The sequence below is a fragment of the Erinaceus europaeus genome, chromosome 17 (genome assembly GCF_950295315.1).
Source record: "Erinaceus europaeus chromosome 17, mEriEur2.1, whole genome shotgun sequence".
NCBI classification, from domain to species: Eukaryota; Metazoa; Chordata; class Mammalia; order Eulipotyphla; family Erinaceidae; genus Erinaceus; species Erinaceus europaeus.
In genome coordinates this window covers 15,117,405-15,261,583 of record NC_080178.1, presented here as the reverse complement: position 1 = coordinate 15,261,583, position 144,179 = coordinate 15,117,405, and the positions used below count along the sequence as shown (strand labels likewise).

Here is a 144,179-nt window from a genome sequence, read left to right as displayed (position 1 = left end):
TTCTTATAATAAATCATCTTGGGAGGTGGTGCAGTGAGTAAAACATTGGACTCATGCTCAATTGTTAGAGACCAAACTAGAAACATATGCAAATGCCCACTCAATTTTTTTAAATTATTTATTTGATAGAGATGGAGAGAAATTGAGACGAAAGGGGAAGACAGGATGCAGAAAGACACCTGCAGCATTACTTCACTGCGTGGGGACCAGGAGCTCGAACCTGGGTTCTCGCCCATTATATCACTCACTCAACCAGGTGTGCCACTGCCCTGCCCTTCATAAGCTTCTAAACGGATTAATAAAATAGGCTTCGTGTATGCAGGGAAACATCCCACAGCTTCAAAAGGGATGAACAGACGAGGCCGGGTGGTGCGCACCTGTTTGAGCGCACATGTTACCTGCCTTCTGAACTGCTGACTGTCTCTACCCAATAAATAAAGATAATTAAAAGATAAACAGATGTACATAAAACATGGGTAAGGGTCAGGCAGTTAAGTGTACAAATTACAATACACAAGCCCCTGGTCCCCACTTGCAGGGGAAAAGCTTCATGAGTGGTAAAGCAGTGCTACAGGTCTCTCTTTTTTTAAGATACTTATTTATTTATTTATGAGAAAGGAGAAGCGAGAAAGAACCAGACATCTCTCTGGTATATGTACTGCCAAGGATTGAACTCAGGACCTCATGCTTGAGAGTCCAATGCTTTACCCACTGTGCCACCTCTTGGACCACCTCTCTCTTTCTCTCTCTCTTTAACCAGACCACTACTTAGTTCTGGCTTATGGTGGTATGGGGGATTGAAGCTGGGACCTGGGAGTCTCAGGCATGAGGGTCGGTTTGCATGACCATCATACAATCTCCCCTGCCCCTGCAGGTGTCTCTCTCTTTGTCTCTCTCCCTATCTATCCCCCTTCCCTCTCAATCTCTCTTTGTTCTACTAAATAAAGTAAATAAATGAATTTAAAAAATAACATGGGTGAATCTCAGCCACTTTAGGCTGAGCAACAGAAGCCAGATATAGAGGAGCATGTGCAGAAGTTTCCACCTCCATGAAGTCCAGAAATAGGCAAAACTGGCCTTTGCTGATAGCAGTTAGAATAGTGTTGTTTGGGGGGTGGTGGAGGGCGCAAGAATTCATCTGTGGGGGCCAGGTGGTGGCGCACCTTGTTAAGCGCACACACTACAGTGTGCAAGGATCTAGGTTCAAGCCCCTGGTCCCCACCAGCAGAGGGAAAGCTTCATGAGCGGTGAAGCAGGGCAGCAGGGTCTCTCTGTTTTCCCTCTCTAACTCCCCCTCCCCTCTCAGTTTCTGTCTCTCTCTCATAATAAATAAATAAATAGAGTCCAGCGGTAGCAGCGGGTTAAGCACATGTGGCATGAAGTGCAAGAACCAGCTCAAGGATCCCGGTTCGAGCCCCTGGCTCCCCACCTGCAGGGGAGTCACTTCACAAGTGGTGAAGCAGGTCTGCAGGTGTCTGTCTTTCTTTCTCCCTCTCTGTCTTCCCTTCTCTTGATTTCTCTCTGTCCTACCCAACAACAGCAATGGCAACAATAACAACAGCAATGGCAACAAAATGGGAAAATGGCCTCCAGGAGCAGTGGCTTTGTAGTGCAGGCACCGAGCCCCAGTGATGACCCTGAAGGCAAAATAAATAAATAATTAAAAAAAAAATTCCGAGTGGGAGACCACAGAGGCAGCTTACCAGATAGCTTAGGGTGTCTGCACTGGCATGCATAGGATCCAGGTTCGGGGGAGTGGGGCGATAGCACAGCGGATTAGGCTCAAGGACCGGCATAAGGATCCCTGTTCAAGCCCCGTCTTCCCACCTACAGGGGGTTTGCTTTACAGGTGAAGCAGGTCTGCAGGTGTCTTTCTCTCTCCCTCTCTGTCTTCCCCTCCTCTCTCCATTTCTGTCTGTCCTATCCAACAGCAACAACATCAATAACTACAACAATAAAAAACAAGGGCAACAAAAAGGAATAAATAAATAAATAAATATTAAAAAAAATAAAATAAGACCCAGGTTTGAGCCCAGACACCACATGGGAGATGCTACGGCAATGGAAGAAGTTCTGGTGCTGTGATGCCTCTCCTGCTCACCCTCTGTCTCTATATTGGAAGAGAAAATAGTGTCCTCTAGTGATCCAAAGTCTAGGCTACACACACACACACACACACACACACACACACAAGCTAAGGAGAGCTGTGTGGTGGTGTACTCACTAAAGCACATCTGTTACCATGTGCAAATACCCAAGTACAACCCCCAGTCCCGCCCGCAGGGAAAAGCTTCACAAGTGGTAAAGCAGTGTCGCAGGTTTCTCCATCTCCCTCCCTATCTCCCCCTTTCTGCTCGATTTCTCTGTCTATCCAGTGGGTAAATATTAAACCTTGAAATAGAGCACTTGGGATTTTTTTAATATTTTATTTATTTATTTATTATTGGATAGAGTCGAGAAATTGAGAGAGTGGGGGAGGTAGAGAGGCAGAGAGACAGAGAGACACCTGTATCCCTGCTTCACCGCTTGTGAAGCTTTCCTCCTGCGGGTGGGGACCAGAGGCTTGAACCTAGGTCCTTGTGTATTGTAATGTGTGTGCTCAATGAGATGTGCCACCACCCAGCCCCTTGGGATTTATTCTAATGTTACCATATATAAGCTTTGAAATACGGGGTGGGTATAGGAACCGGGCTACTGAAGAGTCAACCAATCCTTGGGAGTCTGAGTCTCCAGCTTGTTGCCAGGCCCTGCTCTCTCCCGGCATCTCCACGGAGGCCTCCCTGGGATTCTCCCAGGCTGCACATCTGTACGTGACCACAGTCCAGATCCCAAATGGCCAGGCCCAAAGGACCACAAGGCAGGACCTGTGCCCCTGTGTTCCTGCACTTTGTCCCTCTGGCCTCATTAGGCCAGGACTAATATTTACCTTGTTCATTGCAAATAGGAAATGGGGGAGGGCTGGGAGCTTGGCAGGGAGAGGGACAGTGTGGGACCAGCAGCCACTCTAGGCCTGCCCCACGGCAGGCTGGTGGGGGAGAGGGAGGGGCCTTCAGTGGGGACACATGCATTTGGGTTGATTTCTACTCCAGGCTAGGCAGCAGGTCCTGGGGAAGATGGGCCAAAGACCCCAGATTGCCTGCACCTGGCTCTTCCTCCCAGACAGCTGCTATGCAGAAGGGGATGATGGGAAATGGGTCCCTCCATCTGTGGCTGACACTGGGGTGAATGTTGGCCAGTGTGGCTCTGGAGCAAGGCGGCAGCTTTGCCTGATCACACCGTGTCATATCTGTGTGTTATGGTTATACAGACCCCACATCAGTCTGCATGCTGAGTAAGTCAGCATGTATATTATATTCTGTTTCATGATTTACATTCTACATTCATGACCTACTCGTCTTCTTTTTATTTTATTTATTTATTTATTTATTTATTTATTTACTTTTTTGGTCATCTTGAGGACTTTACCACTTTGGTTGACTTTTTTTTAATCCTTTTTATAAAATATTGTATTTATTTATTTATTAATGAGAAAGATAGGAGAGAGAGAAAGAACCAGACATGACCCTGGTATATGTGCTGTTGGGGATTGAACTTGGGACCTCATGCTTGAGAGTCCAATGCTTTACCCACTGCACCATCTCCCAGACCACCTTTGGTTGACTTTTTCACATTCACAGAGCATGACAGAGAGAAAGAGAAAGAAAGAAAGACCACGGCACCAAAGCTTTCTTCAATGCAGTGGATACTCATAACTTTCCTCCGTCCTCACAAGAAACTGCCCAAAATACAGATGAGAAAATTGAGGCATGAGGAGGTTAGGGTTTTTGAGGATTCTCTGGAACACCTTGTGTAGTTGTTTATCTCATGAGTGAGAAAGAGATAGAAGGTGGGGCTGGGTGGTGGCACACTGGGTTATGTGTACTTAGTACGAAGCGCAAGGACCCACTCAAAGATTCCAGTTCGAGCCCTGGCTCCCCAGCTGCAGGGGGGTTGCTTCACAAGCAGTGAAGCAGGTCTGCAGGTGTCTTATCTTTCTCTCCCTACCTTCCCCTCCCCTCTCAATTTCTCTCTGTCCTATCCTATAAGAAAAATGGCCTCCAGGAGGTGTGGATTTGTAGTGCAGGCACTGAGCCCCAGTAACAACCCCGGCGAGAGAGAGAGACTTGAACATTACTCTGCACCAGAGCACCCAGTGCTGGGGATTGAACCTTCACACATGCGAGTGCTGTGCTTTACCTGCTGAGCCAACTTCCTTTTTTCTTTTCTTTTTCTGATATTTTAAAATCATTTTTTATTATCTTTATTTACTGGAGACAGCCAGAAATGGAGAGGGTAGGGGAGATAGAGAAGGAGAGAGAAAGCGAGACACCTGCAGCCCTGCTTCACCACTTGCAGGTGGGGACCGGGGGCTTAAACCTGGGTCCTTGAGCACTGGAACATGCGTTCAGTCAGGCGCACCACCACTTGGCCCTCTTCTTTTTTCTTTTCAAGAGTTTATTTATTTATTCAAGAGAAAGATAGGAGGAGAGAAAGAACCAGCCATCACTCTGCCACATGTGCTGCTGGGGATCGAACTCAGGACCTCATGCTTGAGAGTCTAGTGCCTTAGCCACTGTGCCACTTCCCGGACCACCCCCTCCTTTTTTCTTTTTCTTTTTTACCTTCACTGTTATTGCCGGGGCTCAGTGCCTGCACTACACATCCACTGCTCCTGGAGGCCATTTTTTATGTCCTTGTTGTTGTTGTTATTGTTACCACTGCTATTGTTATTGCTGGATAGGACAGAAAGAAATTGAGAGGGGAGGGGAAGGTAGGGAAGGTAAGGAAGACAGAGAGGGAGATCTGAGAGAGCATACCTGCTTCACTGCCTGTGAATCGACCCCCCCTCTAAAGGGGCTAAAACTGGGATCCTTCTGCCGGTCCTTGCACTTGGCACCTTGTATGCTTAACCTACTGTGCTACAGCCTGGCCCCTTCTTTTCCTTTATTAATTACTAAATCTCATTACTGAGAATAATAATGACTTACAAGACTGTTGTCACGTGCATACAGTTTAAGATCTCCCCATGGGGGAGTCGGGTGGTAGCGTAGCGGTTTAAGCGCATGTGGCGCAAAGCGCAAGGACTAGCGTAAGGATCCCGGTTCGAACCCCGGCTCCCCACCTGCAGGGGAGTCCCTTCACAGACGGTGAAGCAGGTCTGCAGGTGTCTATCTTTCTCTCCCCCTCTCTGTCTTCCCCTCCTCTCTCCATTTCTCTTTGTCCTACCCAACAATGACAACAACAATAATAACTACAACAGTAAAACAATAAGGGCAACAAAAGGGAATAAATAAATAATTTTTTTTTTTAAAAAAAGATCTCTCCATGATAGGTGTCAATACACCATACCCTCTGTCAACGTGTCAGCTTCCTCCAGTCCAGGACATTGAGTCCCAACCCCTTCCAAGCCCCTCCTGCCTCCTGCTTTACAGCCCTTAGATCTGCTCCAGCAGACCACACAACTAACAACTTTTTCTTTCTTCATTTCTTAAGTCCCACCTCTGAATAATGTTTTTGGGTATTCATTTTTCTCTCTTTTATTTTTATGCATGAGTTTACTTTTATTATTAAATATTTATTTAAAATGGGGAGAGAGAGAACAAGAACACCATTCTGGCATATTCAATTTTGGGGATTGAACTTGGGGCTTCAGTCTTGAGAATTTGACACTTTACACTCTGGGCTGCTTCCCAGCCTGCATGAACTTACAGTTTGGATTTTATTATGAGAAAGAGAGAGGGCTGTTGAAGTAGCTCACTTGGATACTGTGCTGCTTTGTCATGGGAAAGAGAGAGATTGAAAAAGAGAAGCGTGGAGTCGGGCGGTGGCGCAGCGGGTTAAGCGCACGTGGCGCAAAGCACAAGGACCGGCGCAAGGATCCAGGTTCAAGTCCCCGGCTCCCCACCTGCAAGGGAGTCGCTTCACAAGTAGTGAAGCAAGTCTCCAGGTGTATTTTGTGTTTATCTTTCTCTCCCTCCTCTTTCTTCCCCTCCTCTCTCTATTTCTCTTTGTCCTATCTAACAACGATGACATCAATAACAACAATAATAACTATAACAACAATAAAAAACAAGGGCAACAAAAGGGAAAATAAATAAATTAATGGGAGTCAGGTTAAGCACTAATGGCGTAACGCGCAAGGACGGGCATAAGGATCCCGGTTCAAGCCCCCGGCTCCCCACCTGCAGGGGAGTCGCTTCACAGGCAGTGAAGCAGGTCTGCAGGTGTCTGTCTTTCTCTCCCCTTCTCTGTCTTCCCCTCCTCTCTCCATTTCTCTCTGTCCTAGCCAACAACAATGACATCAATAACTACAATAAAAGAAACAACAAGGGCAACAAAAGGGAATAAGTAAATAAATAAATACAAAAATATTTTTAAAAGAACATAAAAACATTAATGGATTAATTAATTTAATTAGAAAGAAAGAAAGAGAAAAGCTAGAGCACAACTCTGGTACGCACAGTGCCGGCAGTCAGGCCTGGGGCTTCAGGCATGCAGTCCGACGCTTTGCCGGTTGAGCTGTTTCCCCACTTGCATTACTATTATTATTATTATTATTATTATTATTATTTATAAGAGTAAAGAACTTTTAAAAAATATTTATTTTATTTCCCCTTTTGTTGCTCTTGTTTTTTTTTTTTTTATTGTTGTAGTAGTTATTATTGTTGTTATTGATGTCGTCGTTGTCAGATAGGACAGAGAGAAATGGAGAGAGAACGGGAAGACAGAGAGGGGGAGAGGAAGACAGACACCTGCAGACCTGCTTCACCGCCTGTGAAGTGACTCCCCTGCAGGTGGGGAGCTGGGGGCTCGAACTAGGATCCTTAGTCAGTCCATGCGCTTAGCACCACCTGCGCTTAACCCACTGCGCTACCGCCGGACTCCCCAGTAAAGAACTTTTCTATTGTCCATGGACTTGACTTGTCTTTGTTACTCCTGTGTGGTGCTGGGGATCAAACCAAAACCTCACATAAGCAAAGCAGAAGATCTCTTGCTGAGCCACCTCCTCTGCCCTCAGGAAGATCTTGTGACCTCACTGGTCACTGTCTCTGGGAAGGAGGGACTGGCTGACGGTGACCAAACTAGCCTTCCCCTTGTGACTTCCTCTCAGACCACCCATTCCCGGCCCTGGGAGGACTTAGCTGCCCGGATGGCGGGGGTGGACTCTCTATCCTCTCATCCCCGATGGCCCTGACCTGCTGACCTCTCTTTCTCTGAACAGATTTCTTCATGTTGGTTCAACATTAACCTGGAGGGTTAGATGCGCTGCCAGAGTCCCAGGGGCCACACGCTATGGCGCACCTCCGAGGCCTGTGGCTCCTTTGCTGCCTGGCCCTGGCCGTCCTGTTTAGCCATGTGCACAGCCAGCACGGTAAGCGGAGGCTTGGATGCCAGGGCAGGCTGATAAGGGTGACAGGGGCCCAGTGGCTGGGGTCTCTGCAGAGAGTACAGGGCCATCCTCCATGCAGGCCTCCTCAGCTCCGGGGCACCGGCTTAGGGAAGGAGGTGGGCACTCAGGCCTCACTGGCCGTGGCCACGTCTCCTTCAGTGTGGAGAATGGGCTGGAGGTGGCCCGCTAAAGCAGGGGAGTGAGTGGGCCACCAAGCACCACGCCAGAGTCCCCTTTCGCAAGCCAGCAGGGCAAGCCTGGCTTGCTCCCTACCCCTGAAGACCATGACAGACTGAGGCCACTGTCCCACTCCCTCCTACTGCAGTGTTCCTGGACTCCCAGCAAGCACTGTCACTGCTGCAGAGGGTCCGGGCCCGACGTGCCAACAGCGGCTTCTTGGAGGAGCTGCGTAAGGGCAACCTGGAGCGGGAGTGCGTGGAGGAGCAGTGCAGCTACGAGGAGGCTTTCGAGGCCCTGGAGTCCTCCACAGCCACGGTGAAGCTGGGGCTACCGGAGGGGACCCCTGTGAGGGGGTCCCAACTCTACGGCCCCCTGGGGGTGTAACAACATGGCTCTTGTTTGTTTGTTTGTTTGTTTACTTACTGTTGGATAGAGACAGAGAAATTGAGAGAGGAGGGGAGAAGTGAGGGAAAGAGACAGATTACCTGCAGTCTTGCTTCACCACTCATGAAACTTTCCCCCTGCAGGTGGGGACCAGGGGTTTGAACCAGGGTCCTTACACACTGTGTTGTGCACTTAACCAGGTGCGCCACCGCCTGGCCCCGACATCACAGCTCTTTAGCTGTGGGTGGCATGCCCTCATGCCTGAGCTTTGAGACAACAGCCTTGACTTGACCTAGAAACCCCAGACCTGGGCTGGTTCAAGGCTCAGCGTCCAGTGAGGTTCTGGGGACTTGGAGGCTCTTCAGACCTGGGGCCCACACAGGGCTTAGTCTCAGCTTTGCTGCTACTTCTGCACCCCAGGATGTGCAGGATGCCAGTCAGGCCTAGGTCTCAGCACTCAGCGTTCTGGGGTCCCTGTGCTGCCTTTCTCTTTCTCTGCCTCTGTCTACTCCACTCAGGAGAATTGCCTCGTGTCATGCTTGAGGGGTGTGTGTTTGTGTGTGTGTGTGTGTGTGTGTGTGTGTGTGTGTATGGCCTGTCCACAAATAAAGTCTGAGGCTAATCTCCCGAGAGCACTTTCCCAAGGTTGGGAAAGAAGAAAGCAGAAGAACACAAGCAGCTGGGTGATGGCTCACCCGGTAGAGTGCACACGTTACCATACTTGAGGACCTGGCTTCATGTCCCTGGTCCCCGTCTGTAGGCAAGAAGTTTCACAAGCAGTGGAAGAGTGCTGTAGATGGCTTTCCTTCTCTCTAACTCTCTCCCTGTCTCTCTCTGTCTCTCAGCCTCTATCAAAAAACAAATGGCTAGGAGACACTGGGGCCCAATGATAACCCTGGTGGAGAAAAAGAAAGGAGAGAGAGAGAGAGAGAGAGAGAGGAAGGAAGAGAGAAAGAAAGAGAGGGGTCGGGTGGTGGCGCACCTGGTTGAGCACACATGTTACAGTGCACAAGCACCTGGGTTCGAGCCCCAGGTCCCCACCTGCAGGGGGAAAGCTTTGCGAGTGGTGAAGCAGGGCTGCAGGTGTCTGTCTGTCTCTCTCCCTGTCTACCGCCCTCCTCCTCTCAATTGCTGGCTGTCTCTATCCAATAAATAAATAAATGAATAAAATTTAAAACTCTAAATAAAGAATGAAAGAGAGAGAGAGAGAAAGGGCAGGAGGAGGAGGAAAGGAGGGAGAGCAAAGTTTGCAGTTGGGGAAATAACACAACTGAAAGAGTGAGGGACTTGTGTGCCTTCAGTTCCCAGCTAGATTCCCAGCACGGCTTCTCTCTCGGTCCCATATGAAACTCTCTCTTATGTGTCGTAGGTAAAATCAATTAAAAAAACAAAGATGCAGTTTACTAAGAAACCAAGCAAATTGATGATCCTGCTCCAGTCTCATGCTCAGTCCTTGTTTTTCAGGATCTGTTCTGGGCCAAATACACAGGTGAGCACTGGGAAAAGGCAGCTGGGGTCCCAGTCAGGAAGTGTTCAGACCCACTCAACTACCCACCAGGCTCCTTCCTTCTTTTCATCTGCCTGTCTGTTCTGTGTTTGTTATTTTATTATTCTTACCAGAGCACTGTTCAGCAGTAATGGTGCTGGGGACTGAACCAGAAACCTTTGCTTTCTCAGGCATGAAAATCTTTTTGTGAAATCACTGTGTTTATCTTCTCAGCCCTTTTCCCCATTTGTTTCAGAATGTGTCCTCTCCCCACCCCTTCTCCCCAGCCCATCCTGTCCCCACTCCAGTCCCCAGTGGGTTTCTGGGTCTTTTCCAGCATGTGAGTCAGTGAGGAAACCTCGAGAGAAGCACAGCGAGTGTCTTGAAGGTGAGGAGCTGCTGGGACTGAGGGGTGGGGGCCCAGGGCAGCGGAGGAGGGCTGGGTGAGGAGTGTGGCCTCCAGCACCTGGCATGATTCTTCTGTTCTTGCCTTGGCACCTGGTTTTGGCCTGTCGGTCAGTGAGATGAATTCAGTTGGGGAGCACACAAATGAATGGACATGTTTAAGGCCCTGAGTCCCTGCCCACATCTGATGTCACACTCCTCTTCCAGAGCACTGCATGGCTCCCCAGTGCCCACAAGATGAAACACAGGCTCCTTAGCCTGGCAGGCTTTGCAGGCTCCGACCCTGACCTCCCCTCCTAACTGTACTCACACCCCAACTATTCCAGCCTCAAACCCGACCCCCCAGATGCTCTGACTCATCTAAAGGTGCCACAGTGTGTCTGCCTCCTGGTCCTTGCTCACTGTCACGTCATCCTACCCTGGGGCAGCCACCAACAACAACCAAACATCTCCAGTCCTTCAAGGACTCAGCCCACCGCCTTCGGATTCAGCGCACTTTTGTGGGGCATGGGCCCCAACACCAGGAACTTGGGGCCTGGCCTCATTCTGGCCAGTGTGCCCAGGAAGCATGGGACAGGCATCCACTGCCTAAAGAACAGGGGTTGGGGAGCAGTTCCCTGGAAGAGTTTGACCTGGGCTTTTGGGCTGTGCGAACACTGAAAACCAATCAGGAGTGTATTGCAGGCAAAAGCCTGAAATGAGAGGAGCTAAGAAAGCAGGCCAGGATGGGGCCAGGCAGTGGTGCACCGGGTTAAGTGCACACATTTCAGTGCTCAAGGATCCAGGTTCAAGCCCCTGGTCCTCACTTGCATGGGGGAGGCTTCATGAATGGTGAAGTAGGTCTACAGGTGTCCCTCTGTCCCTTTCTCTCTCTATTTCTCCCTTCTAAGTCAAGCTTCCTTCAATGTGGTGGGGATAAGGCTTGAGCCTAAGTTCACAGCGAAGTAGTGCAAGTGAGCTATTTTGCCAGTCCAGGCATGAAAATCCTTCTGTATGACCATTATGCAGTCTCCCCAATCCTGAATTAATATTCTTTCTGAGAGAGAGTGGCACAGAGAGAGCATCACGCTATCATATGTGGTGCAGGGAATTGAACCCCGGGCCTCGGGCATGCAAGACACAAGCTCTACCCCTGAACTACCTCCCCAGTCTCAAATGCTTAAGGAGTCTCACAGCTGCTGAGTCCTGAGGAGTATGAGCAGGTGTGGGTTAGAGAGCATAGAGGAGTGGGCAGCGAGGGGGCAAGTCTCAGGGTAAGTGGCCCGGGTTGGGGTCTCCACAGGCAACTGCGCTGAAGGGCTGGGTATGAACTACCGAGGGCAGGTGAACGTCACCCGCTCGGGCATCGAGTGCCAGCTGTGGAGGAGTCGCTACCCACACAAGCCTGAGTGAGTGCTGGTCTGGTTGAGCCTGGGGGCTCAGGAGAGCTGGGAGACAGGGCAGCGGGGGGTGAGTGGGATCTCGTGCCCAGCAAGTTCCCATTCCAGAATCAACTCCAGCACCCATCCTGGGGCCGACCTGCAGGAGAACTTCTGCCGCAACCCTGATGGCAGCACCACCGGGCCCTGGTGCTACACCACAGTCCCCACCTTGCGGAGGGAGGAGTGCAGTGTTCCTATCTGTGGTGAGCAAATGGGGGCCAGGTGGCCTGTGCCAAGGCCCGGGGGTCTGCATGGGGCTTGGCAGTTGGGACGGACTCCCTTCGTGTGTGTGTGTGTGTGTGTGTGTGTGTGTGTGTGTGTGTGTGTGTGTGTGTGATGGTGGGGGAGGGGCGGTTTTGGTGATTCACAGTGTATCTGTGTCTTTTGGTCCAGAAGGAGGTGGCTCCCAGCATCCTCCCCACCCACCTTCCTGCCTATGACCCAGACTGAGGCTCCAGCTAATCATGCTTCCTACCCTTTCTGCCCTCCCCCTACTCCACCCCCAGTTTATAGTGGTGCAGGGGATTGAACCTGGGATTTTGGAGCCTCAGGCATGAGAGTCTCTGCATAACCATTAATGCTATCAACTCCTACCCTTCCTTTCTCTTTAAAGATTTCATTGATTTTCTTTTCTTTTCTTTTTGCTTTTTTTTTTTTTTTTTTTTTACAGAGACTGAGCCTTGTGCAAGTGTGTTTCACTATTCTGGGCTCCTTCTTTTCATTCAGATAGAGACACAGCAGGCAGAAAGATAAAGAGTCAGAGAGACGGATGCACCAGGGATCCCCCAGTGCCACAGCACCTCCCGTGTGGTGCCAGGCCTTGAACCCAGACCATGTGCATAGCAGGGCTTGTACCCTACCTGGTGAAGTAGCCACCTACTGTGACTGTAGACATTCCCAGTGAGCCCAGCTCTTTTTCTGGCTGTGTAAGAAAACTCATAATCCTTGTAACAAACAAAAGGAAACAAAACTCCAGGCAGTACTCCCAATAGGCTACAGGTAGTCTTGTAATAGATGGCAGGAGGTGGAACTCCGCTCCGACCTCTGATTTAGCCTTATGTTTTGTTTAAACCTCTCAACAACATTGCAGGAATAGTAGGAGTTGTCAAGCTTTTATTTATTTATTTATTTTGTTTCACCAACAACTTTTGTTTTACATAAGAATTGTGTGTGTGAAAAAAAAAGAATTGTGTGTGTGTGTGTGTGTGTGTGTGAGAGAGAGAGAGAGAGAGAGAGAGAGACAGAGAGAGAGGTCAGTGCTCTGCTACATGTAGCATGAGGCACAGAGCCAGAAGCCTGGGGCCAGATGGTGGTGCACCTGGTTAAGTGCACACATTACAATGTGCAAGGATCCAGGTTCAAGCCCCTGGTTCCCACCTGCTGGTGGGGAGGGAGGCTTTATGAGTGGTGAAACAAGACTGTAGTTACCTCTTCCTTTCTTTTTAAATTTTTAATATTTATTTATTTGTTTTCCCTTTTGTTGCCCTTGTTTTTTTTTTGGTGTGTGGTTTTTTTTTTTTTTTTTTGTAGCTATTATTGTTGTTATTGGTGTCTTTGTTGGCTAGGACAGAGAGAAATGGAAAGAGGAGGATAAGACGGGGGAGGGGGGAGAAAGATACCTGCAGAACGGCTTCACGGCTTGTGAAGCGATCCCTCCTCCTGCAGGTGGGGTTCCAGGATCCTGAGCAGTTCTTGCGCTTTATACTATGTGCGCTTAACCTGGTGCACTACCATCTGCCTCCCATTCCCCACTTTTTTTTTTTTTTTTTAAGATAGAAAGCTTTCCTCATCGCGGTGGGATCAGGCTTGAATCTGGGTCAAGGCATACGGTAAAACAGTGCAGGATGCGAGTGAGCTATTTTGCCAACCCAAGAAGCCCTTTTCATAGGCAAGCAAGCTGAATCTCTGGGTACATTATCCCTGGTCCTGTGGGAAGAAGGCGTCAGGCTGGGAGGCTGGGGTTCGCACCCTGTCTGGCTCCACGTGTGGTCCCACCTGCTTTGTTCCCCTGTCCCTTTCCCCCTCTCCCAGGTCAGGTGAACACCCATGTGGTGTTGACTCCACGCTCAGCAGGCTCCTCAGTGAGTCGGTCACCTTCCTCCGAGCAATGCATCCCTGATCGAGGCCGATACTACCAGGGCCGCCTGGCGGTGACCATGTACGGGAACCCCTGCTTGCCCTGGGCCAGCACTCAGGCCCAGAGCCTGAGCAAGGACCAGGACTTCAACCCGGACGTGCCCCTGGTGGAGAACTTCTGCCGCAACCCCGACGGGGACCAGGAGGGCGCGTGGTGCTACGTGGATGGGGGGCCTGGCGACTTCGAGTACTGTGACCTCGACTACTGTGGTAAGAGGCAGGGCTGGGGGGCCTCGGCTTGCAGGGCAGATCCAGAACAGCGCCTCCTGCTGGCGGTATCACATTATTACAGCACGGCTATTACAGCTTTTCATCAACTGCGGTGGGGTGGGAAGTACCTCATTTATATTTTATTTTGAAATATTTATTTATCATTGGATAGAGACAGAGAGAAATTGAGAAGGGAGGAGGGAGATAGAGAGGAAGAGAGACAGAGAGACACCTGCAGCCCTGCTTCACCACTGGTGAAGCTTTCCCCCTATAGGTGGGGACCAGGGGCTTGAACCTGGGTCCTCACACATTGGAACACGTGCACTCAACCAGCTGCACTGCCACCCGGCCCCACAAATAGATATTTATACATGAGAAAGAGTTGTACAAGAAACAGCAAGAAGCCGGGGCACCACTCTAGTACATGCAGCACCAACAATCAAGCTCGGAGCCTCAGGCAGGTAAAACCAACGCTCTACCACCGCTGAGCCACTGCTGTCCACTCCCATTTTACCGGGGAGTCAACGGAGTCAACTGACCTGGTGACTGTTATTATTGTTGTTGTCGTTGTTGGATAGGACAGAGAGAAATGGAGAGAGGAGGGGAAGACAGAGAGGAGGAGAGAAAGATAGACACCTGCAGACCTGCTTCACCGCCTGTGAAGCGACTCCCCTGCAGGTGGGGAGCCGGGGTTGGAACCGGGATCCTTATGCCGATCCTTGTGCTTTGCGCCACCTGCGCTTAGCCCGCTGCACTACAGCCCGACTCCCAAGTTTGTTTGTTTTTTAATAATTATTTATTTATTTTCCCTTTTGTTGCCCTTGTTTTATTGTTGTAATTATTATTGTTGTTATCAATGTCGTGGTTGTTGGATAGGACAGAGAGAAATAGAGAGAGGAGGGGAAGACAGAGAGGGGGAGAGAGAGACACCTGCAGACCTGCTTCACCGTCTGTGAAGCGACTCCCCTGCAGGTGGGGAGCCGGGGGCCTCGAACCGGGATCCTTACGCCGGTCCTTGCGCTTCGCGCCACATGCGCTTAACCCGCTGCGCTACCGCCTGACTCCCCCCCAGAGGAGATTTTGGGGGAGGAGACAGGAGACTTGACGGACCCCGAGGAGGCCATCGAGGGACGCACGGTCACCGAGGAGTTCCAGCCCTTCTTCAACGAGAAGACCTTTGGCACAGGGGAGGCAGGTGAGGGAGGCGGCGGGCGGCCGGGCTGCGGGAGGCTGCGGGCTGCAGGGCCCCTCACACTCCGCTCCTGCCGCAGACTGTGGGCTGCGGCCCCTGTTCGAGAAGAAGGATCTGGAGGACAAAACAGAGCAGGAGCTCCTGGACTCTTACATCCAGGGGCGCATCGTGCACGGCTGGGACGCTGAGATCGGCATCGCGCCCTGGTGCGTGGGGACCCCCCAAGCCCTTTCTCACGGGCCTGGGCTTGGGTAACAGCGGCCGAACTCCAACATTTCTTTGAATCCCCACAGCAACTTTGAGGTACAGGGACTTGCCTAAGGGACACTACTAGTGGCTGATTCCACTTCCTTTGACCCCAGGGTTGTGCTAAGTTTTGCAAACTCTGGACTGGAAGAAACTGAGGTGGGGGCCAAAACCCAACTAACCGGGGGAGCAGAGAGGGTTAATCACACGTGGCGCGAAGCACAAGGACGGGCGCAAGGATCCCGGTTCCAGCCCCCGGCTCCCCACCTGCAGGGGAGTCGCTTCACAGGCAGTGAAGCAGGTCTGCAGGTGTCTATCTTTCTCTCCCCCTCTCTGTCTTCCTCTCCTCTCTCCATTTCTCTCTGTCCTATCCAACAACGACAACTTCAATAACAACAACAATAAAAAACAAGGGCAACAAAAGGGAATAAAAAATATCATAAAAAAACAACTAACCAAATAAACAAATAACCACCCTCCAGGACACTGGGATGCCCCACTCCCTGAGATGGTCAGGTGAACAGGGGGATGGGCCCAGGAAGCAGATCTAATTCTCTCTCTCTTTAAGATTTTATTTATTAATGAGAAAAATAGGAGAGAGAGAGAGAGAGACACACACAGAAGGAACCAGACATCACTCTGGTACATGTGCTGCTGGGGACTGAACTCAGGACCTCATGCTTGAGAGGCCAATGCTTTATCCACTGCACCTTCTCCTGGGCACCTATCTGACTCTCTCCTTCTCTCTCCATTAATACAAAGGATAGGAGGAGAGAGGCAAGAGAACCAGAGCATCACTCTGGTAAATGAGCTGCCACGGTTGAATTGAGGACCTGATGCCTGAGAGTCCAACACTTTACCCACTGCGCCACCTCCTGGACTGCTCAGATCTCATTTAATTTTATTTATCTATTTTTACCAGCTCAGCTCTGGTTTATGGTAGTGCAGAGGATTGAACTTGGGACCTGGGAACCTCAGGCATGGGAGTATTTTTACATAACCATTATACTCTGTTTCTCTCATCTTCAGATCTAATTGAAGTTTTTTAAATTAAAGATTTATTATTATTATTTTCTCTTTTTAAATTTCTTTATTGGGGAATTAATGCTTTACATTCGACAGTAAATACAATAGTTTGTACTTGCATAACATTTTCCAGTTTTCTATATAATAATACAACCCCCACTAGGCCCTCTGTCCTCCTTTTTGGACCTGTATTCCCCCCCATTATTATTATTATTTGTCTCCAGGGTTATTGCTAGGCCTTGGTGCCAGCACTACAAATCCACTGCTCCTGGAGGCTATTTTTCCCATTTTGTTGTCCTTGTTGTGATTGTTGTTATAGCTGTTGTTATTGTATAGGACAGAGATAAAGAGAGGAGAGGAAGACAGGGAGGAGGAGAGGATGACAGACACCTGCAGACCTGCTTCACTGCTTGTGAAGTGACTCCCCTGCAGGTGGGGAGCCGGGGGATCGAACTGGGATCCTTACACCTGTCCTTGTGCTTTGCGCCATGTGCGCTTAACCAGTTGTGCTACTGCTCAGCCCCCAGCTTTTTGTTTTTAATTTCTATTTTTTGTATTTATTTTCCCTTTTGTTGCCTTTGTTGTTTTTCACTGTTGTTGTAGTAATTACTGTTGTTGTTGTTGATGTCGTCATTGTTAGATAGGACAGAGAGAAATGGAAAGAAGGGAAGACAGAGAGGGGGAGAGAAAGATAAGACACCTGCAGACCTGCTTCACCGCCCGTGAAGCCACTCTCCTGCAGGTGGGGAGCTGGGGGCTCGACCTGGGATCCTTAACGCTGGTCCTTGCGCTTTGTGCCATGTGCGCTTAGCCCATTGTGCTATACTGTCCAGCCCCCAGATTTTTTATTATTATTGCCAGTAGGGTTGTCATTGAGGCTTAGTGCCTGCCCTACGAGTCCACTGTTTCTGGTTGCTCCCCTCTTTATTTGACAAGAGAGAAATTGGGAGGGAGGGGAAGAAAATTGGGAGAAAAAAAGAGACACCTGCAGCACTGCTTCACCATTTGTGAAGCTTCCTCCCTGCAGGTGGGGACCAGGGGTTTGAACCCTGGGTTCCTGCACATAATGTCTGAGCTCAACGGGGTGCACCACCGCCCATCCCCCAGATCTAATTCATTCGTATACCTGGGACTTGGGAGGTCTAGGGTTGGCAAGGGCAGTCCCTCTCTCCAGCTTCCGGTTCCCCGACCCAGGCAGGTGATGCTGTTCCGGAAGAGCCCCCAGGAACTGCTGTGTGGGGCCAGCCTCATCAGTGACCGCTGGGTCCTCACCGCCGCCCACTGTCTCCTCTACCCACCGTGGGACAAGAACTTCACCGTGAATGACCTGCTGGTGCGCATCGGCAAACACTCCCGCACCAGGTACTCAGCAGCCAGGGCTGGGGGTGGGGGCTGATGCTCTCTGAGCGGCTGAAGGGGGCTCTGGGGCACCTACATTGTGTCTTTACTTCTTTTCTAATTTTTTTTTATTTTTAGTATTTTTATTTATGTATGAGAGAGAGAGGCGGAGGAGGAAGGGGAAGGCAGGGGAGGGGAGATTGAAAAATAGAGAACCAGAGCATCACTCTGACACATGTGGTGCCAGGGACTGAATTTATCACATGCTCGAGAGCCCAGTGGCTTACCCACTGGGCCACCCCCTGCGCCACAATGAGATTGCAGCTCTCTTCATTAAAGAGCCCCCTCCCCACCGCCCCTGCTTGAAGAATCAGGAACATCTTCAGCCACTGGTCTACAGCCAGATGTGTGGGGGTTTCTGGTTCCTTCATATTTGTGACAAATAGAGGAAGACAACCCAGTTCATCTTTCCTTCCTCCTGCTCTTCCTCCCTTCCTTCCTTCCACCCTTTCACCAGAACACTGCTCAGCTGTGGCTTCTGGTGGTGTGGGAGATTCAACCTGGGTCCTTTGGAGCCTCAGGCATGAGATTTTGCAGAGCCGTTAAGCTATCTCTCCAGCTCTATTTTTTAGAGTGAAATATAGACAGAGTGAGAAAGGGAGAGGAGACAGACAGACAGAAAGGAGATGCACCACTGCACCACTCCACCTTCCATCGAGTTCCCTCGGGCCACCCAGCTGCTCTTTAAGGCTCAGCTCAGCTGTCCTCTCCTGCAGGAAGCTCTTCCTGACTGCCAGTCCAGGTCAGGTACCTCTTAAGCAGGGAGGCTAGCGGAGACACCCCAAATGCCTGGAGGGCTCTTAGGCTGATGCAGGCATCCTTCATTCTTTACTTCTTGGCCTGTATGGCTATTGGATACTAGCTAGCTAGGCCAACAATCTACCACTTAGGGGATGACTCCTTTTGGCCTCTGGCCATAGGTTTTTCCTCTTCAAATTCCACTGATGGGTGTTTTAGGCCCAGGCCCTAGTCTAGCTGGCTTCGGGCCACAGGTTTTACTGCTAATTCCAATGGAGGGTGGTAAGAGGGGCTCCTGGGTCCCATGAGGGGGCCCCTCTTCTTTCACCATAGAAAACGCAGCAGTTGCTGCTGGAAAGTCCACAGATTTGGAGCTGGTGGGTAGAGAAACCACACCTTTGCAGTGAGCACGGCACTGGCCCGTGTTACCTCTGAGTGGTGGTGACTCTACACCTGAATGGTCTTCCTCTTCCTTTTGGCTGTTTAATTTCCAAGTTCCTGAGCAAATTCAGGCCAGGGAGCATCCCGGGATGTGGCACTGTGAATAGATGTTGCACTCAGGGAGCTGGCGGTAGCACAGCGGGTTGAGAGCACATGGCGCAAAGAGCAAGGACCAGCGTAAGGATTCCGGTTCGAGCCCCCAGCTCCCACCCCACCTGCAGGGGAGTCGCTTCACAGGTGGTCAAGAAGGTCTGCTGGTGTCTTTCTTCCTCTCTGTCTCCCCCTCCTCTCTCCATTTCTCTCAGCAGCTATGCCAACAAGCACAACAAGGCCAACAAAATGGGAAAAATGGCTTCCAGGAGCAGTGGATTCTTAGTGTAGGCACTGAGCCCCAGTGATAACCCTGGAGGCAAAAAAAAAAAAAATGTTGCACTCAGAAGCATGAAGCCCCAAGTTTAATTCCTAGCATCACACTTGCCAGAGTGATGTTCTGATTCTTGCTCTACTCTCATTAGTAAACACACAAATATTGAAAACACATTCAGGGGAGTTGGGCGGTAGCGCAGCGGGTTAAACACACGTGGCGCAAAGTGCAAGGACCAGCGTAAGGATCCCAGTTCGAGCCCCCAGCTCCCCACCTGCAGGGGAGTCGCTTCACAAGCAGTGAAGCAGGTCTGCAGGTGTCTATCTTTCTCTCCCCGTCTCCCCCTCATCTCTCCATTTCTCTGTCCTATCCAACAACGACGATATCAATAACAACAATAACTACAATGACAATGAAAAACAAGGGCAACAAAAAGGAAAATAAAAATAAATATTAAAAACAACAACAACAGAAACCCAAATTCAGGTTAGGGAGAGGCTGCCAGTGAATGATTGAGGCAGGAGCCAGCTCTCTGCCCTCACTGGTGGCCTGCTGGTCCCGACTCCAAGACCAGAAGCTGCCCCTCAGTGGGAGGGTCCACACCTCCTCCGTTTCTTCGCTGGGGCGGTATCCATGCAGGTACGAGAGAAATATCGAGAAGATCTCCATGCTGGAGAAGATCATCATCCACCCCCGGTACAACTGGAAGGAGAACCTGGACCGGGACATCGCCCTGCTGAAGCTCAAGAAGCCTATCACCTTCAGCGACTACATCCACCCCGTGTGCCTGCCGGACAAGGAGACAGCCCACAGGTGAGGTGGCGCGGGTGAGGTGGCTAGATTCTGGGCCTGACCTTGACCCTGTGCAGGCTGAGAAGTGTTCCTCCTTTTTCCTTGGTGCAAACCCCAGAGTTGTGTGTGTGCTGCCATTTTGTTTTATCTTGAGGTAGGGACTGAGTTTGGTTCGTGCTAAGCACTGGGGTTTCGTGTTCAGGTTTTTTTTTTTTTAATTTTTATTTACATAATGGAAATATTAATAAGACTAGGATAAGAGGGGTACACTTCCACATAGTTTCCATCCCGGGAACTCTGTATCCCATCCCCTCCCGATAGCTTTTCTATTCTTTATCCCTCTGGGGGCATGGACCCAAGGACATTAAGGGGTGCAGAAGGTGGAAGGTCTGGCTTCTGTAATTGCTTCCCCGCTGAACATGGACATACTCCAGCCTGTCTCTTTTCCTTGTGGGGTAGGAATCTGGGGAGGTGGGGCTCCAGGACTCATTAGTGGGGTCGTCTGCTGAGGGAAGTCAGGTTGGCATCATGGTATCATCTGGAACCTCGGGCTGAAAAAGAGTTAAGATATAAACCAGAACAAATTGTTGATAAATCGTGAGCCTAAAGGCTAGAAGATTGCAGATGAAGATTTGGGGGGGTCTCCATTTTGGAAAAAAACGTAGTAGTAGGTCTTTTCTTTTTTAAAAAATATTTTATTTATTTACTAGTGAGAGTGATAGGAGGAGAGAGAAAGAACCAGACATCACTCTGGTACATGTGTGCTGGGGACTGAACTCAGGACTCTGTGCTTGAGAGTCCAGTGCTTTATCCACTGCACCACCTCCCAGACCACACAGGTCTAGGTTTCTAAGGAAGGTTCCTAGAAATATTCTCACCAGGTCCTTCTCCCTTCCCCTCTAAGATTGCTGCAGGCTGGACACAAAGGGCGGGTGACTGGCTGGGGCAACCTGAAGGAGACATGGAAAGTGAGCCCGAGTGAGGTGCAGCCTCAAGTCCTGCAGGTGGTGAACCTGCCCTTGGTGGAGACGGCCACCTGCAGAGCCTCCACCCGGATCCGAGTCACTGACAATATGTTCTGTGCTGGCAAGTCACTTTGTGTGGCCTGGGGGAGGAAAGAGTGGGAACCCAGGGTTAGGGAGCTGAGATATGTTAAGAGCACATGATAGGGACTGGGTGGTGGCGCACCTGGTTGAGCACATATGTTATATGCTTAAGAACCCGGGTTCAAGTCCCCGGTTGTTGCCTGTGGGGGAAAGCTTTGCAAGTGGTGAAGCAGTGCTGCAGGTGTCTCTGTCTCCCTATCAGCCCTTTCACTCACACACACACACACACACACACACACACACACACACACACACACACACACACACACACACACAGACACACACAAGCAAATGTTAAGGGGATAGGATGGTTGGCTCAGCTGGTAGAGTATACATTTCCATGCCAAAAGGCCCAGGTTCAAGCCCCCTGGCCCCATCCACAGGGGGAGGAGGGTTCACAAGTGGTGGAGCAGTGCTGCAGATATCTTTCTCTTTCTCCTGTCTCTGTCTCTCTCACCCTCTATGAATAAATAAGGGCCACTGGGAACAGTGTGGGGTCATGTAGGCACTGAGCCCCAGGGGCAGCTCTAGTGGAAAACCAAAGCAAAACAGAACTAGAAGGCTCAGCAGTTATGTCTCCTGAAAGCAAGTTTGTGGCAGTAGAATGAGCTATGCTTCTGAATTCTGTTGTCTTTTCTCAAGGTTTTAAACCTGAAGAAGAGAAAAAAGGGGATTCTTGTGAAGGTGATAGTGGGGGACCTTTTGTCATGAAGGTACGTTTCTCTAAAAGCCTGGAGCTGGTCAGTAGATCTTCGAGGGTGAATGGATGAGGAGGGGCCTTGGTTTTCCTAAATTGGAGCCTGGTAAGACAATACTGCATTACCTTAACTCTACTGGAAACCTCAAGTGTTTTTTTTTTTCCTTTCTTTTCCTTAGAGCCCCTTCAACAAGCGCTGGTATCAAATGGGTATTGTGTCCTGGGGTGAAGGCTGTGACAGAGATGGAAAGTATGGCTTCTACACACATGTGTTCCGCCTCAAAAGGTGGATACTGAAAGCCATTGATCAGTCTGGGAGTTAGGGAGGCAGCCGCATTCTAGATTCCTTACTGTAAAATCAGAAACCAATCCACCGAGAGAACTATTTTTGTGTTTTATTCCTGAAACTGTATTTCTCAATAAAAAGTGACACTATCAACGAGTCTCTGTACTCCCAGTGCTATTCATGGGTCGCTCAGGACAAGCCAGTATTACAACTGGATAAACAGGCTTGACCAGGTGAGAGGGGGAATTTAAGAATGTGTAAAATGGTCCAGATGCAGTGGCTCAGCAGGGAGAGCCTGTTTTCCACACTCGCTGAGGCCTTGGGTTCTTGAGCTCAGAAGGGGAGAGGGACCACTGCTTTGGGCACAGGGCAGGGGACAAGAGTGTAGCTGTCAGTCATTCTTCAAGCATGAACACTAAGGTTTAGATTTTATGCCTTATAACAGGAGAGACCTAAGGTAGGTATCCATCCCCCCAAACCAGTATTTTTTCTTTTTGTCTCCAGGGTTATTACTGGGGCTTGGTGCTTATTGCCCTTGTTGTTGTTGGACAGGACAGAGAAAGAGAGAGAGGAGGAGGAGAAGAGAGGGAGAGAGAAAGATAGACACCTGCTGACATGTGAAACAATCCCCCTATAAGTGAGGAGCTGGGGGCTGGAGCCGGGATCCTTATGCCTGCCTGTCCTTGTGCTTTCCATCACTTGTTCTTAACCTACTGCAGTACCTACTGCCCAACCCTCCCTGTTGTGACATTTTAAAGAGTTTTTTTTTTTTTTTTTGGCCTCCAGGGTTATTGTTGGGGCTCAGTGCCTGCACTATAAATCTACTGCTCCTGGAGGCTATTTCTTCTCTTTTGTTGCCCTTGTTGTTACTGCTGTCCTCGTTGTTGAATAATACAGAGAGAAATCTAGAGAGGACAGGAAGACGGAGGGGGAGAGAAAGACAGACATCTGCAGATCTGCTTCACTGCTTGTGAAGCGACCCCCCTGCAGGTGGGGAGCCGGGGGCTGGAACCAGGATCCTTACTGTCCTTGTGCTTTCTGCGCTACCGCTTGGACCCCAATTTCTTTTTAAAAGAAAGCTTTTTTCTGGATTAAAAAAAAATTGATAGGACAGAGAGAAATCAAGAGGTGAGGGGGAGAGACAGACACCTACAGCCCTGCTTCATTACTTGTGAAGCTTTCCTCCTACAGGTGGGGACTGGCGGCTTGAACCCAGATCCTTGTGTATGCCAACACGTGCACTTACCCAGGTGTGCCACTGCCTGGGCCCCCAAACTTAATTTTTCTTCTCATTAATCTTTTTTTTTTTTTCTGTCTCATTAAAACATTGTGTTTATGAAAGAGCAAGGAAGAGAGAACCTGAGCATCACTTTGGCATGTGCGATGCTGGGCACTGAACTTGGGAACTCATGCTTGGGAGTCCAGCACTCCAGCCAGTAAGTTTACTTTCTGCCCAGGCGTTTAATTTTTTAGATGGAGGCAGAGAAAGTGAAAGAGACCACAGTAGCGAAGGTTCCTTTAAGGTGGCAGGTGCCAGGTTTGAGTCTGGGTCATGCACGCGACAAAGCAGTCCAGTCCAGGTGAGCTATTTTGCTGGCATAAGCTCTCTCTCTCTCCTGCTAAAAATGTGCAGGACTCGAATGCCTGTGTCTTCTGGTTAGGTCCCCGGTACCACCAGTTTGGGAGCACTGCTCTAGCCTCTCTTCCAGTCTCCTGCACGAAGGGAAATCCTAAGTCCTCACTCTGACTGAATGTGAAGCACCTGTTGCCGTGGACCAGACTGACAGAAATTCTCCTAGTTATGCCAGCTTTAGCCACGTGACCCCAATCCAGCGCAAGAAGCGCTGCAGCTAGTTCCTGGTCGCGAGCGGCTGCGCATTTGAGCAGCAGAGGCGCAGAGGCTTAGTACTCCTTGGGTCCACAGTGATGAGGGGAGGGGAGTCGTGGCCAGAACCTCAAAATCGGAGAATGATTTCTTTTTATTTTTAAAATACTTTTATTTATTATTATCTTTATTTATTTATTGGATAGAGACAGCCAGAAAGAGGGAAGGGGGGATAGAGAGGAAGAGAGACACCTGCAGCACTGCTTCACCACTTGTGAAGCTTTTCCCCTGCAGGTAGGGGACCGGGGACTTGAACCTGGACCCTTGTGTATTTTAACATGTGCGCTCAACCAGGTGCGCCATCACCCGGCCCCGGGAGAATGATTTCTTTGCTCCCTTAGGAGTTGCATGTGAGAAGCAGGCAAGTGGAGTCTCTTCTATTCCAAGAGATAAAGACAGTGTGTGCAGAGAGGAAGTGACATGCCTCGGGGAGTACTCCAGTACAGTTCTCTAGCTGGTCCCAAGAACATGTGACAAACAGCTGCCTGGCACATCAGAGGCGGAGCGTCTTAGAAGACAGTTATATAGTTAATGCAAACTTTATTTATAAAAGACTCTTAAATTAGTTGTCTCATGCCATGCATTCATACAGAATATAGTGACCCTTCAGGGCTACAGGGAGAAGAGCTCACAAACTCAAAGGGGAACTAGTAAAGAGATTCTAATAGTTAGGAAAAGAGTAGGAATTTAGGAAAGAGTAGGACAACTTTACAAATGAACAATTAAAAATAAAAGAGAGAGAATCCGGAAACTAGTCTGAGCTGAGAGGTGGGCCGCCGTTTCTAAGTCTGTACACTAAACTAAACACAGACAGTCTTCTAGAGGCGGGACGCTGGCAGGGAGAAGCAGAGTATGTACAAATACTTGTGCCACCACGCCTCCTCCCCCAGATCCACGGTCTGATACATACAGCCAGTTTGTGTACACTAGGCCTACCGAGGCCTCTTTCAACTCTGAGGACTTCTAGTTTAGGAGACTAAACCTGCGGGGCGCCAGGGGAACGGGGCAGCTTCATTTGCGACTGCTCTTTATTCTTTCCAGTCTTTTTTTCAAGTCGTCAATGTTAGCTGTGGAGGAGGAGGAGGTCATGGTTCCTGATGAGTGAGTCTGGTTAGAATCCAGGTCTGAGTGCTGGTGCTGCTCCCGTGACTCCCGGAGCTGAGAGAGTTTGCTGTGCAGCATGTCTGTGGAAGAGGCAACGGTGGGGACTGCTGGTTTGGAGAGCAAAGAGGTCAATGGAGGTCGGTCTTCTTGCTGTGGAGGAGAAAAGAAGCGACAGACTGAGCAGGCCGAGAGACAGCTCTGTAGCAGTGCATATTGAGCCCAGGCTGCCGCTCAGGCCAGTCCCTTGCCTACTTCCTACCTGGCACTGGCCCCCACCCCCACGCACAACGCAAAGAGCAGTACCTTGGTATTGTCCAGACCACACCGCTGTCGGAGGATTTTTAGCCTTTCCAGGTAGACAGAGGGCCCAACCTCTTCTCCATTGGTATTGACTATGGAGGACACTGTGTTTGTGGGGGTGGGCACACACGAGACCTCCATCTGAGGGGAGATGCCTGGAGGGGACATGAAGAAGAGACACTCAGATACACACACACCCCACTTCTAGACTGCCTTGACGGAAACAGTTTGGGGCTTGAGTACTGCCACTGAATTTGAAAACTATCTACAAAAAGCAGCCTGAGCTGGTGATAAAGTATATCCTGAAATACACAAGACAGGCTGAATGAGAACGTCAGAAACTGATACACAAGAGCAGAAGGACCCAAGAGTGTCATCCATCTGTATTCTGGGCTGTGCAGGAATTGTACTCCAGTAATCTCGGGACAACCCAAGCAGCCTAAGCCACTCCTGTGTGCATTATTACTTCCCAAGGAAAGAACCTAAGAATTAGATCACGTAATGGGGTGGTGGTGGTGGGGAGTTGGGAAGTTCATTCAAACTGGGGAGGAACAAAGATACAGTGTGACCACATAGGAAGAGGGGGAAACAGAGGGGCCCAACAGACACAGATCACCTGGTAGAGTGCACATGGCAACATGTGAAAGGACCTGGGTTTAAGACCTTGGCCCCTACTGGGGGTGGGGGTGGCGATAGGAGAAGCTTCCTGAGTGGTGCAGGTGTCTCTCCTCTCTTTCTCCTTTTTATTTTTAATATTTTATTTATTTATTAATGAGAAAGATAGGAGGAGAGAGGGAAAGAACCACACTCTGATACATGTGCTGCCGGGGACTGAACTCAGGACCTCATATTTGAGAGTCCAGTGCTTTTATCCACTATGCCATCTCGCAGACCATTTTCCTCCTCTACCTTTTACATCTAACAGTAAAGGACAACAAAAACCCAGCTGTAAACAACAACGGAGTCCTGCAGGAACTAGGATCTTAGTGGCATTAAATAAACACATAAACACTCAGTTTGTAACAGACAGGGTGAAATGTGTACAACCCCTTGCCTATCTCTGCAGATCCAGGATCACTAAGGGGAAGGGGGCCTGATGTCCTGCACTGGAGGGAAAGGCCACATTGGTGGTGGGGGGCAAGAGATGTGGAACCCTGGTCTGGGAAATGGCTCAGAGTATACATTTTCCTGTGGGAGGACCTGGGCTGAAACCCTGGCACCATAGGGAATATCATGTAAAAGGGAAGCTTCAGGAGCAGGGGAGTGGTGCTGTAATATCCTTTTGTCTCCCTGCTCATCCTCTAAAATAAAACATCGGGGGGGGGGGCAGGTGGCAGCACACTGGGTTAAACACACATAGTGTGAAGCACAAGAAGGATCCTGGTTCGAGGCCCCAGCTCCCCAACCTGCAGGTGTCTATCTTTCTCCCCCACCTCAATTTTTCTCTGTCCTATCCAACAAAACAATAGTAGCAACAGCAACAACAATGGAAAAAAGATGGTTGCAGTGGGTTAAGTACACATTGCAAAGCATAAGGGCTGGCGTAAGGATCCCCACCTGCATGAGGGTTGCTTCACAAGCAATGAAACAGGTCTGCAGGTGTCTTTTTCTCCCTGTCTTCCCTTCCTCTCTTGATTTCTCTCTGTCCTATCCAACAACGACAGCAAGAACAACAACAATAACCATAAATAAGGGCAACAAAAGGGAAAATAGCCTCCAGGAGCAGTGGATTTGTAGTGCAGGCACGTAACCCTGGAGGCAAATAACAAATAAACAACAACAACAAAAAAAAGGAGAGTGGGAGTGGATAGCATAATGGTTATGCAAACAGACTCTCATGCCTGAGGCTCCAAGGTCCAAGGTCCCAGGTTTAATCCCCCACACCACCACCAGCCACAGCTGAGGAGTCCTCTGGCAAAAAAGAAAAAAAAAAAAAATCCTAAGACAATATTGTTCTTATTTTGCTGAGCTAGAGCCTTGTAACTGTTTCAGTGAAAAGGCCAACATTTTCTTCATGCAGGCAGAGTGGGGAAAATATTCCATATACTAAAAAGATGAAAGTACTGGGAAAGAAATTTCACTTATGGTAGCCACTGGGAGCAGTGGAGTTGTGCAGGCACTGAGCTCCAGCGATAACCCTGATGGCAAGAGAAAAGGAAAAAGCAAAGAAAATTCATTTGTGGCAAATAGAAAAGTAAAATAGTTGATGTAGGAGGAAAAGGAATCCTTTAAAGACGAGCTCCCTTCGAGAGGGTGAGAAATGACCAATGTAAGTGCAGCGAAATAGGGACGTCTGAGTACTTTAAGGCATGAAGCCGTTCACCCATCAATGGGGTCATGCTCGTTGAGTCCTGTGCTGTTTGACTCCATCACCTCTGGGTCAAATCTTTGTATTTGTTTTATTTTGTGAAGTTCGGCCTCCTGTCTATGCACTTTGACTGCTCCCAGGTCAACCGCTGATCAACCACTGTTTTCCCCTAGATAGAAAAAGGATGAGACACCACAGTACCAGAGCTTCCTGGTGCCGTGAGGCTCCCACAGTGTCAGAATTCAAACTTGTGTCATGTGCACAGCGAGGCACAACCCTACCTGGTGAGCAATCTCTCACGCCCAAAATGAATACATCTTAAACAGAGGGCATCAATCAAATGTTGGCTATCACCAGAAGGGGCTGTGGGAAGGAGAAGAGGAGGCCCTAGTGAGATAAACCAAACCAAGGTTTGTCTACAAGTAGCATGCTGTCACTTTCTGTGCATTCTATACTTCTCTTTTTTCAAAAAGTTTTTTTTAATATTTATTTTATTTATTTATTCCCTTTTGTTGCCGTTTTATTGTTATAGTTATTATTGTTGTTGTTCTTGATGTCATCGTTGTTGGCTAGGACAGAGAGAAATGGAGAGAGGAGGGGAAGACAGAGAGGGAGAGAAAGACAGACACCTGCAGACCTGCTTCACCGCCTGTGAAGTGACTCCTTTGTAGGTGGGGAGCTGGGGCCTTGAACCGGGATCCTTTTTTTTTTTTTAATTTATTTTTTATTTAAGAAAGGATAAATTAACAAAACCATAGGGATCCTTACGCTGGTCCATTAACACTTTGTGCCACGTGCGCTTAACCCGCTGTGCTACTGCCCAACTCCCTCAAAAAGTTTTTTATATACTTAAGTAGACATTTGCTGTGTGAATGCTAGTCTTTTTTTTTTTTTTTAAATCTTTATTTATTGGACAGAAACAGCAAGAAATTGAGAGGGAAGAAGGTGACAGAGAGACAAAGAGACACCTGCAGCCCTGCCTCACCCCTTGAAGCTTTCCCCCTGCAGGTGGGAACTGGAGGCTTGAACCTGGGTCCTTGTGCATTGTGACATGTGTGCTCAACCAGGTGTGCTACCCCCCCCCCTTTTAAAGCATTTTATTTAATTTTAATCAAAGAGACAAACTGATACAGAAGAAGATACAGAAAGACCAGCACATTGTTCCGCTCTGGCTTATGTGGTGCTGGGGACTGAACCTAGGACTTCCAAACCTCAGGCACAAGCCTTCAGCATATTCATCATGCTGCCTTCCCAGCATGTTCACTCCACCACTTCTTTTTTCTTAAGTTCAAGTAATTTTTTTTTATTACCTTTATGTATTTATTGGATAGAGACAGCCAGAAATCAAGGGGGGGGGACAGAGAGGAAGAGAGGCAGAGAGACACCTGCAGCACTGCTTCATCACTCGCAAACCTTTCCCCCTGCAGGTGGAGACCGGGGACTCGAACCTGCATCCTTGCACACTGTAACATGTGTGCTCAACCAGGTGCGCCACCACCCGACCCCTTGACTCCACTTCTAAAACAGATCCCTAGTACTTTGGTAAGTTGTGATTTAAGGTGCTTCAGCCCAGCAAGTTACATGGAAGAAAGCAAAGCATGGTCTAAAATTCACAAAGGACTAGGGCACCAAAGTAAAAGCCCTGTGGTGAGGGGGAGGGTGGACATGCGGCTTCCTGGGCCGGTGGGGGTTGGGGTGGGTGGGAGGGATGGGTCACAGTCTTTTGGTGGTGGGAATGGTGTTTATGTACACTCCTAGTAAAGTGTACTCATCTAAATCACTAGTTAACTAATATGAGAGGGGGAAAATTACTTGTGTGTCTCGAAGTTTTTAAAACAGACTGAGTCTTTTTAATATATAGGCTGTGTATTTGATATGTGGACTCTCTCAAAAGCCTAGACCAAATAGATTAGAAACAACCAGTGGCACTGCTATATAAGATACTGGGTACTATACAGCAAACCCTAACAAAAGGACTTTTCAAAGTTAACCCAATTACCAAATAATGTGATAATAACAATAACTATCCATTGTCTTTTTGAACCCTAAGACAGCAGGAACCTCACATCTCCACTATAGAGCCTCTACTTCCCCCAGTCCTGGAACCTTAGGATAGGGCCCACTTTCCCGCATGCCTCTCCCAATCCATATCAAATAATATTGCATCTGCCGATCGCAACCTAATCAACGCAACGAGTGCCACCTCAACATGCTTCAGCTCAGACTGTGTCCAGAGACTTCAGGTGTGGAATGACAACCCTTCAGCTTCATTACTCGGGTGAGACCTTTCCTTTCATAGTATTCTCTAATTCCATCCCAGGTGGTTTACTTTCTAACGAAGTCCCAAAACCTAGATATAGACCAGGTTCTGTGAGAGAGAGCATATGTTCACAAGTATCCATAAACTAGTGCAAAATATATACCTGAAAGCAGAAGTACACTAGAGTTTGCAGTGAGTAACCCCCCCCCCCAACACTTCCTCTCCACTATTCCAACCTTTGGGTCCATGATTGCTCAATAATTTGTTTGGTTTTGTATGTATAATTGATTTTGTATGTTTACTCTCTTTTCAGCCATCAGGTTCCAGATGCCATCAGGATGCTGGCCAGGCTTCCGTGGACTGAAGACCCCACCAATGTATCCTGGAGCTCTGCTTCCCCAGAGACCCACCCTACTAGGGAAAGAGAGAGGCAGACTGGGAGTATGGACCGACCAGTCAACGCCCATGTTCAGTGGGGAAGCAATTACAGAAGCCAGACCTTCTACCTTCTGCAACCCACAATGACCCTGGGTCCATGCTCCCAGAGGGATGGAGAATGGGAAAGCTATCAGGGGAGGGGCTAGGATATGGAGATTGGGTGGTGGGAATTGTGTGGAGTTGTACCCCTCCTACCTTACGGTTTTGTTAATTTTTCCTTTCTTAAATAAAAAATAAATTATAAAAAAAAATTCACAAAGGAACATCTAACAGGCAAACAAATCCTAGAAGGTAAAGCCAAGTGAGTGTCACTGAACTTCAAAGGAACTAAATACAGGACCAAGGTGAGAACTCTAGTCTGCATAGACAAAGGGAACTTGAAGTGTCTTTTCTGTCTGTCTTGGGTCTAACTAAGGCTCTTGGCAGCTGTTCTCTGTAACTGACACGTACTGCCTTCCTTCTGTCACAGACTACGGCAAAGCCTTTTAGCTTCTGAGTGAAATGGAGAGGCATTGGGAAATGTTTGAGGAGTGTTATTTTGATACTAGGTATGGAAATGGATATATGGAGGTGACAGTAGGGAGTGGCGAGGTCAGATGGGAGGTGAGTACTGTCATCAGGAGAACGGATATTTCTGAGAGTGGCAGTGAGAGTTGACCACTATTTAAAACAGTGTGGCCATCAGTGGTGGCCAGCAAATCCAGGTGCCTGGATATAAATGTATATCAAGCAATTGCTGTTACCTGATTGCTGACCTGGGAGTTATTCTGAGATTATTCTTGGAGCTATTACAAGAAGCCGTACCTGCTGAAGTGGGAATCCGGCCTTTGCCCTCCCGCTCCATCTCTATCACTCGAAGGCCTCTCTCAACATAGCTCTGGAAGAACTGCGAGGAATTTTTCAAAAATGGTTCAATGTCAGCATCTGAGTATTTCTTCTTATATTCATATAACTCAGCGAGGCCCTGGTTGGCAAGAAAAAGGCAGAGGTGGGGACAGATGTTAACCAGTGATCCTGTCCCAAAAGGTATTACCCCCCCCCACACTGGGCTCAACTCTTCATTTACCTCCTTGGTGTTCTCTTTAGAGCCAATCTTCTTAAAAATCTCAGCTAAGAAATCATTGACTTTGGCCTTGGATGATTTTTCATCCTGTAAAGTAGAAAGACACAAGGAAGGAGTGGTTGGTTAGATTTGAATTAATAATTAGGGCCCAGTGGTGAGGTAATTAAAATATCCCAAATGTCCCAAAACCCAGACATCATCATCTGTCCCTAGAGAGAACAGTAAGTACCAACACTGCAGGGATTGAAACAGAAACACATTCTGGGTTACCAGATGTTTCTAGTCTGAGATTCTCAGTTAAACTTGAGGAAGAAGGAGCTGGTTGACACCTTTGGAGTTCACAGTAAGTATGTCTGGTGATCTGTGCCTTAGGCACGGACACAGAAAACTGTCCTCAGGAGCCAAAAAGCACAGGCTTATTGTAGAAAACTCAATGAGGTTACAGTTTCAGTGAGAGAATAATCAGAAGGGTCCTTGAAGTTTCCCTCTAGGCCCCGAGAGGCTCGGCTCCACTGGCATACACTTTGACAAGGCCAACTCAATCAACCTTTCTTTCCTTCCTTTCTTACTATCTCCCCCCCACCCCCACCTTAAAATCAAAACAAGGCTCCGCTCTGGTTTATGGTGGTGCCAGGAATTGAACCTGGGGCCTCTGGAGTCACACGAATGGAAGTCTGTTACACTACCAAATGGAGCAATCTCCCTGGCTCCCCATCCATCTTCAATCGGGACACTCACTATTCGAGACGCCCCCTTTTCTGTTTCCTTATCAGACTTGCTCCCGGTCTGGTCCATGCTATGCTTCATCATTCGGCAGAGGTGGGCTTCCAGCTCAGACTCGTTCTTGTTGTCAATCATGGTTAAGTGGTCTAGGATCTGAGGGAGACACACATTCAAATGGTCACACTGCCATTTCCATGTTGTTCTCCTCTAGCTTCGTTAGCTGCACTGTTACTCACTTTAGGCCCTTTTAATTTGCATAAAGTGTGCAGCAGAGTTTTTAGGGTCCTTATAGGAAATTCACTTTTACACTGCTTCAATTTCTCTTTGGGGAAGACCTTCATGAAAATGTGTATATCTAGAAGAATTCTGTCCAAATTAATGCTGTTGATGGTATCAGGCAACAGTCGAACCATTCTCCAGAGACACTATTGAAGAAAGAGACAAAATTCAGAAGGAGTGACTGAAGAATGAGGGCAATTTCTATCTCTATTCAACTTCCCCAAATGCTGGAATTACTTCTAAAAAGGACAGCCAGAGATATATACACAGTACATCATATCTTTCAAGTTCAGGTGCTAAAACAGGAACAACCTGATCATTTCAATGGCTAGAGCATGACAAGTGATCCAAGTTATCATCTCCAGTCCATGTCCTAGAGATAGGGACCTTTAAATGATGAGAAAATGTAGAAAGTCTGTTTCTGAATGTAGAAAAGGGTTTGCTTGATACCCCAAAATAAAAAGTTTATATTGCTTAATCAAATCTAGTCGAGAAAGTACCACTACAATGTAATTATAGTACTATAATGTTGTGGAAAGTTTAGTTACACTAGATCATTAAGGAGACAAAGTAATAAAAGCCTATACAGATTTTCCCCCCAAAGAAATAAATGTTTCAAACTTCTTGCCCTTTGGTTTTAGGAGAGCTGGTGAGATAATATGTATTATGTAATGCTCCCTTTTCACTGTTGGAGGTAGGATTTACTTAGGTCTGTGTCTGGGGTACAGATCTGAGGAAGGATAGTTAAAAGCCAACTTTCTTTAAAAACATTTTTTTTTGGCTATTACCTCTATTTACTTATTGGCTAGAGATAGCCAAATTAAGAGGAGGGGGAGATAGAGAGGGAGACAGACACCTGTAGCACTGCTTCTCTTGCAAAGCTTTCCGCTGCAGGTGGGAACGGTAGCTTGGACCCTTGTGTGTTGTAACATGTGCGCTCAACCACCTCCTGACCCCGCCAACTTTATTTCTTAGTCATGTACTAGTTTATTTTTTATTTTTATTGCCAGCAGGGTTATTGCTGGAGCTTGGCGTTAGCACTGTAAATCTACCAGCCCCAAGTCCCAGAACTCATTTTTTCCTTTTTGTTTTTAATCCCCCCCCATTAGTTTGGTTTGATCGGACAGAGAGAAATTGAGAGGGGAGAGGAGACAGAGAGATACTTCAGACCTGCTTCACCACTTGTAAAGTGTCCCCCCCTTGGAGGCAGGAAGTGCAGACTTAAACTTGGGCCCTTGTACATGGTGATGTGTGTTAACTGGGTACGCCACTGCCCGACCTGGCCTGTACTGGGGTTCTGAATCTAGTTTTGTTCAAACTCCCCTTTCCCCATATTTTAACAAAGTTGTACATCTTTGAAAGAAAAGAGATCAAATGATTTCAACTTCACCTTCATAACAAGCTCTGAGAATTTGGGAGAACTGGCTGTTGCTAGCAGGCTGTCTTGGAGCAAAACAAGAAGGGCACTGGAAAAAGAAAACCCAACACAGTAGCATCAGTAAGTTTTAAAACCTACACTCTAATGAAAATCACCAGTGACAGGCCAAATGCAAACATTTCTTATTCTTCTAACAAAATGAGATCTCATAGATCAGGAATTTTTCCCGATGACTTGATATTAAATTACTAAGAAAACAAACACTGTTCATTTAAGTTTTATAAGTTACTATTTGGTAAATAGTAATACTACCCACTCTGTTTCTCACTGTTACTAAAAGAAAAAAAAAAAATCACACCTGGGAGGTAGCACAGTGGATAAAGTATTGTACTCCTTTTTGTTTTTAATTTTTTTTTGTTATTATCTTTATTTATTTATTGGATAGACAGCCAGAAATCGAGAGAGAAGGGGGTGATAGAAAAGGAAAGAGAGGGTGGGGGTACAGCATAATGGTTATGTAAAGAGACTTTCATGCTTGAGGCTCTCAAGTCCCAGGTTCAATCCCTCACACCACTATAAGCCAGAGCTGAGCAGTGCTCTGGTAAAAAGACAAACAAAAACAAACAAAAAAACATTAAAAACAATATTATTAAAAAAATAATAATAAAGAAAGAAAGGGAAAGAGAGAAAAACCTGCAGTCTTGCTTCACCACTTGCAAAGCTTTCCCGCTTTCCCCATGCAGGTGGGGTTGGGGGCTCAACCTAGGTCCCTGAACACTGTAACATGTGTACTAGGCTAGGTGAGCCACCACCCAGTCCCAAGTATTGCACTTCTAGAAAAGGGTTTATTAATGAGAAAGAGAAAAAGCAAAGGAGGGAGGAAGACTCACAAGGAGAACTTTGCAATGCCAAGGTTCAAACTTGGGAACTCATGTTTGAGAACTCAATGCCTTATCTGCTGTGCCACCTACTGGGCTACTGAATAAATACACCTTCAAAACCCCCCCCCCCAAACCTTAAGATATATAGGGATCTTCAGTCCAGGGAAGCCTGCATCCGATCCCTAGGGAAGCAATTACAGAAGCCAGACCTTCTACCTTCTGCAACCCTCAATGACCCTGGGTCCATGCTCCCAGAGGGATAGAGAATGGGAAAGCTATCAGGGGAGGGGGTGGGAAATGGAGATTGGGTGGTGGGGATTGTGTGGAGTTGTACCCCTCCTACCCTATGGTTTTGTTAATTAATCCTTTCTTAAAAAAAAAAAAAAGATATATAGGGATGATATGCTGACAGACTTTATAGTCTTATTCTAAAAACTCAGAATACTGGTGGGGTTACTAAGTTATTAACAAAGTTTTAGCTGCTGTCTCAGGCTGGAATACCTTTAGTTCAAAGGAGAATAACAGTAACAAATCAACAAACCAGGCAAATCTAAAGTTACAACTGATCTATTGACTCCTGGTTTCGAAGGGTAGATGGAAGAGAAGCTGGCCCAGGCTCAAATGTGGCGAGTACAGATATACCTCAAGATGTTGGTCTGGTCTGACTTCTCCAGAACCTTCACCACCAAAAGGTTCACTGAGCGGATCACCTGTTGTCCTTCCTCCAGGTCTTCAATTCGAGAATCCAACATTAAGGTGATGAGGCCGTGCATCAAGTCTTTTAGAACTCCAGTGGAGGCCTCCCGGGCCAGGCTCTCTATCTGGAAGAGCTATTCAAGTATAACTGTGTTAGGTATATATCTCACTAGACAGAGCAAGAAAGAACTCAGATGGTATATTTTAACAATTATATTTTTTTAATGCACAGTACTAGGGAGAAATAAAAGACATTTCTCTCAACCTTCTGGTAATAGCCAAAATTAAGTGGTGTGCTCACTTTTTTATTAGAAGAGAGTATTTCTTTTTTTTTTTTTTTTTTTTTTTTTTTTAAAATATTTTTATTTATTATTTATTCCCTTTTGTTGCCCTTGTTTTATTGTTTTTTTTTTTTTTTTTTTTTTTTGCGTTTCTACTTCTTTTTTTTTTTTACATGCATAACATTCCCCAGATTCCCATTCAACAATACAACCCCCACTATTTCATTCATCATTTTTCATGGACCTGTATTCTCCCCACCCACCCACCCACCCACCCACCCCAGAGTCTTTTACTTTGGTGTAATACTCCAATTCCATTTCAGGTTCGACTTGTGTTTTCTTTTCTAATCTTGTTTTTCAACTTCGGCCTGAGAGTGAGATCATCCCATATTCATCCTTCTGTTTCTGACTTATTTCACTCAACATGATTTTTTCAAGGTCCATCCAAGATTGGCTGAAAACGGTGAAGTCACCATTTTTTACAGCTGAGTAGTATTCCATTGTATATATATACCACAACTTGCTCAGCCACTCATCTGTTGTTGGACACCTGGGTTGCTTCCAGGTTTTGACTATTACAAATTGTGCTGCCAAGAACATATGTGTACACAGATTTTTTTTTGGATAGATATGTTGTGTTCCTTAGGATATATCCCCAGGAGAGGAATTGCAGGATCATAGGGTAGTCTATCATGTCAGATATGAGAATAGCTGTTCCTGCCCTTTTTTGTGGGCCATTGGCTTGAATGATAGTTTTCCATCCTTTCACTTTAAGTCTGTGTTTGTCTTGTTGCGTTAGGTGAGTTTCCTGTAGACAACATATTGTTGGGTTGTGTTTTCTGATCCATCTTCCTACTCTGTGTCTTTTAATAGGTGAATTCAGGCCATTGACATTTATTGATATCAAAGATTGAAGATATTTTAACACCATTCTTGTAGAGTTTTAGAGTGTTTTGATATGTGTTCTATTTGTGGTGGTCTGGTTGTTTATAGGAAACCTTTCAGAACTTCTTTCAAGGCAGGCTTGGTGATGGTTGCTTCCTTCAACTGTTGCTTGTCTGAGAAGGTTTTGATGCTTCCATCTAGTCTGAATGACAATCTAGCAGGATATAGTATTCTTGGCTGAAAGCCTTTCTCATTGAGCACTCGATAGATATCTTGCCATTCTCTTCTGGCCTGTAGTGTTTGTATGGAGAAGTCTGCTGCTAATCTTATGGGTTTTCCTTTGTAGGTGACTCTTTGTTTTTCTCTTGCAGCCTTGAGGATCCTTTCTTTATCCTTATTCCTTTCCAATCTAAGTATGACATGTCTTGGTGTCTTTAGGTCTGGGTTAATTCTGTTTGGGACCCTCTGGGCTTCTTGAATCTTTATGTCTTTGATGTTGTCTAGACTAGAGAAATTTTCAGCTATTATGGCCTGGAGAACGCTTTCTTCCTCCCCTTCTCTTTCTTCCTCTGGTAAGCCAATAATGCGTATATTGTTTCTTTTGAAGTCATCCCATAGGACTCTGTTGTTGTTTTCAGCATCTCTTAATCTCTTTTTGAGATCTCTTACTTCTTCTTTAGTTGTCTCTAATTCATCCTCAATCTTGCTAATTCTGTCTTCAGCCTCATTGATTCTATTCTCTCTGCCCTCTACTGCTTTCTGGAGTTCATCTATTTTGTTGCCCTGCTCTGATACTGTTTTAGCTTGTTCAGCTAGTTGCCTTCTTAGCTCAGCAATTTCAGCTTTCAGCTCTCTAATAACCATGAGATTATTAGAATTTTCTTCCATATTCTCATTTGTTGTTCCTGCAGTTCTGATTACAATTTTTTCAAATTCTTTACTCACTCCTGTTATTATTTCCTTAGCTAATGTTTGGATGTTGAACTCGTTGTTTTGTGCTTCGCCCTCTGGAGGACTTTTAGCTGGACTCTTGTCCTGGTTCGAGTCTCCATTATTTTTTCTTGTTGTTTTAACCATTTTATATAAGTTAACAGTTTTTTCAATCCCTGAGTTGGAGTTCAGTGGTGTAAAAGCCTTTTTTTTTTTTTCCCCTGTAGGCTATGGTAGCCTGAGGGCTTTTAAACTATCAATAGGCTTCTTGGCTTAATCACTGACTCCTGACCAAGAGATAAAGCAGGGTGTGGCAGAGATAATCCAGTGGTTATGCAAAGAGACTTTCACAGCCCTTCAGCTATGCCACCGAGGTATAGGTCTTCTCCTGAGTTTCCCGGTTAGATCTCTGTGCCCTGGTGTCCCTCCCTGTTGCTGCTCCAGATTCTGAGGGTAGTAGCAATGGAGACTCAGAGTTGTACTTGGTGAGTCTCTGGGGAGTCCTTTCCTCCCTTCAGCTGTCCCCTTGTTGGTGGAGCAGACTGGAGGTGGTGTCTCCACTGACAGACTGTCGAACTGTTAGCAGTCACTTAATCTCTCCTTAGGCCCCTCTCTCCTCTCTGTCACCAGCCACGCGTGTTTGTACTCACGGGTGATTTACTGGGTTTCTGTGGTCATTCTAGTCCTGTCTTGTTTCGGTCCGGGTGGTCTCCTTTGGTATTCCTAGTTGATCCGGGAGAGGAGAGGAGAGGAGAGAAAGCGATCTGCTGCTCGTAGCTCCGCCTCAGAAGAGAGTATTTCTAAAAAATATTTATTTATTCCCTTTTGTTGCCCTTCTTGTTTTATTGTTGTAGTTATTATTGTTGTCGTCATTGTTGGATAGGACAGAGAGAAATGAAGAGAGGAGGGGAAGACAGAGAGGGGGAGAGAAAGACAGACACCTGCAGACCTGCTTCACTGCTTTTGAAGTGACCCCCCTGCAGGTGGGGAGCCAGGGGCTCGAACCGGGATCCTTACACCAGCCCTATGCTTTGCACAATGCGCGCTTAACCTGCTGGACTACCGCCCCACACCCTAGAGGAGTATTTTTATAGCGGGGGTTGTTTTGTTATGTGGAAAACTGGGAAATGTGATCATGTACAAACTGTTGCACTGACTGTTGATAAAACATTAATCCCCAATACAGGAAAAAAAAAAAAAAGAGCATTTTTAATCAGTAAAAAGTCAACTACAGTTAAATATACCTGACGAAGATACTAAGAGTAAATAAAATTTTAGGTAGTGCTCACAATAAGGTAAGCTGGAGTGTGGTCCAATATTCAGTGGGAGTAATCAGTATACTTACATGTAAAATTCTACATTGACAGAGGACTCCCTGGAACTCTTCTACTGACTTAGACTTTAAAATTTGGGGGTGGGGGTAGATAGCATATGGTTATGCAGAGACCCTCGTGCCTGAGGCTCTGAAGTTCCAAGTCCCAGGTTCAATTTCCCGCACCACCATAAGCCAGAGCTGATCAGTGCTCTGGTAAAATTAAAAACAAAAAACTTGGTGGGGACAAGAGACCAAAGGGAAGCTCATGATCTGATCTGCAGCGATGTCTTACCGAAATCATATTGCCAATGATACAGCTATACAACTTGATTATCTCGTCCTTCTCCAACTTTTCGTCTGCCATATGTGTATTGTAGATGAGTCTGAGCTGCATGAACGTGGCTATCAGAAACTGATCAATATGGCCAGACATAGCTTCAGCTTTATCTTCTTGTCTCAGAACCTCGTCAATCTGATTAAAAAAAAAAAGATAATTTCCAAGCTTCAGATTTTCAAATAAAGGAAGACACCGCAAGCACGTCATTTCCCATAATTTATGAAAAACAAAACAAGACACTGGAACAAAAATATGTCTCTTGCTTTCCAATCTCTCAAACTGGATTTCCCCCTGGTCTACCCATCTCAGCACACACTACTGTCATTCATTAGTTACTTAAGTTAAGAAGCTAAAAAAAAACCAACCAAACAAAAAAACCCCAAGGATTTACTACTCAATTCTCTCCTTTCCTCCCCTCACATTACATATGCAGCCAGTACCTAAATGTGCAGATTCTACTTCTGAAAGATGTCCTGATATGTAACTTTTTCTTCTAGTACACACGGTATTATCATTCCTATGAATTTTGGTTATAATTTTCTAATCAACTACTTGAAATCTACTCTTGCCTCCACAGTGGCTAGTAAATGTTTCCCAATAAAAATAAAATTCAAACATTATAGGAATGTTGCAAGTACAGTAAATGTTTTATTTATTTTTTTTTGCCTTTAGGGTTATTGCTGGGGCTCAGTGCCTGCACTACAAATCTACTGCTCCTGGCAGCCATCTTTTTTCCATTGTTGTTGTTTTTGTTGTTGGAGAGGAGAGAAATTGAAAGGAGGGGAAGACAGGGAAGGGGAGAGAAAAGTAGACAGCTGTAGACCTGCTTCACCACTTGTAAAGCAACCCCACTGCAGGTGGGGAGCCGGGGGCTTGACCTAGGGTCCATGCGCTGGTCTGCACTTTGCACTATTTATTATCTATTTCTTTATTATTGGATAGAGACAGAAATTGAGAGGAGAGGGGGAAGGTACAGAAGGAAAGGGATAGAGAGACACCTGCAGCCCTGCTTATGAAGGTTTCCCCCTTTGACCTGCACTGTAATGTGTGCACTTAACCCTAACCCTAACCACCACTGCCTGACCCCATAAAGGAAATTTTTTTTTTTCCTCTAGGGTTATTGCTGGGCTCGGTGCCTGCACCATGAATCCACCGCTCCCGGAGGTCATTTTTCCCCCTTTTTGTTGCCCTAGTTGTTGAGGAAATGTTTTATTATTATTATCTTTATTTATTTATTGGATAGAGACAGCCAGAAAATGAGGGAAGTGGGAGAGACACAGAGAAGCCTGCAGTACTGCTTTACCACTCACAAAGCTGTCGTCCTGCAGGTGGGGACTGGGGGTGTGAACCTGGGTCCTTGTGTAGTACAGCGTGTACTCAACCAGGTGTGCCACCAAACAGCCCCGAAATACTTTTATTCCGAATGCTTTGATTCTAAGTTGCCAGTCTGACATTCCATATCTTCTCATACTTCAGTGTGTATCTCTTCAGAACACGCACATTTTCATTCATATATAAGAAAACCAGGAAATACTGACACTGATACCTTCTAATTCTACGGCCCAGTCTCTTTCTCTTATTTGTGGGGGTGGTGGTGGGTGGAGTGCGGTGCAGAGTATATGGAAAAGCACCTCAGTCCATTATAAACACCTATATTTGGTCATTATGTGTAACAGGCCTGCTGGAGAGGCAGGTCACTGAAAACACTTGCCCACTAATAGTGTCCTATTAGTGGGCAAGGACTGACTCCTAAACAGGGCCTCATTTTAGGGGTCTGGAGATGGCTCACCCAGCAGAGGCATAGTGCACACTTTGTCATGGAGAAGACCGAGGTTCAAGCCTCAGTCACTGCACAGGAGCACAGGGGGAGGTTTGATGGCTCTGGAGCAGTACTGTGGTATCTGTTTTCTCTCTCTCTCACCCTCTATCTAGAATATCTAGAAAAAGAAAAGGGAGTCTGCTCACTTTCGGGTTATATCACAATCTCAGCCAATTTGATTTTAATCTGTTGCTTGGACACACAAGACATACATAACAGACATACACTACATTTACGTTTACTCCTGTATCTCTAGACTGAAAACCATCACTTCAGACTCATCTATCCAACTCTGGGCCAGCACGAGTTCACTTTTGCTTTCTCTCCATGTTTCACCTTCCTGACAATGAGAAGCCTGGCTCCCATTTTCATTATTATATTTATTCTACTAGTCCTGTTGCTATGTAGCTAACTTCTCATCTGTTACCAGTCCCTCCCCATGCTGTGCCCACTTTTATTACTTTAGTTCTGAATCATCTCTCAGAGCCACCTATAGGTTGTTCTACCTCTTCTTCTTCAAATACACACAAACACACACACACACCACCACCACCACCACCACCACCACCACCATCACCAAAAGCAACAACAAAACCCTCTGACCCATTCCATTTACTCTGCCGACAGCACTACAACCATATCATTCTGCTTGGGTTTCTGACTTGCTTCCCATCACATTCAAACAATGTACCCTGGGGCTTTTAAAGCTCTACATGACCTGGTCCCTAACTTATATTCCATACCACTGTCCCTCCCTTGGCCTGGTATGCTCTGGGCATATGGGACTTGCCCATGACCAGTATTCCAAAAGTAGTCTAGGGGCCAGGAGGTGGTGCACCTGGTTAAGTGCACACACAACCACCACTAAACCTAGCCTTTACCATTTGAGTTATATTAGCATCATAGAAATTGTTACCTGATATTCTCTTGATTGCTCACCTCTTGTCTTCTAAAATGTAAGCTAATTCTATGCAATTTTGTCCTTACTGCTATATCTCTAGCCTCTGATGAATTAATACAACTATCAAAGTACAAGCCTACCTAGGTATAAATCTTGCAGACACATGATGACTGTGCCTACCTTCCTGAATACTGTGCCGAGTCATCAATGTTACAGTCTCTACAGTCACCAATGGAATTAGTGTCATGGGTAGCACTCCCATTACCTGTGTCAGAGCTTGTATGCTTGTGTTGATGTCACCACTGGCTACTTGGGAGATAATAAAATTGATTGTGGATGCTGTATTACTGTGCATGTCATCAAAGTGTGGAGAAACAGCTCGGATCCTAAATAGCAGAACAAATGGAAAAATTCAATCTTTGTCAGAAGATGGCTAACAGAGCTGGAACTATGCAATTCCCACCCAGGTCTTATCAAAGAATCACTTTTTAAAAAGTCGTAACTGCACAGAGAGCTCTTTTTTAAAAAAAAAAAATTTTATTTATTTATTTCCCTTTTGTTGCCCTTGTTTTTTTTTATTCTTGTTATAGTTATTGTTGTTGATATCGTCGTTGTTGGATAGGACAGAGAGAAATGGAGAGAGGAGCGAAAGACAGAGAGGGGGAGAGAAAGACAGACACCTGCAGACCTGCTTCACTGCCTGTGAAGCGACCCCCCTGCAGGTGGGGAGCCGGGGGCTCGAACCGGGATCCTTGTGCTGGTCCTTGTGCTTTGCGCCACCTGCGCTTAACCCGCTGCACTACCTCCCGACTCCCACAGAGAGCTCTTTTAACATACACACTCTGATGATAAACTGCTTATACTTAAAGAGGTCGACTTACTTGGGCTCAGGAATAAGAACTGGCTCAAAAATGTCATCCAGTTTGTGTTGAACAAGTTCTGGCATTTCACATCGGACTGTGCCATTGTCATTCTCAATCTCGTCTAGATCCAGCTGGAATTCTCGGCGAACCATCTGTGCTGCCTCAGGATGCCCACTCATGCTTCGGGCTTGGCTAGAGGGAAGCAAAAGATGGCTCCTGAACTAAAAGAGACTTCAGAACCAAAGGGGAAAAGCAACACTGCTGTGTGCCCCAAAGCTTTGACAGATATTCAACTTCTGGTTTCAGCCCCACTGAAAGGTTTAAGTCTGAGAGTCTAGAAGCAAGTGCCATTAATGGCAACAACGCTTAACAGAGCAGGTAACTTCATCTTGTACTTATACTACCTGCCAAGTTCTGAGTACTCACTTTAGTTGACTAAATCAAAGAACACTATGCTCTTACTCCAGCTAGGGTAGCAAGTAATAAAGTATACTTATAGTGACTCAGTGCTCACTATTTCTGGGCAAAAATGAGAAAAAAAAAATCTAGGCTGGTTGGGTTTTTTCAAAAAACTAGCCAGTGTGTATACTGGCCTGATCATAAATAGGATACCATGCAATACTGTAAGGGACAGTCAGTCAGTTTTATAGAATATTCACTCTTAAAGAAAAAAAAAAAAAAGATTCACTCTTGACAAGTCAAGAGGAAGTATTCCTTCCAAGCAACAGGTTAAAATCAAATTGGCTAAGATTGTGCTATAACCCAAAAGTGAGCTGTCTTGGTTATATTTTGAGTCCTAACCATTTTTGGGTTGTATACATTTTACATAGCTTTATTTGGAGAATAAAAAACTGAGAATGACAAATATAACACAAGGGAGAAGGAGAAGGTGAAACAATATTTTAGCCATATAACATTGAGCTGCCATTTCTGCTAGTCAGTGGACTCGTGGAAGTCTTAATTCACAGGATACTAAGGACACCATCTACCCTGGTTATAAACTCTAAAAGTTACCCTCCAGAGGGGATGAATCCAAGTCAGAAGTTACAAAGATATAAGAGCCCTGCTAATGAAAAATTAGCAGGCAGTACTTACATCCTATAAGTGCGATACATAATTCTGTCCACGGAAAAGCAGTGAAAGAAGGCACAAGACTATTTAGAAGTGGTTTTCAGACAAAGACAAAGACAATGAAGACTGAAGGATTAAACATCTGGTTACAAGACATTTACCCAGAGGTTTTGTCATGCATGATAATGGTCACAGGGACTCAAGATGTTACAGAGGATAAGCTCTCAGCACATAAGGCAAAGTCCATAAAGACACTCTAAGATTTATCTACATACTTGAGTTTGGAGGACATGTCCTCAGCCGGTCCCTTGCGTAGCATGTTGGCATTGGAATTCATGTTCTGTGTGCGCTGAGGCTTCTCTTCTACCTGCTTTATTGGTGCAGCAGAAGGCCTCTTTGCGGATCTCTTTATCCTCTCCTCTAGCATGCTCATATCCTTTTCAGAAAGCTGCAGAAGTAAGATAAACTTATTTACAGAGGTACCCCTTACTAGAAAATAAAAAATAAATGCTTAATTGGAAGACTCAAGAATTAATATCTATTTTCATGTGGAAGTAAATACTGATGAAACCTACTTTAGACTAATTTTATTTCCAAAATACAACCTACACTTATTTGTTTCCTACTACCTACATTTAAAAATCAACTGCTGTGTTCCGGGAGGAGGTGCAGTGGATAAAGCATTAGATTCTTAACCATGAGGTCCCAAGTTCAATCCTTGGCAGCACACGTACCAGAGTGATGTCTGGTTCTTTCTCTCCTCCTATCTCTCTCAGGAATAAATTCTTTTTAAAAAAAAATTATATATTTATTTATTCCCTTTCGTTGCCCTTGTTGTTTTATTGTTGTAGTTTTTATTGATGTCGTTGTTGGATGGGACAGAGAGAAGTGGAGAGAGGAGGGGAAGACAGAGAGGCAGAGAGAAAGATAGACACCTGCAGCCCTGCTTCACCGCTTGTGAAGCAACCCCCCTGCAGGTGGGGAGCTGGGGGCTCGAACTAGGATTCTTATGTTGGTCCTTGTGCTTTGCGCCATGTGCACTTAACCTGCTGTGCTACTGCCCAACTCCCCAAGAGTAAATAAATTCTTTAAAAAAAAAAAAAAAAAAAACCAGCACAAGATAGTGCGCAAAGACCCAGGTTCAAGCCCCTGGTCCCCACCTACGGGGGAAAGCTCCACTAGGGGTGAAGCAGGGCCGCAGGTATCTCTTTCCCTATCTTCCCCTCCCCTCTAAAATCTCTTCCTGTGGTGATGATAATAAATAGCAACTGCTGCTAAAAGCTGCCTTCTATAAGAGAACATTACAGGGGGTAGCATCAGCTACGCCTGGTTGAGTGCACACATTACAGTGTGCAAGGGCCAGATCCGCACCTGCAGGGGGGAAGCCTCACAGGTGGTAAAGCAGTGCTATAGGCATTCCTTCCCCCTTTCTATCTCCCTTCTTAACTTCTCTCTCTCTATCCAAAATAAAAATATTTTAAAAAATATTAAAGAAATTATAACAAATTACAAAAATGAAAGCCTGCTAATAACTACAAATTAGTAAGTCAAACATTTAGTGATGTGTCCCCAATTTTATCATATATGTCACCACTAATAAGTTGTGTGACTATAGACAACTGTACAACTTCCATCTCCTTATTCCTTCATTAACTTACAGTGGGGACTGAATTAGACTAATATCAAAATACATACTCAAGGGAGTTGGGTGGTAGTGCAGTGGGTTAAGCACATGTGGCGCAAAGAGCAAGGACCGGCGTAAGAATCCCGATTCGAGCCCCTGGGTCCCCACCTGCAGGGGGGTCGCTTCACAAGCGGTGAAGCAGGACTGCAGGTATCTTATCTTTCTCTCCCCCTCTCTCCATTTCTCTCTGTCTTAGCCAATGACGACAACAATAATAACTACAACAATAAAACAACAAGGGCAAAAAAGGGGAATAAATAAATAAATAAATAAATAAATAAAAATACATACTCAAGTGCTATGTAAACATTTGTGGTGCTAACAGGTAACTGGAGTGAAGAACAGAGGTCCAGGTATAAAAAAGTAACTGTGTAAAAGGAAGTATGGGAGTCAGGAATAGAACTTAATATTCTTGGGAAGTCTGGTTTAAGCTCAAGATTCTTTTGATCTAACAGGTATCAGTACTGACATTAGACACAAATAAGTATACTTTCACTAAAAATTAAATGCAGTGAAATTTACAGAGCAGATTTACCAAGTGGAATTTAAATCCTCAAGTAGGCTCAGATTTCTTGATTCAAAAGCAGCTTTAATTTCTTTCTTTTTGGGCAGGGGTAGATAGCATAATGGTTATGCTAACAGACTTTCTTGCCTGAGGCTCCAAAGTCCCAGGTTCAATCCCCTGCACCACCTTAAGCCAGAGCTGAGCAGTGCTCTGACAGGGAAACAAACAAACAAAAACACTTAAAAATTTTCTTTTTAAAATGTTTAATTTTTAAAATTATCTTTATTTATTCATTGGATAGACAGCCAGAAATTGAGAGGGGAAAGGGGTGATAGAGAGGTAGAGACAGAGAGACACCTGCAGCACTACTTCACCACTTGCAAAGCTTTCCCCCTGCAGGTGGAGATTGGAGGCTTGAACCTGGGTTCTTGCGCATTGTAACATGTGCGCCACCACCTGGCCTCCTTTTAAATTTTTTTAATTATCTTTTTTTTATTTATTGGATAGACAGAGCCAGAAATTGAGAGGAAAGGGTGATAGAGAGGAAGAGAGAGAGAGTGTGAGACACCTGCAGCTCAGCTTCACCACTTGCACAGCTTTTCCCTGCAGGTAGGGAAGGGGGGCTCAAACCTGGGTTCTTGCGCATAGTAAGTAACATGTGTGTTCAAACAGGTGTGCCACCACTTGGCCCCTGCAGCTTTTATTTCTTTCTTTTTTTATTAATATTTATTTTATTTATTTATTTATTCTCTTTTGTTTTGCCCTTGTTGTTTTATTGTTGTAGTTATTATTGTTGTTGTCATTGTTGGATAGGACAGAGAGAAATGGAGAGAGGAGGGGAAGACAGAGAGGAGGAGAGAAAGACAGACACCTGCAGACCTGCTTCACCGCCTGTGAAGCGACTCCCATGCAGGCGGGGAGCCAGGGTTCGAACCGGGATCCTTAGGTCGGTCCTTGTGCTTTGCGCCACCTGCGCTTAACCCGCTGCGCTACAGCCCGACTCCCCGCAGCTTTTATTTCTAAAGTAAATTGCCATGAACAGAATACTCAGATAAAGAAAACTGGTTTTGCAGCTGGGGAAATGGCTCACCTGGTAGAGCATGGGACCTTTACACCCGAGGTGTGAGGTTTAATCCCCACACCGAATGTACCAGAGTGATGCTCTGCTTATCTCTCTCCCTCTATCTTCCCTCAGCTTCACATGAAACTTTCTCACTGAAAAATGAAAAAGGATATAAACTCTAATCTTCAGTAAACACAACCTGGATGTCCTATTCTCTCAAGGCTTTTTTTAAAAAAAATTTTTTTAATATATTTATTTATTTTCCCTTTTGTTGCCCTTGTTGTTTAACATTGTTGTGGTTATTGATGTCGTTGTTGTTGGACCGGACAGAGAGAAATGGAGAGAGGAGAAGACAGAAAGGGGAAAGAAAGATAGACACCTGCAGACAGGCTTCACCGCTTGTGAAATGATTCCCCTGCAGGTGGGGAGCTGCAGGCTCGACCCATATCCTTACGCTTTGCGCCACATGGGCATAACCCGCTGCGCTACCACTAGACTTTCTCTCTCAAGGTTTTATATGGATTTCAGAATAGGCTATGTATAATAAATAGTGGTATAAACTTAGCTGGAGTTGAGGTGGCATGAAACAAGACACTTAAGTGATCTTGCAAATCTTTTTATAACGTGCTGATAATGCTCAGTGAAAAGTGACTCACGTTTCCAATCAGTTTGAACACCTGATCCCCGTATACATTGTAGACCGTAACAATGGTGTTGAGAGCAGCGTTGCGTACAGCGTTGTCTCGGTCTCCTATGTGAATTGCTATCTCCTTCAAGGCTTTTCCTGGGGTCGGTTGGCAAACATTCATGCCATAGGACTCCACCAGACACCCCAGCTCTTCTAGGCATTCTAAAGGAGAAGAAAGGCTTGGTTAGTGAGACTCAACACACGTGGCACACAGAACTAGATAGATGTCCTTAGACATGAAGGGTTAACAGTTTATTTTAGTTTTCTCTACTTTTTTTTCTTCTTTTTCTTGTTTACTGCTTTCTCACAATGAAACAATGACATTATCCAGAGAGTGATCTGAAAAACAGGGCTGGCTGTGAGTCAGATGGCCCCTGTGCACTTGATTTTGTCGCCAGGGTGGTACTGAGCAGCGCCTGTATCACCTGATACAGTGGCTCCACCAGTGTGCAACTCATCACTCTCACAGTCCAAGTCAGAAGTCTGGAATCAGTCACACGAACACTGTTCCTTTTAGAGGTCACTGTTGCATAGACTCATGTTTTAGCTTAAAATATTGCTTCACCTGCTCGCTGCTTGGAATTTTTGGATTTGGTTCCTTCCATGATGAAGGGGAACATCTTGCTGGCTGGGTAGACAAGGCACATCCGGTTCAGGATGGCACGGACATCTTTACGAATGACATCCTTTGGTTCTCCAACCTAGTCAACAGGGAAAATGACAACTAAGCAAAGCAATTTCTGAGTTACAAGGTTTACCCCTCATCCTGCCTTAAAAGACACGAGAATGAGCAGTGGAAGGTCAGGTAGGAAATGGAACAGGGATAAAGGTCTAAGACTGAGATAAACTGGGAATCTGATCATTATTCCAGAGGGAAAACAATACATTACCTTGAGGGTGAGATAGGGGATGAAGGAAGATGCTTCGTTCTCTGTAAGATGATATTCTTCCTCGCTTAGCAGAGTAAAGAGCAATTTTAAATATTCTAGGGCTTTCATTAGGACGCTTGTATTGGTGTCAAAAAACCGCAGTGTAAGCCACTTTAAGATAAGATCTAGGCAAGCAATGACACCCTCTTTTTCACTTTCCAAGTGCTTGAAACAAACAAACAAACAAACAAACAAAAAACAAAACTTGTAAGACTGTGAAACTTTAAGCTCTATCAGGCAAGTAACTGAATATGATTAATACTTTTTGATGGAACTGAGGCTTTGCATGTATATAATCTCACTTTCTTTTTTTTTTTAAAAATATTTTATTTATTAATGAGAAATATAGGAGGAGAGAGAGAGAGAAAGAACCAGACATCACTCTGGTACATGTGCTGCTGGGGATTGAACTCAGGACCTCATGCCTGAGAGTCTAACTGCACCACCTCCCAGACCATTATAATCTCACTTTCTAAAATTTATTTTTAAAATTATATTTATGTATTGGACAGACAGCCAGAGACTGAGAGGGTGGGGGAGGTACAGAGGAAGAGACACCTGCAGCACGGCTTCACTACTTGCAAAGCTTTCCTCCTGTAGGTGGGGACTAGGGGCTTGATTGAACCTGGGTCCTTGCACATTGCAACATATGCGCTCAACCAGGTATGCCACTATCTGGTCCCTGATTTCACTGTTCTAGGTGACTTTTACTTTTTTCTTCTACCAGAGTATTGCTCAGCTCTGGCTTATGGTGGTTTGGGGGAATGGACGTGGGACTTTGGAGTATCATGCATGAGTGCCTCTCTGCATAACCATTATACTATCTACTTTAGTCTGCTTTTTTCTTTATTCATTTATAATATGAGAAGGAAGGGGGAGAGAGAGGGAGAGGGATGGGAGGGGAAGAGAGGAAAGTAAGCAACTTCACTTTTTATTTTTCAAAGATTTATTTATTGAGAGAGAGGAGACAGATAGAATCAGAACATCATTCTGGTACATTCAATGCCAGGGAGTGAACTCAGGAGACCTCATGCTTGCTAAATCCTAAACTCTAGTCTTTGTACTACCTCCAAGGCTGCCTTTGATAATGTTTTATACTTTTTTTTTTTTTTTTTTTTAAGAACTGCAAGTATAGACACACAGTATTTAAACAAGAGAGAAATTTTTAAAACAGTTTGGTGCCTTCTCCAATTGAGAAAATCTGATTAGCTTCACAGGCCTCATTATAGTCACATGTCCAAGATAAATACACAATAGTTACTGCAAACTTACATCAACCATGACAGCAAGAGCTTTGTTATGATGCTGAAAGTCTGAGTGAAACATCTCGTCCTGTAGCCACTTAGCCACACAACTAGACATCTGAGTCTTCAGCTGCTCGATGTATTCATCCCGTGGAGTAGTGAAATTCCACTTTAGCACCTGGGGAAAAGTGGGTAGTTTGTAAGGGCACCGTAAGGTGTTCAAAGGAAATGAGGTAGCGAATTCTATTTAAAACAGTGGCAAGAGTCAATTAAATGAGATATTTTAAAGGTAACATTATTTTTTTAATTAAGTACATGTATTATCGTATAGGGTGTGAACAACTGATATTTTGGGATAATATACAAAGCACTGGTGATAATATACTCATGGAGGGAGACTGGAATGGGAAATATACTTTTCAAGTTATATTTTGCTTGATATTACTTGAAACTTTATAAAGTAATGTATATATTTATAAAAAAAAAACACCTTTACCTCATCAAAGCATCAAAAGAGAAATGGGTTAGTTACATACAGTCTGCACATATATATATGATGATAATCAGTGAATACCATTCTTTGATTCTTAAAAAAATAAACAAAAAAACTTCAAAAAAATCTTTTCTATTTGGAGGAAAAAACAGGCAATAGCTCCATTCTATAGTTTAAATAGCAAGAATTTATAGTCCCATAAAGGCATCTTAGAGAAATGGTGAAATAACTTATAAGCAAGAGGTGTTATTCAGGGAGTCGGGCTGTAGCGCAGGTGGTGCAAAGCACAAGGACCGGCATAAGGATCCCGGTTCGAACCCCGGCTCCCCACCTGCAGGGGAGTCGCTTCACAGGCGGTGAAGCAGGTCTGCAGGTGTCTATCTTTCTCTCCTCCTCTCTGTCTTCCCCTCCCTCTCTCCATTTCTCTCTGTCCTATCCAACAACGACAACAATAATAATAACTACAACAATAAAACAAGGGCAACAAAAGGGAATAAATAAATAAATATTAAAAAATTTAAAAAAAAGAGGTGTTATTCAATACTGGGTACTTCACATCACTGTGACACAATAAAACAAAACCAAGCAAAAACTTCCTGAAGATTCTTTTTTTTTTTTTTCCTCCAGGGTTATCGCTGGGACTTGGTGCCTGCACTGTGAATCCACTGCTCCTGGTAGCCATTTTCCCACTGTTTTTGGATAGGACAGAGAGAAAGAGAGAGAGAAGGGAAAGACAGGGGGAGAGAAAGACACCTGCAGACCTGTTTCACTGCCTGAGGAGTGAACTCCATACAGGTGGGGAGCGTGGGGCTCAACTGGGATCCTTGTGCAGGTCCTAGCGCTTCACACTATGTACACTCATCCTGGTACGCTACCATCCAGCCCCCTTCTGAAGATTCTTATTCCTTGCTTACCTTTAATGCCTTCTCATCTCTCATGCGTTGCTCCTTTCCATTTGGGACAATAATAAAAATAGGACCAGACTTATCTTCATCCTCCTTTAAGTTGGTTTTGCTCGGCACTTTCTTTCCTTGTGCACTCTACAATCAAGGTTCAGGAAATATTCATTAGCTAGGCTGCAGAGAATAAGATGTGTGTCATCCCCCCCAACTATTGTATCCCACAAGATGACTTGTAGAAACTTGCCCATGTTTTATGTCATTATATATGTCTTCTAGAAATCCTAACAATTCCTGGATATTAGTGAAAAGCTGCTACTTTTGCCTGGGCCACAGATTATTTGTTTTTGTTTTTGTTTTTATCTTTTTTTTTATTAAATTTATTTCTTTATTGGAGAATTAATGTTTTACATTCAACAGTAAATACAATAGTTTGTACATGCATAACATTCCCCAGTTTCCCATTTAACAATACAACCTCCACTATGTCATTTATCATCCTTCATGGACCTGTATTCTCCCCACCTACCCGGCCACAGATTATTTGTACCTATTGTAGCATTCTTTTGGTTCTTGTAGTCTTTAATATTTCTTTTTAAAAATATTTATTTATTTATTTATTTATTCCCTTTTGTTGCCCTTGTTTTTTTATTGTTGTAGTTCTTGTTGTTGTTATTGATGTCATCGTTGTTGGACAGGACAGAGAGAAATGGAGAGAGGAGGGGAAGACAGAGAGGGGGAGAGAAAGAAAGACACCTGTAGACCTGTTTCACCGCTTGTGAAGTGACTGCTGTGCAGGTGGGGAGCTGGGGGCTCAAACTGGGATCCTTACGCAGGTCCTTGCACTTTGCACCACCTGTGTTTAACCTACTGTGCTACTGCCCGATTCCCAGTCTTTGATATTTCAAGCTTTCCATATCAGTGACATTCTGAATGGTGGTTTCACATATTTTACACATACTTATCTAAGAAAGCTTTTGTTTTCTCATTTTTGTTTAAATGAATGTCTAGCATTTAAACTTTTTAAAAAAATATTTATTTTCCCTTTTGTTGCCCTTGTTGTTGTAATTGTTGTTGTTACTGATGTCGTCATTGTTAGATAGGACAGAGAGACATGGAGAGAGGAGGGGAAGACAGAGGGGGGAGAGAAAGATAGACACCTGAAGACCTGCTTCACTGCCTGTGAAGCGACCCCCCCCCTGCAGGTGGGGAGCCAGGAGCTCGAACCGGGATCCTTAAGCCGGTCCTTGAGCTTTGCGCCACATGTGCTTAACCCTCTGCGCTACTCCCATCTCTAGTGTTTCATTATAACCTGAGACCCTTTGAATCTGTTTCTCAAGAAAGTTGTTAGAAAAACTATTATACTTAAGCTCTCAAGACTTGCTTAAAAAAAAAAAAAAAGTCCAAGATATAGAGTCATTTATATCAGATAAAAATAAAATGATATTTAAATTTCATTATGGGAACCATTATTGTTACAAGTTCAGCAAAACCCCAAGATTTCTAGAAGGTCAGTATCTAGAGTTCAAATTCTGAAGTCATTCAGTTAAAACAACTGTGAAATCATCGACGTGAAACTGCTCTGCAAATTGAAAAAGAGAGGAAAAAAAATATTTGGCATTTAGAATAAAGTAAAAAAAAAAAGTACTGTCAAAGTACTTGTGATCAAAATACTCAGATAAGCTCTTGTTAAATGTGGGATCAGAACACGAAAAGAATAGTATTTACCTATTTAAATTAACGAAGTTAAAAGACCCACACACGGAAGCAAACAAATTGGATTATTAAGACTTAACTAGTTTGAATTTTATCACCATTTATATACAGTAAATAAAATAAACATTCTTATTTATATGTATATGTACTTAAAAATTTACATTGTTAGATAGCAGAGTCGCCCAGTGGAAGTGTGCTGGGCCCATAAAAATTTACATTGTGGGAGTCGGACAGTAGCGCAGCGGGTTAAGTGCAGGTGGCGCAAAGCGCAGGGACCTGCATAAGGATCCCGGTTCAAACCCCCGGCTCCCCACCTGCAGGGCAGTCACTTCACAAGCAGTGAAGCAGGTCTGCAGGTGTCTATCTTCCTCTCCCTCTCTCTGTCATCCCCCTCCTCTCTCCATTTCTCTCTGTCCTATCCAATAACAACGACAACAATAATAAATACAACAATACAAAAACAAGGGCAACAAAAGGGATTGGGTGGCGGGAATTGTGTGGAGTTGTACCCCGCCATCCTATGATTTTGTTAATGTCTCCTTTCTTAAATAAAAAAAAATTTAAAAAACCACCACCAACAAAAAAAATTTACATTGTTACATTTGAGGTCTTCCTTTCTTCCTTCCTTTCACTATCTTTATTTATTGGATAGACAGCCAGAAATCAAAAGGGTGATAGAGAGGGAGAGAGATACCTGCAGCACTACTTCACCACTTGAAAAGCTTTCCTCCTTGAACTTGGGTCCTTGCGCATTACAACATGTGTGCTCAAGCAGGTGTGCCACCACCCAGGCCCGAGAGCTTTTTTTAAAAATCATTAGATAGAGACAGCCAGAAATCAAGAGAGAGAGAGAGAGCGAGCTGCAATACTGCAAAGCCCTACTCCCCTTCCCCCCCCCCCCCCCCCCCCCCCCCCCCCCCCGTGTGGACCAGGAGCTTGAACCAAGTCCAAAACTCTGATAATTTCTTTGTTTATTTGTTTTTAAACTGGAACTTTGGAGCCTCAGGCATGAGAGTCTCTTTGCATAACCACTTTGCTATCTAATCTACTCTCACCCTTCCAATGATACTCTATCTTTTAAATGTTATTTTATTTTTTTCCTCCAGGGTTATTGCTGGGCTCGGTGCCTGCACCATGAATCCACCGCTCCTGGAGGCCATTTTTCCCCCCTTTTGTTGCCCTTATTGTTGTAGCCTCGCTGTGGTTTTCATTATTGCCATTGTTGATGTTCTTCGTTGTTGGATAGGACAGAGAGAAATGGAGAGAGGAGGGGAAGACAGAGAGAGGGAGAGAAAGACACCTGCAGACCTGCTTCACCGCCTGTGAAGCGACTCACCTGCAGGTGGGGAGCCGGGGGCTTGAACCGCGATCCTTACGCCAGTCCTTGCGCTTTGCGCCACATGCGCTTAACCCACTGCGCCACCGCCCGACCCCATGTTATTTTATTTTTATGGAACAAAGGTTTTATGCAAGCATAATTCCACAGTCATTTATTTATTTTTGCCACCAGAGGCATCACTGGGGCTTGGTGCCTGCACTATGAATCCACTGCTCCTGGCAACCATCCTCCTCACCCCCCAACCTTTTCCTATTTTATTAGAAAGGACACAGAGAAGTTGAGAGGGCAGGGTGTGCTAGAGAGAGAGAGAGAAAAAAAGGGGCCTAGGCAGTAGCACACATGGCGCGAAGTGCAAGGGCTGGTGTAAGGATCCCAGTCTGCCCATCTAGCTGCCCATCTACACGGGGGTCGCTTGATAGGCAGTGAAGCAGGTCTGTAGGTGTCTACCTTTCTCTTCCCGTCTTTCCCTCCTCTCTTGATTTCTCTCTGTCCTATCCAACAACAGCAGCAATGACAACAATAACAACAAGGGCAACAAAATGGGAAAAAGGCCTCCAGGAGCAGTGGATTTGTAATGCATGCACTGGGCCCTAGTGATAACCCTGGAGGCAAAATAAAATAAAGTAAAATGAGAGAGAGCTAAGACACCTGCAAACCTACCTCAGCCTAGAGGTGAAGAGCTCGTGTTCAAACCCAGGTACACACACATGGTAACGTGTGTGCTTAAAAGGTGCACGCTGCCCTGCCCTCTCACTTCTTTTTGTTTAGAGAGAGAAACAGAGACTGAAAGGAGGTGACGTCATAGCACCCAGGTTTCCTCAGTTGCAGCAGTACCTCCCATGTGGTGTCAGGGCTCAAAACTGGACTTACACGTGACAATGAAACAATCCTACCCCGCTAATCGCCTCTTTGGTCTGGGTCTCAATCTTGATTTAGAAATTGAGGACAAGGGGCTGGGTGGCGGCGCGCCTGGCTGAGCGCACATGTTACAATGCGCAAGGACCCGGGTTCGAGTCCCCGGTCCCCACCTTCAGGGGAAAACTTCACGAGCGGCGAAGGAGTGCTGCAGGTGTCTCTGTCTCTCTTCCTCTCTGCCCACTCCCCTCGATTTCTGGCTATCTCTAGCCAATAAATAATTAAAAAAAAAAAAGAAACAGGACAAATTGCTGTAAATTTAATTCGAGGGTGGGGGTAGATTGCATAATGGTTATGCAAAGAGACTTTCATGCCCGAGGCTCTGAGACCCTGGGTTCAATCTCTTGTACCACCTTGAAACAGAGATAAGCAGTGGTCTGATTAAAAAAAATGAGAGAGAGAGAAAGGAAGGGCTAGGATCAGACAGACAGATATAGGGGTGGGTGGTGGTGCACCTGGCTGAGCACACAACTTATAATGCCCAAGGACCCAGATTCGAGCCCCTGGGCACCACCTGCAGGGAAAAGTTTCACAGTGAAGCAGGGCTGCAGGTGTCTCTCCCTCTCTATCACTCTCTTCCCTCTCGATTTCTGACAGCCTATCCAATAAATAAATAAACAAAATAAAATTTTAAAAAGAGGGAGAAAACATTTCATTCAATAGAAAGTGCTCAGGGTATTTCATATTCTACCTGCCTATCTTCTTTCCTTCCCCCCCCCCCTTTCTGTGAGGTCGGGGATATATGGGTCAAATACAGGGTGTTAAAATATACATTTTGCCTTTAACCTGAGCAAATTTCTTTATTTTCTTTTTTTTTTTTTTTTAAATATTTATTTTATTTATTTATTCCCTTTTGTTGCCCTTGTTGTTTTATTGTTGTAGTTATTATTGTTGTTGTTGTTGGATAGGACAGAGAGAAATGGAGAGAGGAGGGGAAGACAGAGAGTGGGAGAGAAAGAGAGACACCTGCAGACCTGCTTCACCGCCTGTGAAGCGACTCCCCTGCAGGTGGGGAGCCGGGGCTCGAACCGGGATCCTTATGCCAGTCCTTGTGCTTTGCGCCACCTGCGCTTAACCCGCTGCGCTACAGCCCGACTCCCATTTCTTTATTTTCTATCTCTCTCTCTTTCTCTCATTTTTTAATCAGCTCTGGCTTGTAGTGGTATAGGGACTTGAACCTGGGACTTTGGAGCCTCAGGAATGAGAGAGTCTGTTTGCATAACCATTATGCTATCTACCTGCTGCCCTTCTTTATTTTAATAACTCCAATACCCCTTTATTGAGCATGTATCAATCAAGATTTTTGTTGTCCTTGTACTTCGAGCCACGTGCACTTAACCTGTGCTACCGCCAGGCTCCTGAAGATTTTTGTTGTTGTAAGGATACATTTCCACATGTTCCAAGAAAGGGAAACAACTCTCCAAGGGTGCTAAAAGGAATATAGCCATAGGTGTAGGGGTAGCAAGGTACTTCCTCACAGATTAATTCAAATCCCCTCTAGCATTTGACTTACGTCCATTTTTAAGAATAATGCTGGTTATCTTCCTTTCTTATCTTTTTTTTCTTTTTTTTTTACCAGAGAACTGATCAGCTCTGGTTTATGGTGGTGGTGGTGGTGGTGGTGGTTTAAACCTGAGACTTTGGAGCCTCAGGCTTGAAAGTCTCTTTGCACAACCATTATGCTGTCTATCCCTGTCCTTCCTTTTCTCTGACTTCCAAAACTACACAGGACTTCCTCTTCTATTCACTATTGCAAATCTTCTCCAAAATCTATATAACATCGTAACAGTAACTTGGGAGACAGGTAACTGTTTCTGGGCCTTGTTAAATGAGTCACAATAATTTGTATATAATAAGCATTTCATATGTTGACATCTGCAAGATTAGTAACGGTTTTTATTTTCTGGGTTTCTTGTGGGATGGGGGTGGGAGAGGAGGGAGGCTATGAGAACTATCTTCTGCTACTGAGCTACATTCCCAGCCTGGCAATGCTCTGTATGACTCAGTGAATCAAACACAGTTAAGAGCCAGGTGTTGGAAAAATGGTTCATCTGGCAGGGTGCCTCCCTCGCCACGTGCTAGGGCCAGGTTCAGGAACCGGCATCACGACACCACAAGGGGGCACTAGGCCAGGAGGGAAGTTCCAGCACTGTGCTTTCTCTCGCTCAGTGTCTTTCACTCCTTTGAAAATTTTATTATCTTTATTTATTGGATAGAAACAGTCAGAAATTGAGAGGGGAGGGGAAGACAGGGAGAGACAGAGAGACACCTGCAGCACTGCTTTATCACTCGCAAAGCTTTCCCCCTGCAGGTGGGGGCTGAGGTCTTGAACCTGGGTCCTTGCACATTGTAACACATGCACTAACTAGGTGTGCCACCACCTGGCCCCATAGTGTCTTTCCGTCTTTCTCTTTCTAAAAAAGTTGGCTCAGAATGGTGAAACTACACACAAGGTCCCAGCAACAACGCAATGCCTAAAAACAAAAAGAAAACAAAAAATCCACACCTAAGTTTGTATAGTTAACATACCTTTGCTTTAGAGGAGACTCCAGGAGCTTTGGTCTTTTTTGGATCAGGCTTGGCTTCTACAGTGCTAGAGACAGAATCCTCAACAGGTGCTTTAAAAAAAAAAAGCATATGATACAAGCTCTTTTTTTTTAATATTTATTTTATTTATTTATTCCCATTTGTTGCCCTTGTTGTTTTAGTGTTATAGTTATTATTATTGTTGTTGGGTAGGACAGAGAGAAATGGAGAGAGGAGGGGAAGACAGAGAGGAGGAGAGAAAGATAGACACCTGCAGACCTGCTTCACCGCCTGTGAAGCGACTCCCCTGCAGGTGAGGAGCCGGGGTTCGAACCGGGATCCTTATGCCGGTCCTTGTGCTTTGTGCCACCTGAGCTTAACCCGCTGCGCTACAGCCAGACTCCCGATACAAACTCTTAATTCATATCTCTTTACTCTCAGCAACTTAAATATATTATGATAAGAAAGCCTGCAATTTTAAATATATCAATTTAGGGAAGATAGTACAACATAGGACCTGCACTAAAAAGGTTTAATTCCTGGCACTAATAGTCAGAGATAAGTGGTCCTTTATTAAATAAGTAAAATTTCAGTTAGCTTTTCCACTAATTCTTTCCAAATTTGCCTTTAAGCATAACCTCAAGAAAGTAATTCAATCTTTTTTTATATTTAAATTGGATTTAAAAACCTATTTTCTAAGCAGCTCAAAATTCTCCCTTGTAAAATTTCTTTATAATTATTATTTTTTTAAATTTATTTATTAATGAGAAAGGTAGGCGGAGAGAGAGAGAGAAGGAACCAGATGTCACTCAGGTACATTTACTGGTGGGGATTGAACTCAGGACCTCATGCTTGAAAGTCTTAATGCTTTATCTGTTGGACCACTCCCTTGTAAAATTTCTAACTTTAGAATCAACAGTTTCTCTCCCACTAATATATTTGGTCTAAACAGTTAACTATAAAGGGACGTGTCAGAAGTGATTTTTTTTTTATTGATCTTGTTTTAGAGAGAGAGAGGGAGAGAGAAAAGCTCTAGAGCACTGCTCAGCTCTGGTGTATGGTGGGGCTGGGGACTGAATTGGGGACCTCAGAGCCTTAGGCATGAGTCATTTTGAGTAAGTACTATGCTGGGTCCCCAGTGTCAAAAGATTAGTGATCTGTTTACTCAAAATAAAATTTTAATACTAGGATGAAAAAAATAAAGAGTTTACCCTTAAAGATTAGTGAATGTTAGAAGAGATTAGTAAAGGGCAAATGCAGCAAAAGGAGAGAGAACTCATTTGCAAATGACAAGGAGGAATTCTGTGCCGATTTAGTACTGACCGGATGTTTGGCTTTGTACAAATTACTTTGGGAGGGTTTCCTCATATGTTAATAAACCAGGTCACAGTTTATTTTATTTTTTAAAAATGATGATAGAGAGGGATGGGGAGATAGCACTACTGTTAGAGCAACTCCTGGGACAGTGATGGTCTCAGGTTCAATCTCTGGCACTGCCATAAGCTGGGGCTAAGCCGTCTTCTGGTGAAAAGAGAAAGAGAAAGGCAGACAGAGACCACAGTAGGACGCTTCATTCAGAGAGAGACAGTGTGTGTGTGTGTGTGTGTGTGAGAGAGAGTGTGTGTGTGTGTGTGAGAGAGAGAGAGTGTGTGTGTGTGTGTGTGTGTGTGTGTGTGTATGAGAGAGAGGGTGTGTGTGTGTGAGAGAGAGTGTGTGTGTGAGAGAGTGTGTGTGAGAGTGTGTGTGTGTGAGAAAGTGTGTGTGTGTGAGAGAGAGAGTGTGTGTGTGTGTGTCTGTGAGAGAGAGAGAGAGTGTGTGTGTGTGTGTGAGAGAGAGAGAGAGTGTGTGTGGTTGTGTTGATGATAGACTCAACCGTGGACTGCATACATGGCACACAGCACACTACTCCAGTCATCTATTTTGTTGGCTTCAAGGTTTATCCTTGACTCCCCTTTATACTGTGCTATCCAAACAATAGAAAATTACCCTAGAAACCTTAAAAATATGAGGGAAGACTTGCTCTCTAGCGTATTTAAATGTGTTACTCCAAAGCTCTTTTCCTGGATTCAGAAGCCAACTTAAATCATCTTCATGCCCTCGGCACAGCTTCTGGCAAAAATTAGTACTTGACATGTTTTTGACAGAGGGGAAAAAAAGAGGAAAGGAGAGTTAGGATCTAAACTGTGAGGACACATGATTAAAAAAAAAAAAAGAAAGGTGGTAGCACAGCGGCTTAAACACATAAACACACGCGATGCAAAGCGCAAGGACCAGCATAAGGATCCTGGTTCGAGCCCCTGCTCCCCACCTGCAGGGGAGTCGCTTCACAGGCAGTGAAGCAGGTCTGCAGGTGTCTGTCTTTCTCTCCGCCTCTCTGTCTTCCTCTCCTCTCTCCATTTCTCTCTGTCCTATCCAACAATGACAGTATCAGTAACAACAATGAAAAACAACAAGGGCAACAAAAGGGGAAAATAAATAAATATTTTAAAAAATGTAAAAAAAAAAAAAAGGAAGGAAGGAAGAGAAGGCTAGATTTCCTTTCACGGGGGCTAGGCCATAGCGCAGCGGGTTATGCACACAGGGCGCAAAGCGCAGGGACTAGCGTAACGATCCTGGTTCCAGCCCCCGGCTCCCCACCTGTAGGGGGTTCGCTTCACAAGTGGTAATGCAGGTCTGTAGGTGTCTGTCTTTCTCTCCCCCTCTCTATCTTTCCCTTCTCTCTCAATTTTTTTGTCCTATCCAACAACAACAGCAATAATGGCAATAACGACGACAAACAAAGGGCAACAAAAAGGAAAAACACAAACAGCTCCCAGGAGCAGTGGATTCATAGTGCAGGCATCCAGACCCAATGATAAACCTAGAGACCAAAAAAAAAAAAAAAAAATCTTTTTACATTAATCGAGTCTATTTACTTCCCGAACATTAGCATTTATCTTATTGATTGATTGCATAGAGACAGAGAGAAACTGAGAGGGAAGAGGAAGATTAGGAGAAAGAAAGACACCAGAAATACCTCTTCACTACTCATGAAGCTTCCCCCTGAAGGTAGGGACCAGGGGCTTGAACCCAGGCCCTTGCACTTTGTACCGTGTCTTAATGGAGTGTACCAACACCCTAACCCTAACCTTTAGCATCCTTGAAACAGTTACCTGAGGCAGGCTGGAATTTGGCTGAAGCTGAACCGCCAGCTGGCTTGGAAGAGGCTTTAGCAGGTGCCGCAGGCTTCGCTGGCATGTTAGCTTTGGCTTTCTCTAGCATGGCCAACACCTGATCTTTAGAAGTTGGCTAGGGAGACAATATAACAGAAGTGAGAGGCCACATAAATGATACACTCATACTACGCCTACCAACAGGTGTTCCTAAACATTAAGCTCCTAGTTTTGAAAAACCAATGCAGGGAGGCAGCAGACAGTACAAGGGAAGTAACATGCATTATGAAGTCACAAAAATTAGCTACCATTCTAGGTCATAGTTTTCACCCCTGCAAAGTCAGCAGGCTCTTCTGCAGTTGTACACTACTAATTATTTTATTTTTGCTCTCCGTGGGATTTCAAGTTGAAATTCACAGTAGGTAATATGATCTCTTGCCTATATAAACTCACGTTCAATATTTTTCTAATGGCTCTTAAGAGCAGCAATGCCAAGAAGTAGTACCTTTAGTTTCCCAGTAGCCTTGGCCATTTTCTCGTATCCTAGATGCATCATGAAGAACGGCAAGGCATCCTGGGCCTTCTTTCGCACATCTCCATTGCGATCCTCCAAGCAGGAGTAGAGATGAGGAACACAGAAGATAAGGTCTGTGGGGGCGGAACGAAGAGTTGGTAGTTTTTCAGCTAGCCAGCCCAGAAGCTGCCAAGAGAAATAAAGACCAGTCACACACTTCAAGTGAAAAAGCATTATTATTTAGGATTTCAGGTTTAATAATCATTCAATCAGTACCAAGCACTGGTACACTTACATTTACCAATATGAAATCTGTAATTTTCATAGTTTAAGAACTGTATTTTATTTGAATAATGTGTATGAATGACATTAATTTAAAAATATTTTATGTATTTATTAATGAGAAGGATAGGAGGAGAGAGAAAGAACCAGACATCACTCTGGTATATGTGCTGCTGGGGATGGAACTTAGGACCTCTCGCTTGAGAGTCCAGTATTTCGTCCATTGCGCCACCTCCCAGAACACTGAATGACATTCACTTTTTTAAGGTTGTTTGGATGATAGCTGGTAAATAATTTTAATTGTAACTGTGCTTTAAAGATAAGGTTTCATTTTTAAAAAAATATTTTATTTTATTTATTCCCTTTTGTTGCCCTTGTTGTTTTATTGTTGTAGTTATTATTGTTGTTGTCGTTGTTGGATAGGACAGAGAGAAATGGAGAGAGGAGGGGAAGACAGAGAGGAGGAGAGAAAGATAGACACCTGCAGACCTGCTTCACTGCCTGTGAAGCAACTCCCCTGCAGGTGGGGAGCCGGGGTTCGAACCGGGATCCTTATGCCGGTCCTTGTGTTTTGCGCCACCTGCGCTTAGCCCGCTGCGCTACAGCCCGACTCCTGATAAAGTTTCATTTTTAAGACTCCAATAATTATTCAGAGCTAGACAACATCCAAAACATTTATTTGACCAGAATAGGACAGATTCTTTTTCTAGCTTTACTTGGCATTTTTTTTTCTCCATTCTTCTAAAATAATTCATTTCTGTATTTATTTATTTAAAGAATTTTAAGTATTAGAAAAAGACTGCAACTGAGAAAAAAGATTTAATGAGAACGAGAGGGAGAGAACTGGGAGTTTTGAGATCAATCTTGAGACCCCATGCACTTGTTTACCACCAGAGTTACCTCCCAGGGCACTGTATTTATTTCCACCTTATTGGATAGGACAGAGAGAAGTTGAGAGGAGAGGGGAAGACAAGGGCAGAGAGAGACAGACCCACTTTATTTATTTATTTTTAAATATTTTATTTACTTATTCATGAGAAATGACAGGAGAGAGAGAGAAAGAACCAGACATGACTCTGGTACATGTGCTGTCGGGAACTGAACTTGGGACCTCATGCTTGAAAGTCCAAAGCCTTATCCATTGCACCATCTCCCGGACCACCACTGTATTTAATAGGAATCTTTTCTTGAGATAATTGCAAGTCCACATGCAGGATAAGAAATACAGAAACCCCATGTACTCTATAAGTTCCTCTAAAAGTTGCACTGAAATTATGCTATAATATCACAATCAAGATGTTAACATTAATATAATTCAACTTCAGAGTCCCAGTTAGTTGTGTTTATGTATGTAAATTTTGTTCTGTACAGTTTTATCACATGTAAGTACACTCATATTCACAATCAAGGTGTTGAAGTTCCATCACGAAAAGTTTCTTAGGGGCCATGTGGTAGTGCACTCAGTTGAGAAGCACATGCCACAGTGTGCAAGAACCTGGGTTCAATCCCCCATCCTCACCTGCAGGTGAGTCAGGGCTGCAGGAGTCTCTCTGTCTTTGTCAGTCTCTCTTTCTCTCTCTATCTTCCCCGTAACTCTTAATTTCTCTCTGGCTCTATCCAATAAATGAATGAATAAGATAAAAATAAACAGAATTATCAAAAAGTTTATTGTCCCTGATGTGATCACATCATCTCCTTCTCCCCCCAATCCCTGGTAGCCACTACCACTTCTAGAGTGTTTTTGTCTCAAAGATGCTATATGTGGAATTATGCAGTACCTAACTGTTCTGGGATTGATCTTTGTCTCTCAGCAATACTGACTTTTTCCACTCAGTCCCCTTAGAAATTTATCTAAATGATTGTACACATCAGTGGTTTGTCTTCTTTATACTACTATGTATTATTACACACATGCATAGAATTATTTAACTAGCTGTTGGCCTCTTTTTTGAGTGCTATTTTTGACTATTATGAATTAAGCATGCTACAAGTATAGGTTTCATTTCTCTTTTCATATCATATAGAAAATGTGTCAAAAATTTTTCTGGAATGCCCAAGATTGTGAGAAATTGCCAAACCATGGTGCACCCAGCAAAGACCAGGGTTCAAGACCCCTCAGTCCCCAACTGCAGGGGTAAATTTTCACAAGTGGTGAAGCAATGTTGCAAGTGTTTTTTCCTCTGTCTCTACCCTATACATTAGCAGAAAGAGGAGAAATTGCCCGTTTTCCAGACTGGTGGTGCCATTCTACATTTCCACCAGCAGAAGTTTCAAAATTTCCCACATCCTCATTAGCATTGGCATTTCACTTAAAAATTTTTTTTAAGTAATTCTGATAGTTGCATAGTGTTAACTTCTAGTACCTTTAATCTGCATTTCCCCGATAGCTATATGAATAGACATGATCTCTATCTATTTCAAAGTTAATTTTTTTTTTAATGGCACTGTGTCCTGCAAATTAACAGTTCCATCTTTTTGTGGCCAACCCCCAGTCTCCCCCCTCCCCTTTAACTTTAGATGGAGAAGGACATGGGAGGATAGAGTGACACTACAGAAACACTCCCTACCACATACACATCTGTGGAGCTGCCCCTAGTGCCATGGTGCTCTCATGTGGTGTGGGGGCTCTCACCTGAGGTCTCACTCATAGTAGGTATACGTTCTGAGGAGTGAACTACTGCCAGGTCTCTAGATGTTTTTACTGATGAGTTTTGAGGTTTCTTTACAAATTCTAAGCAGTGCGTTGTGAACTTGCAAATATTTTCCCATTACGTACCTTTTCTTCTTTACATGCACTTTGCAGATTAACAGTTCTTTCTTATGGTGCTTTGGGATGGAAACCAGGGCTTCACAAATGAAGAGTGTGCACTGTCCCATGAGCCACACCCCTGCCTGGTCCAGGTCATGGAGGTCCAATTTATCAGTTTTTCCTCTTAGGAGTTGTGGTTTTGGTGTTAGGCCTAAGAATTCTTTGACAGCATTAGAGCCTGACTACTTCATCTTTTTTGTTGTTTGTATATATGTGAAAAAGAGAAAAACAGGTACCAGAGCCTTATGCTGCCCTGTGCAGTGTCGGGGATTGAGCATGGGGCCAGCAATGTGCTCGAAATGGTGAGCCACTTCCATGGTCACTTCTTTGTAACTTCTCAAAAGTTCTATAGATTATGTTCTGTGTTTAAGCCCATGATTCATTTTGAGTTAGTTTCTGTATAAGATGTGAGTATTAGTTCAGTTTTTTGGACTTATATATTTAGTTCCTTTAGACTCACTTGATAAATGGTTACCCATCTACTATCCACTGCTTTGTTACGTTTCTAACAGATGCTGTGCTTGTGTGGGTTGATTTCTGATTTTCTCCTTAGTTCCACTTATCTTTTTAAAAATTTTTTTTATTATCTATCTTTATTTGATAGACAGCCAGAAATTGAGAGGGAATGGGGAGATAGAGAGGGAGAGAGTGCAACACCTGCAGCACTGCTTTACCACTCTTGAAGCTTCCTCCCTGCTGGTTGGGGACTGGGGACTCGAACCTGGGTCTTGTGCACTGTAACATGTGTGCAACCAGGTGTGCTGCCACTCGGCCCCAGTTCCACTTATTTTATTGCCCATCTCCCCGCCACCATCTCACACTGTTTGGATCACATTAGCAACACCGTAGGATTAATATATGCTAGAGTGAACTCTCAACTTTTTCTTTTAGGTTACAAGAAACAACTTTATAGTTCTGATATTAAGTTTTTATATTGATCATGCCATGAATTCATAGGGAATGGGTTCCAGCAGCTCTGGTTCCTTTCCAGACAAACTGTTTCTCACAAACTGTTTCTCTGGGTGGAGCAGGCTGGCACTTCAGTTGAACCTAAGTCCCCTTCTCTTTGGCTTCCCTTTTTTTCTGATCATTTTCCTTCACACGTTTCAAGAAGCTGTCTCTGCTCTTAAAGTGTTTAATATGCTCAATACGAACATTAATTCTCTTGACAAGAATCTTGTCCTTGTTTATTTACAATACCAACAGCATGCTGGGTAACACTGTAGTCTTCCAGTTTTGCCATGGTAACATTTGTGGGGCATTCCATTTTGAACAGTGCCCATTCCCTTTATATCTACAATATCACCTTTCTTACAGATCCACATATATGTGGCTAAAGGAACAACGCCATGTTTTCTAAAAGGCCTAGAGAACACATAGTAGATTCCTCTCCTCTTTCCCTTTGTGTTAGTCATTTTGGCAATTTACTGGAAGATGGCTGCTCCCCCTTTCAATGTTTTAAGATTGTTTTTGAGTATAATCTTAGAAAAAGCTTGTCTTTCATATAAAAAAAAAATAACACAATAAAATTTTGATAGGAATTAAATTAGTCCTAAGGATCAATTTAAGAAGTTTTATCTCTATTAAGACTTAAACCAGGAGTCGGGTGGTAGTGCAGCGGTTAAGCGCATGTGGCACAAAGCGCAAGGACCGGTCTAAGAATCCCGGTTCGAGCCCCCAGTTGCCTACCTGCAGGGGAGTCGCTTCACAAGCGGTGAAGCAGGTCTGCAGGTGTCTGTCTTTCTCTCCCCCCCCCCTGTCTTCCCCTCCTCTCCATTTCTCTGTCCTATCCAACAATGTTGCCCTTTTTTATTATTAAAGGGCAACAAAAGGGAAAATAAATAAATAAAAATTTTTTTTAAGAGTATAATCTACTAAGATCGTATGTTTCTCCATTTACATAGGTCTTTTATATATTCCTTCACTAGCTTTCTGTAGTTCTATTATACACATTTTGAATTTGTTAAGTACCCATAGAAAGACTTCATTTTCTTTGGAATAACTGTAAATGATAATGATTATTTTAACTTTATCAGTACAAGGTGTGTGCATGGGTAGATAGAGAGACACACAGACAACACTAGACTATCAGTCGGTACAAAGATGCTGGGATCAAATTCAGGAGCTCGTGCTTCCAAGTTCAGTGTCCTACTAATAATGCTGTTTTAAATTTTGCTTTCTAAAAAATAAATAAATAAATAAATGAAATTTTGCTTTCTGCATGTTCACTGTTTTATAAGGATAAGTGATTGAGTCTTTGGATATTGAATTTGGATGCTTACTGAACTCATTAATTAGTTCTAGGATTTTATTTACAGAATTCTCAAAATTTCTATGTAGTCAGCTTATCTGCAATTAAGGATAGTTTCATTATTTTTTTATAACTTTTAATGTTCTTGGGAGTTGAATGGTAGTGCAGTGGGTTAAGCACAGGTGGCACAAAGTGCAAGGACTGGTGTAAGGATTCCAGTTCAAGACTCCAGCTCCCTACCTGCAGGGGAGTCGCTTCACAAGCGGTGAAGCAGGTCTGTAGGTATCTATCTTTTTCACCCACCTCTGTCTTCCCCATCTCTCTCCATATCTCTCTGTCCTATCCAACAATGACAACATCAATAACAACAATAATAACTACAACAATACAAAAACAAGAGCAACAAAAGGGAATAAATATTAAAAAGAAAACTTGTAATGTCTTAATTTAAAAAACAAACAAACATTATTTAGTGCCTAGAATTTCCATGTCCATGTTGAATCCACAGAGTGAAAGATGACCTGATTTTCTTGCTTTTAATCTTGGGGTGAAAGCATCTAGTCTTTCACCATTATGTCATTATATCTATAGTTTTTGTAGATGCTCTCCACCAAGCTGAGGTGCTGGATTTTCCCCTAATTCTTCCTGTGTATATCTCCACTGAAATGACGACGTGATTTTTCTTTATGGATGGACATTGATGGACTTTCTACTGTTAAACTCTGTAGTTTACATTCTGAGCAACATCCCTTTTACCATTTCCTTTCTTTTACTTGTTTAATTTTCTTGATAGAAGTTGAGACAGAGGAGAAGGAAGTGGGATGGGGGGGCGCCTGCAACACTGCTAAACTGCTTCTCTAGCTTCCTCCCTGTAGGTGGGATTCATTCATTTATTTATTTTTTACCACTTTAAGGGTTTATGGGGCCTAGGAAATAGCTCCCCCAGTAGAGCACACACGTTACTATGACAAGGATGTGGATTTGGATCCCCTGGTCATCACGTGGGAGCAGTGGTATATGTCAAACTTCACTAGTGACAGCAGTGCTGTGGTGTCTCTCCTCTCTTTCTTCCTCTCTATTTCTTTATCCTTCCACCTCAATCCAATATAAACAAATAAATTGTGGGGAGCAGTGGAATTGTGCAAGTGTGTGACCAAACACCCAGTGAAAACCCTAGCAGGAAAAAGAGAGAGAGAAATAGCACCGAAGTTGTCTTCTAGGCATCTAAACACCCACCACGGGGAAAAGAGAGGTCGTATTTACGTCAACAACTGTACTATAAACCCATAATCCTCCCAATTAAATAACATTTTAAAAAAGTTTTAATATTAAAAAAAGCACACATGGGTAGGGGTAGATAGCATAATGGTTCTACAAAGAGACTCTACGCCTGAGGCTCCAAAATCCCAGGTTCAATCCACTGTACCACCATAAGCCAGAGCTGAGCAGTGCTCTAGTAAAAACAAAGCAAAACAAAATACCCCCCCCCCAACACACACACACATTAAAGAGAAACAAAGTACATGAATAACAGATGCTCTAGGAATTTGATTTTATTAACTGTTTTTAAAAGACACACATACCATGAAGACATATATATTTTGGGGGCACACCCAAGTCTCTATGAAGGTAGGTGACACAATTAAAATGTGTAATTATTTGCAGCAGTACTCACCTCTTGCCTCAGGAAGGGATTTTCCTTTTTGAGCTCTTCAGAAAGATCTTCTCCCTCCAACCATTCTTTCATGCCAGTCTGTTCTGCCCAAGCATTCACAGTTGCTAGAGCAGCAGCTCGAACATTGTTCTGAATAAAGGAGAAAAATCATGGGTGGAGGCAGATAGCATAATGATTACGTAAAGAGAGTCCCATGAGCCTGAGACTCCCAAGTCCCAGGTTCAATCTCCTGTACCACCACAAGCCAAAGCTGATCAGTACTCTGGGTAAAAAATAATAATGGGAGTCAGGTGGTAGCACAGTGGGTTAAGCACACCATGGCGCAAAGCACAAGGACCGGAGTAAGGATCCCGGTTCGAGCCCCCAGCTCCCCACTTGCAGGGGAGTCCCTTCATAGGCAGTGAAGCAGGTCTGCAGGTGTCTATCTTTCTCTCCCCCCCTGTCTTCCCCTCTTCTGTCTTGTCCAATGACAACAACAATAATAACTACAACAATAAAACAACAAGGGCAACAAAAGAGAAAGTAAATAAATATTTTTAGAAAACCTTTAAAAATAGGGAGTCGGGCTGTAGTGCAGCGGGTTAAGTGCAGGTGGCACAAAGCACAAGGACCGGCATAAGGATCCCAGTTCGAACCCCAGTTCCCCACCTGCAGGGGAGTCGCTTCACAGGTGGTGAAGCAGGTCTGCAGGTGTCTATCTTTCTCTCCTCCTCTCTGTCTTCCCCTCCCTCTCTCCATTTCTCTCTGTCCTATCCAACAACGACAACAACAATAATAACTACAACAATAAAAAACAACAAGGGCAACAAAAGGGAATAAATAAAATAAATATAAAAAAAATTTTTTAAAAATAATAAAATCGGAAAATCAGTAGAGATAACATAAACTATGGTTTAGAGGTAGGAAGTAAAAAACTTGCTACTTTAAGCTTCACCTGGGCCTACGGAGAAACATTTCTGAAATAGAATTTTATTATAGTGGCAATAGAACTTCAAGGGAAAACAGATACATAAAACTTCAAATTGCAAAGTTTTGTATTCTGGGCAGGGTGATGGCACAGCTGGTTGAGTTCATATATCATCATGTGTAAGGAACTAGGTTCAAGTCTGTAGCCCCCATTTGCAGGGGGAAGCATCACCAGTGGTGAATTATTATACCCCAAGAATGTGACTTGTATATTTCAGAATGGAGCTGTACAGAAAAGAAGTCAGGCTTACCTTGCTATCTCCAAGGACTGTGATGATTGGAATGCCTAAATTCTTCACATGTTGCTTGATGTTTGGGCCCATGGCTATTGCCAACTGCTGGAGGATATTCAATGTCTGTTGCACCTGAATAAAAAAGGGCAACAACCCATGAGCAAGTCATAGTCAATGCTTTTAGAGTTTGCTGCTATGTATGCCAGTAGGTTACAAGATTATTTAGGAGAAAAAGAAAATAGACTGTTGTGTATGATGCTATTTTAAGTAGCATCTGAGTAATTTTTAGATGGCTAGTAGAATTGGAGACTAGAGATTATATTGCTTTATGCTTTTAAAGATAAAACCTAGTATAAGAGAAGCCTGGGTGGGGAAATAGCATAATGATCACGCAAAAAAGACTTTAGTGTGTTAGGCCCCAACATCTCCGGTTTAATCCCAGGACCACCATAATGCCAGAGTTGAGTTGTGCTCAAAACTGAAATTCATGAAATCTGGTCAATTAACCTGCCATCTATCTTGAGATACGCTTAGGGGGTTAAAGGAAGCCATGTACAGGTCAAAACAGGGAAGCATTCTTTTTCTTGTATATGAAGGTTGTATTTAAAAAGGAATGTCCTCCAACAAAGAGAGGGAAGAGAAAAAGAGTAAGCAAATATGTTACGTACCAAGATTTTATTTGAATCATTGAGTCGGCCTTTCAAGGCAGTTGGAAGTTCACCGATATTCGGTTGGATAAATTTTGCTTCATTGATAATACCTGCCACTTCATCTAGGCCTTCTTTCCTGATCTTCCAATTCTTATCTCCAATCTTAGATACCAATTCTGAAGTAATTTTGTCACTAAAAGAAAAAAAGAGAGAGAGAGACAAAACCATTAATTTCAGATGGGCACCAGTATCAAATTAATTAAGTTAACAGTAAGCAGACTGAAAACTACCTAATTTCTGTCCGAGGCAGAAGATCAACAACATCATTGCCTCCATCATCTGGTTCATCTCCATCTTCTCCTCCTTCATCACTTGTGCTATGCTTAGAAATCCCTCTGGTAGGAGCAGGCGGGCTCTGTCCCTGCATCTACACACAAACAAACCAGTGAGGCCAATGAACTAGATTAAATAGTAACAAAAAAATGAATAATATACTTATGCAAACAAATTCGAGTGAAATTTCTCAAACTTTTGTGTTCCTTCACAATGCAATATTTCCACAGTATTTTAATTTCAGAGACTGCAATTTTGAGACTACATGGGAAAAGGTGCTTTTATGAGAATCTGACATAATCATGAAATTATGTTCTGAGGTGTCTGCCAAAGACAATACAGAACAAGTATGTCAACACTTAATATAATTTTGATTTGAAAGTTTATTCAAGGAAGGCCAAGTTTCTATATGTATTTTTTGTTTCCATGGGCTTTTCCATTTTGGGCTCACTTTTTCAGAGAGAGAGAGTGAGAGAGAGAGACAGAACATGAGACAGAGAAGGAAAGGCACCATATCACTGGAGATTTCTCCATTGAGATGAGTTATATTAAATTTATTAAATTTTGAAAAAAAAATATTCTTTGAACTGACAACATATTAAAAATGTTTGCGACCCCTAAAGTACAATTGTATAGCAGAAAAATCTGTTCTCAATCAGAGCTACCTACCCAATACTTTCTCAGAGACAAAGTTATCAATTTATTTTGTTATACAAAGTTTTATTTTGTCTGACACCAATCTATATAAAATAATTACTCTTGTGAAATTAAAAAAATGTGAAAATACAGAGGTAGATATTAAGAACTGATAAAAGTTTACACAGTGTTATAGGGATAAGCTTCAAATTTAGCTCCTCTTTGAATATTGACTGGGTCATGAAAAGCATATCAGGAAACCTTCCAAAGATGTGTTTTACTACAAAAAGGAACAGACTTTCTGAGGTCTGAAGGAATTCGTACTTGAAGATACACCAGTCAGCAAGGGGTCATGCTAAGCAACTGCAGACAAAACTGTTTTAAGTCTGCAGCTGTCTGGGAAACTTTCATGTGGTTCAGCCTGGCCTCCAGCCACCTTCCTCACAGTTGTTGACACTGGAGGAGCCAGACATGGCGCACATGAGAACCGGACTGCTTCATTGGTCTGCAGATCGCTGGGTCACCACACTGAGACTGGGTGACGGGGGGTGGGTGGGGTGGGTGGGTGTTAGTAAAATGGAAGTGTCTCTCATATTTTAACAATTAATGTAGCAATTGTTTAATGATTCTTAATTATCAAGAGCTTAATTTATTAATGCGAGAGGAGGAAAGAAATAAGAGATGTGATACCATGGACTGAACTCAAGACCTTATGCCTGAGAGTTCAATGCTTTATTACCTATACCACATACCAGGCCACTAAGGTCATGCCCCCCCTCCCCCGCACCCTCCCGAGAAAGACAGGTGGAGAGAGAGAACCAGATATCACTTTGGTACATGTGCTTCCAAGGGCTGAACTCAGGACCTCATGCTGGAAAGTCCAATGCTATATCCACTGCACCACCTCCCGGACCACAGTCATTAATTTCTTAATGCACTTCATAACTTCCTTTTTATTATTTATTTATTTATTTATTCATTCCCTTTTGCTGCCCTTGTTTTTTATTGTTGTTGTTGTTATTATTGATGTCGTTGTTGTTGGATAGGACAGAGAGAAATGGAGGGAGGAGGGGAAGACAGAGAAGGGGAGAGAAAGACAGACACCTGCAGACCTGCTTCACCGCCTGTGAAGTGATGCCCCTGCAGGTGGGGAGCCAGGGGCTCAAACTGGGGTCCTTGCGCCAGTCCTTGTGCTTTGCGCCACCTGTGCTTAACCCGCTGCGCTACCGCCCGACTCCCTTCTTAATGCACTTCAAAGCAAGTATCAACGCAATCTTCTTTCCAAAGGGCTGAAAGTTTAAATTAGTATGAACATTCTCATCACCTCAAGACTGAACATTTGTGGAATTCGTACCTTTTCAAATTCTGCATCTATCTGGGATAGGAGAGCAGGCTTCTCATCTTCAAAGAACATTCGCAAAGAAGGACCAACATAGAGATACATCACACCAAGCAGGGTGATAGCAGAAGTCCTCACAGCCTGTCAGAACAACACTTTCCAAATCAGACCAGAAACACAAAGGTGACTGTGCTATTTCTATATATGCTAAGATATACTCACTGGGTTTGTTGCAGCAAGAGCCGTTTTTACATTGCTAATGAAAGCTTTCACATTCAATCTAGAAAAAATAATACTTATAGTTAAAAATGAACATACTTAACAGAAATTTATAAAGTCAAACTCCAGAGTTGGCTCCCTGGGACCCTGTCCCTGGGTCACACCTATCTTCCTTTTACACTCATTTACGGCAAGCTTTAAATACTATCTACATACCCATTACTTCTAAATTCAGCCTTGACCTCCTCCTTGAAATTCGCGCTCATATATCCAAAGTCCTTTATGATATTTTCATGGCTGTCTAGTAAATGCCTTGTATCTGTCATAACCAAACTCCTGAATCTGTTCTTCCCATTATCTCCCATCCATTAGTAGTGAGCCACATCCTCCTTCTAGCTATTCAGGCCATCGCTGACTCCTCCTTTCTCTCTACGACACTCAATAGCCTATTTAAGTCTACTTGGAAAATAATGGAGTTATAAGGACTTAGTACCCCATTTGCTACTATCGGAGCCCCAATAACCTCCAATTCACATTACAGATGACTCAGTAAGTGTGATCATGTGATCAATTCCAAATGTAAAAAATGACTGGACTTCCTTGAAACTGACTCTGACTTCTATATGGGGCAGTTGCTAACACTAGATGCAAAAAAAAAAAAAAAAAAAAAAAACCACAGAACCTTAACAGTCATGGAAAACAAATGTACAAGCAGTAGAGTCAGGAGAAAGAAAGGCCATTTGAAGGGCCAGGCAGTGGCACAACTGGTCAAGCACACACATAACATTGTACAAGGATCCAGGTTCAAGCCCCTGGTCCCCACCTGCAGGGGGAAAGTTTCACAAGTGCTGAAGCAGGGCTGCAGGAGTCTGTCTGTCTCTCTTCTCTCTATCTCCCTTCTTCTCTCAATTTCTCTCTGTTTCTATCCAATAATAAATAAATAAGACAAAACAAAAAGGAAAAGAAAAGAAAGGTCATCTGCGAGTGGGTGCCACAACAAAAATACAAGAGCACAAAGGAGAATAAGCTAATAATAATTTGGCTCCATGTAAACTAAACAATTCAGCTTGTTTTCTTCAGAGGGGAAAAAGTAGAGATAGCTGTAGCAAATGTAATTACCAATTATAGACTGGCGAAGTATTCAATTACATTATACTTGATTTTTTTTTTTTTTTACTTACCCAGAAAAACCAAATTCTTTTATTGCATTTGATAGCCAATTTAGAGTTTCTGACTGGTTCTTTGGATTCTTTTGTGAGAAGGCCATTGACACCACCTGAGACAGAAAATATAGCATCAATATGTGAGTCTTCCCTCGTATTTCTCAGAGAGAGACGGCCTGACATTAGAGCAGAAATGGATAAGCCTGGCTTTTCTGACGCTCAAATGATCACAAAAATGTCACAGGAAGGAAGTATCTATTTTACAGAAGCAAATAAGGTAACAGTAGTATTAAAAGCATTCTGGACTAAATTCAGCTTCCTATTAGTGATTCCTCAGAATTCTAATGTCTGATATTCAGACCTCTGGGGATGGTGGCCTTGGAGTAACAGTAACTGAAAGATCACACTCAGAAACAATCAGACAAAGCAACAAAGAGTCAAATGGAATATTATAGCATCCCAACAGCAATGTTTGAAGAAAATCATGGAGTCACAGGTGAGTGTACTTAGTGGAAGGGGGAAGTGGAGAAACTCTACAGTTTGAGCTGGGAGCTGACACAGAGCAGCAGGAGCCATTATCAGCCATAGGGCAGAACACACAGGTTCAGATCGAGAAGGCAGAGAAGAGCAAGCACAGATCTGAATCAAAATTATTCTCACCTAAGTAGAATATTCTTGACTAAGATAAATTTTAATTACCAGGCAACAGTGTGCTAAAGGTAAAAGTCAAAATGCACTATCAAAAATTATTCAAAAAGACAACAGCTGAGCAAGAGTGAAAAGCATAATGGCTATGCAAAAAGTCTCTCATGCCTGAGGCTCCGAAGACCCAGGTTCAATCCCTGCACCACCATAAGCCAGAGCTGAGCAGTGCTCTGGTATTTCTCTCTCTCTCTGCATCTCTCTCAAAAAAAATAAATAAATAAAATATTAAAAAGAAAGAAAAGACAAGAGCTAAGTTTCATTAGTGAGCTTAAATTAAAATACCGGGAAGACTTGGGTAAAGAGTTCTGTGCCACTAACTTGTTCAGCAGTCCACGGCAACACACAGGCTTCAGCTATTGCTGTCATAGCCTCTTTGGCATTGTTTCCACATTTCACATCCCCGATCTTGTCTACAAGGCCATCTAAGACAATCTGAGCTGATGTTTTGGAAAAATTTCCTTTCTGGGCAATCAAAGCAACTATGTGAAGTTTCATCTGCATCACCTAAACAAGGAAAAGTATAAAGTTATAAGACAAGGAAACATATTTTTTGTTTTTAACTCACTTTTTATATCTGCTTGAAGACAGTCAAGAGAGAAACCAATGTGCGTCTAAAGGAACCTTTATGCACTGCTGGTGGGAATGTAAACAGTCCAACTCCTATGGAGAACAGTCTGGAGAACTCTCAGAAGGCTAGAAATACATTTACACTATGACCCAGCAGTTCCTTTTCTGGGGATATATCCTAAGGAATCAAACATACCCATCCAAAGAGACATGTGTGTATACCATGTTCATAGCAGCATAATTTGTATTAGCTCAAACTTGGAAGCAACCTAGGTGTCCAACAACAGATGAGTGGCTGAGTAAGTTGCAGTATATACACATAATGGAATATTACTAAGTTACTAAGATTAATGAATTCACCTTCCTCACGTAATTTTGGGTGGAGCTTGAAGGCATTGTGTGAAGTGAGCTAAGCCAGAAAAGAAAGATGAATCTGGGATTATCTTACTCACAGACAGAAGTTAAGAAATAAGAACAGAAACAGGAAACACAAAATAGAACATGGACTATTTTGTGTTTGGTGTATTACACCAAAGCAAAGGACTCTGAGGGAGTGGGGTAGAGTAGGGTGAGGAAGACTGGAGGAATATACTGTAGAAAATAAAAGCTAAGTGGCCAGAGAAGTGTTGTAATGGATAAAGCCGTAGAATCAGGACCTAAGTACTTGAACCTTGGCATCACACACTGCAGAGTGGTGTTCTGGTTCTTTCTCTCTTTCTCTCTCTCTTTCTTTCTTCCTTTCCCTCTCTCATTCCTTCTTTCCTTCTCTCTTATTCCTTTTATACCTTTCTCTCTTTCTCATCTCTCTCATGTCTAGAAATGCATAAAAACCTTTTAAAAATATTTAAAAGTAAATAAAGATGAAATGTTACTTTGATAATGGCAGATATATGGACACAGTCACTTTGGCAGTTGTTCAGAAAATTAAGAGAGTTGCCACATGACCCGGAAATCCTACTTTTCTGTTTAGACCCAAGAGAACTAGAAACTCAAGTCTACACAAAACCTTCTATATAAATGTGCATAAAAGTTACTGCTCACAATAGCCAGGAAATGTGAACAACACAAGGACAGGTATAAGGAACCTGGTTTGAGCCGCCAGCTCCCAATCTGCAGGGGTGGGGGGGGGGGGGTTGCTTCACAAGCGGTGAAGCAGGTCTGCATGTGTCTTTCCCTCCTCTCTTGATTTCTCTCTGTCCTATCCAACAACAACAGCAGCATTAATAACTATAACAATGATAACAAGGGCAACAAAAGGGAAAAAAATAGCCTCCAGGAGCAGTTGATTTGTAGTGCAGGCACCGAGCCCCAATGATAACCCTGGAGGGCAAAAAAAAAAACACTAGAATCATCTAGGTGTTCCAGAGGAAGGTACTGGCTCAACACAGGTGTGCTTCTTTAAACTGAGAAGCTGCATAACGGGGAATTTAGTTAGTGGTGGTATCAGGGGGAGAGGACAACGTGAGACCTTTTTTGGAGTACCAATGCTTTGTGAAGCTGGATGGTATGGATGGGGTGTTGAGACAACACAATGTGCAAAGAAGTTAAGAATTCTAAAGCAACAAGAGGTGGCAAAAGAGAAGCAAAAAATGAATGCCAAAAATAAACCTGATATATTTCCAACTTGTGTTTAATTTAGCATGAGGTCTATGCATATGTTGAAAAGATGGAAGCTCTTATTTCCTGTCCTCCATAACTTTCCTAGGTTTCTCTTTTATTAAATATTTACTTATTCCCTTTTGTTAACCTTGTTTTATTGTTATAGTTATTATTGTTGTTATTATTGTTGTCATCATTGTTGGATAGGGCAGAGAGAAATTGAGAGAAGAGGGGGAGACAGAGAGGGGAGGAGAAGATAGACACCTGCAGACCTGCTTCACCGCCTGTGAAGCGACTCCCCTGCAGGTGGGGAGATGGGGGCTCGAACTGGGATCCTTCCGCCAGTCCTTGGGCTTTGCACCACGTGCGCTCAACTCACTGTGCTACTGCTCAACTCCCAACTTTCCTATGTTTCTCATTACAACTACTCTGTAGACTAAATAACAGCAACACATTCATTTCTTATTACCATAGTAATTTCCACTGGTGATTTTAAAGAATAACAACAATAATAAAAATCAAACAGAGCTATCTCCCTGTTTATCCTTCCCTTTAATATATAAAGAAAAAGATAAGCTACATATCATTACCAAAATGGTACTACTCTATTATTCCACAGTAGACTGCAATACAAGTCACTAATCTTCAATCTAGGAATACCTGGAAATTAGTTTCTTTCCATCCAGGTTTTTTGGCCAGCATCCTCACTAAGGCTTGGCATGGCATTTCAGTTCGGTCCATCAGTTCAACAGCCTTGAAATAAAATAAGGAAATAAAAGATTTTAGAGACTAATGATCAGTTCTGAGCAGATGATAAATACAAAAATCAAGTCAAGTGGTTACCTTTGAAGAGGGGAATGGAAATGAGGGTTGTATCGGGAGTTGGTATGACTTGACATAAAGTTTTAATAAATTGGATGCTCTGTATATAGTTTGCTATATAAACACCATCTTGGTTTAGTTCTCCTCCCACTTATAAATACATAAAAATTTTAACCTTCCCCCACATATCAGGAATTTCAAATTAATACACACCAAGGAAATAGTAAATTTTTAATTTACTACTGTGGGACAGTACTTAGTGCCTTACCAATGGTTAAGTATTACATCTCAAGGGTGCATACAGTGAAGTCTAAATATGATGGGTGGCAGATATCAGGACTGAAAAGAAGCCAGGCCTCCTGCCTCAAGTCCACAGTGGTGCTTTAGTTTCCCATTCCTCTTTCTTATGATCAGTCACCACACATCTTCCTAACAGAAACTTTTGAATGGAGTTTCTTACATCAAAGGAAATTCATTCTTACAGGAGTAATATCAAAGAGGAAAACATAAAAATGGATGTAAGATCCATTAATGGAGAGATCTATTGGCCTAGTATGTTTAATAAGATGCGCAGGCAAAAAGTGAACCTAAGCTTTATCATTCAGGATAAACCCAATAAACCCAGTACTACGTAATGAGTTTATGAAGCCAAAGGGAGATGGTAAAAGATAAACACTATCCAACGGTAAAAAGCAAGAACCCTGGTCACAAAACACTACAAATAGGACTGGCCCTTGATTTAACAATTTCATTGACTATCTAATCTAATTTTTTATCATACTCAACTCATTCCTATGCACTTACCTTCTGGAACTCTTCCATGCAGGCCAGTCTTTCCTTCCAATTACTGCTGTCTAGGAGTTGTATACATGTAGCAGGAAGGACAGCTGAAGCTTTTTCTTCACACACTTCTATCTGTGAGAATAAAAAACAACAGACTTTTACTAGATTCCCACAAAGGGGAAATTTGCTCAAGATAGCTTCGGGATTGACTTTTTTTTTTTTTTTTTTTTTTTACCAGAGCACTGCTCAGCTCTGGCTTATCATAGTGCAGGGGATTGAACCTGGGACTTGACGGAGCCTCAGGCATGAGTCTGTTTGCATAACCATTATGCTATCTACTACAGCCCCAGGATTGACTTCTTCCCCCCAAAATCAGAGCACTGTTAAATTCTAGTTACAATGGTCCTGAGGATTAACTCCAGCACCTTTGGTGTTTCAGGCATTAAAGTCTGTCTGTGTAACCAATGTGCTATCTCCCCAACCCCCAAGGCAGTATAAGTAAGTGCAAAGTTGTTAACATTTTGTAGATTGCAACAAAGAACAAATTCAAGCTTCACAGACATCACTGCTTCAGCCTATAAACTTGAGGCATATTGAATAATACTGACCGAGAGTTCAGGCTCCACGATTTCTTTGGTCTCCAGTGCTTTCTTGTTCTTGGTTCCAGTATTCCCTGAGCCTCCTGGTGCAGATGGTTTCCCCTTCTTAGGAGGTCCACCACTCTGAAAAAGAGATGCCAAAATCGGACCACTCCAGGATTTTAGAACAGTGGTTCTTAAACTTTCTGGGCAACAGACTATACGAAAAATCTTATTAGAGTAAGGAATCACTCAACCAACAAAAAATATACATGTTTTTCAGTGTTCCCAGAATTTAATACAATTCCTAATAGCCGATTAGCTCCCTAAAGACCACTCACGGGGGAGTCTGCAGACACCATATTAAGAACCTCTAATTCAAAGTGAATGAAATAAATGATGGATTTAAACTATACAATATTAAGTGCCTTTAAATCTCTTACATTAGTGAAAGAATTTCTAAGTTATGTCTTCTCATGTTCACAACACACCTCAATAGCAAAATAAATTGTTATTCAAAATTATATAAAGTTTAAAATGGGAAGACTAAATAAAAATATCAGAATAAATTTTAACAGTATGGATAGCACTCAACTTTGCTGGATCTTATTTTCCTTTTCTGGAAAAACAGGGATCATAAAAGTTATCTCAAAAGAAGTTATGATAGTTATTATTTATTTAATATTTTTTTAATTCTCTTTATTTACTAGACAGAGAGAGTCAGAAGTTGAGGGGCTAGGGGAGAGAGAGACACCTGCAACACTGTTTCACCACTTGCAAAGCTTTCCCCTGCAGGTGGAGACTGGGGACTTGAATCTGGGACTTTGCACATTGTAACATGTGTGCTCAAATCAGGTGCACCACTGCACCAGCTCCCCCCAGTTATGATGTTTAAATGAATCCATGCAGGTAAAGTAGTTCACAAAATGATGCTCAGTAAACGCTGTTCACCAGCCCTAACCCTATGCTGGGGCTCAGAAAAAAAACGATGAAACTGGCATCTGCAGTAGATAACTTTATGCTTCAGAGAGTCCAAAGAACAAGTGTTGACTAAGAGTATGCCATTACCCTGGGGTATTTCCACACCATCCAAAGAGGATAGAAACCTGGCCTGGTATGGAAACTGACTAGATGGGGTGATTCTGCAGCAATGTTGTTAATGGTAAGTGCTGCACAACACTTACCAATACTATCCGACCCCTTAAAATGCACTCAGGTACCTTTCATTACATTTTGTCTTTATTAAAGTTTCAAATAACTAAACGTATTGCTGGGGATACCTGGCTTTGTCAAGAGACGTTCTGCTGTATTTTCAATGTGGTAATGAGGTAATTTCTCAAATAAGAAATACTTTTGGAGTAACAACCACAACATCTGAGATGTAGACACTATGTCTTATTAAATTCTATTTATCTTTCAGCTCATTTACTAGCCTTAGTTGCAGGTGCCTTTTTTACGGGTCCGGGCTTGGGTGCTGCCGTATCCTTTGTGTCTTTATCTCCTGCTGCTCCCGAAGCCGTTGTCCTTCCTGGCACGGGCTTACATTCTTTCTTATCAGCTGCCTGTCCAGCTTTCTTACCATGTACCAGTTCTACTTTTTCCGAACATTCTTTGATCTGGAGAATGAAATTGAGATGAACACCATTAAGCACAACATTGAGACACAATCATGTGCCACGTGCGCTTAACCTACTATGCTACCGCCCAACCCCCCAGATTGTATCTTCTAAGAACTTGCTTGTTTGTTTATAGAGTTAGGGACTCCTGCCTGCACAATTTCACTGCTCCAGAGCAGACAGAGCAGTAGGGACACCATAGTACCAGAGCTGGCCCCAGTGCTGTAGTAATCCTATATGATACCCCAACGTGAACCTGAACCATGTGCATGACAAAGCACGTACAGACATATAACATCTGGGAGCCAGGCAGTGGCACATCCTGGCTAAGTGCATGCACTACAGTGTGCAAGGACCCAGGTTCAAGCTCTTGGTCCCCATCTGCAGGGGAAAATCTTCCTGAGTGGTGAAGTAGAGATGTGTCTCTCTGTCTCTATCTCCCCTCTCAATTTCATTCTGTCTCTATCAAATAATAAATTAATTAAATTTTAAAAAGACACATAACATTTATATTCTATTATTACTATTTTACAAGAGAACTGCTTAGCCCTGGCTTATGGTGGTACTGGGGAGTGAACCTGGGACTTTGGAGCCTTAGGCATGAAAGCCTTTTTGCATAACCACTAAGCCATCACCCCAGCTCCATGTAACATTTATTTTCTATTGTAAATGGTAGTAATGATTTTTTAATTGTGTGAGTCTGAACAATGGGACACCAGCATCCTGCAATAATCAAAAAACAAAAAAGAGAAAGTATTGTTGACCAATTTAATTATAATCCATTACTAACCCTATCAAGCTTGAGTTTGTCCACATCAGCCAGGAAAGGGTTTACTGCTTTCTCACCAACCACTTTCAGAGCGGTACCCAATGCTTCAAAGGCAGCATCTCTGACTTCAGGAGCAGAATCATTGATGTGCTGTAGTCCAGAAATAAGCAAAATGATCTTGATGTAAATACTATAGATACTGATGATTTTCAGACTGTCTTTGGGTTAAAAGTTTGCCTTGACTATTCACTAAAGTTAAGTGTCGCTTTCCTTTGGCCTATATACTTATCTTTTCAAGCATTCTCTAAGGAAGTCTCTGGCAACATATTCAGCAAGTAAATATGTTCCATTTCTCTTATAATCTAAAATGCCTGGCATTCACTTGACTTTCAAATACCCCCAACTGGATGCCTATGCTCACTCAGATTCAACTGGATACCTATATATGGGCCAACTCAAAACCAAAATCTTGCCTGAGTATTAAATATTCCCCCTACTTCTAAGAACTTATACCTTAAGGAGAGCAGCACAAAAGGGCTTTAGCAAGCTCTTTGGCAGGGTCGAAGCAGTGCAGTGCCGGAAGCTTCTTGCAATGAAGAGAGACGTTTGCTGCTTGATGGTTGGATTTTTATTATCCATTACTGCTAAAACATCCTCGCTGATATTCTGGAGTGTGGTCTTTATAAAGAAAATGTGGTCAGTGAGCTTTTTGCAACTGTAAAGAATAATTGAAATATTACATTGTCAAAAACGACTTTACAGAAAGCCACAAGCTCATGCTGTTCACTTACAGTAAGGAAGATTGCATCAATTGCCTCTTGTAGAGCTTGTACCACTTGGGGTTTCTTCTCTTTGAATTTCTCCAAAATCGTTGGCACAACCTATAAAAGCGAGCGGCTGAATAACAATTCAATATCAAAAAGGAATACTAACACATACTACAAAATAGGTACACCCTGCAAACATTTGTTATTTTCTTGTTGTTGGAAAGAGAAAGAAGCCAGAATACTGGCCAAGATTTTATGTAGTGTCAGGAACTGAACTAGAGACTCTTGTTTACAGTTCACACACTCTCGTCCCTTAAAATTACTATACTAAATGAAAGAAGATAGTCACAAAGGGTCATATAAGAACTGTCAAATTCTGGGAGACAGGAAGTAGATAGTGATTGCCAGGGTCTAGAAGGCAGAAAGAGAAGAGATGACTGCTAATGCAGTAATGAGTTTCTTAATGAACTGATGAAAATGTTCTGGAATTAGATATGCTACATAAGATAAAACCATGTGTACATAACTAAATTCACTGGAATATATACTTCTAATTTTTTAAAAAATTTTATTAATGATTTAATAATGATAGGCAAGATTGTGGGATAAGAGGGGTACAATTCCATACAATTCCCATCACCAGAGTTCTGCATTCTATCCCATCCATTGGAAAGTTTTCTATTCTTTATCCCTGAGAGTAAGGACCAAAGATATTTATGGGGTGCAGAAGGAGGAAGGTCTGGTTTCTATAATTGCTTCTCTCCTGAACATGGGCGTTGGCAGGTCAATCCATACCCCCAGCATATTTCTATTTTTCTTTAGTGGAGTAGGGTTCTGGTGAGATGGGGTTCTAGGATATATTGGTGAGGTCATACTATATACTTAAAAAAAATTTTGTTAATTATCTTTATTTATTGGATAGAAACAGTCAGAAATCGAGAGGGTAGAGGGAGATAAAGGAGAAAGAAGAGACACCTGCAGCCCTGCTTCACCACTTGCAAAGCTTGCCCCCTGCAAGTGGGAACGAGGGGCTCTAACTTGGGTCCTTGCGCACTGTAACATGTGTGCTCAACCAGGTGCACCACCACCTGGCCCCCACACTATATACTTTAAGAGGGCAAATTTTATACTATGTAAATTACATCTCAATAAAGCTTATTAAAACAATGTTTGGGGAGTCGGGCGGTAGCGCAGCGGCTTAAGCGCACATGGCACAAAGCGCAAGGACCGGCATAAGGATCCCGGTTCGAGCCCCTGGCTCCCCACCTGCAGGGGAGTCGCTTCACAGGCGGTGAAGCAGGTCTGCAGGTGTCTGTCTTTCTCTCCCCCTCTCTGTCTTCCCCTCCTCTCTCCATTTCTCTATGTCCTATCCAACAACAACAATAATAACTACAACAACTAAGGCAACAAAAGGGAATACATAAATAAATAAAATATAAAAAAAGGACAAAATTCTTTAAAAAAAAAAAAAAACACAATGTTTGGCTCTGCCAAAACAAACATAAAAGTGAACATCTGTTTAATAAAAGGTACTTCTTTTTTTGAATGGCATTAAGAATTTTATGCTAGAGCTTTTAAAAGTTCCCATTCTGGGGAGTCGGGCAGTAGCGCAGCGGGTTAAGTGCAGGTGGCACAACGTGCAAGGACCAGTATAAGGATCCCAGTTTGAGCCCCTGGCTCCCCACCTGCCGGGGAGTTGCTTCACAAGCGGTGAAGCAGGTCTGCAGGTGTGTCTTTCTCTCCTCCTCTCTACCTTTCCCTCCTTTCTCCATTTCTCTCTGTCCTATCCAACAACGACAATAACAACTACAACAATAAAAAACAAAGGCAACAAAAGGGAATAATTTCTTTTTTTTTTAAAGTTCCTATTCTGGTCCTCCATGATGGTGATTCTCATATTTTTTCTGCATCTATATCCTGCATGCAATCATAAAACCATTTTTATCAGAAACATATTTTTATAAAATTTTAATTTATTTATTTATTGGATATGGTCAGAAATTGAGTGAGAAGGGAGAGATAGGGAGACAGACAGACACCAACAGCACTGCTTCACCACTTGCAAAGCTTTCCCTCTGCAGGTGGGGACTGAGGGCTCAAACCTGGGTCCTTGTGCAGTGTAACATGTGCGCTCAACCAGGTGCGCCACTACCCAGACTCCCAGAATTATCTTGATTAAACCAAGTAATTTATAGAGTAGGAGTACATAAGAGTATACAAGTCTTCCTCCTCATCTAAGACAGTGATTTATCTCTCTTGACCAAGATGCCTCTTGCCTGTTCACTACAGTAAAGAAAGAGAGAAGAGTAGCAGAAGATTCCTGATCAAAATTATATTTTCTTATACAATTACTAAGTTTAGGTCAACAGAATTATAATTTAAATTTTATTTTGTAAATGTACATTTACAAAGTAACATTTATTGAACTCCTATATATCTGTCAGGCATTGTATGAGCAGGCAAATTAAGGCCCAAAAGATACAGCAAAGCTCAATATGTTTTCAAGATTTCACAGGAAAAGATTTAACAGAAGTGGTTAAACAACAACAACAACAACAACAAAAACTAACTAAACCATGGGCTGGGTGATGGCACAGCTGGTTAAGTGCACATAGTGCTAAGCACAAGGGGTCTGGTTACACGTCTAAAGTTTTACAGACCCTTAACTTTTATTTCTCTGGTAGCAAGTTAGTCAAGATACATTTTTATTTGCTGGTGTCATGTTCTCTGAAATTATTTTTAATGCTATGAGTAAACATGCTCTAAATACTGTTAACAAGTGATGTTAGGTATTAAGTTTCACAATATGAAACTGACACATGACTATGACTAGAAGGAGATTTAATCAAGTCAGTCAAGTCATGATGTGTCTATTAAGGTAAACCTGTAAGGCCTGTATGGTATCTTAAGTAATGAAGACTAGATTTAGAAGCCAGCTAACAAGATGTCACACTTAAACGTCTCAACTTATAAAAACTGTAACCAAACTTGATTATTTCCAAATAGTACATTTGACAAGTTTTCTGAGAATAAATTCAACCAATACATTACCAGTAGTGTAGTTTATCTATGTAAGATGCTTCAGGCACGTAACTAGTTTATGGTGGTGTAGCTGGGTATTCACTACATGTGTGTGTGATCTCACAGTTGTATTTTTCACTCAGAAACAGACAGGAGGTGGCACCATGGTAATGAAGCTTCCTCCCTTGCCAGTCTCTCTTATGTGGTGCTGGAAGTCTAACCTGAGCCAAGTCCAGGCAATGCAGGCAGCTACCAGGTGAACTCTCCCTCCTGCCCAATTATTAGTTTTTTAACCCAAGAGAATACTGCAAAACACTGTATAAATCTTGCTTATTTATTAGTCTCACTTATATTAGTCCCCCTTCCAGATTTTCTTCCAATTTATTATGAGAATGGAAGAGAGAGGGAAGACAGAGAGAGTACTATTTAGTTTCGTTACAAAGTGGTGCTGGGGACTGAATCTGTCTGTAGCCTTAAGCATACATTTTGATGCTCTCAAAGGAAGAGCTAGCTGTCTCCTGGTCCTCGTACCTCAGATAAGTACTTTAAATGTCGAGTATTATACATAAAAGACAGCATTAGTTATAACTAATACATTTTCTGAACCATTCTGAGGAGTTACGTGGAAATCTACCTTGCTCAGTATAAAAAGACCTATGTCAGAGTGGTTCTAAAGTATAAAACAAACTAGTCTGCCATTCTTGGTTGTTTTTAGCTTTTTTTCTCCCCAGAGCACTACTCATGTCCGGCTTATGGTTGTGCTGGGGATTGTACCTGGGACCTCAGAGCCTCAGGCATTAGAGTCTGTTTGAAAAACCATTATGCTCTCTCCCCCACCCTGCCACTGTTGGTAACGGTTTTGATCTGTACGTAAGGAGTGTTGTCTGTTGGGGAAATGGCTTAGTGGTAAAGTGCATGCTTTGCATGCTATGAGGTCCTGGCTTAGATTTTGGCACCAAAATGAATGAAGAAAAAAAAAAGTCAAAGAAATTAAAAAAGTGTTACTTACATGCCCTGCGTATTGTCCAAATTTCTTCCTCAGCCCAACAGCCAAGCCAGTAAGACATTTTGCTGCCAAAGCCACCAACATGACATTGGTGTCCTTTCCAACAACCTAGAAAGGAGGAAGAAAAGACAAAATAAAATAGTCCAAGCCTTACAGAAGGAACTGAAAATTTATCCTCAAAGAGCTATTTATTTATGAGAAAGATAGGAGGAGAGAGAAAGAACCAGACATCACTCTGGCACATGTGCTACCGGGGATCGAACTCAGGACCTCATGCTTGAGATTCCAAAGCTTTACCAATGTGCCACCTCCCGGACCATGGGAGTGTTTTCTTATGTTCAACCCTCTACCATAAAATTCCACCAATAAAATATACACAAAACCACAACTTCAAATCACTATTAGTGGGCTGTCAGCACTGCTTCATTATACAGGAGGTGACTGATAATGGCAGAGAAGCTGAGGCCTGTTAATTTGGCTTTGGGGCACAGAAAGGCAGAAGGCAGCCTGCTACTAAAAGCATTGTATCTCCAGGGCAGCAGCTCTAACATTTCTAACCACGGTGCACTGCTGTGGGTCCCTTTAAGAAGTCCACAGGGAATCTAAATGACAAATATAATTGCAACCATTTCTCTGGGGAAAGGGCTTCTGACCTTGCAGGTGCCATTTTCTCAGGACCTGGTTTCAAGTACCCACATCCTCCCTGCAGGAGCAGGAGAAAGCACTGGGACTGGTGGAGTAGTGCTACAGATACCTCTCTTCTGTTTCTCCCTCTCAAACTCTAAAAAAAAGTTATGACAAATCATATCCTTGACTCCAAATCACACTGGGAGGAAAGCACATACGGTTAACTATGGAAGAAAAAAAAAAGCAGCACATTCTCATCAGTTTTGTAAATTTACCTACTGGTTAAACTTATTGAGGGGGAGAGTGCAAGTCCAAAAAGAATGACAGAGGACCTAGTGGGGCTTGTATTGTTATGTGGAAAACAGACAGAAGTTATGCAAGTACAAACTATTGTATTTACTGTGAATGTCAAACATTAATTCTCCAATAAAGAAATGAAAAAAAAATATTATAACCTCATAATACTACACTTTGCACTTCTTCAGTCATCCATGGACAGCTGTCAGTCGCTGATGTGCACATTTCTATGTGAGATTAAACAAAGCCAACACTGCATGCTTTCAACTCTCATACTCTAAACAAGCATCTTTTTCATGGGCTTTTTAGTGGCATGTTTCTGCATTTTTGTGCTTTTGCTGATGCTTGCACAGTTTAAAATGGCCCCTAAGTGTAGTGCTGAAGTGCTGTCTAGCATTCCTAAGTGTAAAGTGCTTACGGAGAAAATACGTGTTGGATGAGCTTTGTTTAAGCACAAGCTGTAGGACTTTTGGCTGCAAACTCAAAGCTAATCAATTAGTGCTACTAAATAAGATATATTCATCCAAACAGAATAAGCAAGGCTAAGTATTGCTCAGCTGCTGAAAATGTAACCGGGAGTCGGGTGGTAGCGTGGCGGGTTAAGCATGGGTGGCGCAAAGCGCAAGGAGCAGCATAAGGATCCTGGTTCGAGTCCCCCGATCCCCACCTGCAGGAGTCACTTCATAGGTGGTGAAGCAGGTCTGCAGGTGTCTGTCTTTCTCTCCCACTCTGTCTTCCCTATCTCTCTCCATTTCTCTTTGTCCTATCCAACAATGACAACATCAATAGCAACAATAACCACAACAACAATAAAAAACAAGGGCAACAAAATGGAATAATTAATTTTTTTAAATGTTGTAACCAATCGTCACAGGACCCTAGTCCTGTATTTTTTCTAGAAGCAGTGGTTTAGTAATCACTAACTCAGTGTTAGCATGTAACTACCATGAAAAATGAAAACTACTATAGTTAGTACTCTATCTGTAGTTCCAGGTTGATGAAGCAAGCAAAGTGGTTTTCAACAATGAAGATTTTGCTTTGAAAATTTTTAACTATATGCATAATTATTTATGTTCAGATTTTTATGAAAAGTGATGATATAAGAATTTCCAGGGGAGTCGGGCTGTAGCACAGCGGGTTAAGCGCAGGTGGCGCAAAGCACAAGGACCGGCATAAGGATCCCGGTTCGAACCCCGGCTCCCCACCTGCAGGGGAGTCGCTTCACAAGCGGTGAAGCAGGTCTGCAGGTGTCTATCTTTCTCTCCTCCTCTCTGTCTTCCCCTCCTCTCTCCATTTCTCTCTGTCCTATCCAACAACTACAACAACAATAATAACTACAACAATAAAACAACAAGGGCAACAAAAGGGAATAAATAAAATGAATATTAAAAAAAAAAAAAGAATTTCCAGGAGTCGGGCAGTAGCCCAGCGGGTTAAGCACAGGTGGCACAAAGTGCAAGGAGCAGCATAAGGATCCTGGTTCAAGCCCTTGGCTCCCCACCTACAGGGGAGTCGCTTCACAGGCGGTGAGGCAGGTCTGCAGATGTCTATCTTTCTCTCCCCCCTCTGTCTTCCCCTTCTCGCTTCATTTCTCTCTGTCCTATCTAACAATGACAACATCAATAACAACAATAATAATAACTAAAACAACAATAAAAAGGGAAAACAAATAAATATAAAATAAAATTAAAAAAAAAATCCCACTAGCAGTATCCAACTCTGTTCAATCTTGGTAATCCTCAAATTATATTTTAACTCTTTAACTTTGCTGCCAGGGCTTCATGCCTGCATGAGCACTGGGTGACAGACAGCAAAGGAGAGACACCAAACCAATGTTTCTTTTTTACTTAGTACTTTCCTGCTTTATAATTGACTGTCTCTATGCATCTCACATATAATACAGTGCAGTATTATTTGCTACCTAGCAAACACACTCTTCGTTTCTGTTCCACTAAACAGAGTCAGTAAAACAGTTCACTCTACAGTTTTCATCCAGAAAACCAGAATGTTTGGTTTTTAAAAATATTTATTTATTCCCTTTTATTGCCCTTGTTTTACTGTTGTAGTTATTGATGTTGTCGTTGTTGAATAGAAGAGTGAGAAATGGAGAGAGGAGGGAAAGATAGAGAGGGGGAGAGTAAAGATAGACACCTGCAGACCTGCTTGACCACCTGTGAAGCGACTCCCCTGCAAGTGGGGAGCCGGGGGCTCGAACTGGGATTCTTAAGCTGGTCCTTGCACTTTGCGCCACGTGCGCTTAGCCTGCTGCACTACCACCTAACTCCCCAGAATATGTTTTTGGATCAACAAGATTGTTAATTTTCTCAAAGTTTGTATCAGCTAGCATAAATCGATTGGAATACTACTCAGCTACAAGTTGAAGTAATTCCTTTTGCTACATGAAATAAAGCTAGAGAAGGGTCATGCTAAGTGAATTAAGCCAGAAGAAGAAAGGGAAATATGAAGGTTCTGACATATATAGTACCAAAAGAAACAAGGTGAGAGAATAGCTGAACAAGCTCCTTAGTTTCTTTTTTCTTTTTTGCCATGTTTTCCCCTTTTGTTGCCGCTGTTTATCGTTATTACTGTTGTTGTTATTACTGTCATTGTTGTTGGATAAGACAGAGAGAAATCCAGAGAGGAGAGGAAGACAGAGACAACTGCAGACCTGCTTCACCACTTGTGAAGTGACCTCCCCCTGCTGGTGGGCACTGGGTGCTCAAACCGGGATTCTTATGTTGGTCCTTGTGCTTTGCGCCATGTGCGCTTAACCTGCTGCGCTACCGCCTGCCCCCCTTATTAGTTTCTTGACTGAAGAACTGGGGCTAATAAATGAGGAAGGAGGACAGAGACCCACCCAAATATCTGTGGCAGAGGAACAGTGACACTTTGGTGGTGAGGTATGGGGTAAAAACAAAACAGAACAGAACCAACCACAATAATGAACAAGACTGAAGTCTAATTCCTCTGGGCTCATCTAGGAAAATAATTTTAAATAATGCTTTAAAAAGGTATCCCCACTGTCCAAAGATGATTAATAGTGTTCTTTAAATGGCGATGCAGTTGTGATAAAAATGACTGCTGAGTAAGGAAAATTCAGTGGCCCCGTCTGTTGTGCTACTACTCTTGAAATTCTCACATTTACCTTCTTTAAAGCTTTAACTAAATCCGCATAATCGCCTGCTTCTAGTTTTGGGTTTTTCACTAGCGCTTCTACAGCTTCCAGAACTTCTTTTCTCTCCTGCCATTTTTTTGCCTCCTGAAAGACACAATAACAAATAACATACATAACGGGAAAAAAAGTCTAAGCAAATAAAAGCCTACTTCCATGTGAATAAAGATATATAACTCATTTCCTTTAGACTTTTCAGAAGCTAGTTAAAAATAAAATCACATAACTATACAGGCAATCAGTGTTTTTGTTCACATATATAATTTTATTTTTATCAATCAAATATTTGCATAGCATTTCATAACTGAGAAGTTTTACCATAAATAAATGAAATAATAATCATATATTTTCTTCATTTTTTTCCCCCACAGGTTTTGTTTTCACTCTCTAGGAAAATGCTAGTAAGCAGCTGTTAAACAAAAAAATGCCAATAGGGAGTCGGGTGGTAGTGCAGCTGGTTAAATGCACGTGGCACAAAGTGCAAGGACCTGCGGAAGGATAGGGCTTGGAGCCCCCGGCTCCCCACCAGCAGGGGAGTCGCTTCACAGGCGGTGAGCAGGTGTCTGTCTTTCTCTCCCCCTCTCTGTCTTCCCCTCCTCTCTCCGTTACTCTCTGTCCTATCTAATGACGACATCAATAACAATAATAACTACAACAACAAGGGAAAATAAATATTAAAAAATGCCAATAGAAAGTCTTTCTAGTATATGTCACAGCTATAGGATAGAGGGACTTCCATATGGACATTAGAAAGACCAGAACACAATAATCATGTAAAGACTTCCAATCTTGAGATTGTTTTTCCAGATTGCGGGTATAATGCTAATCTTGCTTTGTAGCCATGAAATAGAATATAGCTCACTAAAGATAAAGCAACCATTCAATAAACTGAATACCCATTACTTGAAATAACAGGGTGGGGAGGGGAGAGTAGCTCACTTGAATAGTGGACTCCTTTGCTAGATATACAATCTATGCTTGAGCCCTGCCCCCACTGCAATGAAGGGAGTCTCAATTTTATAGTTTCTCCTCTCTGTCTTGGTCTTTTATCTAGAGTTAGCCTAGAGCAGTGAAGCACCATAGTGGATTAAAAAAAAAGGGGGTGGTGGTGGGAAGAACTGGGGCTATAATAAAAAGACAGAATTATCATTTTCAGATTATTTTTTTTAAATATTTATTTATTTATTCCCTTTTGTTGCCCTTGTTTTATTGTTGTAGTTATTACTGATGTCGTCACTGTTAGATAGGACAGAGAGAAATTGAGAGAGGTGGGAAGACAGAGAGGACGAAAGAAAGACACACCTGCAGACCTGCTTCACCACTTGTGAAGTGACCCCCCTGCAGGTGGAGAGCTGGGGGCTCGAACCAGGATCCTTATGCTGGTTCTTGCACTTTTCGTGTCACCTGTGCTTAACCCGCTGCGCTACAGACTGACTCCCAGGTTATTTTTTTCAACTAGAGGACTTACTCCCCAGGTCTGTAGTAACAGGGATTGAACCTGAGATCTTAGATCCTCAGGCATGAAAGTCAGTTACATTAATCAACCCCTTCACTACCTTCCCACTCCAATTTATCTAATATTTATTTCGTAAAGAAGTTAGTATGATACTCAAAGAACTGACAGCAGAGCTAGGAAGACTTTAACTACCAGGTTGTGGCCATTATGGAAGGTACTGTACCAACTGCTGTAGTAATAAAGCAAGAAGAGTCAAAGATTTCGTCCATCAGGCAGGGAGGATCTCCCATAAAAAGTGGTAACAGAAAGATACAGATGTAAGCCATACAAGATTATCATTACTTTTTTAAACTTTTAAAAGTTATTTATTTGTCATTGGATAGAGACAGAGAGAAATTGAGAGAGAATTGATAGAAAAGAAGAGAGACAGAGAGACGCCGGCAGACCTGCTTCACCGCTTGTGAAGCGACTCCCCTGCAGGTGGGCTCAAACCGGGATCCTAACCGGTCCTTGCGCTTTGCCTGCACTAGGAATCCACTGCTCCTGGAGGCCACTTTTTCCCTTTTGTTGCCCTTGCTGTTTATCAGTGTTGTAGTTATTATTGTTGTTGCATAGGACAGAGAGAAATGGAGAGAGGCGGGGAAGACAGAAAGGGGGAAAGAAAGATAAGACACCTGCAGACCTGCTTCACCACCTGTGAGGCGACTCCCCTGCAGGTGGGGAGCCGGGGGCTCAAACCAGAATGCCTATGCCAGTCCTTGCGCTTTGCACCATGCTCATTTAACCCACTGTACTACCACTCGGCCCGAGAATTTTTTTTTTTATTGTTATTACTTGGGAGGATGATAAGCACTGATAGCAGGTGAGCAAAGGCCCAAGATGCTGCTAACTACCCTACTATGAACAGGACAGACCTCCAAATAAAAGAATTATTGACCAAAAACAGTTAATAGTGCCACGGTCAAGAAACTCTGGAGTAAAATAGAAGCACAGAGAAAAGGGATGAATTTTCAGAACTTTTTTTGGTCACCACCAGGGCTTTACTGTTCCATGTGAACTTTTTCAGATACAGAGAGACAAAGGGAAAGACACCACAGCACTGAAGCTTCCCCCAGTATGGTGAGGCCAGGCTTGAACCAGGGTCTTGTATATAGTAAAGTAAATAACCTTCCACAGGAGCTATCTTGTCAGCCCTTGAAGGGGCAGTTAAAGGTATAATCAAAGAGATAAAGAGGAAGTCGGGTGATAGCGCAGCGGGTTAAGCGCACGTGCTGCAAAGTGCAAGGATCAGCTTAAGGATCCTGGTTCGAGTCCCTGGCTCCCCACCTGCAGGCAGTGAGGCAGGCCTGCAGGTGTCTATTATCTTTCTCTCTCCTCTCTGTCTTCCCCATCTCTCTCCATTTCTCTTTGTCCTATCTAACAACAATGACAACAACTACAACAATAAAAATAAGGGTAACAAAAGGGAAAATAAAAAGAATTAAAAAATAAAAGAGATAATGAAGAAGTCAGAATAATGTTCTAGTTTTGGCAAGAAATGTACACAATTGACAGGGTGAAAGGGAGTACACCAGGAAAGGGCTCGGTAGAGCAATTATTTACACTTAGGCAACTATTTAAAATTAAATAAATGAAAGGGGATGTTTACCATTACTTACAATTTTGTCATAAAAGTCTTTGGGAAGTTTGGAAAGAATTTCTACTGCTTCCAAAAGTTCATAAGTATCTATCTGTGGTACCTCATCACCATCATCACCACCTTCCAAAGGGAGAAGCAAATAAAAAACAGTTATCAGTCCCTTTATACCTGTGATCAAATCTTGATGGAGAAAGGACCAAAATTACTAATCCTACAGACAACTTATATCGTTCTAAATGGCAGTCCTACAAAATATGCCTAGTGGCTACATTTCTTTGATAGAGGGTCATGCAGACCTTTCATACAAACCAGAGTTTCTATATAATTGGCTCACCTCCCTCCGCATCTCCACCAGCTGACTGCTGTTGTTCCAATTTAGCTTCTAGTTCTTGTTGGGAACGCAGGAATCTAGTTGGTCTAGGAACACCTGTTGGCAGTTTGACCCATTCTTCTTCTAATTCTTTCAACTACAAATATAAAATGTCTATTAGCCTTGTCTAATTGATTAGCCCAGTTTAGGTTGGCATGTAAACCCTTCTATATAAGGGATGCTTAGAGGATACAGTGGCATAATGAGAGGGGGAGGGAGTGGATGTATGAGCCCTGAGTTTAGGGGAAAAGTGGCACTTCTGATACTGGAGAAATACCGTGATCTTTTTATTTATTTATTTTTTAATTATTGGATAGAAACAGAAAAAAATCAAGAGGGACTGGAGAGACAGAGAGACACCTCAATACTACTTCAATGTTTGAGAAACTTCCACCCTGCAGGTGAGGGTTGGGAGCTTGAACCTCAGTCCTTGTACACTGTAATATGTGCACTCAACCAGGTGTGCCTCTGCCTGCCCCCCGGCCCCAATAATGTAATCTTGGAAAAAAAACAAACAAAAAAACCTTTCTGGTCTCTGTTACTAGAGAAAAAACTCAACAGTTATATTCAGGAGCTATAAGAACCCAATTTTTTATTTGTATATTCTAACAAGTAAAAGATAAATTTAATGTATTTTCTTCAGTTTAAGTCAAACTAACAGTATTTACTACACTGAAGACTTATGACTAGACACTTAGAATAAAACACTAACTAGAGTTCCCTCATCTGCATGAATTCAGATACATTATCACAAGATAAAGTATCCCAAACCAAAAAAAGAAGTATCCCAAAGCAGGTGGAATAAAAAAAATACATTTTATCTAAACATATTAGCTAACTCTTGCCAACTTCATGATAAAAGGATTTTTTAAAAACTGATATATTTAATAAATACTAGCATACTAGAATTACAGAATGCATGGTAACTCAAAAGAGAATAAAGGTAACAGCACGGATAGCACTCTATGATCAGAAAAAAAATCAAAATGGTTTCAAAGAAAAATACATGACAACAGATTATGTATAGTAATGACAGAAGGGTACTATCTTCATATTAACATTATTTGAAGACAAGCAAAAATCATGATGCTTTACCTGGACAGAGTTTATATTTTGTAACGGGGGTCTCAGAGCATCCCGAATCCATCTGTAGATCTCCACAGCAAATAATTTGGCTTCATCTCGAACAGCCTTGTCTCGGGACTCAAAGAGTTTTGGCAACACTTTGATAACTGGCTTAAGCAAGATGATTTTGGAACCAAATTCACTAGAAGTAAAAATTGGGAGGGGAAATGAAGTGTCCTTGAGTTGCCTTGCATTCATTCACAGTGCCAGATGCATGTGTGTGTGTGTGTGTGTGTGTTTTCACTCATTTGTACATATTATTAAGACTGGCAGTGTTACACTCCTGACTTCAAAACTATCACACAACAGAACACGTTAGTTTCTTTGCTTTAGTGTTTCATGGGAACAACAGCTGTATTCTAACTTCTTTTAGCATAGTATATCTATAAATAACATATATTTATATCTATCTATCTATCTATTTATCTATCTATCTATCTCTATGTATGTCATTATAGTTTAAGATCCCAAATAGATAAATTTAGCTTTCTGATTCACTGATAATCTTTTAGAATACCATCTCTTGAATAGGAGGTGTTTGTTTTGGTTTGTGGTAGTGTTGTCACCAGGGCTTCACCTTCCCAGACCTAGTTTTTTTCCAGATAGAAAGGGGGTGCAGGATGGTGGTGGTGGTGAGATTCCATTGCACCAACGCTTCTATCAGTATGGCGAGGGATAGGCTAGACGTGGGTTACACACATAGCAGAACAAGTGCACTATCCAAGTGAGCTGTCTTCCTCAACAACCAAGCAAGAGAGGTTTAGTTACAAACTAACACTGAGATTCTATAGTGGGACATATGTATAATATTTACTACCTAATGTTCATAATGTAACAAACATGTACATTTATCTCCTATGTACAAATGCAGAAAAATTTTCAGTAATAGGTGACAGATTCCAACATGGTAAAGAGATTGTGAAAGTATTCCCCTTAAAAATAGTATTTCACAAAACAGTGAATTGTGTTGTTTTTAGATATAATATAAAAATAAACTAGGTGGGGGTAGATAGCATATTTGTTATGCAAACAGAGTCTCATGCCTCAGGCTCGAAAGTCCCAAATTCAATCCACCATGCCACCATAAGCCAGAGCTGAACAGTGCTCTGGTTAAAAAATAAATAAACTTTAAAAAAATAAAGAATAAACTAAATGATCTCTTTTAGATCCTCTTCTATTTTGATATAAAATAATTTTTTTTATTTTTGCCTCCACGGTTATCACTGGGGCTTGGTGCTTGAGCTACGAATCCACTACTCCTGGGCTATTTTCCCCTTTTGTTGCCCTTGTTGTTTATCGTTGTTATTATTGTTATTGGATAGGACAGAGAGAAATCGAGAGTTGAGGGTAAGACAGACAGGAGGAGAGAAAGACAGACACTTGCAGACCTGCTTCTCCACTTGTGAAGCAACTCCCCTATAGGCGGGGAGCCAGGGGCTTGAACCAGGATCCGTAAGCTGGCCCTTGAGCTTCATGCCATGTGCGCTTAACCTGCTGTGCTACCGCCTGGCCCCCTAAAATAATGTTTTAACTTGGTTTAACAAATGACTAAAGCAAAAAATAAGAACATATATTGGAGGGTGGGGTAGGCAATGGCACACTGGGTTAAGCACACATACTATGCTTCACAACAGTGTTCTAGAAGTCTGCATTAAGGCCACAGAAAATTTTTGGTTTACTGAAGCTACCACTAATGAAGAGAGCTTGGGGAAACTCAGGTTCTAGAGTCCTAGTGACTGCTCTATTGATAGATAGTTCACTACAGATTCTGAGATGGTTTAGGGCAAAGAATCACACAGGATGGGGCTAAATAATGCTATCTATAAGGAAGATCTAAGAAGACCTTTATCCTTCTAGCCAACTTAAATATGAAGTAAGAGTTTTTTGGTTTCGTTTTTTGTTTTTTCCTATGTGATAGGACAGACAGAAATTGAGAGGGAGTGGGGAGATAAAGAAGGACAGAGAAAGAGAGACTCCTACAGTACTGCTTCATCACTTGTAAAGCTTTCCTCCTGCGGGTTAGGATCAGGGTCTTGAACCCAGGTCCCTTGCACATGGTAATGTGTACAATTGACCTGGTGCATTACCACCCACCTCTGAAATAAGGGTTTATAGTAGCATTCTAGATTACAAACATCTCACATGAAGGCAGAAGGTTATAGTGTAATACATATTTTTATTGAGAGCCATCACCAAGGATAGAACAGTTTGACTGTTAGATGTCAATTCACTTAATTTCAAAGAGAAAATGAGAGTACTTTGTACTACCCATACAAATGCCTGCCTCCTAGACAGTAGGATAGAAACAAGTGGAAAAAGTATATACAGAACTAAGTAAAAATCAAAGAAAACAATGATTCAAGGAAAGTTATCTTTATTTACTTATCTGTTTTTGGATAAAGACAGAGGCAGAGAAAGACTGAAAGAGAACATAGCACTGAAGCTGCTTTTAATACACTGGAGGCCAGGCTTGAACCTAAAGCAGCACACTATCCAACTGAGATATCCCATTGGCCAGTAAAACCCAGACATCCCTCTCTATTTTTTTCACTATAGCACTGCTCGGCTTGGCTTATTATGGTGATGGCTGGGATTGAATCTGGAACTTTGGAACCTCAGGCATGAAAGTCTTATACATAACCACTTTGAAGTCTCCCCAGCCCCCTTCTTCCTTTCTCTCATCGAATTTTCTTCTTTTTTTTTTTTTGCCTTCGGGGTTACTGTTGGGGCTTGGTGCCTGCACTACAAATCCACTGCTCCTGAAGGCCATCTCCCGGCCCCCCCACTTCAACCCCCACTGTTGTTGCATCTAGATAGGACAAAGAGAAACTAAGAGAGGAGGGGAAGACAAGAGGAAGGGAGAGAAAGAGAGACACCTGCAGACCTGCTTACAAGGCAACCCCCTTGCAGGTGGGGAGCCAGAGGCTCGAACAGGGATCCTTGTGCTTCACACCATGTATGCTTAACCCAGTGCTCAACTGCCCGGCCCCCTTTCATCAAATTTTCTAAAAGGGTCATATGACCGTGGTCCAGAAGGTGGCGCAATGGATAAAGCACTGGGTTCTAAACCATGATGTCCTGAGTTCAATCCCCGGCAGCACATGTACCAGAGTGGTGTCTGGTTCTTTCTCTCCTCCTAATCTCTCATGAATAAACAAACAAATAAATTTAAAAAAAAAAAAGTTAATATGACCCAAGCAAAAGTTTAAGCCTTACAAATTGAGGACAATTTAACAAAATCTAGTGATTTTTAAACACTTTTACATACAATAAATACACCATAGAACCATTTTCTCAAAAAGTAGGTCAGAGTCAAAAATCACAAAGGAGTTGAAGCAGAAGGGTCTTTACTTCCTTGGGCAATATATTAATATTTAGGATTTCATTAGAGCTGCTTTTGAAAGTATCTGTTGTGGACAGTATTGGGGACAGGATATCGGATTAGAAGGACTGCAAAATCAGAACAAACTAATGGTTTGTCTAATTTAGATTTCTATAGCGAATTACAGCCATTTGTTCCTGAGAGAGACCCCATTCATGAAAAACTTCACTACCAAAATAAGAAATACTCGAGTTGAAAATAACTTCTTATGTAAGAGCAAAAATTATTTTTGACTTATTATTGCTGTGCTTGTTTAAAGCCATGTAGAGTTGGTTTGTACTTTACTAATAAGGCATTTAAACAAAGCGTTGCTTTAGCCAACTGTGTCTTTAGCCAGCATTTTAAAGTACATAGACTTATGCTTGAGGATAACAGGAGGAAAAAGAGCTGCTTAAAATTCCTGAAGAGTGTTTTTCCACAAAAAGGTCTATCTGAGAATAATTCCAGAACATCCCCTGGTCATCCTCATCAGAAAAGGATTTAGATTAAATAGCTAGCTACACACCATATGTGGAGGCTGCCATGACTCAATACAAAGTGCCATGCAAGAGGAATTAGAGGAATGACTAGTTTTTCCAGGTCACTTCGCTGACTGGTATGGCATGCCAAGTCAAATTCAGCAGTTTTCACTTCTATTTCAACCAGAAGTCCAAACTCAACTTAGTCTAATGAATAAGCTAAAAGAGAGGGAAAGAAGGAAAAAAAAAAAAAAGTCTTACCTTAAGGCTTTTCTTAGTGTCTCTATACAGGCCACTATGATTTTGGGGTTCTTATTGTCCAAGCCTTTCAGGAGCTCTTCTTGCACAGCCTCTGCCTTCTCAATCTCTATGTACATTAGACAAATCTCAGTGCCGAGTTCCTTGGCTTTGGCCTTGGGCTGGTTGAATACTTTACTCACAACGCCTGACACAACTTCTCCAGTGGTTCTGCAATAAAGATTATGAACAATCACAAAAAACATGCCTTAATGCATAGAGCTAGAGAGAGGTCCAGGAAAAAGGGAAGGAAGATGGGTAGATAAATAAGTACTTTTAAAAATGCTTACAAAAATAAGTCTCTAATTTTTAACTGTATGTTCAAGAGCATTTAAAAAACCTTATGCAAGGGTGGTAGCAAACATGTTACCATGTGCAAGGACCTGAGTTTGAGCCCAGCCTCCCACCTGAAGGGGGTAACTTCGTAAGTGAAGTCCAAAGCTCTTCCAACAAAACCTCAGAATTTGATTTTCCCTCCCTCCTTCCTTCCCTTTCTGTGGTAAAGCAGCAGCAGAAAGGAAGAGAAAGTGTGAGAAAGATTACAGCAACAAAGTTTCCTTCATTGGGTGGGAGGAGGGGTCGTACATGGATTGCACACACAGCAAAGCAGAACACTATCCAAGTGAGCTGTTTTACCAACCCTAAGTTTTAGTTTCTCTTTTAAGATTTTATTTATTCATAAGAAAGATAGGAGGAGAGAGATAAAGAACCAGACATCACTCTGGTACCTGTGCTGCCAGGGATAGAACTTGGGACTTCGGGTTGCACAGCGGGTTAAGCGCACATGGTGCAAAGCGCAAGGACGAGTGTAAGAATTCCGGTTCGAGCCCTCGGCTCCCCACCTGCAGGTGAGTCGCTTCACAAGTGGTGAAGCAGGTCTGCAGATGTCTCATCTTTCTCTCCCTTCTCTGTCTTCCATTCCTCTCTCCATTTCTCTCTGTCCTATCCAACTACAATAATAAAACAGTATGGGCAACAAAAGGGAATAAGTAAATATTTTAAAAAGAAGATATATTAAAAAAAAAAAAAAAAAAAAAAAAAAAAAGCTCAGGACCTCATACTTGAGAGTCACTGTGCCACTTCATGAACCACTAAGATTTGGTTTTTTTGTTTGCTTTTTGCCTCCAGGGTTATTGCTGGGCCGTGCTGCCTGCAGTATGAATCTGCTGCTCCTGGAGGCCATTTTTTCCCTTTTTGTTGTTGCTATTGTTGGATAGGACCAAGAAAAATTGAGAGAGGAGGGGAAGATAAAGAGGGGGAGTGAAAGATAGATATCTGTAGACCTGCTTCACCACTTGTGAAGTGGGCCCCCAGCTCCCTACCATGTGCGCTTAACCTGAAATGCCGCCATCTGGCCCCCTAAGAGTAAGTTTCTGATATGCTTCCCTCTAGAGATCATGTACCATCTATACATCCGAGAGTACATAAAAGATAAATGAAAAACAAGCACCAAGAAGCTATGGATGTAAATAAATTAGCATCTTTTACACATACTAACATTTAAGGATAGTAACCTATAAAAATATATGTCAATCCATGTAATAGTCAGAATTTTTTTTTTTTTAAATATGATTAGTTAGTAACTACTTACTTTCCTGCTACATGGGCATTTTCAATATAAACAAGTGCAGCCTCTAATCCTTTCAATTGAACCACTGCATTGGAATCAGTTACAAATTTTTTTATCAGTCCTAAAAATTTGGACCATTCTGGGCTCTTTTCATCCTTTATTTTCTGGAAGATCTTCAGGGCCTCTTCATAGCCACTTAACCTTGCTTTCCATAGCTAAAAGAAAAAAATTTTGAAACAAAATTAATATTAATACCTGCTGTTAATTGGGATATGGAATGTAAAAATATTTGTTTATAAGGTAAACAAAGGACCCTGTGAAACAAAAAAAGAATATTAAGACATTCAGAGAGTTTTCAGGGAAAATTTACTAACAAAGTTTTACTTGTAAGTATTTAATGTATATATTGTCCTAAGGCCAGGAGTTGGGCGATAGTGCAGGGGGATAACTGTGCGTTGGGCAAAGTTCAAGGACTGGCATAAGGATCCTGGTTGCAGCCCCCAACTCCCCACTTGTAGGTGGGGAGCTGCTTCACAGGCAGTGAAGCAGGTCTGCACGTGTCTCCTCCCCCCATCTTCCTCTTCTCTCTGTCCTATGCAACAATGACATCAATAACAACAATAATAACTACAACAATAAAACTACAAGGGCAACAAAAGGGAATAAATAATTTTTTTTAATATATATATATATATATTGTCCTAAGGCCATCCATCTAGAATTTCAGACTATTAAAATGTAACTCACTTTAAAAATTCTATTTCAGGAGGCCAGGTGGTGGCGCGCCTGGTTAAGTGCTCACACTACAGTGCACAAGGACATGGGTTCAAGCCCCTGGTCCCCAGCTGCAGGAGGAAAGCTTCACAAGTGGTGAATCAAGGCTGCAGGTATCTCTCTGTCTCTCTCCCTCTCTATCTCACCCTCCCCTCTCAATTTCTCTCTGTCTCTATCCAATTGTAAGAAATAAAAATATTTTTAAAATTTTAAAAATTCTATTTCATTTTTTATTCAGCTGTTGGTTATTATTTGTAATATGGTATTACATAATACATAAGAAATTATCCTGACTGGACTGTCCAATCACCAACGTATAATGGTGTTTTTTTTTTCCTAGTTATACTGTGTAATCATCAGGTAGTTGTTTTTTAAATAATTTAATAATGAAAGCGATAGAGAGAAAGATACATATAAAATACATTCAGAGAGAGAGACACTGATCAGCTCTGGTTTATGCGAGTGTTGGGGGACTGAACCTAAGACCTCAGAGCCTCAAGCATCATTATGCTGTCTCTGCAGAACCATCAGGCAGTTTTATACTATACAAAACTGCTAGCAAAATAAGCACAGATAGTGGAATTTGAGCTCCAGAAAAGTTTTTTTTTGTTTTTTTTTTCCAAACCAGAGAACTGCTCAGCTCTGGTTTATGGTGGTGCAGGGGGCTGAACCTGAAACAGAAAAGTTTTAACTTGGGGCTGTAGAGATAGCAATAATAATTACGCACAAGGCTTTTATGCCTGAGGCTCCTAGGTCCCAGGTTCAATCCCCAAAACCACCATAAACCAGAGTGGGCAGTGCTCTGGAGTTGGTGTACTGCATTAAAGCAAAAGGCTCTGGGGTTGGGGGAGGGTTCAGGTCCCAGAACATGAAGGTGGAGAAGGATCTAGAGGGGGTTCAACTGCTATGTGGGAAACTGAGAAATGTTACCCATATACACACTGCTGTATTTTACTGCTGATGTAAACCATTAATCTCCCCAATAAAGAAAATCAAATTAAATTTTAAGAAAAGTCTTACCTTGTGTTCACATTTTTGATCAACCGGCAGTTTCAACCACTCACTATCATCTCCCATTGTGCTTCCAGTTTCTCTTTAGGGTTAAGAGTAATTCCTGGTCAGAGTAAAAAAAGAAAAGGGAAAAAAAAAAGAAAGAAAGAAAACTCTATTAACTCTACCAATCAAGCAATCTCTTGAGACTGTATGACTTTTCTTAGATTGTGATTTTTATTACACCAAAAAAAGAAAAAACAAACAAAGAAAGCTTGCTTATCTTCTGCCGTCTATTTTATTCCCTTTTAAGAACATTTTAAAAATAAAATAAAGTCCAGAGCAGAGGGTAGATAGCATAATGGTTATGCAAACAGTCTCTCATGCCTGAGACTCCAAAGTCCCAGGTTCAATTCCATAAACCAGAAAGGCGGGTAAGCCCACGTGGTGCAAAGTGCACCAACCAACCTAGTTCAAGCCACCCCCACCACCACCACAACCCCTCCCTGCAGGGGGGCTGACTCACAGGCAGTGAAGCACAGGTCTGCAGGTGTCTATCTTCTCTCCCCACGCCCACCCCGTCTTCCCCTCCTCTCTCCATTTCTCTGTTCTATCCAGCAACAATGACAGCAATGACAACAATAATAATAACAGCAACGATAAACAAGGGCAACAAAAGGGAAAAAATAGGCTCCAGGAGCAGTGGATTCCTAGTGCAGGCACCAAGCTTCAGCTATAACCCTAGAGGCCCAAAAAAAAAAAAAAAAAAAAAAAAAAGTCCAAAAGTCCAAATGAATTCAGAAAGAACTAGATTCCTGCACATCTAGATCAAATTAGACCATGGCATATCTCAATCTCTCAATCTCTCTCTCTCTCTCTCTCCCGATGGGATATTTTTAGATCAAATTAGACCATGGCATATCTCAATCTCTCAATCTCTCTCTCTCTCTCTCTCTCTCTCTCTCGATGGGATATTTTTCAAATGGGAACTTCTAACATATATAACAAAATAAAAATCAAACTGAGGCAATCAGGCTATTGGGCACTTTAAAAGGTCTACAAAAGGGTTTTCAAAGAATATCAGAGTTTAGGGCGTAAGGCGGTAGCTTAGCTTAGCAGGTTAAGTGCAAGTAGTGCAAAGCGCAAGGACTGGTGTAAGGATGCCAGTTTGAGCCCCCGGCCCCCCACCTGCAGGGAAGTTGCTTCACAAGAGGTGAAGCAAGTCTGCTGGTGTCCATCTCTCTTTCCCTCTCTTTGTCTTCCCCTCCTCTATCCATTTCTCTCTGTCCTATCTAACAATGATGGCATCAACAACAACAACAACTACAACTATAATAAAAGAAAAACAAGGGCAACAAAAGGGAAAACAAATAAATATAAACAAATTTAGAGAATATCAATTTAAAATTATTATTTTTTATTTCATTTATTTATTTATTTATGAGAGGGATAGAAGGAGAGAAAGAACCAGACATCGCTCTGGTACATGTGCTGCCAAGGAATGAACTCAGGACCTTATTCTTGAAAATCCAACACTTTATCCACTGCACCACCTCCCGGACCCACAAGTTTAAAAATTATTCACATAAAATAATCAGTACAACAAAATCTCTATGCTACCCAGTTCTACCTAATTTTGGCAACTCCAGTCAATGTATTTATATAAACCAGTAAAAAAATAGGTCCGTAAATAAACTTTTCTTTTATAAGTTAAAACCATTTTTTAGTTAGTGAAGTGTATAATCAACATTCCTTGAACAATTTTATGCTGTTTGCATAGCACCTTTGTCTGATTATAAATGTAAATGCTAACTGTGGAGGATCTGAAAAGTACAGAAAGTATGTCAGAAGTTTCTTTTAATCATCAACTGGTAAACAAGATGAAATGCATATTTACTTGAATCCATCCAAATTTTCATTGCACATGCAGTATATAAATAACACAAAAAAGACTAGGATAATCTTGTAATCTCTTATGTGACCACATGAACCCCATATTTGAGAGCATGTGTAAAAGCTGACATATATGAATTTATCATAATTACTAATACTACCCATGAACAATTAAGTTGTTTTCAATTTCCCAATGTTTTAACAGACAGAACTAGTGCTTAATATGTAATATAGGACTTGCACGCATGAGGTCTCTGGTTTGATCCCAGCACTGCGTATACCAGAGCTGAGTGGTACTCTGGTCAGAATTTTTCGTAGAAATAAAAATAAACAAGTAAATGAATCTTAAAATTTCACTTCAAGGAGGAGAGGAAAAGGACCCTTCACCCTGTTGTCTTGGTCTAATATAAAAGAATTATTTGTGGTCCAGGAGGTAGCGCAGTGGGTAAAGCACTGGATTCTCAAGCATGAGGTCCTGAGTTCAATCCCTGGCAACACATGTACCAGAGTGATGTCTGGTTCTCTCATCCTACTTTTCTCATAAATTAAATCTTAAAAAAAAAAAAAGAGAGAGAGGGAATCCAGCAGTAGCGCAGTGGCTTAAGCACACGGGTGTAAGGCTCCTGGTTTGATCCCCCGGCTCCCCACCTGCAGGGGAGTCGCTTCACAGGCGGTGAAGCAGGTCTGCAGGTGCCTATCTTTCTTCCCCTCCTCTCTCCGTTGCTCTCTGTCCTATCCAACAACATCAATAACAACAATAGTAATAACTACAACAACAAAAAACAAGGGCAACAAAAAGGAAAATAAATAAAATACAAAAAAATTAAAAAAGAAAAGGGGGGGAGTCGGTGGTAGTGCAGCAGTTCAAGCACACGTGGCGCAAAGCACAAGGACCAGCGTCAGGATCACAGTTCAAGCCCCAGATCCCCACTTGCAGGGGAGTCACTTCACAGTAGAAGCAGGTCTGCAAGTGTCTATCTTTCTCTCCCCCTCCTCTCTTCATTTCTCTCTGTTCCTTCCAACAAAAACAACATCAATAACAACAACAATAAAGCAAGGGGAACAAAAGGGAATAAATTAATTAATTAGTTTAAAAAAAACAAACAACAAACTCCAGGAGCAGTGGATTCATGGTGCAGGTACCCAGCCCCGGCAATAACCCTGGAGGCCAAAAAATTTAAAAAAAGGATTGTACAAAGCATATTTACTCAACAAATATTCACCTGGATATTATGATGGTACTGTACAAAGTAGGTACTATTTATTCTAGTTGTAAAGGATTTGCTTATTCATCTTCATGAGAAAAGAGGCCAGAGCACTACTTGGCTCTGACATGTGGTGGTGTCAGGGTTTGAACTTGGGACTCCTGGAGCTTCAGGCATGTAAATGTTACCTATCACTACATAATCTCTTTAGTCCCAAAGTATCTTTTTAAACATGTTGGTTCATTCTTTACTAAAACTACATGAAAGAAAGATGTTCTCCCCCACTTTATATACTAGCTCACAAAAAGATTAAGTTAAAACAATAAAACTTAAAGTGACATCACACTAAAATCCAGTATGCCTTGCCTTCCTTCCTGTTTATGGACATGAGAGACAGACAGACAGACAGGAGAACCAGAGCATCACTCTGGCATATGTCTGAGATTGAACTTCAGACTTTGAGGATGGGGCCCAATGCTTTACCCACTGTATCACTAATCCAGGCTTCTGGTTATAGCCTGCTCTTTCTTAATAGCCTATTTCCTCTGATCAAAATGCAGAAATTAAAAACTGGATTTTTAAAGTTTCTTAGAGTAAGTAAAGCTTTTAAGACATCTCTCCAAAAGTCTTCTTTCCAGGACTCTATGAAACAACAGCAGTAGGTCTTAGGAGTCAAATCATAGTACAGAACCTTTAAGCCGGGCGGTGTACCTGGTTGAGTGCGAACATTAACCATGCACAAGGGCCCAGGGTCAAGTCTCTGGTACCCACCAGCAGGGGGGGAAACTTCATAAGCAGTGTCTTTCCTTGTCCCTGTGTCCCACTTCCCTCTCAATTTCTTTTTTCATTTACACATTTATTTATTTATTTGTTTCATTTTGTCGCCCTTGTTGCTTTATTGTTGTTGTCGTCGTTGTTGGATAGGACAGAGAAATGGAGAGAGGAGAGGAAGACATAGAGGGGAGAGAAAGACAGACACCTGCAGACCTGCTTCACCACCTGTGAAGCGACTCCCCTGCAGGTGGGGAGCCAGGGGCTTGAACCAGGATCCTTACCCAGGTCTTTCCGGGATCCTTACCCGGGTCCTTCCGCTTGGCGCCACGTGCGCTTAACCTGTTGCACTACCACCCGACTCCCTTCCCTCTCAATTTCTATCTCTATCCACTAATCAATCAATCAATCAACAAGAACTCTTAACAAAGCAACAGTTTGGAATACTATGGCATTATTTAAGTTGACGTTGCATTTACTTACAATCTAAAAACTCCATTCGTAGGTATGTTCCCTAGGAACTAATGCTACTGATAGTTGCACCAGAAAACTGATTAAAAGATATTCATAGTAAGGAAGTTCATAAAGGCCAAAATGTGAAAACACTGCATACTCTCTTATGTCCATCAAAGGAGATGAATAAAATGAATGAATGAAAAAGACAATTGTAACTGAGTGTAACACTATACAGCAACAAAAATGAACTATGTGGTACTTATCAAATTCTTGAGTAAAGGATCCATCTTTAAATTAAAAAAAAATAATTGTGCACATATATTTGTAAGATACAATAAGATTATTAGAACTGTGTATTTTTAATTATCTTTATTTATTAGATAGAGAAGACAGAAATCGAGAGGGTAGGGGGAGGTAGAAAGGGAGAAAGATACCTGCAAGCACTGCTTTACCACTTGCAAAGCTCTTCCCCTGCAGGGAGGGACCAGGGGCTCGAACCCAGGCCCTTGAGCATTATAGCATGTGCGCTCAACCAGGTGCAACCCCGGTCTGTGTATTTTTTAGTTTCTCAGGAGGATACAAAATAGTCTAGCCATCATGCAAAGCAGTTGGTGGCTCCTTAAGATGAAGCACAGCTGAGGGGTGATTTCACTATGAGTGGAATATAGAGAATTACAACACGTAAACTTGGGGGGGGGTATATATAGTCAATTCATGTCTATGACCCTGAAGAACAATGGCAGTTACGGCTGGAGGTGAGGGGTACAGAACTTTGGTGGTGGGAGTGGTGTGGAGTCATGGCATTACCTTAGAATCTTGTAAATCACTAATAAATAAACAAAAAAAGTTAAACAAGAAATTATGGCTTTGTAATTCTCTGCTCCCAGAACTAAAAGTTCTCTACTCAAGAGAACTAAAAGCCAGCCTCCAGGGAGTAAGGCAGTAGCACAGCGGGATAAGCACAGGGGCGCAAAGCCCAAGGACCAGTGTAAGGATCCCGGTTTGAGACCCTGGCTCCCCATCTGTAGGGAGTCACTTCACAGGCGGTGAAGCAGGTCTGCAGATGTCTCCCCCCACCCCCATTTCTCTCTGTCCTATCCAACAACGATGGCATCAATAACAACAGCAATAGTAACTACAACAATAAAACAAGGGCAACAAAAGAGAATAAACATTAAAAAAAAAAAAAAGCTGACCTCCAACAAGTAGAAGTGCATGTTAATAATCATAGTGTCCCAAATAACCCAAATGGTCAAAACTGGATAAAAAAAATTGTGGTGTGTATATACAACGGACTATTACTCAATCATAAAAGGAAATGCTGATTTATGCTAGAAGATGGATGAATTTCACAAACTTGACATTAAACAGAAGAAGCCAAACACAAAAGGTTTCACTAAAACGAGATATTCTGATCAATTCATTGAAATAGAATACAAACTGCTGGTTGCTAGTGGGGAGAAACTGCTTCACAGGTGATGGAAATCTACATATATTTTTTCTTTTTTTAGATTGAGGCAGAAAGGTAGAGAGAGAGTTAAAGATACTTTAGCACTTCCCCACCCACAGGGGGAAAGCTTCATGAGTGGTAAAACAAGGCTGCGGGTGTCTCTCTCTCTTCCCCCCCTACCTCCTTCTCTCATCTGAATTTCTACCTAAAAAAAAAAGAGAGAGAAAGAGAAAGAGAGACAGACAGACAGACACTAACTACATCACTGAAGCTTCCATCAGTGTAGTGGGGACTGGGTTCAAGCCTGGATCATACACATGGTAAAGCAGCACACTATCCAAGGGAGCTATTTTGCAAGTTGCTATAAGTTATTTTAAGTCTCTAGGTATTTCTAAGAAGCCAAAACCTCTAAAGCTTTGGTAGAAGTTAAAAACAAAAAATAAACAAAACAATCCTTTCTATCAAAGAGAAATACTCAATGAAAGTTTTCAAACTATATTCCAACCAAAAGAATGCTAACAATAATGTCTAGTTGTTGGTATTCTTCAAGTTCACATTCTTCTTTTCCCTCTTCCTGTTCTTTTCCTACTAGTTCTTTCAGAAGCACTGTCAATTATGCCACCGAACTGCCTTACATAAAACTTAGATGCCACTGTCTTAAACTTTCTGCGGTTGCTTTTATTACTTTCAGACGGAGTTTAAAATAAATGGGCTTTGTCGTTTTGCTTCTTTTATTCAAATGAAAGGCTTTCACCCTACCCAAATTTCCCCATCACTGAAATAATGGACACAGTGTTTGTGCATACAGGGCATACTGGGGAGTCTTCCCCTTTCTGTTAATTTCCTCCAAGACTAACATACTGAGAAAAAAGGGGCTCTCTGCTAATTTCCCCTGGTAGTTATTGTAAGTAAGATAGAAGTATTTATGAATATATAATGAAATATGCAAATTACGACCAATAGCAGATTAACATGTTGAGCTCCCACCCAATCTAAAAACTGGAGCATGACTAGCAGGAAAGCTGCCCTGAGTAGTGCATGTTATGCACTGTCATGCAATGACCATGTTCAAACCTAGTCCCCAACAGACAAGCGGTATCCTGTGTTATCTTTCCCTTCCTCCCTCTGTCTCTTTGTCTGTCTGTTTCTAAAAGTTGACTTGAGAGGTGAAACTCTGGTGATGAGAACATTTTTTAAATAAAAACATTGCCAGTATTATTACTGTACACGTGCATTTTCCTTCTCCCACAAAAGCACTTTCAAAATTATATCCCAAAAACAACAAACTGCATTTGTTCCAGAGCTTTAGGAAAATGCCATATTGTTTGTTTTCTGATTCAGCTTGGTTTTGTTTGTTTGTTTTTTCCATTTTAAGCCAGAGCACTACTCAGGTCTGGCTTATTGTGGTGCTGGGGGGACAGAACCTGGGGCCTTGTAGACTCAGGCATGAAAGCTGCTTTGCATAACTATACTAGCTCCCTGCCCTCAATATTTCATTTGTAAAATTTGTCCACAGTGAATACACTAGACCTTTATAGTTCTGTGCTATTCAAAGTATGGTCCTGGGCTGGGGAGATAGAAATGCTAGTGAAATAACATGGTCATAAAGAGACAAATAATATATGGCTCCACTTATATGAGGTAACTAGAGCAATCAAAATCATAAAGACAGAATGTTGGCTGCCAAGAGATGGACAGAACAGAGGGAAGAACAGAGTTTCAATTTTATAAAATGAAAAGAAATACGGAGATGACTGTAATAATCACATGACATTGTGAATATATTTGCTACTTCTCAGCTGTATACTTAAGTGACTAGGATGCTAAATGTTAAGTGTATCTTAGCACAACAAGAGAAAAAGAAATGATACAACGTAAGAAATTCTGCAAAGTAAAAGAACCTTATATAGTCTAGTTCCATTTAGATGAAAATACCCAAATCAGGCAAGCTACAAAGATAAAAAGTTGACCAGTGGCTTTGCAGGACTAGGGTATTTGGCGATAGTAGAAAGTTGAAGGCTAGGGGGCCAGGTGGTAGTGCACAGGGCTAAGTGCACATAGTGCAAAAGCGCAAGGACCCAACCGGCGAAAGGATCCTGGTTCGAGCCCCCAGCCCCCCACCTGCAGGGGGGTTTGCTTTGCAAGTGATGAAACAGTTCTACAGGTGTCTTTCTCTCCCCCTCTGTCTTCCCCTCCTCTATTTCTCTCTGTCTTATCCAACAACAAAAAAATGAAAAAGATGGCCACCAGGAGCAGGGGATTCATGGTGCAAGCGATATCCTGGAGGAAAAAAAAAAGTTGAAGCCTAAAGGGACATGGAATTTCTTTTCAGGTTAACAAAAAATGTTCTAACATTGATAGTGGTGATAATTCACTAAAACCTACGAATATACTAAAAATTAGAGCAGGGGCCAGGTGGTGGTGCACCTGGCTGAGCGCACACATTGCAATGTGCAAGAACCTGGGTTCAAGCCCCTGGTCCCCACCTGCATAGGGAAAGCTTCACAAGGGTGAAGCAGGGCTGCAGGTGTCTCTCTGTCTCTCACCCTCTCTATCTCCCCCTTCCCTCTCAATTTCTGGCTGTCGCTATCCCATAAATAAAGATAATAATAAAAAATTTTAAAAAAAGAAAAAGAAAAACATTAGAGCCACATGAAATGGGCAAGGGTGTGCAAATTACGAATGTCATAACTGTTTCAAAAAACAAATTAACAAAAAGATTACAAGTAAAAGTACTTAGGGAATAAGAATGATTTTTCACCACTAGCAAAGCTTTCCCTGCTGCAAGGGGGACCAAGGGCTCGAACTTGAGTCCTTGCACATGTGTGTTCACCCAGGTGCACCTGGCCCTTCAAAAATAGTCTTACCCGAAGTAAGAGATAGTAAAAATGCCAAAGAAAGGCTAGTATCTGGGAGTCGGGTGGTAGCGCAGTGGGTTAAGTGCATGTGGCATGAAGCGCAAGGACTGGCATAAGGATCCCGGTTTGAGCCCCCGGCTCCCCACCCTCAGGGGAGTCGCTTCACAAGCTGTGAAACAGGTCTCCCCCTCTCTGTCTTCCCCCCTCTCCATTTCTCTCTGTCCTATTTAATAGTGATGACATAAATAATAATAACTACAACAACAATAAAAAGGGCAACAAAAGGGAAAATAAACAAATAAAACTAGTATCTTAACTCAGATGAATGACAGCAGTGTTTCTCAAAAAGACAGGACTGGAAGAAATACAAAGCACTGTCTAGTTTCTAGACTGAAAAACAAAGGCAAAGTCTTGGATACAGGGAAATAATGCACATGCTTAGGGAACAGTAAATGGCTCTATTTATTTATGTAAGAGCTGACAGGCAGACTAGGATCGAATCATATGTAATCTTGACTATTAAGGAAAACAGGAGAGGATGCTGATGAACTGCAATAGTACAGTAATGATATGGTCTTACATACATTAAGAATATGAGTCTATGGGGCCGGGTGGTGGCGCACCTGGTTGAGCACATGTATTACAATGTGCAAGGACCTGGGTTCAAGCACCCAGTCCCCACCCACAGGGGGCAAGCTTCGCAAGTGGTGAAGCAGGGCTGCAGGTGTCTCTCTGCCTCTCTCTCTCTCTCTGTATCTCCCCCTTTCTCTCATTTATTGCCCAATAAATAAAGATAATTTTAAAATTTAAAAACGAGTCTATGATGCAGATGGAACTATAAAATGGGGGGGAGTCTTGATAGGATATGATTATGGTACTGGAGCTCTAGGCAGTAGGAATGGAATGGGTAGGCAGAAGACTGAACAGTTACATTAAAGGGGCAGAAATCAGTAAGCCTTAGGAGGCTCAAGTCAAGGTGGCTGGGAAACACTGGTTACAGTAACAGAAAAATGTGTCATGAGTTCTGAATTGTTTGTTTTCAGGGAGTGCAGATGAAGAATATGATGGGTTTAGACTTTAGAAATATGATCTTTAGGGAGTCGGGCAGTACTGCAGTGGTTTAAGTGCACGTGGTGTAAAGCACAAGGACCAGCGTGAGGATCCCGGTTTGAGCCCCTGGCTCCCCACTTGCAGGGGAGTCACTTCATAGGTGGTGAAGCAGGTCTGCAGGTGTCTGTCTTTCTCTCCCCCTCTCTGTCTTCCCCTCCTCTCTCCATTTCTCTCTGTCCTATCCAACAACGACATCAATAGCAACAACAATAACCACAACAACAATGAAAAGCAACAAGGGCAACAAAAAAGAAAATAAATAAATATAAAAAATTTTAAAAGTGAATAAAAGTGCCAACTGAGAAGCATTAACAAAATTCGTTTTAATTATATATGATGTGTGCTTTAGTTCACACAATCTAGTCCATACCACAAATCTTCCTAAAATACCAGATTGCTCAGCGCTTGACTCTAGCCTAAAGCGAAGCCAAAAAAACAAGGAGACCAACTAAAATACGTCAGTTCTACAGAAATAACCACAAGCCTTTTATGCATCTTTAACTATGGTTTAGATATAATTGTTTGATTTTGGCCAGAGTTCATTTGTTAAGGCAGTTCTAATACTTTTTTAGCTGCCTGTTTATTCGATCTGACATTCAATTCAATAAAGATATTGGGTAGGCACTATACAGTGTCAAAACTTGTGTATGATTCCAGAAATTGTGCATTTTCTCTTTCATCAGTCAAGTTAGAAGGCCCTGAGAAACAAAGTCCCGAGTAATGATAGAGCTAGCTCTACAATCTAGGTTTCCTCTCTCTCTCTCTCTCTCTAACCAGAGCACTGGCTCAGCTCTGGCTTACGATGCAGGGCATTGAACCTGGGACCATGTAACTTCATGCATGAGGACCTGTTTGCATAACCATTGTGCTATCCACTCCCACCCACAATGTTTCCTCTTTCAACTGACCACTTTTCCCCATCATGCCAGGATCCAAGTATGGTGTCATTTTATTTCAAATTTCTGTATCCTGGCCCTCTCTCTAGGAAAAATTATGCAGCTACTAAACTGCCCACTTTGATCTTCTACTTGGGAAGAACTTATGGCAGTGACACTATTTTATAACTAGTTCCCAATCTCTTGACCCACAAAGGTTCTTCACTGTCACAATAAAAGAGATCTGGGGGAGTCTGGTGGCAGTGCAGCTGATTAAGTGTAGGTGGTGCAAAGTGCAAAGACTGGTGTAAGGATCCGGGTTCGAGCCCCCAGCTCCCCACCTGCAGGGGAGTCGCTTTACAAGCAGTGAAGCAGGTCTGCAGGTGTCTATCTTTCTCTCCCCTTCTCTGTCTTCCCCGCCTCTCCATTTCTCTCTGTCCTATCCAACAATGACGACAACAACAATAATAACTACAACAATAAAACAACCAGGGCAACAAAAGGGAATAAATAAATATTAAGAAAAAATTTTTAAAAAGAGATCTGGATATGGTTGTCATTACTAGAATCTCTGCTAAGTAAATATGAATGCAGAAACCTAAGTCTGATGAGAAGTTCTGAGAGAAACTTCATCCTGCTCAAAAGCAATCCCTTTCACTGACCACTAAGGTATGACAGAAAAAGAAGGGGTGAGGGTAAATAGCATAATGGTTATGCAGAATTTCATGCCTGGTGCTCCCAGGTTCAATCCCCAGCACCACTATAAGCCAGAGCTGAGTAGTGCTCTGATAAAAATAAAAGAGAAAAAGAGAAGGCGGGGGTAGACAGCATAATAGTTATGCAAAAACTTCTCATGCCTGTAGCCCTGAAGTCCCAAATTCAATCCCCTGCACCATAAGTCAGAGCTGAGTAGTGCTCTGGTTTAAAAAAAAAAAAAAAAAAGGAAGAAACAACAAGGAAAAACCAGATACACATGTCCAGAACACCACTCAAGCCATGTCTAAAAAGGATGACTCTATTAAAGAAGCATAACAATTATGTAACTGTCACAGAGATCTCAAGGTTTTTTTTTTTTTAAACTTGGCTAAGTCAGACAAAATCTCATCTTTAATAGGCTGTAACAATAATAATAATAAAAAAAAAAAGCAAGCCTTTCCCTCCCCTAATTAAAAAGGCAACAATTCTCCTTGCCTTTAGGTAACTCTAACAAGGGTCAATGTTATCCTGGACAGGAACCTGAACTGCAGGTTATCTCAACAAACTTGGGTATGCTTGCTGTCCTGGGCTTGGGACGGTAACTTATCATATATCCCTTCAGAGAGAGGGGAGGGTAAAGAGCTCTCTTTCACAGTAGCAAAGAAGGTTAACTGGACTCTAATAATCACTGTCAACATCTCCAAAAGGTGGGCCAGACACCAACACAGGCCTCTAGGGGAATGGAAAGCTAAACCAGGCTGTAGGAATTAGGTCAACTTGAAAGGTACTGCTCCATGGTAGCAAGGAAGATGAAAACCTAGTGCTAACTCATCCCAAAGCTACCCAGGTCTCCAAAGCCCAGACTGAAGTCCCAAGGCCCTGGGCACTAGATTCCAGCTCCACCCACTGAGCGCAACTGGGTTGTTACACACTTGGACAAAAAGACCAATCTCCTCACCCCAAGTAGGAACGGAACTGGGACAAAGCCAAGTGAAGGGCCCCCACTCAACCACAGCATAGCCAAACAAGCACCCTGGGGCCGATGTCATCACTCTGAAGTAGAGCAGAAGCCCAGCTTTCGCTCACTGCAGCCGGCATTGTTTACGCTTTCACCTCCTTGGTCTCTGATAGGCCAGGAAAGTCGCCTGTACTGTTCACCACCACTTCCGGTATGGCCACAGGATGCTTGACCCTCGCCCCCAGTTTGACACTTACGCTCCCTGGCAGGGAGAGGTCGGAGCCCTTACAGCAGAAGCAGCAGGAACACCGGGTCAGGCGGCCAAGGCATTGGTGCTGCGGGCTGCTGGGAAACGCATCCTCTGGGGGCGGAGCCCTGAGCCGGCTGTCAGAGTTTCCGCCCCGCCCACACCGCTGGCTTTTAAAGAGGCAGCTGGGTACTTCGCCCAGGGGACTAGACTGCAGGACTCAGGGTGCTCTCTGCAGACCCAGAATTTGCATAACAAGAGACAAATGAAGAACCAATTAGGAAACCACCACAGCGGTTGGCTGTACCTTTTCGTTGGGTAGCAACACAGGTAATGTTCCAGAAACAAAGGAGATGACCAGTTCCTACTATCACAATCTTAATCCCTCACCCGGGTAAAGAAATAAATGCTCCATTCTGCTAGCTGAGCGCCCGCCAAATTGCAGATGTTACCATTGACGCCAACCTGACTTCCTTGGGCAGACGACCTCACCCATGTGCCGTGGAACCCCACCTCCCCAGAGCCCTGCCCCACTAGAGAAAGATAGAAACAGGCTGGGGGTGTGGTCCGGGAGGTGGCACAGTGGATAAAGCACGGGACTCTCAAGCATGAGGTCCTGAGTTCAATCCCCAGCAGCACAAGTACCAGAGTGATGTCTGGTTCTTTCTCTCTCCTCCTATGTTTCTCATTATTAAATAAATAAAGTCTTAAAAAGAAAAAAAAAAACAGGCTGGGGTTATGGATCGACCTGCCAGTGCCCATGTCCAGTGGGGAAGCAATAACAGAAACCAGATCTCCCACCTCTGCACCCCGTAAAGATCTTTGGTCCAAAGTCCTAAAGGGATAAAGAATAAGAAAACTTCTAATGGAGGAAATCGGATATGGAACTCTGGTGGTGGGAATTGCATGAACTGTACCTCTCTCTCTCTTTTTTAAAATATTTATTTATTCCCTTTTGTTGTCCTTGTTTTATTGTTGTAGTTATTATTGTTATTGATGTTGTCATTGTTGGATAGGACACAGAGAAATGGAGAGGAAGGAAAGACAGACACCTGCAGACCTGCTTCACCCCTTGTGAAGCGACTCCCCTGCAGGTGGGGAGCCAGGGGCTCGAACCAGGATCCTTGCGCCATTCCTTGCGCTTTGTGCCACCTGCGCTTAACCTGCTGCGCTACCCCCACCCCCAAATTGTACCTCTCTTATCCCACAATCTTGCTGATCATTATTATGTAAGACTGCTTATTCCACTTGAATAAACGGCTTGAGCAGTTGAATAAATGGTAATTTGTAGGCTGAGTACAGAATTTTGGCATTCTTTTTTGTTTGTTTTTTGTTTGTTTGTTTTTGTGCCTCCAGGGTTATTTATTTATTTTTTTCCTCCTCCAGGGTTATTGCTGGGCTCGGTGCCTGCACCATGAATCCACCGCTCCTGGAGGCCATTTTTTCCCCCCTTTTGTTGCCCTTGTTGTAGCAAGTTATTATTATTGTAGTAGTGGTTATTATTATTGCCCTTGTTGACGCAATTCGTTGTTGGATAGGACAGAGAGAAATGGAGAGAGGAGGGGAAGACAGAGTGGGGGAGAGAAAGATAGACACCTGCAGACCTGCTTCACCGCCTGTGAAGCGACTCCCCTGCAGGTGGGGATCCGGGGGCTCGAACCGGGATCCTTACGCTGGTCCCTGCGCTTTGCGCCACATGCGCTTAATCCACTGCGCCACCGCCCGACCCCCTGCCTCCAGGGTTATTGCTGGGGCTTAGTACCTGCACCATAAATCCATTGCTCCTGGAGGCCATTTTCCCCCCTTTCGTTGCCCTTGTTGTTGTAGCCTTGTTGTGGTTGTTGTTGTTGATGTTGTTCATTGTTGGATAGGACAGAGAGAAATAGAGAGAGGAGGGGAAGACAGAGATGGGAGAGAAAGACAGACACCTGCAGATCTGCTTCACCGCCTGTGAAGCGACTCCCCTGCAGGTGGGGAGCCGGGGGCTCGAATCCGGATCCTTACACTGGTCCTTGTGCTTTGCAGTGCGCTTAACCCGCTGCGCTACCGCCGGACCCCCTTTGGCATTCGTGTCTTCTCTAAACACAAAAATCCCAGACAATAATAGAGAATGGGTAGGAGGGTAACAGGAGGGTAAATAGGAAAAATAAACATTCTCCTTGTGAGTAATCTTTAAAAAAAAAAAAGGCATCAAGAACTCACTCCAAGTCTATGTAGGTAAAGAAATCTTGCATGTGGACCCCGGTGGTGGTGCATGCTACAATGTGCTTGAACCCAGGTTCAAACCCCCAGCCCCCACCTGCAATGGAAAAGCTTTGTGAGTGGAGAAGCAGGTTTAAAGGTGTCCCTCTCTCTCTTTCTATTTTCCTATACCCTCTCAGTTTCTGGCTATGATAATGAAAAAATTAGAAAATTGGGCCAGGTGGTGGCACACCTGGTTGAGCGCATGTATTACAATGCGCAAGGACCCGGGTTTGAGCCCTGGATCCCCCTGCAGAGGGAAAGCTTTACGAGTGGTGAAGCAGGGCTGCAGGTGTCTCTCTGTCTCTCTCCCTCTCTTATCACCCCCCACTCCCTCTGATTTCTGGCTGTCTCTATCCAAAAAATAAAGATAATAATAAGGAAGGATGAATATGGGATGATCTCACTCTTAGGCTGAAGTTGAAAAACAAGATCAGAAGAAAAAAAAAAAAAAGTAGAACCTGAAATGGAACTGGCGTATCACACCAAAGTAAAAGACTCTGGGGTGGGGGTGGGGGTGTGGAGAATACAGGTCCAAGAAGGATGACAGAGGACCTAGTGGGGGTTGTATTGTTATATGGGAAACTGGGGAAGGTTATGCATGTACAAACTATTGTATTTATTGTTGAATGTAAAACATTAATTCCCCAATAATAAAAAAAAAATCAACAAATCTTTTCAGAAAAAGAAATAGAGATCCTGTGCACCTTTTATCCAGTTTCTCCCAGCTATCTTATAAAACAGGCGGCAGGCATTTAGCAAACAGCGGCTAGCAATATTCTGTTGTTATAAGCATCATCCCAGAGAGCCACATAGACTTTAGATTGACTTCACACTTAATTATTTCAGTCTCTGAGTACAAAACCAGCCAACGTAAGCTTGCAGTATTTAGGACTAAGTAAAAGAAATCCTCCCTTGGTCTAAAACTTAAAAAGTTTTTTTCAGTATAAGGGCAATTTATCCCTTTTTGTCCTATAGAAAGCAGATTTACTACTACGCAAGTAACAGCCATTTTACAATACTCAAGGGGACTCTTTATGTTTTGTTTCAAGAAATCACCCATATTTATTATTATTAAAAACAAGCAGGCAACCCCTCTAAAGAGGAAAAAAAAGTAGCAAATGTTTTTATTTACTGCACAGAGATATCAGATCTGGGACTTGGCCATCACTCCCAAATGAGACATTTGTGCTAGTTCTAGACCAGGTTTTCATGAGACACTGGAAAAGAATTATGTATTTTGTGTTGAGCCCACAACACAGTTACAGTACATGCAGTACTGGAAGTAGAACCCAGGGCTTCACCCAAGCAAGTCCTATGCCCTACCAACTAAGCCACTTCCCCAGTTGCTTACGGTGAAAAAAATGGGGGATGGCAATCTGGGAGGCAGTGAGTGAATGAGGCAGGAGGTCTGGAGTTTGATTTCTAGTACAGCATGTACCAGAATAATGCTGTGGCTCTCTTTCTGCCCCCTCTCATTTATAAAGACAAAAAAGGAAATTTCTTAGTAAAACTATTGGGTTGTTAGAAAAGTCATGACACATTTTAGCATAGAAAAATACCTCATGCTGGCTTGGGGCATGGACTGACTGGCCAACATCCACGTCCAGTGGAGAAGCAATGACAGAAGCCAGAACTACTTCTGCATCCCAAAAAGAAACCTGATCCCTATTCCCAGAGTGGAGAAAGGTTTGGAGAAGATGACCAGAGGGGCTCTGAACTCCAGTTCCACACGGACCCGGAATGTTTATGACCAGGAACTTTTGCTTTTATATCATCACTGAGAGGGAAGAGAATTTGGAGAAAGATGCCCAGAAACTGTAACAGGTGTAGGTGTGGCTTAGACTGTCTTCCCCTCCTCTACATTTGTCTTATCCAACAGTGATGACATAAATAACAACAATAATAACTACAACAATAAAACAACAAAGGGCAACAAAAGGGAATAAATAAATAAATAAATAAATAAATAAATAAATAAAATATTTTTTTAAAAAGGAAGTGAAAGGGGACAGGGTGATGGTGTACCTAGTTAAGTGCATGTGTTACCATGCACAAGGACCTGGGTTCAAGCCCCTGGTCGCCACCTAGAGGGGGAAAGCTTCACAAGTGGTAAAGCAGGGCTGCAGGTGTGTCTCTGTCTCTTTCCCTCTCTATCTCCCCCCATCTCAACTTCTTTTTGTTCTATCAATAATAAAGTGGGAGTACGGCGGTAGCGCAGCGGGTTAAGCGCATGTGGTACGCGCGCAAGGACCAGTGTAAGGATCCCGGTTCGAGCCCCAGGCTCCCCACTTGCAGGGAGGTTGCTTCACAAGTGAAGCAGGTCTGCAGGTGTCTATCTTTCTCTCCTCCTCTCTGTCTTCCCCTCCTCTCTCCATTTCTCTCTGTCCTATCCAGCAGCAACACCAGTAACAACAATAAAACAAGAGCAACGAAAGCGAAATAAATATTTTAAAAAAACAAAGTTTTTAAAAAAATAAAAATACTTTAAAAAAGAAAAAAGGTGAAGACAGGGACATAGAAGTGAATAAAAATGGGCAAATATATATATATATATATATGTTGGGAGTTGGGCAGTAGCGCAACAGGTTAAATGCAGGTAGAGCAAAGCACAAGGACTGGCATAAGGATCCCGGTTCCAGCCCCGGCTCCCCACCTGCGGGGGGGTGGGGGGTGGGGGGTGTCACTTCACAAGCGGTGAAGCAGATCTGCAGGTGTCTATCTTTCTCTCCTCCTCTGTCTTCCCCTCCTCTCTCCATTTCTCTCTGTCCTATCCAACAACAACAATAATAAAACAACAAAAAGGAATATTTTAAAATATATATATATGTGTGTGTGTGTGTGTGTGTGTGTATGTGTGTGCGTGTGCACGTGTTAAAATGTTAAAATGAGTCAACCCATAGTTATGACTGTGGAGAACTATGGCCCTTACCACTGGGGGGGTAGAGGCATAGAACTTCAGTGGTAGGAGTGATGTAGAACTATACCTCTATAACCTTATCATCTTATAAATCACTAATAAAATAAAGAAAAATACGTCATGAATTTGCCAACAACCCATTAAGAAATGAGATGTCCCACCTGCAGGGGAGTCGCCTCACAGGCGGTGAAGCAGGTCTGCAGGTGTCTGTCTGTCTCTCCTCCTCTGTCTTCCCCTCCTCTCTCCATTTCTCTCTGTCCTATCCAACAACGACAACAACAATAATAACTACAGCAATAAAACAACAAGGGCGACAAAAGGGAATAAATAAATAAAATAAATATTAAAATATATATATAAAAAAAAAGAAATGAGATGTTCTACTGCCAAGTTTTCCAGAGAGCAGGTCTATAACTCAATTATTTTGTATAAATCTGAAGAATTATGTAAGCCTTCCAGTTTTCTTAAACAAATACACTAATATACTCTCTGAATTTTCCAAGTATAATCCATTTGGGGGATCAAATGCAACACTCTTAAAATCTAAGGCAATAGAGGTACGAAGGAGTCTAACGCCAAACAAAATTATTTCAATGATGATCTTTTGAATTTTAATGTTTTGTACTTTGCATCTCTCCTTCAATAATTTTGATCAAGCTAACACTTCTAGTTATCTTGTAGCACAGCAGTGCCCTTTAATTTCAACTCAGAACTTAAAGAAATAGGTCTGGCGATGGCACATCTGCTTGAGCGCACACATTACCTTACGCAGAAATATCCCCCACTTGCAAGTGTGCTTTATCTGCAGGTATCTTTCTCTCTCTCTCTCTCTCTCTTTTTTAGTAAGTAGCTTTGGTTTATGGTGGTAGTGGGTGAGAGGGGAAGAGGGGAGGGGGGAATTGAGCCTGGAGCCTCTGGCATGAGAGTCGCTTTGCATAATCATTATGTTATCTACCCCCACCTCTTTCTCTTCTCTATTTCTCTCTGTCCCATCAAATTAAAAAAAAGAAAATGGCTGCCTGTGGATTCATAGTACCCACACTAAGCCCCAGTGACAACCCTAGTAGCAATTAAAAAAGACTTTTTTTTTAAAAGAACCAACTGGGTTGGTGGTGTACTTGGTTAGGCGCACATGTTGCAACGCGCAAGGACCAGGGTTTGAACCGCCAGTCCCCACTTGCAAAGGGAAAGCAGTGTTGCAGGTGTCTCGCTCCCTTCTCTACCACCCCCTTTCCTCTTGGTTTCTGACTGTCTCTATCCAGTAACTAAAAAAAGGTAATAAAAATATATAAATAAATAAAGGAATCAAGTAGCCAAAATTATGCCTAAAGAGTATGTAGGATCTGTGTGAGGAAAGCTAACAGTTGAGATATTAGGTTCCTGGAAAGACTTCTTAGTTTCTTCCTAGTAGTAGACTTTCAGATAAGTATTAAAATGCTCAATATTCCAAGCCTTATGGTTGATAAAAGCATTATAAACAAATGAAGTTAATTTCAAGAAATTGAGACTATCTGACTTTTTTCCACATCGTTACAGAAGGTCTAAAAATCTATTTTTTAAAAATCTATCTTTTAATTTTTCCCCCTTTTGTTGCCCTTGTTGTGTTATTATTATTGCTGTTGTTGCTTCTGTTGTTGTTGTTGGATTGGATAGAGAGAGATGGGGAAGACAGAGAGAGGGAGAGAAAGACAGACACCTGCAGACCTGCTTCACCTACTATGAAGTGAAACCCATGCGGGGGGGGGGGGGGGAGCCAGATCCTGATGCCTGTCCTATGTTGTAAAGTGCTACAGGTTTTGACTCTACTTTTAAAAATGACAAACACTGCCCTGGAAGGGGCTATCTAGTGACAGTAATAAATGTATCACATTTTTAAGTCCTTGTCTGGGAGGGCATATGTTCATTTCTAACTATCTCTTGAGACAGAAGCCATTCTAGGTGTAAGGAAATGCAAATGTGGAGACCAAAACTCACCTCAGGTATGTTTGTATTGTGTGGTTGATTGTGTGGTGGTCTCTAACTCTCCAGGGCTCAGCAGGGGGCTGGAAGTATTTGGGGTGGGGCAGCCTCAAGGCTTTGCTGGACTCTTCCTTTTCCATGGCTCACTGAAAACCTTTGCAATAAATCCTTTCTCATTCTCTATCTCCCCCCTTTCCTCTCAATTTCTCTCTTCCTCTATCCACAATCAATAAATGAAATATACTTACAATAATTTGAACAAAACGATAAAGTATTATTGGAATACAACTCAAAGCATAAAAGAGATACCTTTTAGTTATATGATTTAAATACCTGACTAGATGAATGGGGAGAGAGAAAAACCACCCATACAGGAGAATTCAAATAAGTTATGTGTCCCAAAGGACAAGGAGCATCATCTCCACTCCTTAACTGTGGGTCACACAGTCAGTTACTTTATTCCAAAGAGGGCAGTGTGGACAGGGAAAACTGAATGATTCTACAGCGAAGAAACAAAGCAAACACTACTTCAGCAAGGTGATCAAAATCAGTATAAGCAGTGAAACTATACCCCCTTGGCAACCTTGTAATATTGTGAAACTCTGTTAAGTCACAATTTTAAAAAAGGAGGAAAAAAAGAAAGATCAATGTGAACCGGTTGATAGTGTGTATGTACCTCTGACATCTTAAAATGGCACCAAATTTACCTGTGATCTTTTCTCCCAAAACCTCTAACTCCAGTCTAACCATAAGGAAAAACATCAGGTATTTTTCAGTTGTGGGAAATCCTAAATGCTTGACCAGTACTCCCCAAAACCAGGGATTTTTAATTGAAAAAAAATGCAGGAGGGAGTCAGTTTTCCCTTCTGTCCCATTTGACAATCATTTTTCCAGTTTCCTATTAAAGACTTTTCAAATTTTCTTGAGATGGTATAGTAACACAGCAAGCCAGTTAATTACATATTTATCAAATATTTACATACTTTATCAAATAGAAAAGGTCAAGACAATTCCAGCCAATTTCACCCAATAAATACATTATTTGTGGCACTGAAATAACCTCATGGAAAAAGAAATCAGTTCTCTACTTTCTATAAGGAAACCAGACAGCATACAAGTAAACATTAAATGGCCTGTTAGGTAGCAGTTAAATGTTATAATAAAGTTAAGTGGAAAAAGGAAAGTGAATTAAAAGTGACCAAGAGAGCTACTCTAATTGGGAGCTTGGAAATGCTTCTAAGGAGATGACATTTGAGTTGAGACCTGTGTACAAAGAGAGGCTTGAGGATGCAGAAGAGTGGGGTGGGAAGTTCCTGGCAGAGAATGACAAATGCAAAGGCCAAAAGGAATAAGCTGAAAGAGATATATTGAATATCAAGCAGACAGGGCAACTGCCCTTTCAGAAATGAACTTAAGTAACTTAAATAACATTCTAAACTCCAGAAGTAATAAAATCACTCAAGTATCCGGGGTTCACACCCCGCTCAACCCCTCCTACTAGGGTGGAAGCATCACAAGTAGTCAAACAATGCTGCCCAGGATCTTCCCTCTCCTTCTCTTCCTCATCCCCTCTCAACCTGTCTATCCAAAAAAGAAAAAGAAAAGCCACACTCATTTGTTTCAGAATCTCAATCTTCTCCAACACAGACCAACAGGAATCTTTCAGATTAGTATCTTTACTTTGTATTCTTAACTTTGTGTATCTTAACTTTGGGCTCCTGCAGCCTTGTCACAGATATTTCTCTTCCATATAGAAAAACTATATTCTGAACTGCCCATTTACCCTTTTAAAAACTAGCATGCTTTATCATCCATATTTTATCTTTATCTGACAGAAGTATATAAAAAAAGGTTCAACCCAGACATCGTTTCTGTTTCCCCTAACAGATCCCACTACTTCTAATACAATCATAAAAGTAAAACCGAAGATCTGGGCTGGACAGACAATATACTGGTTGTGCAAAAAACTTTCATGCCTGAGGATCTGAGGTCCCAGGTTCAATTCTGAGCACCAACACTCAAGAGATGAGCTCTGGTCTTTTTTTTTCTACAACTTCCTTGAGACGAACTGACTTGGGCTTAAATTCAGGTGCTATTAGTTGTATAATTTTTTAGCAAAATGCATCACTTTTTTTAAGCTTTATTTATTAATTATGGGGTAGGGAGAGGACAGAGAGAGAACCAGAGCATCAATCTGGCATACGTGCTGCTGGGAAGCTCATGCTCAAGAATCCAATGCTTTCTCTACTGTAATACCTCCCAGATCAAGCACAACTTTTCTAAGACTTGGTTTCCTCATCTGTAAGAATTTAAAACAAAAAAAGTGTGTTTCATACAGTACATGCTGACTATTCAGTAGATGCTAGCAAGTGAAAACATATGAGCATTAATTTTTTTCATGGACCAGAATCAATTCACAGGGATCACAGAAACTATCCTTTGCAAACTGTTTGACAGAAAATTGTCAAGTTCCCTTACTTAGATCAGGGGCTTTCTCTTTTTCTGGTTCATCTACTGAGTCAGAACAATGTTTAACACCCAAAGGGCTCAATCTCTGTATCTCTTGAATGAGCGAGACTTCTTTAAAGTGAGCCTGGCTTTACCATATAATGAAGACATTTTCATTTACCATTAAAATTTAACAGTATCTCAAAGTATTGTTAAAGTTAGTTATTATGGGGAGTCAGGCGGTAGCGCAGCGGGCAAAGCACAAGGACAGGCATAAGGATTCCGGTTCAAGCCCCTGGCTCCCCCATGCAGGAGAGTCGCTTCATAGGCAGTGAAGCAGATCTGCAGGTGTCTTTCCACCTCTCTCCATTTCTCTCTGTCCTATCCAACAATGACGACATCAATAACAATAATAACTACAACAACAATAAAAAGACAACAAGGGCAACAAAAAGAGAAAATAAATCACTTTTTAAAAAAGTTAGTTATTATGGGGCCAGGCTGTGGCGCATCTGGTTAAATGCACACATTAGAGAGCACAAGGACCTAGGTTCAAGCCACTGGTCCTCACCTGCAGAGGGAAAGTTTCAGAGGGGTGAAGCAGGGCTGCAGGTGTGTCTGTCTCTTTCTCTATTCCCTCACTCCTCTCAATTTCTATCTCTTTCCAAAAAAAAAAAAGTCGGTTATTATTTTCTATTGCCAATCAGTGTTCACAATATTAAGACATATTTAAAGTTTTCTGTTCACTAGGCAGTAGCAGGCAAAAAGTATACCGACACGGTTAATGTGTCTTGTAGTACTTCACTTTGAAAGTGCTGACCAACCTTGAATCAGCAACAGTGGCACAGCCTTCTATAACACTGAGCTACAGTAACAAAACTGTGCTGGTGAAGCTGAGATACAAGGACGCTGCACTGATGTTCAAGACTCAACATTCATCAAAACTTTAAAAGTAATCAAGTACCCGATATATACGGGACAAGGACACCACTCGCATGCCACTCACTGCCTGTGTAAACAAAGTGAAAAAAAAAAAAAGACACTGTAAAACTTTCTTCTCAAGTTTACCAGCTAGGTTTAATTTATACTGACAAAAATCACCTTTCACTGTGTCACTACATTTTACAAAAACATTATCCAGTCACACAAAAAAGTCACTTTAAAAAAAAATAATTTTCTTTATAAGCTTTAAAAGACTGTCTGCTTCACTTATTGGCTCTTTAGGTCAAAGAAGGACTTTTCAGGGTGATGAAAAATAGAGAAAGGAGGCGCTCACCTCTCTAAAAATGAGTTTTCCGTGACTATAATTATGCATAACATACGACGGCAAGGCAGGGTTTCTGGGCCAAGATCCGATGCCGTGGTTCCCATGGGTATTAAATGAGAGTCGCGCACAAATCAATGTGGGGCAAGTGCAGCCAACACCGCTTCAACCCTTTGATTGATGCTGCATGGAAACACTCTACCGACACTGATACCGTTTTAACACATTAGCAGTCGCTCAGGCAAACCTCACCGCCATCATTTTCCGAGCCTAGACCCGAAACGCGACCGCAGGGCAGCCCGTTCTCCCGCCCCGAGTCAGTCCCCGGGGCCTTGCAGCACCGAGGTGGCTGGCCATGGTACGGATCCTGCAAAGCCCCGGGGCCGGAGGAAGGATGCGCGGACGACAGCGACACCTCCCGAGAAAGACAGAGACACAGAGACAGAGAGACAGAGTGCCAGGCGGCCGGGGTGGAGCGCGGTGCTGGGAAAATGGTTCCAGTCGCAGCCTCAGGTGCACCGGCGGGCCCGGGCCCTCCACAGACATCGCGGCCCTCGCTCGCGGCTTCCGGTGGCCTCACTCTCCCGCTCGGACAATCGCGCGAGGGGCACCGCCGCCGGCCCCCGGAGGGCCCCCAGCCCCGGAACAAATCAGCCTCCGGGCGCGGCCCTGCGCCGCCCGCTCCTCCCGGCCGCCGCCGCCTGCATCCCGCCGCGGCGCGCTCGGCTCCCCCCCGGATCCAACCCCCCGGCTCCCCCCGGCTCCCCCCGGCTCCCTGACCCGGGTCCCGGCCGCACGCGAGCGCCCACGCCCCCCGCCCGCCCCGCCGCGCCGCCGCTGCCCCGGCTGCCTCGGCCTCCGCCCCGCTGCCTCAAGAATCGCCAGGTTCGTGGGGCGAGGCCGGCGCGCGCCCCCCGCCCCCCACCACACGCACCCCGCCCGGGGGGGGGTGTCAAGGAACCTCCGCGCGCGCGACTACCGGATCGGAAGGCCTTGGCAGGTGGATCGGACCCGCACCCACTCACCTCCGCCGGGTCAGAACCGAGGGTCCTCCTCTAAGCCGTTTGAAACCTCTTAGGCCGCCGCACACCCTGCAGTGTCCTCGTTGGTTATTGGTCCTCCGCGGACCGCCCATCGACCTCCTATTGGTCCATTTGAAAGCGGAGTGGGCAAGCGCCGTCTGCAACCTTAAAGGGGCCCTGCTGAACCCTGTCGCACACCACCCACCCCTTCCCTGGATCCCACGGTGGTTTTTCTGTTGGTAGAGGGGACAGCTGCAACGAAAAGCTGCTGACAGCCCCAAAAACTGGGGCGGAAAGGAGTGTGGAGAGCCGTCAACAAGTTTCCTTTGTCTAATTACAGATACCTAAGCCTCTATCCACACCTGAGAATTTTTTAAGTCAGTTCATTCACCCAAGATTGAATGTGCAGCCGAGTGTGGGCGGGGAGAAGCGAGCCCGCAGGGAAGTGCTGGAAACAGGCACCAAACCAGCACTAGATTGTGAGCTGAGCGAACCTCTCTTCCCAGTAAATCATCTGGAGTTTAGTTTTCTCGTCTGCAAAATGAAATAACAATGTTTCCCTTACAAGTTCAACTTGAGGGTTTAATATAATGAATTGAATGTCTGGGGAAGGCCTTTCAACACTAGCACCTTCTGCAAATGAATCATGTTGTTAATTTAAAGGGGGGCCCTTGGTTAACATCTTTAAATCTCTAAATAAATGTTTAAGTCTGCATTCAGTATTTCTGTCGCCCACGTCTCAAGATCCAGATTTCTTTTTTTAAATAAATTGTTTTTATTCATTTTTTAAAAATACTTTTAAAATATTTATTTATTCTTTTTTGCTGTTGTTGTTTTTTATTGTTGGAGTTATTATTGTTGTCGTCGTTGTTAGATAAGACAGAAATGGAGAGAGTAGGGGAAGACAGAGGGAGAGAAAGACAGACACTTGCAGACCTGCTTCACTACTTGTGAAGCCACTCCCCTGCAGGTGGGGAGCCTTATGCTGGTCCTTGAGCTTTGTGCCAACCTGCCCTTAACCCTCTGTGCTACTGCTGGTCCTTGCACTTCGCACCACGTGCGCTTAACCCGCTGCGCTACCACCAACTCTTAAGATCTAGATTTCCAGACACCTGCAGCCCTGCTTTCACCACTCGTGAAACTTTCCCCCTGCAGATGGGGACCAGGGGCTAGAACCTGAGTTCTTGTGTACTGTAATGATCTCTCAATTTCACCTCTTGATTCTCACAACCCTCAGGACACTCTGGCCATCAGTGGGCAGTAGAGTTAGCTAGTATGTTACCTTTCCTTTCCCTTATTGTTTAATGTTGAAACAACTTATGTCATTATAGATTCTTTGTTTTTCTGTTAGTTTGAGGAAGAAAGTCTTAAAAAATTTATGCATTCAGGGTGTTGGGCGGTAGCACAGTGAATTAAGCCCACGTGGCACAAAGTGCAAGGACCGACATAAGGATCCCAGTTCCAGCCTCTGGCTCCCCACCTGCAGGGGAGTCTCTTCACAGGCAGTGAAGCAGGTCTGCAAGTGTCTGTCTTTCTCTCCCCCTCTCTGTGTTCCCCATCTCTCTCCATTTCTCTCTGTCCTACCCAACAATCACGACATCAGTAATAATAACTGCAACAAGGGCAACAAAAGGGAATAAATATTTTTAAAAATTTAAATTAAGGGAGTCGGGCTGTAGCTCAGCGGGTTAAGCGCAGGTGGCGCAAAGCACAAGGACTGGCATAAGGATTCCGGTTCAAACCCCGGCTCCCCACCTGCAGGGGAGTCGCTTCACAGGCGGTGAAGCAGGTCTGCAGGTGTCTATCTTTCTCTCCTCCTCTCTGTCTTCCCCTCCTCTCTCCATTTCTCTCTGTCTTATCCAACAATGAAAACAACAATAATAACTACAACAATAAAACAACAAGGGCAACAAAAGGGAATAAATAAAATAAAATAAATATTTTTAAAAAAATTTAAATTAAAAAAAGATTTATTAATTCATGAGAGAGAAACTAACCAGACCATAAGCTTGCCTTCTTCCATTTGGTCATGGAATAACCACCACTCCCCAGCCTAGCCTCCTCCCCCCCCTTTTTTTTTGTTGTTGATATTTTCTATTTTTCTAATCATTTTGCCCTCACTATATTAGAGTTTAAGTTTCTCTCTCTCTCTCTCTCTCTTTCTCTTTTTTGCCTTCAGGGTTATTGCTGGGATTCGGTGCCTACACTACAAATCCACTGCTCCTGGAGGCTATTTTTCCCATTTTGTTGCCCTTGTTCTTCTCATTATTATTGTTGTCATTGCTGTTGTTGTTGTTGGATAGGATAGAGAGAAATTGAGAGAGGAGGATAAGACAGAGAGGAGGAGAGAAAGATAGATAACTACAGGCCTCCTTCACCACTTGTGAAGCGAACCCCCTGCAGGTGGGGAGCTGGGGGCTTGAACCAGGATCCTTACGCTGGCCCTTGAGCTTTGCAGCATGTGAGCTTAACCCATTGCGCTACTACCCAGCCCCCAGTTTCTTTCTTTTTTTAAAAAAATTATATATTATCGAGAAATATCAGAAGAGAAAAAGCCAAACATTACTCTGGTACATGTGCTGCCAGGAATTGAACTTGGGACCTCATGATTGAGAGTCCAATGCTTTATCCACTATGCCATCTCCTGGACCACTGTTTGTTTGTTTTTTTTTCTTCTTTTCAAATCAGATTTTAGTTTGGGGGACTTTTGGTAACATTTCTGTGAATAAGATTCAGTCCTAACCTCCAAGGGACTTACAGTGTATGGTGGCTAGACAACTGAAATACATATACCAGTCACTGAAATTTACAGCAGTATAAGATCCATGGAATAAACTGGGCACAAAGGAGATGAATTTGCAGAGGTCTGAGTCAGCCCTAAAAACAACCAAGCTTAAACCTTCTGGCTATGAAAAGGCCCTATGGCATTCCAGTCCCCACTGCCCCAACACAGAGACTTCCATCAGTGTGATTGTAATAACTGGAACCAAATTGTCCACCCAAACACATTGTTATCATGAGTTCTTATCTCTCTCTCAATTTTTTTTTTTTTGGTGTATTTCACCAAAGTAAGACTCTAGGGGTGGGGGGCAAGGCTCAGGTCCTGGAACATGATGGCAGAGGAGGACCTACTGGGGGTTGAATTCTTTAAAAAAATTTATTATTATTATTTATTTCCCTTTGTTTGCCCTTGTTGTTTTATTATTGTTTTAGTTATTGTTGTTGTTGATGTCGTCTCAAGTGGCCTCCCCCAGGGCTCTGTTCTGGCTCCTACGCTATTTAATATTTACATCAATGACCTCCCAGAAACTTCTTCAAGGAAGTTCATCTACGCCGATGACATCTGCTGTGCAACTCAGGCATCCAAGTTCGACATCCTCGAGGAAACACTCACGAAAGACATGTCTCTGATATCTGATTACTGTAAAAAATGGCGACTAATCCCTAGCACTGCAAAAACGGTATCATCTGTTTTCCATCTACACCATGCCTTGGCCTCGCGTGAGCTTAATGTGCAACTTGATGATACGATACGAGAATCCGGCATGAAGCCCAGCCAGTCTGTCTTGGCGTTACTCTCGATCGCACTCTGTCATTTCACGAACATCTCATAAAAACTGCAGCAAAGGTGGGTGCAAGGAATAACATCATTGCAAGACTGGCCAGCTCCTCATGGGGCGCGAGCGCTTCCACACTACGATCATCATCTCTGGCATTATGCTATTCCACTGCAGAATACTGTGCCCCAGTATGGTTCCATAGTCCCCATGTCCACTTGGTCGATTCCAAATTATATTCCTCCATGAGGATAATTTCTGGAACCATCTGTTCCACCCCGGTTCCATGGCTGCCAGTTCTTAGCAACATCGCCCCACCAGATATTCGTCGGGATGCGGCATCATCTAAGTTCATTTCCCACGTCTACGCTCAACCGGACCTGCCAATATACGCGGATATCTTCGCCCACCCTGTCCAATGCTTGACGTCTCGTCACCCAATCTGGTCCCCTACGCCTACACTGAACTTCTCTGTTCCAGACTCTTGGAAACAGAGTTGGCAGTCAGCTGAGGTAAAGAACAAACACCTCATCACAGACCCCTGCAAGCGTCAACCCGGCTTTGACCTAGCACGTTATGATTGGGCCCTCCTCAATCGCTATCGAACAGGCCATGGCCGGCGCGCCGCTATGTTCCATCGCTGGGGAGCCAGAGACGACCCGAACTGCCCCTGCGGCCACAGACAGACTATGACCCACATAGTCAACGACTGCCACCTCTCCAGATTCAAAGGAGGTCTCGAAACTTTACATCAGGCTCAACCTGACGCTGTTGACTGGCTACGGAAGAAGGGCAAACGCTAGAAGAAGAAGATCTCATCATTGTTGGATAGGACAGAGAGCAATGGAGAGAGGAGGGGAAGACAGAGAGGAGGAGAGAAAGATAGACACCTGCAGACCTGCTTCACCACCTGTGAAGCAACTTCCCTGCAGGTGGGGAGCCGGGGGCTCGAACCTAGAACCTTGTGCCGGTCCTTGGGCTTTGTGCCACGTGCGCACTACTACCTGACCACAGTGGAGTTGAATTCTTATGTGGAAACTGAGAAGTGTTATGCATGTACAAATTATTGTATTTTGTTGTTGACTGTAAACCATTAATTTCCCAATAAAGAAATTAAATTTTTTCCCCAGAGCACTGCTCAGCTCTGGCTTATGGTGATTGAATTGAATGGGAATTGAACCTGGGACTTGGAACCCTCAGGAATGAAAGTCTTTTTGGATGTTCATTATGCTGGCTCCCCAATCCTAAAATTATGTAACTATTGTTAATAAAGGGGAGAAAGTGAATATAATTCTCTCACATGTGCTGCTGGGGACTGAACTCGGTTGGGACCTCATACTTAAGAATCTAGTGCTTTTATCCATTGCATCACCTCTGGGTCAAGAGTTCTTATCTCTTCATTTGCATCTTCTTATACTTGAGTTGGTTTTGGTCTTAAAAGATAACCTGCCCTGAACTTGAAATATGCATTTTCTTGGTCAATGAAGTTGTTCAGAATTGCCACAGGCACTCACAAGTGCTTTGCTACTTTAAAATGTTAATATAGTATGACGTTTTCCTCTACCGACTAACCTACCTGCTTTAACTGCACCAAGCTGGAAGAGAAGTGAATAGATAGCTAATTAAAATTCCTTGCTGTATTGGTCAGTTTCCTTTTCCTCCTGGCAAGCCCTTAGCATCAACTCTGGGTAAAATTAAGCCTGTCCTTTCGCAGTGATAAATGCTTTGCTTTTAGTTAGCACAGCTACATAATAAAGAAGTTGTGTATGCTAAACTAAGGAAAAAGAAGTGATGGGGTGGTAATTTGTGAAGGAGCTGGACTTTTTAAAAAAATATTTTACTTATTTATTAATGAGAAAGATAGGAGGAGAGAGAGAAGGAACCAGACATCACTCTGGTACATGTGCTGCCGGGGATTGAACTCAGGACCTCGTGCTTGAGAGTCTAATGCTTTATCCATTGTGCCACCCCCCGAACCACAGGGCTGGACTTTTTTTTTTTTGCCTCCTCCTGGAGCCTATTTTTCCCCCTTTTTAGTTCCCTCCTCTTTTTTTTTTTATTGTTGTTGTTGTTATTATGGTTGTTATTGATTTCATTGTTCTTGGATAGGACAGAGAGAAATGGAGAGAAGAAGGGAAGACAGAAAGGGGACGTGAAAGATAGACACCTGCAGACCTGCTTCACAGCTCATGAAGCAACCCCCTGCAGGTGGGGAGCCTGGGGCTCCAACTGGGATCAACCTGTCCTCGCTCTTAGCCCCATGTGCACTTAACTTGCTGTGCTACCACCTGACCCCCAGGGCTGGGCTTCTAAAACATTTATTTATTTATTTATTTATTTATTTATTTATTTATGCCTGTTAGGCTCATGCCTGTGTAATTCCACTGCTTCTGGTGGACTTTCCTTTTCCTTTCAGATATGGAAAGAGAAAGGAAGAATAAAAGAGAAAGAGAGAAACGAAGAAAGAAAAAGACAAACATTACAAGAAGACAGAGGGGGAGAGAAAAAGAGACATCTGCAAACCTGCTTCACTGCTTGTGAAGCGACTCCCCTGCAGGTGGTGAGCCAGCGGCCCGAACCAGGATCCTTACATCGGTTGTACTACCGCCCGACCCCTAGTAAAAACCTTTCAAACCTGAGGCTGTGAGGTCCCAGGTTCAATCCCCAGCGCCACCATATGCCAGAACTGAGCAGTGTTCTGATCTCTTTCTCTTAGTATCTTTCCCTCTGCATCTGTTCTTTTTCATTAAAATAAAATAAATAAAAATATTAAAAAGAAAAGAATAGGGGAAGTTGGGCGGTAGCGCAGTGGGTAAGCACACATGGTGCCAAGCGCAAGGACCAGCTTAAGGATCCCGGTTCGAGCCCCCGGCTCCCCACCTGCAGGGGAGTCACTTCACAGGTGGTGAAGCAGGTCTGTAGGTGTCTATCTTTCTCTCCCCCTTTGTCTTCCCCTCCTCTCCCTATTTCTCTCTGTCCTATCCAACAACAGTGACATCAATAACAACAACAATAAAACAACAAGGGCAACAAAAGGGAATAAATAAATATTTAAAAAAATAATAAGGGGGTAGGGAAATAGCATAATGGTTATGCAAAGAAACTTTCATGCCTGAGGCTCTTAAGTCTCAGGTTCAACCCCCGATACGGCCATAAGCCAGAGCTGAGCAGTGTTCTGGTAAAAAAAAAACAAAAAGAAAGAAAGGAAGAAAGAAAGAAAGGAAGGAAGGAAGGAAGAAAGAAAGAAAGAAAGAAAGAAAGAAAGAAAGAAAGAAAGAAAGAAAGAATTGGGGCCGGGTGGAGGTGAACCTGGTTGAGTGCACATATTACAGTGTGCAAGGACCCAGGTTCAAGCCCCCAGTTCCAACTTGCAGGAGGAAAGCTTCACGAGTGGTGAAACAGAGATGCAGGGGTCTCTCTGTCTCTCTCCTTCTCTACCTCCCTCCTATTCTCAGTTTCTGGCTATCTCTATTGTTGGGGTTCCTGCGGGGAGTGAGCCAACCTGGTTCCCACTTCCCTGCCTGGCCTGTTGGCCACCAGGAGACAGGCGGAGAGCTGGGAACCATGGGCTAGCAGAGGCAGGAGTGAGTTCGCTAAGGTGTCTTCTAACTATGGGTCTTCTAGCTACCGTGGCCTCGGACTGCAGGGAGGTTGTGGGGATGTGGTGGAGCCTGGCAGGGCTTGACCTGAGAGGTGAGTTCATCCTGGTAAGTCTCTCTCTCTCTCTCTCTACGGAGGGGTTGAGCAAAAAGGGGGACAGATAAATCTCAAAAAGTTGGTAAGTCTTCCCTCCCCAACAAAAACATCCTGCATCTTTCTGTTGGAGCCTGGCATTCCTTAAAAACATTAAGCCTGCTCCACCCTACATTCTCTGATACTATGGCCCATCCCTTTATTATCTACATATCAATCTTCTGCTTTGTCTTACAAATGACTAAAGGTCTCCTTCGTAATTAATTCCCCGCAGGGTATTGCTAGTCCTGCCAGTTGAACCCCTAGCAACAGTTGCTGGGGAGGTCCATACCATTTCCAGCCCTCTTTGCCTTTCTCCACCCCTTTCCTAACCATGTGTGGTATTGTCAAGCCACTTCCATTTCTGTTTTGTCTCTTCCATGTCCCGACCTGGGGGAAGGTGTGCATGCAGACCAAGAGGCTGATGCCAGCCATTGTGGTTGGTGCCATCTAGTTTAACCAAGTGTGCTAGCACCTGACTCCGGGGTGTTTGGATGAGTAAAGATTTGTATTGCTTTGCCACCATGAGCTTAGTCCCTGGGTCATCTCTCTCTCTCTCTCTCTCTCACTCAACTCTAACCTGATAGCGGATGATACACAAACCGCCTTAGGGTACTGTAGCAGGGAATGGGATATTTTTATTGAAGCAGTTACAAGTTTATAAAGGGGTAGTTGTGTAGGGGAAGTAGCCAGCTGTCCATTGAGGTCAGCATCTCTTTATAAGGGAAAAGAGAGCAAGGCAATGAGAGGGTGTGGATGGTGATGCAGGAATGGGGAAACAGAAATATAAGGAAGGCAACGCCCACCAGAGGGAGGAGGTGTTGGGTGATGCGGTGAGGCTGATAGGAAGGTTGGAATTCCCCCGCATACTGTGGCCACATCTCGACCACAAGGCTGGCATGCCAAGGGGAGTCTGATAGACGAGCTTCCAGGGGGTCAACCATCCATGCTCAAACACACATTAGACCCACACTCTTATCTAATAAGTAAATGAAGATAATAAAATTTAAAAAAATAATAAAAGAATATTACCAACAGGCTTAACATGGAGAAGGGATAGGTACATTGGAAAGTTAAATTGGCAGGGTTGGGTGACAGTAGACATGGTAGAACATGCACATCAGCATGTTTTAGTACCTGGGTTCAAGCCTCTGGTTCCCACCTGCTATTGGGAAGCTTATAGGAGCCAGGTGGTGGTGCATCTGGTTAAGCGCACACATTACAGTGCACAAGGACCCAGGTTCAAGCTCCTGGTCCCCACCTGCAGCGAGAAAACTTCATGAGTGGTGAAGTAGGGCTGCAGGTGTCTCTCTGACTCTCTCCCTCTCTATATTCCCCTTCCTCTTGATTTCTCTCTGACTCTATCCAAAATAAATGAATAAAAACACACACAAACACACACACACACACACACACACACACACACACATATATATATATATATATATATATATATATATATATATATATATGAACAAAAACAAAGGGGAAGCCTGTAAGTAGTGAGTCAGTGCTGTAGGTCTCTCTCTAACCTTATTGCACTAAGGGGAAGGCAGGGGGGAGATTAGTTGGGCTGGGGAGATAGCATAATGGTAATATAAAAGATTTCCTGGCGCGAAGCACAAGGACTGGCATAAGGATCCCATTTCGAGCCCCTGGATCCCCACCTGCAGGGGAGTCACTTCACAGGCAGTGAAGCAGGTCTGCAGGTGTCTGTCTTTCTCTCCCCCTCTCTGTCTTCCCTTCTTCTCTCCATTTCTCTCTGTCTTATCTAACAACAATGACATCAGTAACAACAACAATAATAACTACAACAACAATAAAAAAAATATTTCTATGCCTGATGCTCCAAGGGCCCAGGTTCAGTCCCTAGTACCTAAGCTAGAACTGAGCAGTGCTCTGGCCTTTCTCTCTGTATCTCTCTCTCTCTCATTAAAATAAACTATTTTAAAAATAAATAAATAAAAATACTAGTTGCAAAAAAGCATATGTGGAATGATTTTGTTATATATGGTTATTAATGTATGTGTATTTGTGTGCCTGGCTGAAAATGGTTAAACCCTTCCTGAAATTCCAAGAAACTAATAGGCGGACTCTGTAAGGAGAGAGATGAAATATCTACCATTAACACGTTAATTATTCAATAGAATTGCTAGGGGAATGGCTAATGTTGAGAAAAGTAGGAGCAGTGGCATAGAGACAAGAAATTACAGTAGTTAGAGACAATGGAGAGTGTAGACTGTAAGCAAAGAAGACAAGAGGACAGATCTAAAAGTTAGGTAAGAGCAATCAATCAGATTTAAAAGGTTATAGGACCATCTGAGAAATGAATGAGGCAAATATTAAATAATCCTCAGTCACTGACAATAATTTTTATTTCAGTAGTACTGGGAATAGATTGAAGATTACATTTCAAAAGGTGATGGTGGACAGGGGAAACAACATAAAAGTTATGCAAAAGGCTTTCATGCCTGAGGCTCTGAAGTCCCAGGTTCAATTCCTGGCACTGCCATAGCCAGAGATGAGCAGTTTGCTAGTCTCTCTCTTTTTTTTTAAATGAATTATTTCTTAATTTTTATTTATATATATATATATTTTTTTTTTTACTCTGGGAGTAGCAAAACATGGTCCTCCAGTTTCTACCGTAAGGCTCCTTTATTTTAAATTTTATTATTATTTATTTATTTTTTGGGGGGGGTTTGGGAATTAGCATCTCTTTCCCGAGAAATCCAAGTTGTCAACACCAGGTCTTCACTGGCTAGGAATAGAATTATTAGGAGTCAAATGCAAGACCCCCCCCTTTTTTTAGTGGTTTCATGTTGATTTACAAAATGATAAGACAATAGGGGTATAATTCCACACTGTTCCCAGGACCAGAGTTCTGTGTCCCCATTTCCTTGATTGGAAACTGCAGTGATTCTCCCAAAGTCACAGATATGGGTTGACTATTATATAAATATATATCCTTTTTTTTTTCCCCCTATGATCATGTCTTCTCTTCTTTTTTCCTTTTCTAAAATTTATTTTTATTTATTTTATTTATTTATGAGAAAGACAGGAGAGAAAGAACCAGACATCACTCTGGCACATGTGCTGCCGGGGATCAAACTCAAGACCTCATGCTTGAGAGCCCAAAGCTTTGTCACTGCACCACCTCCCGGACCACCTTCTCCTCCTTTCTTTTTTTTTTTTTCACTTCTTTTTTTTTTTAAATTTATTTCTTTATTGGGGAATTAATGTTTTACATTCAACAGTAAATACAATAGTTTGTACATGCATAACATTCCCCAGTTTCCCATTTTTTAAAATATTTATTTATTCCCTTTTTCTGCCCTTGTTACTTTTTTTTTAAATTTTTTAATTTTTTTTAATTTTTTTATTTAATAAAGGATTAATTAACAAAACCATAGGGTAGGAGGGGTACAACTCCACACAATTCCCACCGCCCAATCTCCATATCCCACCCCCTCCCCAGTAGCTTTCCCATTCTCTATCCCTCTGGGAGCATGGACCCAGGGTCATTGAGGGTTGCAGAAGGTAGAAGGTCTGGCTTCTGTAATTGCTTCCCCACTGAACATGGGCGTTGACTGGTCGGTCCATACTCCCAGTCTGCCTCTCTCTTTCCCTAGTAGGGTGGGGCTCTGGGGAAGCTGAGCTCCAGGACACATTGGTGGGGTCTTCAGTCCAGGGAAGCCTGGCTGGCATCCTGGTGGCATCTGGAACCTGATGACTGAAAAGAGAGTTAACATACAAAGCCAAACAAATTGTTGAGCAATCATGGACCCAAAGCTTGGAATAGTGGAGAGGAAGTGTTAGGAAGGGTAAAAAAAAAAAAAAAAAAAAAAAAAAAAAAAAAAAAAAAGAAGTAGAAACGCAAAGCAGAAATTGACTGAGTTTGGAGTATGGCACCAAAGTAAGAAAGCAGAAGTACACTAGAGTTTGCAGTGAGTACCCTCTATATTTTTATTTATCATTGGATAAAGACAGAGAGATTGAGAGGGGAGGGAGAGATAGGGAGAGAGACAGAGATACCTGCGGCCCTGCTTCACCACTTGTGAAGCTTTCCCCCTGCAGGTGGGGACCTGGGGCTTGAACCTGGGTCCTTGTGCACTGTAGTGTTAGTGCTTAGCCATATGCACCACTGCCTGGCCCCTTGTGGTCTTTCTTTCTCTCTGTCTCTGAATCTCTCTCTCTCTCATTAAAATAAGTAAAATAAAATATTTGAAAAGGAAGTTTAAAATAAAAAGATAAAGTGATAGAACCTGTAATTTTTCAATGAAGGGTAGGTGCAGTCTGGTCCGGGAGAGTTTTAGAGACAGCAAAAAAAATTTTTTTTCCTTAGATGGTTTAGGTGCATCTACCAAAGGTGGAAATTATGTCTGATTAACTGTGGGGCTGGGTGGTGGTGCTTCCGTGTTACAATGCACAAGGACCTGGTTTCATGCCCCTGGTCCTCACCTGCAGGGGAAATGCTTTGCAAGTGATAAAGCAGTGTTGCAGGTGTCTCTGTCTCTCCCTATCATCCCCTTCCCTCTCAATTTCTCGCTGTCTCTATCCAATAAATAAAGATAATAAAAAAATAAATCATTATTGAGTGCCTGCCTGCATATATGCAGTATGTCTAAAAGCTACTCTTAGATACTTGGAATAAACAAGAGAACAAAACAGACACAACAATTACAAACCCTTTCCCTCCTGTGCTCACTTTATATTAAAGGGCCAGAGATACTCAATATGGGAATAAATTATAAATATGTTACTAGGTAATAGATACTATGAGAAAAAGAAAAAAAGAACAATAAAAATGACATTAAAAAGTGACATAAAAAGATCAGGAATTCGAAATACTCATTTCATAAAGGGTGGTTTGAGGTTCAATTTGAGCACTTGAAGGTGAGGGAGTTAGCCATGAACATATCCAGAAGAAGCAAGTGCCAAGCAAAGGGAAGAGCTAGACACAACTGCTAAGATTGGAACACAGTTTGAGAAACAGTGTTGCTGGGAGATGAAGTCTGATACATAAAAGAGAGAGGACAGTGACAGATCCTTAGAGCCTTGTAGAAACTTTATACAGGACCTTGCCCATAGTAGCTACTCAGTAACTGTTGAGTTAGTCATCTTTTGGAGTCCAGAATTATCATTAAATCACTTTTATCTATGTGCCTACCTTATTCCAGTAGTTCCACACAAGAAGGGTGTTGATAAAGCAGTGAAACTCTGTGGGCATTAGAGATGGAAGTGAATGTTGTAGAATTGCAGTGTGGTGGGTAGATGGCGTAATGGTTATGTAAACAGACTGTCATGCCTGAAGCTCTGAAGTTCCAGGTTCAATCCCCCGCACCATCATTAGCCAGAGCTGAGCAGTGCTCTGGTTAAATTAAAATAATAATAATAATAATTACAGGTGGTGGCGGGGTGGGGAGGCTGGGTGCTGGCACACTGGATTAAGCTCACATGGCTCAAAGTGCAAGGATCTACTCCAATATCCCGGTTCCAGCCTGCGGTTCCCAACTTGAAGAGGGGTGATTTCACAAGTGGTGATGCAGGTCTGCAGGTGTCTCTCTGTCTCTCTCCCTCCCTCTCCTCTCTCAATTTCTGTCTGTCTTATCCAATAAGAGTGGGGGGTGGGGAGGAGAAATCTAATAAAAAGAATTGCAGGCAGAAGCAGGAAACAAATGCCAAACATTATGGCTGCCAAAGAACTCTGCTGGGTGTTTCAGAAAAGCCTGCTAGGGTTGGGGCAACGTTCATTCCATCATAATCATGAACTGCAGTCTGGCTGAAGCTTCCCATCTATGAGACGTGGATCTATATTTCTAGCCCAAATGGAATAGTTCCAGTGATAAACTTCCTTTTAGCTTTCAGTCCACTTATCCTCTACACTGTTCCCTGAAAATTGCATTGGTAACAATTAGATCTCATATTAGTGCAGATTTTAGTGTTGTGACTGGTCTCCAAGATGACAAAGCCCCTTCCCCCTTTTTTCTATAGCCCATTTTTCTGTATCTCCGCCAGTGCAAGCTACGCAAGACCGTTGGCCGCAGAAACATCAGCCCCACTAAAGAGGAAGGAGGCAGAAAGGAGAGAGATAGGAACCTCTTTAGTAGTCTGTCAACAGACTTGTTAGGAGTGAAGGGGAAACCACTGACAAGGCAATGTAAGTTAGAGTTCTTGGCCCTTGACCCTTGCCAAATGACACAAGCAGATTGTATCGCTTGGGGCTAACTTTATTCAGCCTTGAGTTTAAGCTTAGGCCTTTAATTAGGCCGTCTGGATCTGTTTTAACATCTTAGTAAGGAATCCAGGGTTGTGAGTTGGAGCCTTGATTAGAAGTAAAGGTTGTTTCCTGTGCTGAGCTCTGTTTAGCTTCTGCCAGCTGGTTAATGGGAGGTGGTCTGGAGTGAAAATAAATGGACAAAGAAAAGAATATTTCAAAACAAAGACTGCCAGGAACATCCCTAAACACACATCCTTATAAAGCAGATCAGTTGAGTCATTTTCACTTATGAAAAGAAGACATAGACTATTCACTATCTACAAAAAGGACTCAACCTCATTTTTTTTAAATCACTAGGTCCATAAGTAGAAATAAGTAAACCTTACTGGATGTTCCAGAATGTCAGAGAATTACATGTAGTCTCTAGTACACCTTTTGCTCTGGAAAATGTCTTTTCTTAGTTTTTTTTTTTTTTTTTAATATTTACTTATTTATTCCCTTTTGTTGCTTTTACTGTTTTTTATTGCTGTAGTTATCGTTGTTGCTATTGATGTCATCGTTGCTGGACAGGACAGAGAGAAATGGAGAGGAGGGGAAGACAGAGAGGGGGAGAGAAAGACAGACACCTACAGACCTGCTTCACAGCCTGTGAAGCGACTCCCCTCAGGTGGGGAGCCGGGGTACCTCACACAGGTCCTCGCGCTTTGTGCCACCTTCACTTACCCAGCTGCGCTACCACCCAACTCCCCCCCTTTTTAAAAAAAATATTAATCTATTTGTTGCCCTCGTTTTTTTCTTCTTTTTAAATATTTATTTATTCCCTTTTGTTGCGCTTGTTTTACTGTTGTAGTTATTATTAGTGATGTCATCGTTGTTGGATAAGACAGAGCTAAACAGAGAGGAAGGGAAGACAGGGGGAAAGAAAGACACTTGCAGACCTGCTTCACCGCTTGTGAAGCGCTACCCTACAAGTGGGGACCAGGGGGGCTCGAACCTGGTGCCTTACGCGGGTCCTTGAGCTTTGAGCCACGTGTGCTTAACCCACTGCGCTACCGCCTGACTCCCTGCCCTGTTTTTTTTTTGTTGTAGTTATTACTGCTGTTGTTATTGATGTCATTGTTGTTGGATAGGACAGAGAGAAATGGAGAGAGGAGGGGAAGAGAGGAAAGACACCTGTAGACCTGCTTCACGGGGATCCTTATTGCCTGTCCTTGCGCTTTGCGTCAACTGTGCTTAACCCTCTGCGCTACTGCCTCACGCCCCTTGCTTTTTTTTTTTTAAGTTTATTTATTCATGAGAAAGATTGGAGAGAGAAATAACCAGACGTGATCACACTGGTACATGTACTGCTGGGGACTGAACTCAGGACCTCACGCTTGAGAGTTCAATGCTTTATCCACTGCGCTACCTCCCGGAACACTCTACCCAAGTTCTTTTTTTTTTTTTTTAAATTTATTTATTTTTATTTATTTATTATTTATTTATTCCCTTTTGTTGCCCTTGCTGTTTTATTGTTGTAGTCACCATTGATGTCATTGTTGTTGGATAGGACAGAGAGAAATGGAGAGAGGAGGGGAAGACAGAGAGGGGGAGAGAAAGACAGACACGTGCAGACCTGCTTCACCACCTGTGAAGCGACTCCCCTGCAGGTGGGGAGCTGGGGGCTCGAACCGGGATCCTTACGCCGGTCCTTGCGCTTTGCGCCACCTGCGCTTAACCCGCTGCGCTACAGCCCCAACTCACGAGTCCAAAGTCTTATCACTGCGCCACCTCCCGGACCACCCCAATAAAATTTTTGTTTATAGAGACTTCTCTATAGGCCATACAGTTTTCTTCATCATAGGTTCCAAGTCTGTTATTCACACAGTATGGAAAGGAGAAAAAGGACTATAAATTTGAAAATAGTTTGCAGGCAGCTGGGGAAAAAGCTCAACTGGCTTTTGTCTGAGGTTCCTGGTTTAATCCCCAGTATTGCATGTACCAGAGTGATGCTCTGGCATCTCTCTCTCTCTCTCTCTCTCTCTCTCTCCTCTCTTACTCATTTGAAATTCTCTCTCTCATATGTAATAAAAAGTCAAATAGTTTGCAGTGGTCCGGGAGGTGGCGCAGTGATAAAGCCTTGGCCTCTCAAGCATGAGGTCCTGAGTTAGATCCCTGGCAGCACATGTGCCAGAGTGATGTCTGGTTCTTTCTCTCTCCTATCTTTCTCATAAATAAAATCTTTTAAAAAAATAGTTTGCAAAAATATGTGTTAGAATTTGACCCACTCTCTTCCTTTTTAGTTTTAAATTAAAATTAATTTTTAAATTAATTTTCCCTTTTGTTGCCCCTGTTTTTTACTGTTGTTGTTATTATTGTTGTTGTTATTGATGTCGTCGTCGTTGATGGATAGGACAAAGAGAAATGGAGAGAGGAGGGGAAGACAGAGAGGGGGAGAGAAAGATAGACATCTACAGACCTGCTTCACTGCCTGTGAAGCTACCCCCCTACAGGTGGGGAGCCGGGATTTTAAGCTGGTCCTTGCGCTTTGCTCCATGTTTGCTTAACCCGCTGCACTACCGCCCGACTCCCAACAGGCTCTTCTTTTCCTTTCTTGCTCTTCTCTTTTGGTCTAACATGGGAATGTTCTCACTTTTCTGGAAATAGCTAGAACATTTTCATAATCTGTAGACTGGATGCTATATTAAAAATATATTAAAATTACTATATATATTATATATATTAAAAATTATTTTGTTTATCAGAGGACTGCTCAGCTCTGGCTTATGGTGGTGCATGGGATTGATCCTGAGACTTTGGGGTCTCAGGCATGAGTTTCTTTGCATAACTATTATGCTACCTACCCCCCACCCCAAACTAAATTTTTATTCTTGTCAAGATGAGGTCATCAGTCCACTTCCTTTGTCTCATAGGTTACGGAGACATCTACAGCTTAGACTTGATTTAGACTGTCACAAGATGGCAAAAAGCATTCGCCAAGCTTTGTTCTCCCAGAGTCATCTGCAGTCTTCCAACTACATACTGTGTGTTGGTGCAATCATTTTTTAAAATAATATTTATTTATTCCCTTTTGTTGCCCTTGTTGTATTGTTGTAGTTATCGTTGTTGTTATTGATATCGTCATTGTTGGATAGGACAGAGAGAAATGGAAAGAGGAGGGGAAGACAGAGAGGGGGAGAGAAAGATAGACACCTGCAGACCTGCTTCACCACTTGTGAAGTGACTCCCCTGCAGGTGGGGAGCCGGGGCTCAAACCAGGATCCTTACACCGGTCCTTGCACTTTGCACCATGTGCGCTTAACCCGCTGCGCTACTGTCCAACTCCCTGATGTGATCATTTTTCTCTTCTTAGGTCCCCAGCTTTCGAGGTCACTGTTGATGGCCTGACCTTTAACCCCAAAGTATGGGTAGACAGTACTTCATACCAGTGTATAGCTTTCCCTTTAGGCTAAATTAGACTGACTTTAGACTTCCTGAAATGCCCTTTTCTCTGTTGAGAGGTGTTTCTGCTTGATTTTTTTTTTTTTTTCAAATGAAAACTACCACTGAGCTACACTCCTTGGCCCACTGAGTTGTTTGAAAAAAATAAAGATGAAGAGAGAGGATGATTAACTACCTGCTCAAATATATCTATCTACTTACCAAAGTTAGAAAAATTGTATACTATACTTTATTCATAGGTTTATTTTCATTTAAATGAGTTCAGTTTTTACTGCCCTGTGTGTGAACATGCACATGCGCTGCTAGACTGAGCCCTGTGAGACTGTGTGAGACTGTCTTCTTGGTCATGCTTTGGACAGTGCCTGGCCCATAGCAGGAGATGAATGGATGAATGGGAGCACTATTCTACAAATGCTTTCTACTTTAGAAAGTCAACAATTGATCCCTGACATCAAATTCTGTATCTGGCATTGAGACTTGCATGATTCCTAGACTTCATTGAGAGGTACGAGGTCCCTCAGAAGACACCCCTAACTCCCTTGTTTTAACCTATGCATATAATGGGATGACCTGTGAAGATATCTTGCTAAAA

The 144,179-nt window shown here is 43.1% G+C and overlaps 2 protein-coding genes, 1 non-coding gene and 1 pseudogene across 3 annotated transcripts; 1 reads left to right on the top strand and 3 right to left on the bottom strand.

Moving 5' to 3' along the window:
- The first annotated feature begins 7,295 nt into the window (after positions 1-7,295).
- Positions 7,296-22,093, top strand: F2 (coagulation factor II, thrombin). The gene is made up of 13 exons (XM_060176485.1): positions 7,296-7,411; positions 7,755-7,924; positions 9,458-9,482; positions 11,167-11,272; positions 11,372-11,508; positions 13,337-13,651; positions 14,724-14,846; positions 14,923-15,049; positions 17,310-17,477; positions 19,696-19,869; positions 20,753-20,934; positions 21,597-21,667; positions 21,831-22,093. Exons 1-13 carry the CDS (start codon positions 7,333-7,335, stop codon positions 21,972-21,974), a joined length of 1,821 nt encoding a protein of 606 aa, XP_060032468.1. The 5' UTR covers positions 7,296-7,332; the 3' UTR covers positions 21,975-22,093.
- A 2,249-nt stretch (positions 22,094-24,342) lies between these two features.
- CKAP5 (cytoskeleton associated protein 5) lies at positions 24,343-126,719 on the bottom strand. Its single transcript, XM_060176484.1, has 44 exons — positions 126,644-126,719; positions 102,298-102,391; positions 100,525-100,718; positions 98,898-99,104; positions 94,767-94,938; positions 93,636-93,768; positions 93,321-93,421; positions 90,180-90,293; positions 86,114-86,218; positions 82,108-82,197; positions 81,830-81,994; positions 81,338-81,466; positions 80,365-80,547; positions 78,962-79,075; positions 78,375-78,485; positions 77,409-77,501; positions 74,901-75,086; positions 73,896-73,990; positions 72,718-72,775; positions 72,511-72,636; positions 70,478-70,614; positions 70,206-70,380; positions 69,556-69,669; positions 68,339-68,467; positions 61,313-61,507; positions 60,808-60,943; positions 57,659-57,747; positions 51,175-51,300; positions 49,796-49,945; positions 48,485-48,688; positions 48,160-48,295; positions 47,563-47,756; positions 43,930-44,102; positions 42,602-42,775; positions 41,986-42,106; positions 38,956-39,135; positions 35,199-35,386; positions 33,688-33,763; positions 32,255-32,443; positions 32,034-32,171; positions 31,299-31,382; positions 31,037-31,196; positions 25,230-25,381; positions 24,343-25,076 (listed from the first exon to the last, which is right to left on the bottom strand). The coding sequence occupies exons 2-44, from the start codon at positions 102,352-102,354 to the stop codon at positions 24,834-24,836; spliced, it is 6,096 nt and encodes a 2,031-aa protein (XP_060032467.1). The 5' UTR covers positions 102,355-102,391; positions 126,644-126,719; the 3' UTR covers positions 24,343-24,833.
- LOC132534215 (small nucleolar RNA SNORD67) lies at positions 47,952-48,062 on the bottom strand. Its single transcript, XR_009545887.1, has one exon. It is a non-coding gene; the product is annotated as a small nucleolar RNA SNORD67 (small nucleolar RNA).
- LOC103109934 (large ribosomal subunit protein eL21-like) lies at positions 65,347-65,876 on the bottom strand (annotated as a pseudogene).
- Positions 126,720-144,179: the final 17,460 nt, after the last annotated feature.

What these genes read in the sequence shown, in the direction of transcription:
- F2 (XM_060176485.1), top strand. Translation starts at nt 7,333, where the DNA reads ATGGCGCACCTCCGAGGCCTGTGGCTCCTTTGCTGCCTGGCCCTGGCC. An exon ending in GTGCAGTGTTCCTATCTGTG is followed by an intron (nt 11,509 to 13,336) that starts GTGAGCAAATGG and finishes CCCCTCTCCCAG; the next exon opens with GTCAGGTGAACACCCATGTG. An exon ending in GACAAGGAGACAGCCCACAG is followed by an intron (nt 19,870 to 20,752) that starts GTGAGGTGGCGC and finishes TTCCCCTCTAAG; the next exon opens with ATTGCTGCAGGCTGGACACA.
- CKAP5 (XM_060176484.1), bottom strand. Translation starts at nt 102,354, where the DNA reads ATGGGAGATGATAGTGAGTGGTTGAAACTGCCGGTTGATCAAAAATGT. An exon ending in TGGTGGAGATGCGGAGGGAG is followed by an intron (nt 93,422 to 93,635) that starts GTGAGCCAATTA and finishes TCCCTTTGGAAG; the next exon opens with GTGGTGATGATGGTGATGAG. An exon ending in CTCTTGCTGCAACAAACCCA is followed by an intron (nt 72,637 to 72,717) that starts GTGAGTATATCT and finishes TTGTTCTGACAG; the next exon opens with GCTGTGAGGACTTCTGCTAT.